At 41.0% G+C, this 114,465-nt stretch overlaps 2 protein-coding genes across 2 annotated transcripts; one reads left to right on the forward strand and one right to left on the reverse strand.

The window, feature by feature from the left end:
* The first annotated feature begins 352 nt into the window (after positions 1 to 352).
* PGM5 (phosphoglucomutase 5) lies at positions 353 to 89,001 on the forward strand. Its single transcript, XM_060237428.1, has 11 exons — positions 353 to 649; positions 23,035 to 23,197; positions 24,382 to 24,528; positions 27,214 to 27,339; positions 28,850 to 29,040; positions 31,415 to 31,569; positions 58,540 to 58,655; positions 62,617 to 62,752; positions 65,944 to 66,127; positions 66,949 to 67,083; positions 85,339 to 89,001. Exons 1-11 carry the CDS (start codon positions 389 to 391, stop codon positions 85,426 to 85,428), a joined length of 1,704 nt encoding a protein of 567 aa, XP_060093411.1. The 5' UTR covers positions 353 to 388; the 3' UTR covers positions 85,429 to 89,001.
* A 4,553-nt stretch (positions 89,002 to 93,554) lies between these two features.
* Positions 93,555 to 96,428, reverse strand: TMEM252 (transmembrane protein 252). The gene is made up of 2 exons (XM_060236406.1): positions 96,087 to 96,428; positions 93,555 to 93,893 (listed from the first exon to the last, which is right to left on the reverse strand). The coding sequence occupies exons 1-2, from the start codon at positions 96,383 to 96,385 to the stop codon at positions 93,623 to 93,625; spliced, it is 570 nt and encodes a 189-aa protein (XP_060092389.1). The 5' UTR covers positions 96,386 to 96,428; the 3' UTR covers positions 93,555 to 93,622.
* Between the last annotated feature and the right edge of the window lie 18,037 nt (positions 96,429 to 114,465).

The raw sequence follows: 114,465 nt of genomic DNA on the forward strand, positions 1-114,465 counted from the left end.
CGGGGGGAGGCTGCCGTTGGGCCACGGCCATGAAGACTTGGCAGCCCCCTTGTGTCCTTGTTCAAAAAGGGCAGGCGAGTTGCTCTGCAGAGCATTGTCGCGAGGCCAACAAGAGAGCAGCTGCCGAGGTTCCCCGGCAGAAAACCGCCCTTTCCTCGGGCGCCGCCGCGGCAGAATGGGCGTGATGCAGAGCCCTTAGAAGCCGCGGCTTCCCAGCTGGGCGGGAAAGAGACGCGCTGGGACTGGAGCTCCCGGACGACTCCCGCGCGCGCGGGGTGGGGCTGGGCTTCCGCCCCTGGCCTCCCATGTGAGGCATTCAGAGCAGCCAGGGGAAGTGCGGGCGAGTCGGAGGTCGAGGCGCAGGGAGAGAAGCCGCAGCCGCAGCGCCATGGAGGGGAGTCCTATCCCTGTGCTCACCGTGCAGACCGTCCCGTACGAGGACCAGAGACCGACTGGCGGCGGTGGGCTGAGGAGGCCCACGGCGGTCTTCGAGAGCCAGAGGAACTATCTGCCCAACTTCATCCAGAGCGTGCTCTCATCCATCGACCTGCGCGACCGCCAGGGCTGCACCATGGTGGTGGGCAGCGACGGCAGGTACTTCAGCAAGACGGCCATCGAGGTGGTGGTGCAGATGGCGGCGGCCAACGGGGTAAGGGCGGGCCAGGCGGCGCATCGAGCAGGGATGGATCGGACCGTATGTGGTGGGTGATGTGAGAGGAGGGTCTAGTAACCCAATTGATTCATTGTGTGCCTGTTAATCTGGAACAACAGTGCAATCCTAAACAGGCCGCTGAAGAAGTCATTGAGTATAAGAGTTAACTGTGTTTAGGATGGCACTGTGAGTCGAGCAAAAGTGCTATGGTTTTAAAACATGTTTAATGTTTTTTTTTTTAAATCATCTTGATCCTCCTCCAAGGAGTTTAGGGAACCACACACGTTCCTCGTCTTTTTCATTTTATCCTCACAACAATCCTGAGAAGCAGGTGGCTGAGAGATTGTGGTTGGTCCAGATCATCCAATGCACTTTTTCGTTGAGCTGGTATTTGAACCAGTGTTCAAATACTAGCTCATTTTATGTATATGCAACTTTTGTTTAGTCCCTAATATGTCCTATGTTAAACTCTTATCCCACCCACTCATTAAGTTCCATCTGTTGTGCACATTGTTGATTTAAGATTGTTACTGAGAATGTATCCCATTCTCAATAACAATTCTCAGTGTGGTTTCCAAACATTGTAACTGTTAAAATGGAGAAAATACAATAAAATAAAGCTTTAAAAGTCAGACTAAAGACTAATAGAAATAATATATTAAAATATTTGACAGCGGTAATTGGAATCAAATTAAACTACTTTATTTCCCCATACTTACTGCTCTCCACTTCATGGATCAAGCCTTTTGATAACCAGTCTACCACAGACCCATCACTCTGAATTCTCAAATAAACTTATTTTATGTTAATGTGATAGAACAGCTATGACAAAGGGCCAGGCCTCAGATTCAGTGGGAGCTCACAGGAGTGCAGCTCCTGAACTTTTCTGAGAGTTCCACCTCCTCCTTCTGAGAGTTCCACCTCCTTGTCTATTAAATAGTATGCGCAGCTGCATAACAATCCCTGGATGAGCTCCACCACCTATTTTATTACAAAATAGCCTCTGCAAACGGCTAAACAACAGACAGGCTGTTCCTTTGCTAAATATTTGTATGTATGTATTTAACGTGTTTGTGTGTCTCAACACAAAATTCCAAGGCAGATGTTTTAGAGGCACCAAGGTGGATCCTACTCCTGTACTCTCCTTCCACTTAGCAAAGTTTATTAATTTTTATTTTTTATTACATATTTACACCCTAAATTGCCTTCTGGCTCAAGACCGCCTTCAAACTTGCATTAAATTAGCATTCTATTTTGTGGTAGGAAGAGTCACTAGTATTGGATGAAGGCTACTTGGAGGATCCACCGCACTATATTCATAATGTGGATTTCCCCCCACTATCTAAAAACTATGTTAAAATAATATTTGGATATCAGTCTCGTGGTATATCTTATTGTTTCATATATAATTATTGTGCAACCTCTGCATAAGCAAGAACAGTTATTAAGAAAAAAGTATTCTCATTGTTTCTAATGACTTGTTTCACGTGATTTATTATTGTTTTTCTGATAATTTTACTTGCCATATCCACTGACACTGCAGCCCTAATGGGTTTAGACTGGAGGAACTCTGCATAGGATTATAAATCTGCTACATAGTTGTTCTCTTCTCTGACATGCTGAGACATGGTGTCTAATTAAATACTAGCATTGCTCCACCCCCAGGCTTCTGTTTGCCCCCCCCCCCAGTGATTGATCTCCCACCAGTTGCTCTGTGGGCGCATTTTGATGGGGGAAGGGCTCCTTCCTATTCACCATGCAGCATTGTAATATTTAAAAACAGCATCACAAAAACACATGGGGAAGTGGAGGGAGCCCCACATCAAAATGTGGCTGCAGAGCAACTGGTGGGAAATCGATTGCTTGTGCGAGGGGTGGGGGACAGAAGTCTGGAGGCTAAGCAACACTAGTGTAAAATTGGTGGGTATTCTGGTTCACATTTTTTCTTTAGCTGTTTACATTGACATACCTTGACTGGTTGAAATTGATTGATTACTTTGTTCATTGGGCTTAATTTGATTTGTCTTCTTCCACATTGACCCACATTTTCATTCTCTACACCCCTTATCCACAGTATTTCTGTGACCATACAGTGTAATTTATTAGCCTCAATCAGGGCTTTTTTTGTAGCAGGAACTCCTTTGCATATTAGGCCACACACCCCTGATGCAGTCAATCCTCCAAGAGCTTACAGTAGGCCCTGTAAGAAGAGCCCTGCGATCTCTTGGAGGATTAGCAACATCAGGGGTGTGTGACCTAATATGCAAAGGAGTTCCTGCTACAAAAAAAAAAAGCCCTGGCCTCAATCACTGAATGTTATTATTCTATCATAATGGTTGCAAAGTATGCCATCAGCTACATTTCTGGACTTATATCTCTGTGATTTCTTAGAAGCAATAAGTATTTGGGAGCTTTGTCTCCCTTGAAAGGTTATAGGTTCCTCACTTCTCCCTTTTTCTGATAGTCCCGTTCTTTCCCACCTATATCCAAAATGCAATTCAAGAGTACATGGTAGGCAAACACATTCATATGCTAAGTACATATTTAGTATGGTTTTTCATTTATATATATTTGGTTAGTATTCCTCCAGGAACAATCCAAGGCTAGATTCCATCTCATAATCTTTCTATAGACTGTATTTTGTGTGTGGAAATATCAAATTTGTCTGAACCTGTGCTTGGATTCCAAAACAAATTAATGTAATGGTCTGGAAACAAATGTGCACTGGAAAGGAAATATATATTGTTGGCTGAAAAGTGTGTTCCACTCAGATGGTGTCTGATATCTTTAGACTGCAGTACTTTGGCTGGTTATCTTGTTCTGGATGGAGAGATGACAACTTAGTAGTCATATGTACTTGCTAATAAAAACAACAAACCGGATCTGTTGATGTGAATATTGGGAATAAACAGTTTAGAGAATAAAATCTAAAGAGCTTCGTCCTCCTATTTTGATTAAAGTTATGTTGCATATTTGTTTCTCCGCCACAAACTGGTTTAAGACTTCTATCATACCTTGACACTCAGTTAAAATAAAGTGTGATGGTTGGGGTGCATCTGTGATACATTCCTGTAGGCAAATCAGACTACCACAGTAAAATATTAAAATATCATCCTTCCCCCCTTTGCACTGATTGAGATTCTAAGTGATTGGCTTCTACTGTCTCATACATCCCATTTTCCCAGAGTCTTGTTGATCCTCTGCCAAATCTTGTTCCCAGTGACCTCAGCTGTGCCAAATGGTTGCTTACAGCCAGAGTCCCAAGAATTCTTCTTCTCATGCCAGAAACCTCAGCCCACCTGGATTAAACATTGGCAACTGTATTTGGTTGATTAAGGTACATCTGGTTTCAGTTTTCAGGATGACAATCTGTTTAAATAGGAATAAACTGAAGTAAGTATGGGAGACAGAATGTTGCAAAGTTAAAGGTGCAAAGTTAAAGTAGAACAAACGAAACTTACTGGAAGAATGTCCATGTTGAACTGACTTTATCCTTGAAGTTTTACATAGGGCTTCCATGTTATGACAAGGCTGGGTTGGGAACCAGTGAGATCCTGATAGTGCTTTGGAGAAACAGAGAAGGATAGGGAATTTTTATTTTCCCTGGACTTTATGTTTGGAACACTACCTGAGAGCCTGGGATATGATGAGCTGTCACTGATGATCCATGTAGTGTTCTGGGATCAACACATCACTTCCCTGTCTCATTGTCTTACTTAACTCTTCATGTTAGCTCCGTGACCTCTTATTCACACCACACTGTTTCTTAGAACCAAATGCAAGTTGGTCAGGACAGTGCGAAGTAGAGAACCTCCATAGTAACTGGACCATTAAAACTGCTGCTTCTCTACAAGGAACAGCCTTGATTCGTCTAGTAAGAAAGTCACCCTGCCTATAAATACAATTACAATTCATGGTGATGCACGTTTCATTAGTACTGATACACTTCACAAATAGAGCCTATGCTGCTGTTAACAGGATTGAGCAATATTTTCTTGTTTGATGCTGTCATAATTTTAGAGTTGGCAGAAAGGAGACCCATGAGAACTCTCAGGGGAAGAGAAGTCATATTTCTACCCCAGCTCTCTTGGTCTTCATTGCTGCTTCTTTGCTCTTCCCTCTATGCCTGCCTGCTCTTCTCACCCACCCCTATTCTCTCCCATTCACCTCTCCAATCTTGCCCTACATATAACAGGGAGAAGGAAGTGGGTAGAGAAGGTAAACCAGCTAAGCTGGCCTTAGCTTTGCTTTTTTGCCGTGGCCATCATGGTTTTGTATAGTATCTTGGGTTGCTATGACAAATTGGGGTTTTTGTGTCTGTATATCTGTACCTGTGTAAAACGCCATGCCTATGTAGACATCATCCTTAATGTTTTCAAAGTTTTATTACCCCATTTTTAAAAACAAGCTGGATTTTTCTGCAAACCTAGGGTTTTCCTAAGCCCCAGGTGGCAATGTTGTGTGCAGGGCTTTTTTCTGTAGCAGAAACTCCTTTGCATATTAGGCCACATACCCCTGATGTAGCCAATCCTCCAGGAGCTCTTAGTACAGAGCCTTCTGTAAGCTCTTGAAGGATTGACTACATCAGGGGTGTGTGGTCTAATATGCAAAAGAGTTCCTGCTCCAAAAAATGCCTTGGTTGTATATATTATTTGATCTTCATGGAACCAATATTTAGTTATTAGATATAAGAACTTGTAATATTCAGAATTTTCCTTTCCATATCTAGCCTATTCTTGTTCTTGCTTGTATTTTGTTTCTGCTTTATTGCATTGTGCCACTTAGTTCTGATTGTGGCTGTGTTAAGAATGAGAAAGCAAAGATGGGGGCAGTGCTTGATATTGCCTGCTTATTTGCTTGATAGCAAAGCTTAACGGACTGAAACATACACAAGATTATGAAACTGAATTTTTCACATACTAAAACATTATGCAACTCAGTGGAAAAATGAAAATGCACAGAAACTTGGTGTAGTTATGCTTGAAATGCTATTCTGATAAAATACTTTTCAGGGCAAACTGCTTTTGAGGTATTGTAGCAGTTTGCTAGAAGTTGTTTGCCCTAAGACATGAAGTACAAAGTGATAAATGGAATATAATAATATGATATATGATATATTTTTCAGCCCTTTAGAGTAGTTGATATTGTTTTGTTAATTCTCTAACTGCCAACAGGGTCACTTATTTTTCTAGACAGCATAACTGAGACTTTATTTTTTAAAAAAGGTAATGTATTTTTGACAAAATGTGCAATGTCTAGACAATGAATTATTTGAATATGATTCCAGGTGTGACTTATAAAGCTCTAAGCACCTCAGAGCCAATTTTACTTAGAGACTGCCCCATCTCTTTGTAATCCCTACATGTTGAGTTGAATGAATTTACTAAGATAAATATCACAGCAGTAGAAAAGTTACGGATACTTAAAATAATATGGTCAGTTATGAAATTTTTGTATTGTCAGCTGAAACTGAAGCAGACAGCTACTGCAAACACACAGATGCAAGTTAGAAGTACCCCATAACATCCTTTTATGCATTTGCCTAAATCATAGACACACTTCTGTGTATTGTTGTAGAAAGGCTATATGGTCTGACAAACTGATAATTAAAACTGAAGATCTAAATCTGGGAGAATAGATAGTCTTTGCCATAGTGAGACTCAGCTAACATGTGGCTGTAGCAGCTGACTTGGTTCAAACTTGGGTATTCCACAGTCACAAATCAAATAGGGGATCAGACCTGATTGTTAAGAGGGTTGCATCGATGAAGTGAACTGAACTCTCACCATGTCCACTACTTCTCTTCCTGTATTTTTTTTTCTCGGCCAAACTCAGTTTATTTTTTATTTTATTTTATTGGGTATATATCCTGCCCTCCCTGCCGAAGCAGGCTCAGGGCACTTACAACAATAAAAACATTTACAAATATTGAGCATTAACTAATTAAAACCTTAAACAGTATAACAATTAAAACATATTAAAACAATTTGGTGCTAATGGTAAGTTCCAATTATATCAGTACCTGTTCTGGTATTATAGCTCAGTTGATGAGGAAAGCATCTGTAGAGATATCACAGCGGGCTCCTCTAGAAAAGCAGTGGGGGAAACTAGAGATGGGGGGACCCTACTTCCACAGCCTCCCTGGGACTTGACTGTTTTCACCGCTAAAACAATAACTTTCACACACTCACTGGGCAGCTGCCACTACCTGTCACTTTGAGATCTGAGGCAGAGTCTGACAGGCTTCTCTCTCTCTCTCTCTCACTCACTCAATTAAACATACAGCCTGATTCACTTATAAGCTGACCAGTGCTTTTACACATGAACATTCTGTGGATCGCAGGTTTTCTTAAACAGGCTCTAATTTTATTCGTGGAAAACAGAATAAAAAGGGGAAAGGATGCAATTATTTGCTGGGGAGAAATTAAAAGCAATGGAAGGATTTCATACACATGGAAGAATGAAAAAATAAATAAAAGAACACAAAAAGCTAGCACTACCCAAATAAACTGATTTCCTTGGTTACAGGCTTATAGATCTTGGCCCTATCAGCCTGACATGGGCCTAGCCAGCTCAAGAGATCTCCTCTCTCCTTGCATGCTCCTGGAGAAGGCAAATGCAACTCTCACTTCAAGTTTTTAATCACTATTTTCAGTGATCAGATCTCCTTTCTTTTCCCGCTCCAGATGTTACTAAGGAAATCAGCTGATCACTCTTAGAGGAGAAACCCTATTCCTCTTAGTCCAGCTTTGTTATTTATTGGATGACTGGGGAAGGCAATGGTAAACCACCCTGTGGTTTTTACGGGGTGGTTTGCTATTGTAATGTAATGTAATGTAATGTAAAATTTTATTTATATCCCGCCCTCCCCGCCGAAGCAGGCTCAGGGCGGCTAACAGCATTTCAGGTAAACAATAGTAATAAAAACATTAAATTCACATTAAAATTGCTTTCCCCAGTCATCTACACTTTCCCCCCCAGCAAGCTGAGTACTCATTTTACCGACCTCAGAAGGTTGGAAGGCTGAGTCAACCTTCAGCTGGCTACCTGAACCCAGCTTCTACTGGGATCAAACTCGTCATGAGCAGAGCTTAGGACTACAGTACTGCAGCTTTACCACTCTGCGCCATGGCACACAGAATTTGACCTGTTAGAGCAGGAATGTCGAACTCATTTATTATGAGGGCCGGATCTGACATAAATGAGACCTTGTTGGGCCGAGCCATGTGTGTACCTTTTTAAGATGAAGTGGTAGAAATATAAACTTTCTGAAGGACACAGGCAAACACAATTAAATATATTTTTTAAAAACTTAAAACATTAGCACTCATTGGTCTTAAAGGTGCTTTCTTTGTATTTCTCCCATGGGATCCAGGGAACTGGGCAAAGGAAGCTGCGGCTGTTTCCTTCCTTCCCCACTGGGAAGAGGGGAGGAGCCTCAGCTAATAGAAGGAAGAGAGGCTTGGCTCAGTAACTCTGCTGTGGGATTGAGAGAACGTGGAGAAACACCTGTTGAATTACTCTTCAAAGAGGAACAGCCGGGCTATCTGTGTCTCTCAACAGAAAGATAAGAAGACAGCAGATTCTCACACCTGACAACATTTAAAGTTTGAGTTTCTACTAAGGACTGTTTATTTGCTTTAAAGGACATTTAAGAATTACAGTGATAAAGTAAAAGAGTAAAAGAGTGCTTTTGCACTTATATTGCAACATTTGGTACGTGGTGTTTTCCTTGTTTTGCCTAAACTGCAAGTTTCCTTATTTATCCCACCTGGGGATTGGTAACCCTACTGGGGGCCTGATTTGGCCCTGGCTGCATGTTTGACACCCCTGTGTTAGAGAGACACAGAATTTGTCCTGTCAGGTGCTCTAGGAATGTCTTCCTGCTTTATTTTCACTCACTCACACACACATTCACACATACAGGCAGATAAATAGCTACTGTAATAGTTAAATCAGTTTCTATCATGGCATAACATTAATTGCATAGTTACGTTATGCCTAGAAGCTTGCTGGCAAGAACTTTCCAGTACATAAGATACAGTATAGTTAGTAGCAGAGTTGACTCATTCACAGCAAGCTCTGTAAACATGTTGGGTCTGTCCTGAAAACTTAAACTATAGCTAATAGAATAAAAATAGTTTTCTCTTTTTTAACTTTTGCAATTCTCTTCATTTTTCTTTTTTGCGTAATTTAGAAATCTGTCTTCCTAAGATCAGCAAGTTTATAAATCATTTTTCTTTCTACCAGTTGTAAATACAATCTTGCTATTTGTATTTGTTGTTAAAAGTTAATTCAGTTGCCCTTTTGCTGAAACACATGGAATGTTGTTTACATACTGTTGCATACATTGAGTCAAAATTTGTTGCTGGGGATGGCAGTCTTTCTAAATATTTTTCGATTATGGTTTTAACAGAAAGAGGTAAAACACTGTAAATATGTCATATGTTTCCATCACAAGAATTTGTTGTGCCTCAAGAAATATGCACCCTTAAACAACTAGTAACCACCTATGGCAATCAGTCAAGAAATTCTGGGTATTTTCTCCACTCTTTTAGTATAGTTTGGCAGCAAGCATTGAGTGAAGACAAGATTATAATAGTCTAGAGGCAAGTGGCATGATTTCAAAAAGCCACAGACAAAAAAGATACCATAAAAGGATAAAAATCACTGCAAACCAATTCAGAGCATAATTTTAATTATTTTATCAGATACGGTTTCTTGGAAGAGTGAAGACATAATAAATATATTATTAAAAATTCTTAAAACTGAAGATGATTATTTGTTCCAAGTTCTCTTAATTTTTAAGTCAGAAGGTGGTTGTATTTATCCTCTTAGCAGGCAACAAAATTGATTTATCAAATATCAGATTTCTGGACCTAGAAGTGGTGTTGCTCTGAACCATATTTTAAAGCTGCTTGTTTGGTTTTTCATCCTGATGTAACACAGCATAACACCATGATATCTTGCTTCAGCTTTGCATTTGTGTGTGCAATCAAAGGTAAAGCCAGTGAATGATCTTTTTGCATGCTTAGTCTTTTTTTGCCTGATAAACAGCTAAATTTATGCTGTTATATAGGGCTTCATAGGACTTTTATTTGAGTTCAGCAATTGGCAAGATTGATCAGTATCATTTGGGCTTGTGCTGGGAGACTACAAGTGGAACAAAACAAAGAGAGAGAGAAGGATGGACTGAAACCAGGTCTTCAGTAATCCACGCAGAGAGCTTCTTAGCCTTGTGACAAGGATGTCTTCTGTTCTGCTTGGCCAGCCACCTCTAACTCTGTCCATTGTATTCTCATGTTTCTTCTGTTCCCTATTTAAGCAACCTTTTATCAGCTTCACAGTGCCATCCCAAGCAGAATTTTGTTTTGAGTGTGTCACAGTCAACTTATGGCAAGAGACATTCAGAGGTGGTTTGTCATTGCATACGTAGCAACTCTGGTATTCCTTGGTGGTCTCCCTTCCAAATACCAGGGTAGACCCTGCTTAGCTTTCAAGATCTGATGAAATCAGACTAGCCTGGGCTATTCCCATCACAGAGTTGTACTGTTCTAAATCAGTGAAGTCAATGGACTGCGTAACTACTTAGGATGTTACTGCTAGTCTCTTACTTACCTCTCCTCTCTCAGCTAAAGTCTAGTAACTGTGATTAAATAGTTGAGAACAAGCTGTAGAATCACATTCTTTCTTCTCTTTCTCCCTTACGCCTGCCTTACGTTTCCACAATTAGGGTTTCATTAGCAACAACCTTAATCATTATTAATGCTAATTAGAGTTCCAATTTAGCCAACATTAAACTAAATTAAATTAAATCTTCTACAACATCAAATTAAATCTTCTACTCCTCAAATTCAATTGTCTTCTAAATCTCATGCATCTTTCTCTGTAACAGTTAAACTCTGTGCCTTTCAAAGAGGGTTGCCAATGGGAATCGGCAGGGGAAGTTTTTCGTGACACTGAGGTATGTAACATCACCTAGTAAATATTATCCCATTAAACCTCTATTAGAAGGACTTTTCTTCCAGGATGTTGGCAATCCAGCTTTCAAACTATGCCCTATTCATAGTCTAAGTTCTGGTTGTTTCTTTAGTTGACTGACTTATGCTCAAAGGCCTTCCACATTCCCTAAATCACTTCATCAGCTTTGTGTTCCTTTTCTTTTCTTGCTTTTAAAGAGACAATTGTAACTCAATTTATCTCCCTCCATTTCCAGTTTTGTCCCTTTCTGTAATGTTGGACCCTTACCACTCTTGTTTGCTTTTAAATGATGTGTTGTTGGCTTATCAGTACAAAAACTGAGACTATAACAAGCCTGCTTGTTCCTTCTGCAAAACTATTGTTGTGTTTCCAAGGCCTTCAGTGCATACCAGTCAACAATAAGAGGAATCCTGGGGGTATCTGCATCTTTTCCAGAAGAACGAGATAGTTGGAAATAACGTTTTTCTATGATCTCTTGGAATTTAAAGGAGGAAAATTGACTTTATAAAAACTCTTTAATGTTCTGTAGGAATATGTCTCATTCTTTTGTAATCTTCTCTTAAGAATTTTAGATGCCTCCCTTTATGAGGGTGTAAACATTTGAATTTATGAATTTTAGATGCCTCCCTTTATGAGGGTGTAAACATTTGAATTTATGACTTCATATAGTGAGTGAATAGTGCACTAAATACTTGAGGAGTAGTTGTGAAACTGTGAAAATATGGCCTTCGTTAATGATCAGTATTAAGTAACAGCATCCTGAAATTTTGCCATGTTATAAAAACAGAGTGGGACTTCCTATTTTGAACCCTTCTCGGCCTCCATTTACACTACTTTTGGCAAGTGCACCCTTGCAGGCCAAGTGTTCTGAAATGCACTGTACTCCTGGCTTTTATTTTTAACACAGAAATCTGACTCGAGACAACTACAGGTCGTAGCAATCAGTCATCTCTTTGATCCAGCTGAAAGGCCACAGTGAAAGGCAGTTGCTGTCTGTTTTCTGTCTCCTGCCAATTAAAGAGCTAAACTTAAAGCTGAATCCACATGTTTTAGATTCTTGCATCTTCATGGGGATTTGCTGATTTCTGCTGGGTACTACCTGTACTTGTACTTCAGATGCCTTTATAAATCTGAAAATTTGATGGACCTAATTGTAGCACCAACATAGCTGGTTGCATAAGATCAATTCTTCCTTAGTAGTTTTCTTACATATATCAATTGTACCAAGATTTAAAAAAATAACTTAAGAAGAGCTTCATCAACAATGAAATAGTTTATCTGAAATGTCTGTCTCTTAAAATAATTGCACAGATTATTCTGACCATGATTTTATTTTTGGTAGGGTATTATCCAGTATTTTGGTAGGGTTTCCCTTAATAAACAGTTTGAGATCTGTGGCCCTTTTGATAGTATATGAGATTTTAGCTCAAATGTTCCGATAAGGTCTAGCCTCCAACATCAACAGATGCATCCTGCAAGATTACTGGCTTCCAAATAAGCAGGTGACCTTGATGCAAATCCCAGTGCATATGTTTTCCAGTTTCTTCCTGGGCACAGTTCAAAGTGTAGGTGTTAACCTATCTAGCTTGGGACCAGCAAGGCTGATCTTACTAGGGTTGCCAGGTGCCTTCACCATTGCAGCAGAGGGGCGGGGGTTTCCGGGGGGAATCCTGGAATTGTCTTCATAGTGTCAGTGATATTGCATGCATCACTCTGGTTTTTGGGCAAAACTCTATGGTTTTTTTCCCATCATAACAATAGAGTTTGCTCAAAAACCAGAGTGTCACCATGCAGCCTCTCTGTTGGGGGGTGGGGTTTCCCCAGTGAAGCTTCGAAAAGCAGGGGAAACCCCTGCTGGGACCTGGAGCTGGCAAACTTATCCCTTACAAACCTTCCCAACTAGTACAGTCATCTTCTGAGGTCCTGCTTCAGATGTCCTTCTGAGATTAGAGGACTGGCAACATGGCAGAGGGCCTTCTCAGTTGTGGCACCAAGACTCCAGGACTCTTTCCCCAGGGACAGGAGACTAATCTGTTCCCTCAGTGATGCATCCTTCCTGCCCAATGTTTTAATTGTTTTTTTGGTGTGTATTTTAGCTTTAGTTTAAATCATTGTTCAGTTTTAATAGTGTTTAAGATTTGTTTTTATCATTTTTTAAAAAAATTCACATTTTTTATTTTTGACAAACCAATACAAAAAACCCAACCATTAGTATATAAACAGCATCACATCTATCATATTACACAAAAGTATAAATTATATATTACAAACCAGAGGCAGAATAAATATCAAAAAGAAATATACAACATAAATTTAAACTGTTACAAGGTATTGAATCAGATACTTAATACAGAATAAAATCAAGATACTTCGTTGGAACAGACAGACTGGTTGAGGTTTTTTTCATTAATATATGAGAGAAAATCAAACCATTTTTCAACAAAAATATCAGCTAACAGTGGATTTTCATATTTTAAAATACTTGAAGACAGTTTACCTTGGACCATCAAATCCCAGACTTTATCATACCATTGACAAATAGTGGGGCATCGATCAGATTTCCAACATAAAACTATAACAATTTGGGCTGCTAATAACAATAATGAAAGAAGTTCTGGTTTCAAATTAGAACAGGGTTTTTTATGCCAAATTTTAAGCAAAACAGATTCTGGTAAAAAAAGGAATGTCGAAATCTCCAGCTATATTAATCACTGATTTCCAAAATGTCTTAATTTTTGGGCAGTCCCACTAACGTTTCAGAATACCAGTTTCTCCACATTCTTTCCAACAGTATGGAGTTGGAGTCAATTTGCTGCGGAACAATTTGTATGGCGTGAAATACCATCGAGACCATACCTTAAAGTTTTGTATCTACTATATGTAGATCTAGATTTAAATAAAGAACTTTTCCATAAGCTTTTCTGTTGCTCCTCTGAAAATACTCTCTCACAGTCTTTATGCTATTGATGCTGTTGGGAGGTACATTGGTCCCAATCTTTCCCATTTAATACCTGACAGATACATGAAATTGCACCTCTAACAGAAGAAGATCCAGATTTTAAATGGGATTCAAAGGAATTTGGTGCTCTATTTACACATGTAAGTGGTATTACCTTGTGTAAAGCATCAAACAGTTGATAGTACTGCATCCATGGAATTGTTATTTTGTGTTTTGCTTCTATTTGTGGTTTAGTACTAAGTTCACCATTGATAGTAATATCAATCAGCTGAAAAAAGTTTTTGTCTTGCCAAATTTTATAGTCGTGTAGAGCTTTTCCTGGTTGAAACCAAGGTTATCCAAGAAAAGACATACAAGGTGACGTGGCCGGTGTTAAAACCTCCCTATATTTGTCCCAAATTTTGAGCGTGTATTCTAAAAATGGGTTGTCCAAAATTAATTTAGGTCTTTCAAGTTTCCCCAGCCAAATACTCTCATGTAATAAAACATCTTTTAAGGCAGCCTTTTCTATACTAAGCCAAGAGGTATTGCATTATGGTAGAGCATAAATAAGAATATATTTTAACTGGGATACTAAATAATATTTTTCGAGAAGAGAAATTTCCAAGCCTCCAAGCGGTAGCAGTTTTGAAATAAGGGATAATGAAATTCTACGATACTTGACTTCCGGGGGAGGAAAATGTCGAGCTGAGCTGTCTCTCATAACGGGAGCAGGCTGGAACTTCTGTTCGGGGTAGTGGAAGGCAAATTAATGCCTACTGCCTACTTTTCTCAGTTAGAGAATAGTCCAAGACATGCACGGAAAACTTTGAAGAGATTTACCTTGGCTTAAAGGGAGCCCTGAAGGGGGTCTTCTTTGAGGCTTTGAAGGGTCTCAGGGGAAGTTGCATAGTCATCGTCTGCAGAAGTGCCCAGAGTCATTTATTTGACATAAGCTCGTCAGGATCCTAACCTTCTTGGACATTGCTAAGCATCTAAAGCTTTGAAAGACCAGTGGAAACTTGGATAATTTGAAGAAAAGGTACAGAAGATTTTTTTTTCATTCTGGAGCTATTTATAGCTTAAAGGGACAAAAATAAAAGGTGGGAAAAGGAAATATAGAGAGCTTGGAAGAAGAGGAAGGAAGGGGTGAAATTTGGACTTTATAAATATAAAGGATAGTGTTAAAAACTGCTAAAAAGTGAGAAGGAATTTATTGTTTTGTCTACTTGCGGTTTGGAAGTAAAAGCAACATCGTCATACTGGAATAGACCTGCAGCACATCTGAGCAAGACAGGAAATACGTCAAGTATCGTGAGATCTCCTTGTGAGTTGGTGGAAACAATAACAGGAAGCAGTAGAAAGAAAACCTACTCTAGCAATATATACCATTGAGAAACATCGGCGGCCATTGCTGGGAGGCTAAATTAAAAATATTGTTTTTAAAAGAATTCGGGACATTAAAAATTGTTGGAATCAACTGAAAAGAGGGTAAGAAGATAAGTACTATTGGTCATATTTTCTGTGGGCTCCTAGGAAATTTTTAAAAGGAAAGAGAAATTTTAAGAAGTAGTAAAAAGTTGCGGCCGCCATTTTGGAAATTTTAAAATAAATATCTGGACTTCGGGGGCTCAGAGGACAGTGAAATTGGGCTTGCCATAAAGGGCAAGTCCTAATCTTTTGAACCTGATAGTCAGATTGAAAATTGGTGAGGTCAAAAATTTCGTCATTTTTTGAAGGTTTTAAAATTTTTTAAAAATCATATCTTGGCCTAGGAAGCTCAGAGGAAGATGAAATAAAGCTTATTATTAAAAGCAAGCCCAAATCTTTTGAACCTGACAGTTAAATTTGAAATTTGTGAGATTAAAATTTTTGGTATTTTTGATTTCTCTCTCTCTCTAAATGTCTGAAGCCAAGCAGACCCGACAAAGGGCTCTTTCATTAGAGAAAATGCAGGAACAATTGGATGCCATGGAAGCCAGAATAATGAAAGGAGTTAGACAGATGATAGATGAATCAAAAGAAGAAATTATTGCAGAGATGAGAAAAGACATGGAAGATCTCAAAAAGGAGACTGGGGAAACAGTTAAGAAAGTGCAGGAGGTAGAAGGAAAAATGAAAGTATATGATACCACCTTGTTGAAAATTCAAGAAAAAGTGACAATTCATGACTGCAAATTGATGGAAACTCAGATATGTCTGAGAGGAGTACCTGAAATGGAGGGCGGTGATTTGAAAGGATATATAATAAAAATAATTGCAGAATTTTTAGAAGAAGACCCTGATGAGACCAAAAATATGTATGACTTTATGTACAGAGTGAATTCACTCTTTGCCAAGAAAAACAACCTACCAAGAGATGTTGTTATAAGATATATGACAAAGGAAATGGTGGGAAGGATCATGAATAAAATTTTTGAAAAGACATTGATAGTGGGAGGCAGTAAAGTGAGAATCATGAAGGAGTTGCCAAGGCAAGTGATAAATGATAGGAGAACATATAAAAAGCTGACAGAAAAATTGAGAGACAATGGCACGAGGTTTAGATGAATAATACCTGAAGGCTTGAGCTTTGAACTCCAAGGGAAAAGAGTCACAATTACAAATGCGCAGGAGTTGCGTAGATTTTTTGAAGAAAATAAAGAGTTTGCACTATGATGGATTACAAATTATTATCTTGGAATAATGGACTAAATTCACCACAAAAAATAAGGGCAACATTTCATTGGATTAAGAAACAAAACTGTAATATAATTTGTTTGCAAGAAGTACACATTAAACAAAAGGATTATAAATTTTTATGGAATAAACAACTGGGTCTAGAATTTTATTCATTGGCTGAACAGAAGAAAAGGGGAGTGATTTTCTATATTAAACAAGAATTGGAGCCAAAATTAGTATTTAAAGACAAGGATGGAAGATTTGTAGCAGTGGAGATAATATTAAATGGGAAAAAAATGTTGTTATTGGGACTGTATGCGCCTAATGGTGCAAAGGATGCCTTTTAAAAAGACATTATACAACAATTTGATGAGTTGACTTATGATCAAGTATTGCTAATGGGAGACTTTAATGGAACAGTTAAGAATTCATTGGATAGATCTGGAGGGGAAAAAATGATGGGAAAGAAGGGAAATTGCCAAAATCTTTCTTTGAATTGGCTAAACAAGAAAATTTAGAAAATATATGGAGGAAATTTAATCCTGAAGTGCGGGACTATACTTTTTTTTCAGCAAGACATAAAACTTTCTCTAGAATTGACATGCTCTGGGGAACTAAAGACTTAAGTCTTATAACAAGGAAGATAGAGATTTTACCTAAAATTGGGGCCGACCATAACCCAATAATGTGGATTACAAAATTGTCCAAGAAATTGAGAAGATGGAGATTGAATGAAGATTTGCTACAGAATAAAGAAACAGTGACATCCCTAGAAAAGGAGACTAAAGCTTTTTTCCAAGTGAATGATAAAGAAGATATTGATTTTCAGACGGTCTGGGATGCTTATAAAGCAGTAATGAGATGAAATTCTATGATACTTTGAGTTCCATAAGAAATCTAAAAATGCATTTTGCCATCTTCTTAAGTCCTGCGTACTAACTGGAATAGGTAGATTTTGAAATAAATAAATAAATTTTGATAATAATATTTTTTAAAAAAAGATCAACTTTTTCAATTAATGAGAAATTACATTTTGACCATTCTGCTAATAACTTTTTAACCGAAAGAAAAATAGGGGAGTAATTAAATTGAAATAAATCCTTAAGGTTCACCAGGATGTTAATCCCCAAATATCTCCAAGACTTTTCTACCCGTTTTTAGGCAAAGTGGTTCAGTATATTCAGTTTCAAAGTAGGTGTCATCACCATAGGGTAGATCTTGGATTTAAAAAAAAATTAACTGTGAAACCAGAATATACACAAAATAAATCAATGACCTGCTTCAATTTTTCTAAGGAATTCAAAGGGTTACTTAGATAAAATAAAGTATCACCAGCAAATAAGCTGACCTTATGTGATTTGTTATTCAAAGAGATGCCCTCTATTTCTGGGTCTTCTCTAACTGCGTGAGCTAATGGCTCAAGAGACAGTGTAAATAAAATCGGGGACAGCGGGCATACCTGACAGGTGCCTCTACTTAAAGTTAAAGTATCAGAACGGAATTGATTAATTGCAATTTGAGCATTTGGTGAGTCATAAATAGCATCTATAGAGCGTTCAAAATTAGGACCGAATTGCATAGAATTTAAGACAGATGTTAAAAAAGGAATTTCCAATTTGTCAAACACTTTTTCAGCATCTAAGGAGAGTATCAACGAGGGGATGTTAGTCACTCTACAATAATGTATTACATTGAGTGTTGTACGAACATTGTCAATTATAGAACGACCTGGAATGATACCAGATTGATCATTATTAACATAGTGTGATATAATTTTGTTCAACCTTTCTGCAAGAATAGTAGAAACGTTTTTTAAATCATGGTTCAAAATAGATATCGGCGATATGATGAGGGGCTCAACTTATCCTTTATTGCTTTATGTAAAACAATAACCCTAGCCTCCTTCCAAGAATTAGGTAAATTACCAGAGGTCATTATATTGTTACAAGTATTTAGGAGGTGCTATGCAATTTGATCTTTGAAATGCTTATAAAAGTCTATTGGGAAGCCGTCTATCCCAACAATTTTATTGTTTTTTATTTTAGTCAAGGCTGATTTCAGTTCTGTCAAATTAATTGGCCTGTCCAGGAATGAAGAATGATCCTGCAGAGGTCATTATATTGTTACAAGTATTTAGGAGGTGCTATGCAATTTGATCTTTGAAATGCTTATAAAAGTCTATTGGGAAGCCGTCTATCCCAACAATTTTATTGTTTTTTATTTTAGTCAAGGCTGATTTCAGTTCTGTCAAATTAATTGGCCTGTCCAGGAATGAAGAATGATCCTGCGATAAGATTTTATTAAACTTAATGGATCTCAAATAATCAGATATTGAATTAGGATTAGGGTTAGATGTGGCATACAAATTCTTATAAAAATGAAAAAAGGAAGCAGCAATATCTTTCAAGTTGGTTACAATCTGATCAGAAGGTGCTTTAATAGCATGAATCAGAGCTAGCTTTCTGATGCGAGACTTTATTTTTCAGGAGTTTGAGAGATCTGGAAGATTTAGTGATGTATTTTTGTCGTAAATATATCTTTTTGGATAGCAGAAGTTTCCAAGAGCTCTAATTTTTTCCTTTCAAGATTTAATTTTCTAAGAGTCTTTGTGCTCCCAAATTTCATGTTCCTTTTCTCTAATAAAGAGATTTTCGACTGTAAATCAAGTATATTTTGCTGCCTTTCTTTTTTACACTTGGAGGCAATGGAGATCAATTTTCCCCTTAAAACTGCTTTAAAAGCATCCCAGACACAATCCTGGGATACACCACAGCATTATATGAAAAGTATTCTTTAATTTGCTGGTCTGTTTCCTCAGAAATTACTGAATTTGTAAGTAGAAGTTTGTTTAGGGTCCATCTAGGCCATTTATCATCTGATTCGTGTAAAAACAAATCACAAGAGTCCCAAGCATGGTCAGAAATGTTTCGCGACCCAATGGAAGCATTAGAAAAGTTATTCACATAAATTTTGAAGCAAGTATGAAATCAATCCTAGAATTTGTCTTATGTGCCGGAGAGAAAAAAGTATATTCTCTTGAGCCTGGGTTTAGTGTTCGCCAAACGTCTACCATGTTGTAACTACCCATAGTATTTTGCAAAACAGTTGGTTTTAAGAGAGAACAATTTGGGTTCCCTTGCTTATGTGTTTTATCGTAAAATGAGTCCAAAATTAAATTGAAGTCTCCTCCAATGATTACTTCTCCTTTTTTGAATGCGTTGAGATCTTCTAAAGTAGCTTTAATAACGTCAATCTGAGCTGAATTGGGGGCATATATTGATGCTGGTGTAATTGGGGGACCATTTAGCTCACCTTAATAAATAGATACCGTCCAGAGGAATCTGCTCTTGTTTGCTGGCAATGAAACGGGGTATTCTTCGAGATTAGTATCACAACACCTCTTGACTTAGACGTGCCTTTGACTTGGAATGTTTGAGTGAACCGTGAGCATATCAGAAATTGTGTTATTTTGGTTTTTTGGTGGGTTTCCTGTAAAAAGAAGAAGAAGAAGAAGAATTGCAGATTTATATCCCACCCTTCTCCCTGAATCAGAGACTCAGAGCGGCTTACAATCTCCTATGTCTTCTCCCCTCACAACAGACACCCTGTGAGGTGGATGGGGCTGGAGAGGGCTCTCACAGCAGCTGCCCTTTCAAGGACAACCTCTGCCAGAGCTATGGCTGACCCAAGGCCATTCCAGCAGGTGCAAGTGGAGGAGTGGGGAATCAAACCTGGTTCTCCCAGATAAGAGTCCGCACACTTAACCACTATACCAAACTGGCTCAAAATACAATGTTAGCCTGTTCTTTATAAAGCAAGTTATTGATATGTCTACGATTGATTTGGTTATTAAGACCTTTACAGTTCCAAGTAATAATTTTATAGTGCTGAGACATTTGTAAGAAATTCCTCAAACCAGAACTTTAGACAAGAGTAAACAAATAAAACCACAGCTAGACTAAAGCAAACTAAATAAAAACTTATACTTTTAAACCAATAAGTAAAAGAAAAATAGTAGAAGTTGAGAACAAACTTCTAACACTGAAGCACCAAAAGGAGCTGAGGTTCCAGCCACTTACCACCTTCCTACTTATAGGGAGTCACCAAAATACTCTCCCAAACCTGAAACCTTCCTACAAACAAGGGAGGCCTTTCACACCTTAAGAAAAACAAATCACTCAAAAACCTCTCTTTTTCCTTCCCTCTCTGGAATTCTAAACAGACTGCCATATACAGAGTTTTGTTTGGTAGATCTTTCAGTCATCTGACTACAGGAAAAATTTCAATATAGCAAGTCATGGGATCAATAAAGAGATTATTATTGATTATTAACCTTAAATTCATAGACCTTTTAACATTTTAGTTTCACATAAACAACAGTATTTTGGCTACTTAATGAGTATTTCTTTTTTTTTTCTTTTAAACTACCCCCCCCCCTCTTCACCTTCTATAAAAATAGAAAAAAAACTCTGAACTATAAAATAACCTTAATTACTTAGGAACAGTCATTGTCTGAATTCATCTATAATATATATCTAAAATACTAAGCTAATTTTAAAATAACGTTATAATCAAAAGTTCATTAACTGAATATGTAAACCTTATTATTAATAACAATCTTACAAGAACCAGATATAACCATATTAATTTAAAACTTTTGCACCCCTAAAGATTTTAGTAAAAAAAATTCCTCCTTCTGTTTTCCCCCAACCCTTCCCCCTTCTAAAAAGCAAACAAATTTCAATGCAAAAGTATTAACAATATAGGAGCATTCAACTATTATGTTTCAGATTTCATCAACCAGATATAACCAAAAACAATTCATTCAAAGCCTTTTATCCAAATTTCAATTAACATCTATCTAAAAGTAAATAAAAACTCTATCAAAAATTCATTATTTCATCAGAGTAAATATATTAGTTATATCAGACAAATTTCATAAAAACAGTGTTAATAGAATAACTATATACAACTTGAATTAATTATTCAAAAGTGCATTATAAGAATAAAAACTGTACCTAAAATTCATTAAGAATACATATTAATTACATCAGTAAAACCATACTTAGAATTTATAAAACGGTGTTAATGTTAAAATAATTATATTCAACTTGAGTTAATTAGTACTGCAAATTTCACAAACTAGTAAATATCAAATATCATGTTCCAATTAAGTACTTATTATGAGTGTTTAAACTATAAAGAGTGTTTAAACTATAAAGAACTATAAAGGATTGTAAACACATTATCAGCTTTACAGTTTCTTAGTAGTCACTTCTCTTTACATCCCATCAGTTGCTAGCCTATAAACACTTATAATCATTAGTTCAGGTTGCTTCAGCAGAGTGCGAGTCCATCACTGGGAGGAAGGCACGCAAGTCTTCTTCACGCTGTGACAGTTTTATATTGAGATTGTCCAGAAGCAGTTTCCCCGTTGCAATGTCTGATGCCTTGAACAGCGTGCCTCCTTTGTATACTAATATATCAGAGACAGGACTCCATCTGAACCTTATATTTGCATTGTAGAGCTTAGTGGCAAAAAAATTCAGTTTTTTTCTTTTCTCTAGCGCCTCAGCCAGCAAATCCAGTAGTACTGTTACTTTCTGTGCATCAAACATAAAAGAACCTTGCTGCCTAGCCTCCTGCAGGATCTTCTCTCTTGTCTTTGGATATATAAATTGGGCTAATATATCTCATGGCCTTCCATTTCGTGCCATTGCCAACAGCCCTAAATTCATTGCCTTAGCAATGGCAGGAGCCGCACCGCCTTTCTGTGCAAACACTCTGGCGAGCCATTTTGATAAAAATGTAGCTGTGTCCATATTCTCCTCCGCGCCTTCCTTAATTCCTCTACATTTCAAATTTAGAGCCCTCCAGTGATTTTCCAGGGATATTACTCTAGTATTAAGCAGAGATTCTTTGGCCTTCAGTTGTTTTAGCTCAGCTTGTAGGCATAATGAAATTTCGGCTGTATGTTCTGCCATTTTAGCTGTTATCTCCAAATCACTAGTGACTTCATCCACTTGCTTATTGACCAGTGCTAATAAAACCTCTACAGATACTTTAAAATAGACATGTATATCTTCCCTCAGTAAATTTAAATCTCTCCTGCAGATTGGGGCATCATCAGCATCAAGTTGCGAGTTATCTGTAGAGTTTTGCCTGGACGCCATTTTAGGGTCCATAGAAGGAGAACGACTGGGTTGTGCAGGGGAAGAACTCGAAGAAAAAAAAGTCTCTTATCGATGGTGAGGTCTCTATAGAGGCTTTTGCTTTAGTTTTAGCTCTGGTTTTTGCTTTGGCTTTTGTTTTAAAGGATTTTCCCATCCGGGTTCAGTTTCGGAGTTTGCGACGTGGCCGATGCACCCAGATTTAAGAGGAAAGGATCAGGAGCTTCACTGAAATGCATCCACCATTACTCAGTGACCACCCCCCACCCCCCATTTTTATCATGCTTTTAATCCATTCACTGTCTCGGTGGCCCTGATCAGGGCAGAAAGTTGGCGTATAATTTCTCTAAATAAAAATGTATTGGCCATGCATGCATACTGTCCCTTTCTACTGATAGGTCTCCTTTCTTTGTTTTGGATGAATGCATTTTAAGCTGTTGTTCTCTTTGAGCACATCTTCTTTATATTCTATGTTATAGCTTTGACAACTAGTTGGTCTTATGTTTTAAGCCATATAGTTATGTTGGGAATCAAGCTGTCTTTTCATAAAATTTCCCAGTTTAATTGTTTATTAAGGTCACTAAATCACAATAATCAAGTATAATCTTACTACCTTTGTCTGATTTGTGTAGATTGGAAGATTGGTTATTGGTCAGAATGGCATCTTGTCTACTCCTGCAGTGTCATGCATTATCCGAAAGATCAAAGCAGCTGGTGGGATTATTCTGACAGCTAGTCACAGTCCTGGAGGACCTGGAGGAGAATTTGGAGTTAAGTTTAACATTGCCAATGGAGGTAAGTGTTTTTATGACTTACTATATAATTGCAAACTTTGATTTTGCAACCCCTCCCCCCAAAATCATTGCAAACCCCCCCACACACAAGTTGGAGGGGGGGGAAGCAATTAGACTAAAATCGCCTACTTTCTATGACTTCAAAAAGACATCTTTGCATATTTTTAGGCATTTTAAGATAGACACCCCCCCCGCCCCCAAGCTTCCTTTTGTTGGGTTGTTTCCCAGAGAAATCAACAGGTGCTCTTTGTTCCAAAGACCTGGGATGTTGCCAGCTGCTTTTAAAAAAATGCTGCCAGATATAAAATGTTAATGTAGTGTCTCTTGTATATCCTGTGAAACTTACTATTACAAGCCCCATTTGCTTCCTACATAGAGGTCTTTTAGCAGTTTTGATACACAGAGTGTGATGGAAGTCTTGCAGGAAATGGGCAGGAAGTAGCTGTAGGCAGTAATATTGCATAAAAATTAGTAGTACCAAGTTTTGATGTACAGCTTCCTTCTCATCAAAATGCGCATCTAGCTAGTTCAGCAGAGCTTAGAAGTGCATATGCATCAGTAACAGTGCAATCCTAAGGAATGTTACAGTCTTCTAAACCCATTGAAATAAATGGGCTTAGAATGGTGAAACTCTTTTTAGCATTGCTCTGCTAGTCAACTGAGAGATGTGTATAGTTCCCTTGCTGTAGTGGGACATTTGTTAAGATCCACAGAACTGAGTTATGTCTGCTTCTACCTATATGACTGTTATATATTCTAAATATATATGGTGACTTTTAAATCCATCTCTCTTCTATCCCATTTTCAATGCATTGAAAGAATTCAGTTTCAGCTTCTCTCTTCTTCAAGCAGAGAATTCAGCCCCATACTCAAGGGAGAAAAACTATTGTTCTGTGTGATATCTCTCCCACCTCCAATGGGTTTAATTTGTCTTTTCAGATTGTTTGAAGCCAGAATTGCCACAGTGGAGTTTATAGCAATTTTACTGGGAGGCACAGTGGGGGACATAAAACGGGACTTCTGAGGTTGATTTTGAATGTGTTGCTGATTGTGTTTTATAGCACTTTTAAAGTCTGTTACTTCCTTTTATAGGGATTTTCCAGATGTTTGTTGCCAGCAGTTTTTCTGCATTTAGGATACTTTGATTACTAAGGATAGATTATTTACTGAATATTTATCTTTCAGGACCAGCTCCAGATGTTGTTTCTGATAAAATCTATCAGATCAGCAAAACCCTAGAAGAATATGCCATTTGTCCTGATTTGAGAATTGACTTATCTCGGCTAGGAAGACAAGAATTTGATCTGGAGAATAAATTCAAGCCTTTCCGAGGTACTGTAATCTTTTGCAGTGTTTGAGTCTCCTTTTGAGTTACTATAAAGTAATTAGCTTGCTTTTGTGTACTTTTCCAAATGGTGGTGGAAAGCGCCATCAAGTTGCAGCTGACTCATGATGCCCCCTAGGGTTTTCAAGGCAAAGACAATCAGAGGTGGTTTGCCATTGCGTTCATCTGCAGGGGCAGCCAAAGGGCGAATGGCGCCCTAGGCAAACTTCCGCCCCCCCCTTCACAGCGCCCCCATCTGTGTGGCTGCTGCACCCCACCTCCCCCCCCCCGGCTTCCCCTCCCCCGCAACTGTGCCTCCTCCTCTCTCCCTTCCGTCCCTGGTCAATTTCAGTGCCAGGGAACCGGCGCTCAACAGCCGCGCTCCCCGGCAGGCCATCTAAAGCTGCCCCTCCCCCACCAAACACCTGATAAAGACTCAAACACTCACTCAAAGCCAGCACTGCGGGGGTTGGCTGGCTGGCTGGCCGCAGCAGGAAGAAAAGAGTGCATGCTGCCACCGCCTCCCACTTCCTGGATGGGAAGGAAGTGGGAGGAGGGAGCGGCGGCGTGTGCTCTTTCCTTTCTGCTGCGGCCGGCCAGCTGGCCGGCCCCACAGTGCTGACTTTGAGTGAGTGTTTGAGTCTTTATCTGGTATTTGGTGTGTGTGGGGGGGAGGCAGCTTTAGATGGCCTGCTGGGGAGTGCTTGAGCGCTGGTTCCCCTGCATTGAAATTGACCAGGAAGGGAAGGGAGGGAGGAAGCAAACTAGGCATTTGCCAAGGGATGGGGGTTGCCCAATTTGGCACCCCCTACCTCCCGTCACCCTAGGCAACCGCCTAGTTTGCCAAGTGGCAGGGCTGACCCTGTGCATCTGTGTAGCAATCCTGGACTTCCTTGGTGGTCTCCCTTACAAGTACTAACCCTCCTTAGCTTCTGAGATCTGTCTCATCCAAGGCACTAACCTGGCCCATCCATGGCACTTTTACAAATAGGCAGTACTAACAGAATCATAGGGTTGAAAAGAATCCTCAGGGACATCTAATCCAACCCCCTGCTCAATGAAGAAATTCACAAATACTTCTGCCGACAGTCCCATTTACCCCTGCTCCATGCCCAGAAGATGGCAAAAAAAAAAAAATCCCTCTAGGATTCCTGGCCAAATTGGCCTGGCAATCCATGGCAATCAGCATTTCCCTGGGTTTATAAGAAAGGACCACAAGAACTAAGCACTGATACAACTCTTTCTGCCCTCTCTCTCATGATCTGCCTAAGTTAATCAGCATTGCTGTCAGACAACCATCTAGCCTCTGTTTGAAACCCTCCAAAGAAGGAGAGCCCACCACCTCCCGAGGAAGCCTGTTCCATTGAGGAACTGCTCTGTCAGGAAGTTCTAATGTTTAGCCAAAAACTATATTGATTTAATTTCAATCCTTTGGTTTTGGTCCAATCTTCTGAGGCAACAGAAAACAACTCTGCACCATCTTCTATTTGACAGCCCTTCAAGTACTTGAAAATGGTTATCATATCACCTCTCAGTTGTCTCCTCTTCAGGCTAAACATACCCAGCTCCTTCAGCCTTTCCTCATAGGACTATTTGGTCTCCAGACCCCTCACCATCTTCATTGCCCTCCTCTGGACATGTTCCATCTTGTCTATATCCTTCTTAAATTGTGGTGCCCAAAACTGAACACAATACTCTAAGTGAGGTCTAACCACAACATATTAAAGCAATACTTTGCTTGATCTGGACATTATTGATCAATTTATGTTTATACAGCTTAGAATCACATTTGCCTTTTTAGCTACAGCATCACACTGTTGACTCACATTCAGTGTATGATCCACTAAGACCCTAGATCTGTTTCAAACATACTACTGCCAAAACAAGTCCTATTATTATGCATTAGATTTTCCTTATCTAAATGCAGAACTTCACATTTATCCCCATTAAAATTAATTTGATTTGTTTTAGCCCAGTTTTCAAGCCTGTCAAGATCATCCTGTATCCTGACTCTATCTTCTACTGTATCTGCTACCCTCTCAATTTAGTATCATCTGCAAATTTAATAAGCATTCCCTCTATTCGTTAAGCGAAGTAACTTATAAAGATGTTGAACAAAATAGGTCCCAGGACAGATGTCTGAGGCACTCCACTTGTCACTCCTTTCTAAGAGGACAAAGAACCAATTAACAAACACTCTTTGGGTACAATTTGTCAACCAGTTAATAGCTTGATACATACTTATTTGGTGCTAGTAATGATATTCGTGTAATGTATATTTTGGCAGAAACACAAGTCTTTCAACCATGGGTGTATAGAGGGGGGGAATTTGGCAACTAGTGTAGCCTGATGTATCCAGTTTGTTGACTGGAGATAATGTCCAGCATTGTAGGGAATATAACTCCATACTCAGTTTGTCCCTCTGTTATTAAGTAAACTTCTCCGAAATTTTGCTTATCCTTAATTTCTGAAACATCATTTTTGCTTTCTGGGATTTCTGGGAACTTGGCAGTAGAGACAGCTTATGATAACTTATAAAAATGCACTTGATTGCTCATATTTGCCTCAGGCATGAGCCAGTATGACAGTATTGGGTCCCAAGTATGTAATGTTTTGTGCAATAGATTTTCAGCTATTCAGAGATAAAAGGCATTGATTAACCAGACATTATTTCTTTGACCTTATTTATTCAGTTGAGATAATAGATTCTGTGGAAGTGTACCTCAACCTGCTGCGGACAGTGTTTGACTTCAGTGCAATTAGAAGCTTGCTAACAGAGTCAGACCAACTTAAGATAAGGATTGATGCTATGAATGGAGGTAAGGAGACTGTGTTATGAAGGGGGATAAAAACACTAATATAATATAAAAGAAAATATAGGAACAATGGCTACATGGTCAGTACACTACATTATATTTAGCATCTCTTTGAAGCATTTCACACACATTGTTTAAATAGGTCTTACATAAGCCATCTAAGGTAGGTCAACAGTATTATCTGCATATTTCGCATAGGGTGAGGGGTTGAGTCAAAGCCCTCCTAATGCCAGAAAACTATTCAAGTTACTTTCTGAACCCGGTTTAAAGTGCTGGTCATACCTTTAAAGCCCTATATGGCCTGGGACCTGTCTACCACCAGGACTGCCCTTCCCCACACGAGCCCCAGAGAACACTACGATCAAGTTCATTAAATCTGTTAAAGATCCCCAGGCTAAAGGATGCCTATCCGACTACTACAAGGGCAAAAACCTTTTCCGTGGCTGCACCAGCCCTCTGGAATGCCTTCCCTGAAGAGACCAGGGCCCTGTGGGATTCACCACAATTCCGCAGGGCCTGCAAGACATATCTGTTCGGGCAGGCTTTCAACAACTAATTGGAGGTGCTCTTAACATCTACGGGGGTGCGTAGTATCCACCATCCCACAGTATTAACATAAATGATTCTGAACAAAGATAACGCTATCTGAAATTGTATTTGAAATTGTATTTAAAATTGTTTTAATAATGTTTTATTTTAATAATTTAAATTGTTATCAAATTGTTGACTGTTGTTAGCCACCCTGAGCCTGATAGGGGAGGGCGGGATATAAATAAATAAATAAATAAATATCTAATGAGGGATAACTTTTCTGGTTGGCAGTAGAAAGGTTGCATTGATCTGACAATGATGAAAAGCTGTCCTCAAAATGTGCAGAGTGGTTATTCTTTGAATATAACCTTCAAGAGCAGCGATGCCACAAGGGGCAGCAATAATATTTATAGGACTGAAATGTCCAAAAGTACAGGCAATTTTAAAATAAGAGGTGTGTCTTCAAAATAAGGCCAGTCTGGCAATCATTAGAAAATGTCTGTAGTCTGTTTTCAGTGAGGATACAAATGTTTGAATTCATTTTTGTTAAAAAGGCACTTCAGAGTGCAATACACACATTCTAGAAGTGCCTGCTGTCGGAATCTTTCCATGTACAGGCGCTTCTAAACATGCAGTGCTGCATATTAAGCAAAGATTATACCATTTGCCTCTCTGCACATGTGGTATGTTTTTTTCTTTATATTAGACTGGAACATATGGTTTTGGTGAAAGAACTGATGTTGAATAAGACTAAGACTCAATTTAGTGAAACAATGTAGGCATATTCATGGATTCCTCTTGTACTAGCGTTTTAAAATAGAGAAAAAGGCTCTTACCTCATTCAATAGATGTTTGTGTTCTGGACTTTCCCTGGCCATTAATGGTAGTCATAAAATGCTCATTATTACATAATAATTATACAGATATAAAGATATAAAGTATGTGCACTGTTTTGAAACTGGAAGGTAAATTTCTTTTGCAGTGATGGGTCCCTATGTCCGAAAAATCCTGTGTGAAGAATTAGGAGCTCCTGCTAATTCTGCAGTAGACTGTGTTCCTCTGGAGGATTTTGGAGGCCAGTATCCTGACCCAAACCTGACATATGCAACTTCTTTACTGGAGGCAATGAAAGGAGGAGAGTATAGATTTGGAGCTGCTTTTGATGCAGATGGAGTAAGTATTTGGGAATGGGTAGATCTGGTGGTTAAAGCTAACATCTGTTGCCCTGACCTGGATAGCCCAGGCAAACTCGATTTGGAAGCTGTGGGGTCAGCTCTGGCAAGTGCTTGGATGGAAGACCTCCTTGAAATACCGGAGGTGGGAGGTGGAGGCAGGCTTTATTCAGCCACTCTTCTGAATATCCTCCAGGCCCCAGTAGGGGTTAGTCACCAGAAGTTGCCATGACTTCCAGGTGTACACGTGTGCATACACACACACAAAATACAAAGATACCAAAAGGGGGGGGGGAAGTAACTTTGTTGGTTCAACTATGATATTCTGACAGAGGCTTTTAAAATAATGCCCAGCTTTCATTTATGTTCAGAAGAAAAGTATTGTCAAGCTATCATTTGTGACCTTGAAAAATCTATATTTTGTAGATTTGCTGGAAAAGCTCCATTTTTCAAATATTACTCAATATTGGATTTGCTGTTATTTATCTTATTTGCTGTTTCATTGGTTTAGAAGGCCAATTTCAAGCTTTTGAAACTTTAAGTAAAAACAACAAACCAGCTCAGTATTAGGTAAATGAGTCTTGTCTTATGTAGAATAATATTTTCCAGATATCACTTCACTGTGCAGTGACTGATTAAAGCAGTGTGTATGTAGAATCCCACATGTAATTTGCCATGTGTGATGGATACACATGCATCTGTTTTGTCATTATCAAACTGGAGTTTTGGAGAAGGGAGTAACAAGCTGTATAACAGGAGCAATGGTACAAACATTTTAGGAAAAAACAGTTCCCTGGAAGCTTCATCTTCTTTCATTCTTCATAGGCAAGTTTTGAAGAGTTTTTCAGCTATGAGTGCTAAATAATTTCTTTAATGGAATAAATAAATAAATAAATAAATATTAGGAGCTTACATAGATATAATTTCAAAGGGTAGCCATGATGGTATGCAGTAAAAGAGCTAGTACAAAATTTTTGTCCAGTAGCACAAGATTTTTGGAGTATAAGCTTTTGAGCTTTAGTTCCTGAAAGTTTATGTCCAAAACACTTGCTGGTCTCTAAGGTGCCACTGGACTCAGATCTAGCTTTTTTACACAAATATTTATTTATTTATATCCTGCCCTCCCCACAAATGGGCTCAGGATGGGTTTCAGTAGTTAAAATTGAACATAATAATAGAGACAGATCATATGAGGTTAAAAAAAATTAAAACCATCATCACAGAAACAAAGTCCACCTACAAGCACAGGGCATACATATGGTGACTAAAGCAAGGACCCAGTTAACAGACGCCATAGCAGTCTTTTTAAGGAGGGCAATTCATCCAGGCAGTATGGGCAGGGGAGACTGAGATCTTCAGGTGTCTGCTGCCTCAATCAAAGGCCAGATGGAACAGCTTCATTTTACAGGCCCTGCAGATTTGCATCAAAGCTCATAGGGGCCTGATCTCGAATAGGAGCATGTTCCATCAGGCCAAAGCTAAGCAGATATCTTTCAGGTTGAGGACTCCCAGCAGGTATGGCTCAGTCAAGCACAAAGCTCTGTGGTACACAGAGGGGCAGAGGCGGTCCTGCAGATGTGTTGGTCACAAAATATCACCAACACTTATAAAACATGTCTTTTTAATTCAGAAAACCAGGTGCTTGTATTGATGTCACTTTTGGGGGGGGGGGGCGGGGAGAGTACATTTTATTCTTTTTGTGGGGAATACATATCTTCTAGGTTGTGCTCCATTGCGGGGAACCCAGTACTGTCATCACAATTCAGTATTCCTAGTTAAAGGAAATTGTCCCCTCTTGAACTAGCTTCTGTACCTTCCGTTTGCAAAACAGTACAACGAGGGAATAATTTTACCTGTCACATCATGACGTATGATTATGCCACCTATCAGGAAGGTTTTCCTCTTTCTGTGCAGGACTCAAAACAGATAGAAAAGGAACATTGGACAGCCTCATGCATAGCTATTAAGTGGGGAAGTAAGGCATTAGGTCTCAGTCTTATTTTGTGAGCTCTGATTAAAGCATATTAATAACAGATCTTCTCTTACATACTTCATCAGTCTTTTTAGACTGGTCTAGAACAGCAGTGAAACTGAGCCCCAGTTAAAAATATCCCTGTCAAGAGAAGGAGAGACAGTTATAATTCCTCATGGCTCTGCGTCAGGTCTAATCAGTGAAAAGATTATTTTACAGGAAATACACATGCATGTATCTTAACGCCTCAAGACAGGCTGGAGCCAAGGAGAAATCATGGTCTGCCTTTGCTGGACTGATGGGAAAAGAATGAGCAACAAGGAAATTATATATTTTTACAGTGGTGTTGTGACTGAACTCCTTAATTCGGTCCCCTAACCCTGTTCTTTCTTTTCTGTACCAGGACCGCTATATGATCTTGGGTCAAAATGGATTTTTTGTGAACCCTTCCGATTCACTGGCCATCATTGCTGCCAATCTCCATTGCATTCCATATTTCTGTCAGATGCCTGTGCGTGGCTTTGGTAGGAGCATGCCTACCAGTACTGCACTGGACAGGTAAAAGGGGCAGAATAGTCATTGGTATAGACAATTGGTATAGACATTGGTATAGACAATAGATCTAGTGATAGATCTTAGGGATACTAGACTGTAGTGTTTAATTTTGTTGATTGACTGTTTTGGAAAAAAAGCCAACCCTAATATCGGTACTCATCAAAGTTACAGGCACATATTCGTGTGACAGAGCAGCAATGTTAGCCACCCTCTCATTCTCTTAATTGTAAGCAGAAGAGATAGTCTACTCCCCTCCAGTCTCTTATCTGAGGCAACTTTGCTGTGAATTCTAAAGATGTCACTCTAGTTAATTCATTGTGCAAACATTTCCTCTCATGGCAATGTTGCTGCCAGTACTCTAGTTCACCAGAAGGGCACTCTCTAAGCACTTCAGCATATTTCAACACATCCAGTGTATATTGTCTAGTCATACAAGCCCAATGTTTTTAATGTGCCAGTTTTAGCAACAGAACTGCAATCTTGGCTACGTTAAATTTTTGTTTTCTACTGCTTTTTAGAGTTCAACGAAAAGTGGTTGCTTAAGGAATCAAGTAAATTCTAATAATAGTTTGTGAAGGAATATGTTTTACTACTAAAGTTTGACCTAGGTGACTTGGAAAGCGGAAGTTACCTGAATTATCATTTGACTGAGAATTATTTCTTCTTTAAGCAAATATATAGGAAGGTCTAAATTGCTTTTAGATGTTAACTTTTCATTGGTGTATGTTTTCTGGGCGTGTAACTAGAGTAACTATTTGTGGTGTTGGAAGAAAGTTTTATGGATACCGTGGACTACCAAAAGGACAAATAAGCAGGTTCTAGACCAAATCAAGCTTGAACTCTTCCTAGAAACTAAAGTGGCTAAACTGAGGCTATTGTGAGAAGATGAGTCACTGGAAAAGACAATAATGTTAGGAACAGTTGAAGGCAGCAGGAAGAGAGGAAAACTCAACATGAGATGGATTGACTCAATATAAGAAGGCATGTCCCTCAGTTTGCAAGGCCTGGAAAAGGCTGCTAATGATTTTGGAAGACTCTAATTCATAGAGTCAGCATAAGTCTGAAGTGACTTGATGGCACCTAACACACACAACTAGAACGGTAGTGAGTGAGCTAGATAAGTGGTTCTAAGACTTTTTGGTATGGGAACAAGTCAAAATTTATTTGGTATGCTGATATTTTTTTAAAAAAAACAGCATTCACAAATCAATAAAATTGCAGAAACCTTCACAGGATTATTGACTCACTTTTGAATTGGGACCCACAGTTTTTGAAACTCTGAGTGGGACATGTCTTCACCCAAAGAATAATTAACATGTGCAATTCATTGCTACAAGAACTGATGGTGGCCTCAAGCATAGACAACTTCAAGAGGGGATTGGATAAACATATGGAGCAGAGGGCCATCAGTGGCTATTAGCCACAAGGTACAGATGGAACATTATGTCTGGGGCATTGATGCTCGGTATTCTTGGAGTTTGGAGGGGCAACCGTGAGAGGGCTTCTGGCGTTCTGGCCCCACTGTTGGACCTCCTGATGGCACCTGGGTTTTGGCCACTGTAAGTGTTGGGCTGGATGGGCCATTGGCCTGATCCAACATGATTTTCTTATGTTCTCTTATGAGTAAAGTGAGCCTGAATCCTTTCTACTGCCTTTGATGTTGTACTTGGGGTGATTAGGTTCCTCATCTAAAGTTTATTTAGATACCCAACTGGAAAAGTGAAGTATACTTCTGGTGGCCTGACTGTAGTCTTATTATCACAGCTTATAATGATGAATACATTACTTCACACCATCAGCTCAACAGTTCATATTTTTTATTTGTACAGAATTTTCTTTTCTTCTTGACGTTATTTTTCAGCCAAGTATATTAATAGCCATATTCTTTGAGCCAAAAACTTTACATAGATAGCAGCTGCAAATGAATAACATTTCAAAGATAAGGGGTAATATTTGGAGGTTGAAGGAGTCAGCACTATTTCATCTTAATGTTAGTTTTAATTCAGAGCAGCCAGAAATTATCTAGAGTACTGATAACTCTACGCTTTTTCAGAGGTAAGTTTTCTCAAACCATGGTAGGATGAATTTTCTGTAAAGACTTGGGTGCCAGGATACAGTTCTAGTGACTTCATGGGTCTTCTTCTCTGGCTGCATGGCCAGTAAAGGAGAAATAGCGTAAGTGCTATTGAACCAAGATGGGGTAACGGAGTAACATCAGGGGTGTGTGGCCTAATATGCAAAGGAGTTCCTGCTACAAAAAAAGCCTATGGCTGCCTGTGACCCTGTGGCTGCCTGTGCAAGGATCTCATACAGTGGTATTTACTATAGTAAATCAGAGACAGAATTGAAAAACTATTTAGGAAAACTTGGGAAAACACCAAGCAGTCTCCGTCACCAGCTGAAGTCTCTTTGTTTTGTTTTGTTTTTTGTGAAACAGATGGTTATGTGTGACTGAAAACTGAATAAGATCACCATATCAGAATTGTTAACCCTTGTGTCCTGATAGCAGAGCTCCCAGTTGAGTATGGACTACACCAGGGGTGGCCAAACTATGGTTCGGGAGCCACATGTGGCTCTTTCACACATATTATGCAGCTCCCAGAGGTCAAGGAGGAACTCTCAAGTAAGCGTGCTTAGCATTGGGACTTCAGTCAGCCTCTGAGCATATAAGTAGGTGGCTATTTCCACCGTGTGTGAAGTGAGGAAGGAGTGGAAAATAGGCAGGCTTGCAACCTCTTCTCCTTCTCCACAGAGGTTGCCTAGAGACCTAGACTGGAGAAGGAGAGCACAAAAGCTGAGGGAGCCTCTGAAAGGAGGAATGGAATTAAAGAGGTTCCCCCTTAGTTTCATAGCTCTTGTGACCTTAGTGTCAAGGCAAAGAGAGATGCATAAGGATGCAAATGGTGGTCAGTGATTTATATGATACATGTGTGTTTCCTTCTCCCACTGGTGCCAAAAAATTATTTCCTAACCTTTCCCTGTGCTGGTCTTATGGAGACTATTATTCCCATCTTTTGTTTTTTAAAAAGTCTCCTTCTAGCAGGGTCATGTTGTAAAATGCATACATATGTATTTTATCTTTCTGTGCAAAGGAATTATTAAGAGTTTTAATAAAGACGTGTGTGTAATATTTGTTCATGTCTTGCGGCTCTCAAACATCTGACATTTATTCTATGTGGCTCTTATGTTAAGTAAGTTTGGCTACCCTGGACTACGCAGATATTCACTAAACTAGACTTATAGGAGGAGGGAGGGGAGATGGTATTGTTATAATCTGATCCATAACCAAGAATAGAAAACTGGCTTCTGGACCTGACATGGACACTTAGAATGTTTGATCATGCCTTTCAGCCTAACCAGTACTTGGTCACCTTCCAACACTTCATTAGTGATGCCCTGTGAAACATCCAGGATGTTACGTGGGCTACATCCTGATATTTCCCAAGGAACAGGCATAACAACCATGTTTGAGAAGTCCTATGCTGCTTGTGACAATGTAGGTTATATGCCAGACTGGACAAGTGTTTATTTGGCCATCCCAGGATGGGATTCCTGGACCATCTTGTCAGCAAATGGTCTCTGGATGAACCTATATGAACAGGTAACACACAACTCCCTAACATCAAAGACCTCTATTGTTTCATAGATTTGCCAGCTTCTATGGGAGATTTATTTCCCATTTTTCTCAAATAGTGCCAATCTATGAAAACCAAAAATGTTCTTGTAGACATTTGAGATACAAGTCTTTGACCACTTGAAGGAAGCCCCATGTTTGGGTCTTGAGTCCCTGTGATGTCCAACAGTCTCCTTGGTCTAAATCTAACATTCACTACTAACCTATGTTGGTTCAATGGTTCTTACGCTTCTTTCTTCACTGGCTTTGAATCTCAGGAATTAAATTATTAGCATTAATAGGACTCTGCCTAACATGTAGTATTAAGATTACTATCTTTTCTTGTAGCCTTTGATGCACTGGTTAGAGAATATAATTTTTAACTCTAGTAATAATATAGCGTCAGTGATAGTTTAAAAACTGCTGGTTGTGTCCAAGGTGCTATTTCTTACAGATAGACCTAAACCTGCATTCAGTCTTGAAAAAACCATCTTAAATGCCATAACTACTCCTGAAATCTACAGTGGAGTTTATTTTAAAAATACTCCAGAAAGAAGTAAATACTAAGTATATACTACTAGAAGGAGTTCTAATAATTCTGTGAATTAAAATTGGGTGTAAGAAGAGGCTGTGCATATGATAAATAAGGAAATATTTTCCCACTTTGATCTTTCCCACTCCTGTTTCATGTACATTTTTTCAGTTACAATCTTGATTTGCACAATCTTTCCTTCTGAAAAATATTTCTTAAACAAAAAGGAAAACTCCTATTTGTTATTGTAGATTATTGTGCTTATATCTGTATCTTTAATATCCAGGAGATACTTAAGACAGTGACTCTTGCTGCTGTTTGAAGCAGGAACTATTTACAAGCAAAAGTCTTCTAGGGGAGACAATTTCACTATTCAGGAAAGGATCCTGAGGGGGTGGGGGGTGGGGAGAAAAGGATCCTAGAGAGGAAATTGTCTAAAAAGGAGGATTGTTGCAAGGACCAGTTCAGGCTTTCCTCTTTGAGCAGGATCACTGGCAGAATAGGGTTCAGATGCTTTGCTGGTTGAAATATCAGGATGAGAGATCTACTGATGTAAGCTTGTTAGTGGCAATGTTCCTTGTGTAACATTATATGGAAAGCTACATGCTGAGTGTCTTTTATAATTAGATACTTTGGTCTTCAGCAGCAAAACCTGTAATTAGAACATTCATCAGAACTGAATATTTTTGACACTGTGGATCTTGAACTTGATAGTTTCTACAAGTGTCTAACTCATTACAGCAAATAGTTTTCCTCTTCTGTGTTTGTTGCAGCTATTCATATTTATTGCCAGTGGAGCATCCATACTGAATGAGATGTGTATTTATTTGACTTGTGCATAGTAATGGAAGACATCTTGTGCTATATCTTGCCTTGCTTTTGGGCTCACTTTTTAAAAATACTCATTGAGCATTTCTTGCATGAGATGAAGAAGGACAAAACACCCACCAAATGTTTCTGGAACGTTATTGGGGCCAGTTGGGGCTTTTGCCCAGCAAGGCTATTATCAACCATTGGAGATTTGATTGTAGCACCATAGCATCGAGGTTCTTCACTGTATGACTGAAGATGAGCTGTGGTAGCCATTTTGTGGCTAGCTCCACCCTCTGTGGCAGCTGTTTTGTGACACCCATTTTATGGCTGTAACTACCACACTGTTTCAGAAGTTCAAAGGTGCCTAGAAGCACAAAAAGGCTCTAGCCAATAATTTTTTTGTCAAAATATATATGTAGATGAGGCAAAACTATTAATATATTTTTATCTATACTTAGGGATGAGCACAGACCAGGAAAGCCTGGTTTGGAGTTTGCAAACTGGACAGCCCCAAACTGAACCCCCAAGCAAAGCCTGTCTGAACTGAACTGGATTGGGGTCCCCCTGGTGATAAGTACACATCATTTCTGAGTGTCATCAGGCACTGTTCCCAGCATGGAGGTGATGCAAGTGTGGCAGCCCCCTGACTCATGTATGCCATTTCTGGGTGGTATCAGATGACACACCAGTGTTACCTGGAAGTGACACAAGCATGTCAGGTGACACGTTCCAATCACTTCTGGATGATGCTGAAGCAGAGAAATAACGAGGTCCACACAGACTTACTGGTATGAAGCGAGGTTTACTTTATGGTACCATAAGCAGAACTCAGTCGGGCCCGGGCCCCAAATTGACTGAGATCCATTTCCAAGTGTGCATACTCTTTTCAAGCAAGCAAGCAAGTAGGCTGGCGCAAGCTTATCAGATTTCAAAGATCTCGCCTCACGGAGCTCCTTCTAGTAAATTTCCATAACACGATGCCTCTACACTATCTATTTATAGCAAGTTTTCTGTAGGAGGCTGCTTTCTTATCTAATCTTACAGCTGGAGTTCACATCCGCTGGGCGGTAGTCAGTTTCTAACGGCAGTTTTACAGCAGACCCCTTAGTTGGAAGACAAAGCATATTTTTACTCAATATGACAAATATTATTATTATTGGGGGTATTAATTAATTATTCAGGAGCTGCCCCTTCATTTCCCTCCTTTCAGTCTTCTGAAAACTTATTTAGTCTGAAGGAGACTGACCATCCTCAAACAAATTAATTCTGTATGACCACTCAGGAAGAGCAGCTAGGTGACAATTTGGTTTCGACATTCCCAGGAAAGACTGAAATGACACTACAATGGGGTCACGAAATAGTATATTGACAGAGATGGGTTAAAGATGGATCACGGGAGGAGGAGAGACAGTGATGGGATTATCCATTCACACTGGCACATCCCAGTATTTTTCCATCTAGAGAAGATGTGTGTGTACTCAGAGGCATGCCTTGGCTATGCAGCCCAGCCTTCCAATATGGAGTTTTCGTGGTCACCATCATGGGGCCTTTCTGGGCACAAAGACTAGCTTGAGAGGGCCCCCATGTCTTTTAAGGCTACTCTCTTTATTCAGCAGCGCTCTGGTATCAATTCCCCCCTTTGGCACCACCCAATCATTGGAGGGTGCATGCCACATTTCATGATGCACTGCCAATCAGGCTTCAAATAACCAGGGTTGAGACAAAGTTGGGACAAAGGGGAGGGCTTAGGAATGCCAACTACCAAAAAATAGGCTATACATGCATTAAAAAAATTAAAAAAACAATCCAATCGGGAAAAAGGGGACTATGTGTCTTGGCACTGAAGACTAACTATCACTGAAATTCGGGACGATCTTGAGGAGGTGGTAGAGGAAAGAGGAGGCTAGAGATACATTTCATTTTTTAGATAATCAATCACTTGAACAGGGAAATCCATTCACGGCATTAATTACATATGTCTAATCTAAATTTGTGAACATAAATCTTGGAAGGATCCTAGGGAACTTATTTCTTTATCAATAAAAACATTACTAGCTATGATGCAAGAATACAAGAACTCATCTCAAGTTCTAAAACTCATAAGCAATAATAAGGGACATATGCAAGTGACATGCTATAAACTGGATCAACTCCTGCCTTTATGGCAAACACCTTGTTGTAGCCTGGGTGATTAAGATACACACATTCAGACATACTTGGAAACATTGCTAGTTGCAGGCAGTTCACATTTGGCCACATTATTTACAATAGAAAAACAATTTCCTGACTAATTCCTAGTTCTCCTCCCCCCTTAGTCTAACAAAAGGTCTTCTTTCTTGAGTTCATGGAGGGTTTGTATGCTTTACGCATGGCAGTCTTTTCACAGGGAAATCTGTTTTTATTGCAGCCAAAAGGAATTCTTTTTCTGGAAACACAACTTGGAAGTGGCAGTGGGGCTGCTGTTGTGATCAGCTGGGGCAACCAGCCTTTTGCTAGGCAAAGGAATTTCCCTGAAAATGGGTTTTCTCCACAACTCAGTTTGGATGGGGTTCTGGGGGAGGCCTTCCAACATCAATGAGGCATGGCCAGGCAAATTTCAGGACTTCTGGGTAGATGTGGAAGAGCCTGGGAAACATACTTGGAGAAACAAACAAACAAAACAACAATAGTAGGTGCTTTTCCCCTTTTAAGCTTTCCTTTGCTGTCCACAGATTGCCATAACTTAAGTCCAACCCTGTTGAGATAGGGTTGCACACATTAGCTAAATTACCACACTTGCTTTGGGCTGGAGACTTCCTCCTCCTCACATGGAGTTTCAGTTTGACAAAGTCTCTACCCTTCCAAAGTTAAAGGGCAGATTTCATACACCATACATTATGCAGAACACAAATCCACAATATATACCTATGCATCTCTTCTCATGATTCAGGCTAGTGTACACTCATATAGAAAGCGTGCACCTAGAGGTTCATGAGAGGCTTTTTACTTTGATGCAACAGATAAGAATTTTAAAAAAGAAAACATGAAATTGTGCACAAGATTGGAACTCCAAGAAGAGATTACCAGAGTTGGAATTACCTCTGGATTATGAAAATGGTCACAAAAAAGGGAAGAAAAACTTTTGCTATAGCTTTGGAATATATGAAATTGTCAAAATTAATTAAAACTTCAAAAATAAACAAACCAAAACTGAGGCCCCAATAGAACAATGCCAGCTTTAACATGCATGTATGCGAGGGATCAGACCCAAAATGATTAGAGAACTGGATTTGAGAATTTAAACCATTGGGAATCAGTGGGGTGATCAAGTGCCACTGAACCCCATTTTTCTCTGTGCCAGCTCATCCAAAATTTGTTCTGTGGGTCTCACATAGGTGTGAGAGTGGATTTCAACAAACTTTAACAACAAAATCCTAAAAGCAAATAATAATTAATCCTTAAACAAACATTTTTTAGCAGACATACCAGCAATTCTTAAAACTATATAATGATGAGCATGCTCTAAACTTGACTTGGCGGTCCGGGTTTCCTGCATTTATAATAAAACAATCCTGGAAAGCAAATTCTGGTTAATCCATCTTGACAAACACACAAAACAATTCTTAAATCTACTTATAATAAGCACGCAATATATATGAACAGGAGAAAACCTAGTAAGGAGCTTGCACATCCAAGGAGATGTGTGGGGCAGTGCAAAGATATAATTCAAAACTGATGCATAAAGCAGGGTGCTAAAACATGCACCTTGACGAAGAAGGTTGAAATAATGGAGAGCAAAAACTTAAAACAAGCAAAGGGAAATGTGTTATCCAGTAGCAAGCCTGGCCAGGACTGGAGACTGGATTGAAACACAAAATCAAGCAGAATTGGAGTCCTACCATAGTAAGAACATGAAACATAGAAATGATTTTCTAAACATAACACTCAAAAATGGTCAAGCTCTAACAAGATACTATAGATGGAGGCATAAAATAACATAGATAAGCATGTAGATACCTCTTTCCACAGGTAAGAGATTCACCAAACAGCTAAATGAGAAGATTGATATGCACAGTTCATAGATGGAACATAATTATAAATGACATTAAGACAGCAAATGAAGATATACATTTGAGGAATGCAGAACATTATTAAAGTCCAGATTTCTAATGAAGACCAAGAGTTTTCAGGATTAATGACTAGTGAATTACTAACAACTCTAGAAAAGGTATTTCTATGGGAAACACGACACTTAGAATAACTGGGTCACTGGTAAAACAAAGTATTAGTTTCTCAAGACTTAAGAGAGAAGATGCACCGTGAGAGAATAGTTTTACCCAAGGAAGGGTACAGATGTTCTTCTATAACACATGCTATAACTTAAATGAAAAGAGGTCTTGTAGGAACCAAAATTTGTGAGATAGAATTTTAAAACACTGTTTTTAGAAAATAAAAATTCAGTACCAACAACAAAAGGAATTTTCAGATTTAAATGAATGAAAAATTGGGAAGCAGTTCAAAGTAAGATAGAAAACTGTGTTAGATTTAACACTTGAAGACCACATGCTCCTGGTATGAGATGTACTTAACAAACATCACAAGAGAAATAAAATTTCCAAAAGGTTTCATACTGTATTGCTTTAGCAGAAAAAAGTGTTCCATGTAAACCCAAAACTGCAAATATAAAGTTTTAACCCATTGTCTCAGATTAAAAAAAAAAAAACTTAACAAAAGATCTTCTATTAGGTGCACCGTTTCTTTAAAACAAAGGAGATCACAAGCTGAATATCATAAAAGTATTCCCCTTAAAATGAAAGCTACAAAATCTAAGTACAGGGGAAACTGATAACAGCCACTAGAAAAATATTTTCAGACTCAAAAGGTAAAGCAAAAAAAAAAAAATTATCAGAGGAAAAGCTTCTAATCTAGGAGAACTCTTAGCCTCAGGGCAGTTTACAGGCAGGACCTTTTCTTTAGCAGAAAAGGATTAGCTGTAAGTGGAATTTAGGGATGTCAGCTGCAGGCTGGAGATTTCTGAATATTTAGATTAAATTTGAAGATTACAAGGCGTGCAGTTCATTTTCTTGGCCACTTTCTCTCCCAGAGGCACTGGCCTTAATGTTCTGGGCATTACATTATATTTTTGGGAAATATGGTAGACTCAGTTTCTAACAGCAGTATTACAACAGACCCCTTTGTTTGAAAACAAAGCATGTTTTTACTCAATATGACAAATATTATTATTATTGGGGGTATTAATTAATTATTCAGGGGCTGCCCCTTCAATGCACGTGTGCCAGGGGGGCGGTGTCCATTGCTACTTGGAAGTGGCATGTGTGTGTGTGGGAGGACACTTGAATTGAACTGAATAGAAGCTCGGTGAGTATTTGGGGAAGGCTCCTTCACTGAACCTTGGTCCAGGGTTTGCAAACTGGCCAACTGGTTCAGGTCTGTGCCTCTCCCTATCTGTGATATTAAGGACACTTTCCAAAGATTAAGCCACGCTGAATAACATGGGGTTTACTTCTGAGTAAAACCATTTTAGGATTTTCTCATTTGTGCTCTGTCTCAGTTGATACAGATGCATAACTTGTGACTAAAGAGCTGCTCTGCCTTTTTGTTTTTAAATATAACTGCTGCTGACAAAATGAGGAGTTGTTACAAGATATGGTTTTGAGAATGGCATTATGTGACTGCTGAACCTGAGTTGGTATGGCTGCTGAAAAAGAAGTCAGCATGTGGGAACAGTCTCTGCTGCAGAATGCAAGGGAAGGGGCCTGTCAACACAATCTATTGTTCTGGAACAGATCCATAGTACTTGATGAGTTTGCTGTACAATCTGTGAACATAAATTACATTGTAAATGATGGAATTTATGAGTCATGAGTCCCCACCCTGTTGTTGTCCCTTTCATTGATGGGTTAAAAATATTCTGAGCACATTCTGATTCTCAGCCAAGCACTAAAAAAAAAGTTCCAAATCCATTGGCCTGGATGGATCAAGATAACCTTTAAAAAAACAACTTACATGCTGCACAGCAATATACAGGATTCCTGATGAAAGTGTGGAAAATTCAGGCACCAGAATTATTGTTGATGTACACTGTATGTGCTTGCAGTTTCACACAATAGAATGTAAGAGCTAGAAGCCAAGTGCTTTTGTTATTAGAAAGCTGCTGCCCAATCACAAATCTCTTTCTTTGTCAGAAATGCTTGAATTTTCTAGTTGTCATTATTTTTTTGCCCATAGCAGCATACATTGTGTCTGGCTTTGATCTGAAGAAGTTATATGCATAATGAAGAAGTTAACTGCAGAATGTTTCATAAGCTGCTTACATTGGTTTCAGAGCATATCCAAGGGTTTTGGGAAGAAAATATGAGCATAAACTGGCTTTCTTTGTAGAAAGATACCCTTCCAAATGTTTGCTTTTATAGAATTTTGTGGGAAAATCCACATACTCATACCTTCTGTTACTGGAATTCAGACTGATTGATAAAAGGAGATAAACCTTATTTAGGCTTGCCAATCCCCAGGTCCCAGTGGGGGTTCTTCTGCTTTCCCAGACTCCTTCCCACCCCCAGTCAGCTGGCCGGCAGGGGGAAGCCCCGCCCCCAAAGGACCATGTGCCTTTGCACCTCCGGAGGCTTCAGTCTCCGATTGAAAGGCTTCCTCTTGGAATGGTGTGTCTGTGTTGCTGTGAAGAAGCTGGCAGCAACTCATGAGTAGAGAGGCCAGTCCCCTGCTTCAGAGTCGCCAGAAATGGGGAGGGGAGGGGGGGAAATGTCTGCTGAGCACTTCATTATTCCCTATGTGGAGATCGATTCTCATAGGGTATAATGGGGAATTGATCTGTAGGTTTCGGGGGCTCTGGGGGAGCTGTTTTTTGAGGTAGAGGCACCAAATTTTTAGTATACTATCTAGTGCCTCTCCCCAAAGTACCCCCCAAGTTTCAAAATGATTGGACCAGGGGGTCCAATTCTGTGTGCCCCAAAAGAAGGTGCCCCTATCCTTCATTATTTCCTATGGAAGGAAGACATTTAAAAAGGTGTGCTGTCCCTTTAAATGTTATGGCCAGAACTCTCTTGGAGTTCAATTATGCTTGTCACACCCTTGTTCCTGGCTCCACCCCCAATGTCTCCTGGCTCCACCCCCAAAATCTCCTGGCTACACCCCCAAAGTCCCCAGATATTTCTTGAATTGGATTTGGCAACCCTAACCTTATTTTTCTTCTCTGATCTGTTTGGAGGAAGAAGCAGAAATGTGATATGATTGTATGTATTAGCTAAGACCTGAACTTCAGAAGTACGTTATTGCAAAAGGTGTGGTTCCACAAGTGATTAATTTTTAGATGGACTGTTCCTTGCACATCATTTTAAATTGCTTTTGTAACAAACAATGTTCAAGAATTTTGTTATTTAGCAATTAGAGGAATGGCAGGAACCAAAGAAGAGCAAATGTCTGAAAATGCTTACTAGAACATGTTGTTCTGAACAATGTTCCCTCTAAGCTGAGTTAGCGTGAGTTAGCTCACAGATTTTTAGCCTCTAGGTCACACATTTTTGACTTAGCTCAGGAAGAATGACCCCAAAGCACAATAATTTGTGCAGTAGCTCATAACTTTAATACCAGTGACTCACAAGACACTGCGGCTTGGAGGGAACACTGGTTATGAAACTGGGCAGTTTAAAGGTGTAGAGCAGGGGTGTCGAACTCATTTGTTATGAGGGCTAGATCTGACATAAATGAGACCAGGAGGGGCCAGGCCATGTGTGTACCTATTTAAGATTAGGTAGCAGAAATATAAATTTTATAAAGAACACAAACACAAATATATATATTTTAAAAAAACTTAAAACATGCTTAAAACTTTAGCAGTCATTGGACTTAAAGGTGCTTTCTTTGTATTTCTCTCATGGGATCCAGGGAACTGGGCAAAGGAAGCTCTGGCTCTTTCCTTCCTTCCCCAGGGAACTGGGGGGAGGAGACTCAGCCAGTAGAAGGAAGAGAGGCTTGTCTTAGTAGCTCTACTGTGCAATTGGCAAAGCAAGCTCTCCCTTCCTCCCCAAAGGAGGAGCCTCAGCCAATGGAGAAAAGAGGTTTTGCTCTGCAGCTCCTGTGCAATTGAGCAAGCCTTGCAAAGCAAGCTGTTATGCAGAAGGGAGCAAGAACTGTAGCACCGAAATTCATAATTTATAATGGTTTAACTGTCTATTTAATTTTAACTTAATTTATGAATGTAATTTAACTATTTTAATGTAACTATTCTAATTGTTTTATAGTATTGATTGTATTTTATCGTAATCATGGTGCATACCATGTCCTGTTAGCCACCCTGAGCCTGCCTTTGGCGGGGGAGGGTGGGATATAAAAATAAATTTATTATTATTATTAGAGAGGGAGAAGGAAGCAGATGACAGTCAGTTGCTTGGGGGCCTGATAGGAGCCCTCTGGGGGCCTGATTCGGCCCCCAAACTGCATGTCTGACACCCCTGGTGTAGAGTAATGTTTTGCTGCTCTGACCTGCATGGCCCAGGCTAGCCTAATCTCATCAGGTCTTGGAAGTTAAGAAGGGTCAGCCCTGGTCAGTATTTGGCAAGCAATGGCAAACCACCTCTGGATGTCTGTTGCCCTGAAAACCCTACAGGGTTGCCATAGGTTGGCTGTGACTTGACAGCCCTTTCTACCACAATGCTCTACTTGCTGGCCAGATAACATTCAAGATCTATAAATTTTGGCAGATGGAAACTATTAGATTTGAGCACGAATTCATTGTACTGATGAAGTACAAAAACAGACCCAGCTTACAGCTGATCCCAAACTTGGTTGTGACTTCTTTTGACTCTGTCATGCTGTATTATGATTTTCTATCCAAGGTGAGCTCTGAAGAACCCACAGTTCTCAGAGGTCTCTGTTCTTCCTTTCATGTGGTACCAAGCTGTTTTCTCACTTGTTTTGCAACTACAAACAGGCACTATGTCCCTTTCCATAGAATTCAATTTCCTGTTTGTATAATTTTGTGGCAAATTGTGATGTTTGCTGTGCCAGACTTAAAGAATCATGTAGTTGTGGCTTCTGTCAAATTGGTAAATAAACTCTCAGTAAATTTAATTAATTGGCATTGTATTTCCTTGGTTTGGAGATCAGTTTCTGTGTATCAGTAAAGCCTTTTCCTTTCATTACAAAAGTGATCGGTTCTGCCTTGGTTAAGGCTTTTTGTTTTTGTCACTACAGGAGGGGAGAAAGGAGAATGAAATGCCAAAGATGTAATATGTTTATGTGCAAAGAGTGTCTGTGGAGCAGAATGGCATCCCCATAACTGGGTGGCAAACTATTCCCTTGTCTTGCAAAAGAGGGAGCTGGGGAGGAAGCAGAAAGTGGTCTTTGACTGGGAGACAGCATTTAAGGTAGAGGCTGAAAGGCTAGGGCTCCCTTGAAGCTCAATTTTGTGCCTGGAGAGAAAGGAAGAAAAAGGAAACGTAGGCACTGTTTGCCCGCATTTCCTCTGAGATAATGCTTATATCCTGCTTTTCTCTCTAATTGGAACCTCCAAGTGTAGGGTTGCCAGGTCTGACTCAAGAAATATCTGGGGACTTTGAGGATGGATTCAGGAGGCTTTTGGGATGGAACTGGGAGCAAGGGTGTAACAAGTACCATTGAACTCTGAAGGGAGTTCTGGCCATCACATTTAAAAGGGATCACACTACTTTTAAATGCCTTCCTTCCATTTGGAATAATGAAGGATAGGGACACCTTTTGGGGGGCTCATAGAATTGGACCCCCTGGTCCAATCTTTTTGAAACTTGGGTGGGGGGTTGAGGAGAGGCACCAGATGCTATGCTAAAAAAATTGGTCTTTCTACCTCTAAAAACAACCCCCCCCCCAAGAGCCCCAGATACCCATAGATCAATTCTTTATTATACCCCTATACATTTCCCTCCCTCCCATGTTTTCTGATGACCCTGAAATGGGGGAAGGGCCTCCAAGCTGGGAGATCCCCTGCCCCCAACTGAGGATTCATGTACTAGTCTGGGAAACAATACAAAAAACCAAAAGCTACAGTTACTGGCATAATAACACATATAAAGATCAATTTATTAATAAATAAATTCAATTCCTAAGATATGAGTCTCATACATTCCAAATGTGCAAAACTGCACTCTTACATAAATACTTGATCTGTCGTAGAGCTGCTGAAAGCGGAAGCTATAGTCCGTTCTGTAGTCCACTGTACTCTTGAAGATTTGAAATGGGGGAAAAAATCCCTTCTCTTTGCACCAGTGGAAAGGAAGGTAAGAACCCCGCCGATTCAGAATCTGATAACCGGGCCACAGGACATCCTGGGATGAATCAGCTTTATGACTCATCAGATTTAGAGAATAATTGTAAAATGCACAGCACTGAATAATACCCCTTTAAATGCCCGACGAAGCTCTACAATGAAATGGCCGGTTCTAGTCTGCAGTCTCATCATCAGATTCTGAATTGATGGGGTTCTTACCTTCCTTTCCACTGGTGCAAAGAGAAGAGATTTTTTCCCCATTTCGAATCTTCTGCTTTTAGCGACTCTCTGATGGGTCAAGTATTTATGTAAAAGTGTAGTTTTGCACGTTTGGAATGTACGGGACTCATATCTTAGGAACTGATTCATAAATTGATCTTTATATGTGTTATTATGCCAGTAATTGTAAACACAGCTACAATTCCTTTTTGTATTATTGTAAACACAGTATTTTTGTATTATTTCCCAACTGGGAATTGGCAACCCCTACCTGAGTGACTTACCAGATCATCCCCCACCTCCACCTTATCCTCTCAACAATAATCTTGAGGGGTGAGTCAGGCTGAGAGGCTGTGATAGACGCAGGGCTACCTGGCAAGCTTCCATGGCAGAGTGAGGGATTTGAGTCCAGTTGTCCCATAGTCTGGCAGTCTAAGCACTAAGCAAAACCAGCGCTCAGAGCTGAATGGAAGCTTTGCACACTACCCCTTCAGAATGTTTCAGTCTGCAGACCATTCTTTCTAGGCATTCTCTTGGAGAGATCAAGAAGGAAATGTTGCAGTTGGTGGTTGTACTAAGAATGGAATTCTGGAAGCTCTTTTTCCTTAATCAACTGAGGAAGAGTACAAAGAGACACTTCCCACATCCCCCAGTATTAAGTTCAAGATCAAAAAGTACTTTGGTACTTATTTATTTGAAGTAGTTATGCCCACAGTATGGCATTCAGTTCATTTCAATTCAGATGATCATTTGATATGAAGGTGAAAGAGCTTTTCAGAGCAGAAATTGTAAGCAGTAGCACTTGCGTGCTGAAATCTTAAGAAAAATTCAAATAGCAGTTTGGTGGTTTAGGAAGCATCTTCTGGAAAGGCAGCCATGGGAAAAAATAGGGTGGCTCTATAAAGCTTTGGAGCCTAGCCATAGTTTCTTTATATTAGGTGTAGTGTAATTGTTTTTCTGAACTAATATTTTCTTAACAGAGCAGTTAATACATATTTATGTGGTTTTGCTTAGTCCTTTGTGCCTGCTTTGATTTTTCTGCCTTTGAAACCTTTAATACAGAGGAATAGCCCAACTTGTAGTGGAGAGGGAGGAGACACTATTTGATTGCTCTTTTGGCACAGCAATAGTTTCCCATGACTTCAGGGGCTCTATTGAAAGAAAGTGAGCTTAAAATGTTCCAGAAACTAATTAACAAAAATGACATAGTTTTAAAGTGTATTATTAGCAAGCAATGATTATCAGGATATCCAATACAAATCTAGACATGATAATGATAGTACTGCGTGCTTTTAAACTTCTTGTGCCTCCTCTTCCCCAGAGGCTTACTCTTAGCCAGTGTTGCTTTTGGAATTAGAACCCCAGCTGGGGACAGGATTCCTGCAGAGAGGGAACACAAGGAGATTCACAACAGACAAAGGAAAGGCTCTGCCCTTCTCTCATTCATATATCTCCTTCACTTTTAAAATTGGCCATCCCTCTTCTCCTTCCATGTCATTGTGGCAGGTCTGTGTTTAAGGATGTCGAACTGACACCACTGGGTGTAGTTCAGCCCAAAATCTTCCCTGTGATCAGGGCTTTTTTTGAGCAGGAACACACAGGGATTAATTTCCAGCTGGCTTGGCAGAGGGAGTGTGGCCTAATTCGCAAATGAGTTCCTGCTGTGCTTTTCTACTGAAAAGCCCTGTGTGAAACAATGGTGATGTCAGGGTGTGTGGCCTAATATGCAAATTAGTTCCTTCTGGACTTTTTATACAAAAAAGCCCTGCCTGTGATCCAAACACTAACCAATTTCAGTTATTGGTTCTATCTGTCAGCCAGAAGCATGTTTCCCCATTGCTTGAGCAGAACCAAGATATATTAAGCTAGTGCTTGGTTGGTGGAGGTTGGGCAGGGAAAGGGAGCAAAAGGACTCCCATTTAGCTCTTATTAGAGCTTGTAGGAGAAAATTATGTATCTGCCTTTTTCACTCCAAGAGGAAAAGGGATTCCTTTTTGTTTGACTTGTGTTGAAAGCATATGCATCTTTTAAACTTGTGTATAATTTTGTGTGCATGAAATAAAACTCACAGTTGGAAATAACATTTATAATAGTAGGCAGAGAACTTGCAAATTAAGATATGTGAGGTGTCTGAAACAATTTGTTCTATAGAATCTGACTTAAAACCAAGGGGTTGGACCAGATGTTCTTTGTTGCTTCCAACTCCCTTATATTTTATCCTTCCTTGTTCTTCTAGAAACCTATTTGTCATTTTGTATCTTAATTCTCTGAAACATCCCTGGTTATCTGTTTAAGGAGGACCATTCCACTGCTATCCAGCTCATAAATTAAAGACAGCGGGGAATAGGATCTGTAACACTTTACCATATATGGGGGATTGGCAGTTGTTTGGTTTCACTCTCAGTATATACACTTGATGCCTTTTAAGGGAACACAGTGCATGCAGAGTGAAAATATCCAGGAGCCAAGCATCCGTTTCATAGGGCTGCCACTGTTACAGTGTTAGGGTTTAATAGGGTCAGATGAGAAGTACAGGCACCAGAGTGTAACACTTCAAACTAGGGGGGGCGGGGGTTCAGCAAGTTGTTTGCATAATTTGGAAATCTTCTAAAAAGAAGAGCTTGGGAAAAATATCTGAATACTGTCATATGTTGAGTCACTCTCATTTAGTTCATGTTTGCATTGTTCACAAATTCCTGACATTTCAGGTATTGCAGAAGAGGCTGTTATGTGTGTGATGACTAATTTTATAACAATCCTCTTTCTTGTGATAATAAACACAGTAGGCCTTATTAAATATACACAGGATGAACAAACAGCCCAATATCTTGTGGACATCCATTCTCAATGGCTGTTCTGTCTGGTGCTTTTATTTTACCATGTAAAGCGAACATGAAGTATGCAGTGATCTGAATCTTGGTAACCAAAGGTAAATTGCTAATTTGTGTAGTCAAAGTAATTTTCTACAATAGTGGAAAGCTGCTTTTACCCACTGCCTCATAGTGAAAAGAGCTCAAGAACAAGAAGACAATGGAAATCCTAAAATGAAAACATTTGACACTGTTCATGTTTTCTTTCTTTATCTTATTCTGCTTGGTAAATGTATGAAATAGATAAAAATAGGTGATACGGTACATTCTTGTGTAATACTTTATGCTTACAATTAGGTGCTGTTATAGTTATAAGCTAAACCCCCCCCCCATTTTTTTTTAAAAAAATCTTTAAATACGTTTGGGTTAGTAGGGTATGTAAGGATATTGAAATTCTGCTGAAGTATTAATAGGTAATCAGCCTATGATAACCCAGTAGAATTTTTGATTTTATATTTAAATACATGATTCCAGTACAAGAGCCAAAGCTGAATCTGAAATTCTGTTTGGTTTCTAAAACCAGTTTGCCCTGGGCCCTGTTGAGGTTTTTCCTCCCCTGTTCCCCAGGATGAAGCCTAAACCCTTTTAGATTTGTATACTGGGATTATACTATTTTGAATCCATTCCTTTATGCTTTAAGCAGATTTAAAATGTTTACATTTAAATACAAAGTATGTCTTTTTGGCTTTTCAGGTCTGGTCACTGCTACTAGACTTCTGCAATTTGGCAGTTTCAGAGGGTAACTGTGGTGGTCTGTATTATAACAATTAGATTCAAGTCCACTAGCACCTTAGAGACCAACAACATTTTCAGGGTATAAACTCTAGAGCAATGGTGGCGAACCTATGGCACGTGTGCCAGAGGGGTCACTCAGAGCCCTCTCTGTGGGCATGTGCACTCTCTTACCCCCCCCCCCGCGCATGAGCCCCCCCTCTGTGGCGCCACTCCCCCCCGCCTTCCTTTTTGGAGCTGCAATGCAGTGGCGCTCCATGGTCCCCCTCCTCAGAGGCCTGCTGAGCCGTGCTGCACTGAAGCTGGACCCTACCGGCTTCAATGCTGCCAGCGCACCTTCTAACTTTTTAAAGCTCATGTGGGAGAAATCTTCTCCCCCCTTCTGGAATCAGAAGTGAGGGGGAGCGGGCTTCAAAGAATTTGAAGGTGCGCTGACCGCATCGAAGTCGGTAGGGTCCAGCTTCGACACAGTGTGGCCTCTGAGGAGGAGGGGGCCATGGAGCGCAGTTGCATTGCAGCTCCAGGGAGGGAGGGAAGGTGGGGCGGGGGGGGCAGGGAGCACACATGCAGTTTGGGTTGCAGTTGGGCACTCGGTCTCTAAAAGTTTCTCCATCACTGCTCTAGAGAGTCAAAGCTCCCTTTTCCAGACATGAGTAGGAATGGAGATATAGCCCAGGCAGAAGGTGGGAGGAGTGTTGTAAAGGAGGCAAAGGTACAATGCGTATTGTAATCAGCTTAATTAGAACAGAGGGGAAATGCTTGGGGGCAGAAAATTAACATCTGCAGTGAGATAAGAATCCTATGTCACTATTCAACCCTGCAGGTGGGGTCCACTGTCCTGAACTATAAGGCCCTTAATGGCCAGGGATTTACGTACCTTCAGGACTGCCTTTCCTGGTATACCCCTAGGAGAGCCTTGTGCTCTGGTGATCAACATCTGCTGTGGGTCCCCAGCCCGAGAGATAGCCAGCTGACCTTGGCCAGGGCCTCTTCTGCCCTGGCCCCAACCTGGTAGAACTCTCTGCCAAATTCCATCTGGCCCTTGCAGGAGTTACTGTCTTTCCATAGGGCCTGTAAGGCATGTTCTGCTGTGTTCTGCCATGTTCTGCCGGGCATTTGGTTGAAGGTAGCAATGGTTCAGTTTGGCACCCTTACTTCCACCCCCCTGCAAGATAGTGACACTACTGGGATTTCGATAGTGCCATGAGACAGCATTATTATTATTAGAAGATGATATTGGATTTATATCCTGCCCTCCACTCCAAAGAGTCTCAGAGCGGCTCACAATCTCCTTTACCTTCCTCCCCCACAACAGACACCCTGTGAGGTGGGTGGGGCTGGAGAGGGCCCTCACAGCATCTGCCCTTTCAAGGATAACCTCTGCCAGAGCTATGGCTGACCCAAGGCCATGCCAGCAGGTGCAAGTGGAGGAGTGGGGAATCAAACCCGGTTCTCCCAGATAAGAGTCCGCACACTTAACCACTACACCAAACTGGCTCTATTAGAACTTTGACCCCATCTGCTTTTAAATGAATCTGATGTTTTACTGGTTTATGTTGGTTTTAATTTATTTTTGCATGTACCTGATGCAAGCTGCGCTGAGTCTGACCATCAGGAGGGGCGGTCAAAAATCTAATAAATAATAAACTTGTGAATGAACTCAGGTTCCACAGTCTCACATTGTAATTTCCCCTTGAAGCTTTTTTGTTTGAAGACTGCCACTCTTAAGTCTGCTATGGAATTACTTGGAAGGTTAAAATGTTTTTGAATGTTGTGTTTTTTAATGTCCTTTTTTTGCTTAGGAATTGACATGTTGTTTTATGTAGAGGGCATTACAGACATTTGATGGCATATATAATGTTGGAAGATGAACAAGTGAATGAACCTGAGATGGTATAGCTCATGTTGCCTTGTCCAGTTATTATGTTATCAGAGTGGATATGGGGATAATGTTGACATCTTGGTTTGTTGCAGGCCCTGGTCCCAGAGTCCATGTCCATGTTACGAAGGGTATCGCTGTAAGTGAGGAGTTATTTAAACTTAGGACTGTCTGTTTGCCTCCCAATGCCTGTGAGAGGGGAATATCATTTTCCAGCATAGGTTGTAAGTTTAATGATGCGTTGAACTAGTTTGAGCTGAGAGCTGTATTTGACCACCAGTTGTGTTCTGTTGTTTCATTTGGGCCTATTTTGTACAAGGTTTTCTCCTCATATCATTTGGGTTTTATTTCTTAACTTCATCAAGTGGGTATTGTAAATCCAAGAATGCCTGTTGTAAATCCTGTCGGTGAGAATCTCTGTCTGAGGGGTCAGAACAGATGTAGCTATTACATAGAGCTTGTCTGTAGGCAGTGGATCATATGGTGTGTTTAGGATAGTGACTGGAAGCATGTAGATATTTTTGGCAATAAGTTTCCAATATAAGGTGAAAAGAGTAAGAGTCCAGTACAGGGATGGCCAAACTGCAGCTTGGGAGTCACATGTGACTCTTTCACACATATTGTGTGGCTCTTGGAGCCCCCCTAACCCTGTCAACCAGATTGGAGAATGCATTTAAAGTTAAAGTTCCTTTCTTTCCACCTTTCCCTCCCCTCTCCCCCATCTTCCTTCCTTCCTCCTGCCTGCTCTCAAACATCTGACGTTCATGTCTTGCGGCTCTCAGACACCTTACGTTAAGCAAATTGGCCACCCCTGGTACAGTAACACCTTGAAGACTAACAAAATGTGTGGTAGGATATGAGCTTTCGTAAGTCACTGCTCAGGAAGGTAGAATGTATCTGAAGTTTCTACCTGTACCTGAGGAGGTGAGTAGTGATTCATGAAGGCTCATACCCTACCACAGACTTCATTAGTCTTCAAGGTGCTACTGGACTCTTACTCTTTTCTAGTGCTACAGACATACTAACATGACTACCCATTTTGATCAACTAGTATAAGGTAGCTTTTATGCTTGCATTCTATATTTGTACAGTGGTGTCTAGAAACTGTATTTCCTGAATGGATTGGTTCATGGTCAGGTTGATGGTGGGGTGGAAGTTGCTGAAGGCCTGGTGAAATTTCTCCAGTGCTTTCTTTCTCATGTGTTCAAATGATGAAAATGTCATCATTAAATGTCAGGGACAAGGGAAATGATAACATATAGAAGGTGAGGAAGCACTGCTGTGTGTTAGCCATAAAAATATTGGCATATTGGGAAGCCATGCAAGTGCCCATGGCTGTGCCATTGATTGGAAGGAATAAATCTTCACCAAATCTGAAGTAGTTGCAGTTGAGGGCAAACTGGCAGAGCTTGATAGCAATGTTGACTGTGGTGTTGTCAGATATGGTGTTCCTAATAGCTTGTAGCTTGGAGAGCCAGTTTGGTGTAGTGATTAAGTGTGCGGACTCTTATCTGGGAGAACAAGGTCTGATTCCCCACTCCTCCACTTGCACCTGCTAGCATGGCCTTGGGTCAGCCATAGCTCTGGCAGAGGTTGTCCTTGAAAGGGCAGCTGCTGTGAGAGCCCTCTCCAGCCCCACCCACCTCACAGGTTGTCTCTTGTGAGGGAGGAAGGTAAAGGAGATTGTGAGCTGCTCTGAGACTCTTCGGAGTGAAGGATATAAATCCAATATCTAACAATCTTGTAGCCCATCCTTGTTGGTAGGGTTGCCAAGGCCAATTCAAGAAATATCTGGGGACTTTGGGGGTGGAGCCAGGAGACTTTGGGGGTGGAGCCAGGAGACATTAGGGGTGGAGCCAGGAGCAAGGGTGTGACAAGCATAAATGAAGTTCTGGCCATCACATTTAAAGGGAAGGCACACCTTTTCAATTCCTTTCGGCCATATGAAATAATGAAGGATAGGGACACCAGGGGCGGCAGGGCCGGGTCGGGGCGGCAGTGGTGGGGCGGCGTGGCAGAGAGCAGGAGCCCCGCAGCCAGGCCCAGTGCCAGCGGCACCGCGGGCAGCCCCGAGGCCGCGGCCAGCAGCCGGAGGAGGTGGGCGGCGACGGCGACGTTGCGCAGGGCATGGAGCAGCAGGGACACCAGGGGCAGCAGGGACGGGTCGGAGCGGCGAGATGTGCCAGCAAGTGGCCTCGGGGCTGCCCGCGGTGCTGCTGGGCCTGGCTGCCGCTTGCTGGAACATCTCAGCCCAGAGGAGGAGGAGGCAGAAAGCCGTCTCTTTGCCCGCTTCTCCCCCGCTGCCTGCTTGCTGGGGTGGGGTGGGGGGACAGCGTGACTCACACCGCGGTGCTGCAGCTTCCTTGGGGTGCACACGGTCTTCCAGCAGGCTCAGAATTGCTCACTGTCTTCAGCTCTTCAACCCTTCAGTGAGGAAGCTGGGGCTGCTGCTGCCTCTTTGCAGCACATCTCGGAGGAGGGGAGACTGAGCAAGGACAGTTTGGGGAGAGAGAGAGAGCAGGCCACTCATGCCCTGCAAACAAGGCCCTCCCCCCACCTCCCCTGGGGACTGTAAGAAGGAAGCTGGCATGACCCCCTCCCAAGCAGGGCCTGCCCGGCCCATCCTGGCTCATCCTTTGGGGGGGAGGGGGAGCAGCCCCTTGCACTGCACCGCGGGCAGCCCCGAGGCCGCGGTCAGCAGCCGGGAGGAGGTGGGCGGCGGCGACGTTGCGCAGGGCAGGGGGCAGCAGGGACACCAGGGGCAGCAGGGCCGGGTCGGAGCGGCAGCGGTAGGGCGGCGTGGCGGAGGAGAGCAGGAGCCCCTCAGCCAGGCCCAGCGGTACCGCGGGCAGCCCCTTGGCCACAGCCAGCAGCCGGAGGAGGTGGGCGGTGGTGGCGTGCAGGGCCAAGGGCAGCAGGGCCGGGTCAGGGCAGCAGCGGTGGGGCGGCGTGGCGGAGGAGAGCAGGAGCCCCGCAGCCAGGCCCAGCGGCACCACGGGCAGCCCCGAGGCCGCGGCCAGCAGCAGCCCGCGCGGTTCGAAGGCCATGCGCCGCTCAGCCCCAAGGGGAGGGGAGGCTACCTGGGAGCGCTGTCGAGGGCTGGTTGGTGGCGGTGCAGACAGGCCACTAGCTGCTGCCTCCTCCTCTCCGCTCCCGGGTCTGTTGGCTGGTGGGAAGGCCCGGCCCAGGCGCCCAGCTCTCTCTCCCCCCCCGCCCCCAGATTTTTGGGGAGCGGGAGATGAGGCTGAAAATTCGGGGGTCCCCCGCCAGAGCGGGAGGGTTGGGAAGCCTACTTGTTGGGGATATAGTATTTGGCAGTATTTTTCATTACAAAGCAAGAAAACTATAGAAAATGGACTCATTTCATTTTCTTTATAATGTGGACATTAAAGAACAGTGTATTTAGATTACACTGTGAATTATGTTTGAATTGCACGCAACCCTTTGAACTCTACAAGTCTTCTAAGAATAAATAAAAAATTTGTTCCATTTCTGTATGTAGCAGCTAGAACTAATACCGTCCTTGGGGCAAACTCTTGTGTGTGAATCTTTTGTGTACATAAGCAGTATAAACTTTAGAAATTAATTTATGCTGAGAAAGAAGCAGGAAAGCCTAACTGTCATATCTTATACAAGTCTTGCATTGAAGCTAATTTTGTGATTCCACAGCTGAAATAAATTGTAGTGTTTAGCACTTAAATATTTTGTGGTCATGCATGAAAAGAGCCTGGTGCCTTGAAAACAATTGTTTAAATTTGGCTATAACAGAAAGAGACATGGGGACTAACTAGCTTGTAGAAAACCAGCTTTGAAAAAGAAAGTGTCTTCCATCTAAACTGTGCTTAAATATCCTGCTTGTTGCAAAATGGCAAAGTGTAATTCACAGTTGTTGCACCTAAGTGTAGCTCCTGCAGACTTTGCCGCATTATGTAGATTTTTAAAAGGGGGAATGCAGGAGTGGAATGGATTTCTGAACAGAATTTCAGTATGTTTCTGCATATATATATATTTCAGCACTGTTAATAAGAGCCACAAATACACAAATCCAGACACAATTGAAGATAATAGCCTTATAGCATGAAGTGTCCATGTAGATATTCATGATGATCTTTCCAGTGACTGACTTCTCTGGGCTGTAACACTAGTATAGTCCTGAAATTTACCACTTGTTTGGAATTTCTCTTTTCCCCACCCCCATATCCAGCCTCTCTGTTGTCCATTTGAGATTTTTCTCATTGTCTTCTACCTGTTGTTCCAGTTTGTGCTCACTGATTAGACATCCTCATTGTTGGACTCATGTCACTAAAGAGATAAAGTTAGGTTGACACATTTATCAGTTGGATAATGTAGTCTCCTTCCATCCCAATATATAGTTGGCTTGAAATATCATATGTCAGTAGCTTCAGGAGAATGCATCTGAAACAGCTGTAGTCAATATAAACTTCTTAACTTTATATTCAGGATCTTCTGTCTAGCCATAAAGGTTAGTACTAATAAAATAAATAAAAATAGTGATCTTCAAAATACTAAAACCATTCATGTGATACATAATTTCTCTTATTTAGATGACATTTTTTAAAAAATCCTGTTGTTGTTTTTCATTATGTTCTTGTATTGCTGGGTTTTGTGCTGAATTTTAGAGTAAACTTTATACTTTTGTTATATTGTATTGTTTTATCTTACTGTTTTTGTTAGTTATCTAAAACTCTGGGGTTGAGAGGAAAGGTATAAATCTTCTAAATAAATAGATTAGGCCATAATGTAAGTTTCCATACGTGTATTTTAGCATGTGTCTTAAAAAACTTATCCTTCCATGTGTTTTAGCTATTAATTGCCAGTGTCCTCAATTTTTCATCATTTTTTTTTAGTTGACTGTCACATTTACAATGGACCTAAATTCTGAAAGGATAGTGTGGATGCTTATTTACTTCATTCTAAGCCCAACTATTTTCTAAGCATCTTTTAAAATCCAGTCTGTATTTTCATGTCACTTAACTAATTGCATGTGACTTGTGTTTCCTAGGAATGAATTGTGTGTAAGTGAGGTGCTAGTGTACACACTGCAGACATTTCAGGCAGTTCTCCCATGCCACCATCAGCATTTTTAAAAGTGTGCAGCTGACACCTGGTATATGAGAAAGCCAGGGGAGATAGAGATATGCTATGAATACTTTCTCAGTTCTTTTAAAAAACCTCTCTCATTTTGTAGGTCAGAAAAAAAATCAGCACAAAATTTGTTTTGGTCCATTTTTTGCTCTAGTCATATTGAAAAAAAAATAATCTAATTTATTAGATTTAGCAAAAAATCTCAGGAGTCTCTTTCCATACGGCTATGGGGGGAAACTAGGAATTGAGACTTTTACAGTTCCTAGTATATTCTTGAGGACTTCCTTACTCATATGGCACACAGCTCTTAATGTAAAACAGTTTGGCCTTATGAGAATTACAGTGGCAGAGAAAGTACACAAATAGAGACGTGATCCTTCCTAAGTTGACTTAAATGGAAGATTTAAATATATGATTGCTTTTCAAGGAAAACGTGCTCAGCTTTGTCTCAATCCTTCTTAGTATATTTTCAACTTTTGTGAATAGTGTTTAACTTTTGGTTTTCTAACCATAAATCAACCACTCTTAAACTACTACTTCATACCCTAAATACACAATCATTAGCTAATGATAAGATCTGAATATTTTATTAAGACTGCTGCGTTATGTACCAATCAGGTATGATCAATGCCTGGATAGGTCTTTTGGGAACCTGTGTGTGTTGCTTGAGGAAATGGAGGAAAAGAGTGGAGGAAAGGCAGGATGCAAATTTAACAATCTGTCTTTTGGACACTCTGAAGGCTTCATTCTGCAGTTTCAAGACTTCCACATGTCTTCCTTAAGTGATTCCTTATATTTATCATTGGTTGTAGTGACTGGTTTTGCCGCTGCCTGTGTGGCAGTCTTATCTTTTAGTATTTAGTAAATAAACCTCTTGATAGAATAAATTTGCAATAAGTTTGTGAAACAGTTGAACCATCCTGATCTTGTGCTCTGTGATGTCTCTCTTAGGGTGGCAAAATCTATGAAAGTCCCTGTGTATGAAACACCATCAGGCTGGAGGTTCTTCTCAAATCTGATGGATTCTGGTCGATGCTCACTCTGTGGAGAAGAAAGCTTTGGCACGGGTGAGACGTCATGTACTTTGTGTGGCAGACATTATGTCAAACATAATGGCATCAGACCTATTTGAAAACTGGATGCTTATGGGAACTGGGTGTTTTAATGAAGACCTACTTATATTATGATTGTATAGCTCAGTAGCTATATATACTGGTCCATTAGTATCCCCACAAACCTCCTGGCTTTATTACCCATGTTGTGGGGGTGAGAGCTTGTATACTTGGTAGGTAGGTCACAATGTCTAGTCAATGCACTGCCTTCATCTTGGTGATCAAGATGAAGGCAACTTTTGTAGGCCTGTGTAAGTCCACAGCATGAAAGTCCCCAGATCCATTACATTCACATCTGGCTTGAAATCTGTCAAATGATGAAATCCATAAAGAATTACAAACTGCATTATATTGGTTCATGGCTGAGCCACCAGCTGACCAGGACTGAGCCAGAAGGCCCATTCATAAACTGGTTCATGGGGATCATGTCCCTGCAAACTCCATTGAAAGGGACCACAGTCTAGCCCTAACCTGGATAGCCCAGGCAAGCCCAATCTCTTCAGATCTTGGAAACTAAGCAGGGTCAACTCTGGCAAGTACTTGGATGGGAGACCTCTTTGGAATACCAAAGCCCACATTCAGGGGCAGGCTTTATTTAGCTACCTCTCTGATTATCTTCCATACCCCCAGTAGGAGTCACTCACCAGAAGTAGACATGAGAATGTTCATGACTGGGGGAGCCTCCATGAACTCCTGTTCCTGAATGAGAAATAGGACAAAATTTGTGACACATTTTGCTTCATGGTTTAATTTGTGGCTGTCTCTAGTTTCAATACAATGGCCTGATGAATATAACTCATGCATCTTTCTTCTGGATATATATATACACACACACATCCAAAACACACATGCATTAATTTAACCAAAGCACAAATGTGTTCTGTGGGCACAGTTTCATTCTTACATTAATATATGAACAAAATATGAACATAATTGAACTGATGTTATGCAGATAGCATCCCTTGGTCTTAGGCTGATCCATGTTGATCCTGCATTCCCTGCTGTTCCCTTGCAAAACATTTCCCATATTCAGGAGAATGGGGTTGCTTCCCACAAAGTTTTGCTACAGTTTGGTATCTAGACTACAACAGGGGTTGTTTTTGGAGCATTCACACAATGCCATCCCCGAATAGTCTTTTCTAATGCAGATCAATAGACCAGAAAATGGGGCTGTAGTAGACACTTTCCCACAGATCTGGGAGAATGGTCAGGTTTGTAGAAAAACTGGGGAGATGGTATGTTAAAATGCTGAGATCTTGTGATGCTACATTGTAAGAATTTTTTTTTTTAGGAGCATTAGAGGAGCCACCTAAGCTGAGCCAGTTGTGCTGAGGCATGGACATTACAAATTGATAGAATAAATTTGCAGCTGAGTGAGAGTTGCTGCTAGGTAAGCCAGTCAGGCTGAGGCAGGGACATTGCACATAGGTGGGCGAGGAGGAGGTGAAACTGCCCCCCCCCCCCAGAGGCCATCATGTAAGACAGACAGGCCGAGACAGCAGCATTGCAGGGAGGAAGGTCTCTCATCACTGTCCTCTCCACAGCTAGCATTGCAGAATGGTGGCAGCTGGTGAGATGCAGGAGCAGCCGCTCCTTCATCTGCCAAGCTGACAGAGGTGGCAGAGCTACTTGTGAGTGGGATGACCACTGAAAAACTGGCAGGGAGAGGATGGGATTCCCCTCCCCTAGTCATGAGCATCCCCACTTGTAATGTTACAGTGTTATAGTGATATAGCAATTGCTGATTTTTAAAAGTTGTAAAATTGATCTTCTAATAATGTACAGCAAAATACTGCCTGTAGGGGCAGAGGAATGAAAAATGTAGGGGAAACTGTTGAGTGGACACTCCATTGCCACTGCTAATGCATTTGTATTTGCAGCAGCAACAAGACCTACATAGAGATCCTTGCTGTGTGGAAGCAGCTGTTGTGTTTATAAGCACATGATTGTCTAGGACAGATGCATTAATTCAGTGGAAAAAAATTTCTTTTCTACTTTTTAAAGACTGTAAACATGTATTTGTATCATAAAGTAACAAATGTTTATGGTATATGAAAGATTCCTCAGCTGTTGAAAAGAACAGTGCTACACAAATCCATGATTGTTTTATTGATCAGTACTTGAATTAAAAATGTAACTTTTTAACTCTCCTTATTTTAGCATTGTTTCTCCCCCGTCACATATTTGGGAACTAAGCCAGCACCAAGAATAATTCTTTATCGACTTCAAAACAGAGTTTGATCTATGATTTGTTCTTGGAAACTTTATTCAAATTGGCCCCCAAATTACTGTCTTACGCTGTGACTTAAAAAAGAGAGAGGTACAGGGAGGGATGGTGGCTCAGTGGTAGAGCATCTGCTTGGTAAGCAGAAGGTCCGAGGTTCAATCCCCAGCATCTCCAACTAAAAAAAAGGGGTCCAGGCAAATAGGCATGAAAAGCCTCAGCTTGAGACCCCGAAGAGCCGCTGCCAGTCTGAGTAGACAATACTGACTTGGATGGACCAAGGGTCTGATTCAGTATAAGGCAGCTCAGTATAAGGTAGCGTCATATGTTCATATGTTCCACAAACCTGCACCTAAACAGTCATTTCAGCAGTGTCTTCTTAGTTACAGTGTCTTGACCATAATCTCTCAGTAATGTAAGCACTTGCATTTATAACAAAATGCTGTCTGGTAAAAAAAAGCATCCTTTATGCTATAAAAGGACAAAGGGGTTTTGGAAATGTTTCACTGGGCTTTGTGTTCTCAGAGTTCCCTGGAAGCTGATCCTGGAGTCCAACCAATGCTTTAGCAACTTCTTCCTTTTTTGCAGCAGCATAAAGAGGTTTGTCAGATGAAATTAGCATGATGTGGATATTATGAGTTATGTCTTGGCCTTTTAAAAAAGAAGGGGGCAGCAACAGCCATCACACTCCAGGCGTCGTCTGCAGACTTTCTTCACCATCGAGAAAGCTGCACACACGAGTTTTGCATTTGATTTAATCTTTGGCAGTAGGAGGAATACATTCTTAGGGGAAGGTTGCTTTTTGTTTTGTTTCAACTCCATCTCCAAGTTTATATGACCAGCTATTAGCTCTGTTCAGTAACTTGAATAAGAAGAAGTCAAAGATATGAAATGACAACCATGAGGGGAAAGACTTGCGGAAAGTTGCACAGCCCCCTGGAGAAGACCAGCCTGGACCCAGCAAAGAGCCAGAGGGAGCTTTCTTTCGCCTTACCTCACAGAACATTTTGTGTAACTCACACTTGCCTGTACACTGCAGATATGAAGGGAAGGCTATTCTGACCAGTGCTACTGACCAGAGGCCCAAGGGCTGTTGCAGTTTTTTCATTCTGCTATGTTGTTTTTAGTTATTTGCAAGCTGACTTGAGGGTCATTTGCTCAAAAAGTGATGTATAAGTCCTTAAGAGAGCAGTGCTTTTGTTAATTAGCAGCGCAGTGTAGACAATCAGACAACTCATAGTTGCTGAGGCATGTGAATGGGGGTGAGGGAAGGAATGGTAGGCCTGTTCAGATGCTCTTGATGATAGATTCTCATTCTTTCTGTACTTGAGAATATGTTACTCTAATCAAATTTGTTATGCACATGCACATACAATCTCAACAGCTAAATTAGGGTAGAATTATAAATATAAAGGTTTCTCACTTGCTTATCAACCGTCTTTGGATCATGTTTTTTAAAAATGTGCCATGTATATTAGTACAACTTTTAAACAACAAAGATCAACTGATGTGCTATTTGAATCGAGTTCTTAGGTATGTGTAATCTGTCAGTCCAGACAGGATTTTTATTTTCTTGGAAAAGTAGTCAGGATGACTGTGATTGTAGTTATGAGGCACTATGTTCTAGTGTCTTTGTTCTCCATCTTCAGAATCCGTTTGATGCGTAATAAATACATTAATTTTTTTCCCTAGGTTCTGACCACATCCGTGAGAAGGATGGACTTTGGGCTGTCCTAGTTTGGCTCTCTATCATGGCAGCCCGTAAGCAAAGTGTGGAAGAGATTGTCAGAGAACACTGGGCTAAATTTGGCCGTCATTACTTCTGCAGGTAAGAATAGCAATATCCAAATGTATGATTAGTACACCATAGGACAGTCTGCTGCTAACCTGGCAGCATTTCAGTTATGCATGTACAGTAAATAGTCTACCACAGAGCAATACAAACCCAGGACTGATTCTCTGCTTAGCGCTAATGCAAACATTTCTCTTTAAGAAAAATGAAATGAAATCCATTTCACTGCAGATTTCTATGTATAACTGATGCAGTTCAGAAGAGCCACTTCGTACAAGGAACTTTTTTTTTTCACAGCACCTAATAGGTTTTTTGGTACTTTAAAAATAATTATATTAGTAATATCTATATGCTTCTGGCTGTGTTCAAGTCACACTGCGGACCACTATTAAAACTTGGTGTGCATACTTAACAATGTTTGTTATTTAGCAAGGGGAAGGGGTGACCTCTATAAAGAACTCTTATATGAAGCCATTAACCTGGCAAGCATGTTTTTGCAAGTTACCTCCAAAGCATAGAGTCTGATTTTAAGCCAGCTGAACTGAGCTCTAAAAAAATGTCAAGCCAAACTAATGTAGGAGTACCTATGAAAACTAGCAAATCTGTTTGTTTCTTGAGGAGGATGCTTGGTTTAGGTTGTATTGGTTCAACTGCACTGGATCCTTTCAAATTGTTTTATTTTGTTTTTAATGTATCTTAGGTTTCTGGCAAAGACATGATTAAGAGAAAATAAAAGTAACACACTCCCATAAAGTGTGATAATGCTGAAATTTAAAAACAACAACATTGTGATAGTTGTGACAGAACTAGCAGTGAGTTATGCCATCACTGCTACTACAGTGACGTGATCTCTGTGGTTAAAGTGACAGAACCATATTGTGCAACTGTGGCTGGCACTGAGCCTTCCTTGCCTTTGATTATTATGTCTGCCTCTCCAGACATTCTCAAGGCGGCTCACAACAAAACCAAGCAAACCAGACAATATAACCAAGTCAATAAAATAAATCATGTCATTAAACCAAATCAATAAAACAAGATAAGCCAATAAATAAGATCAAACAATATAAAACAGCCAATAAAAGCAACCCAAGGAATAACCTAAAACCAATGAGCATCCTAAAATTATATTGATAAGGCTTGGAATTATAGATAATATTGGCTGTGGTGTGCACTCCATTAGTTATTGACCATTCAATTGCCACTCAAGAGAACTTTCATACCATTGGCTGGGCCTGCTCCTCTCTCCCACCTGCTGTCGCCTACCCACTCACTGTGGAATTCAGAAGAGAAAGTAGACAACAGCAGCAGGGAGATAGTGAAGAAACAGGGAATGAAGCTGATAATTCGACTAGAAGGCAAGGCCTGGCCCTGCCAGGAGTGTTTCTTCAGAGGCCGCGGCAGCCGCTTCTTTCCTGTCACTCCCTCCCTCCTTCCATCAGCCTTGCCCCAGAACAGATGAGGATTGGGCCACTGGGGAAGCTGCTAGCCAGAGGCTGTTGCTGGGTAACCAAGGTTGTTTTTGTCAGTAAAGGGGGAAGCCTCAGCTGAATATAATCCCACAGAGTCTGTTCTCAAAAGCAGTTATTTTCTCTAGGGGGAGAGAGATCTGTTGCCCGGAGTTCAGTTGTGATTCCAGGAGATCTTCAGGCTCCACCTAAAGGTTGACTACCCCACACCTGGCTGCTTACTGCGGCTGGGAAGGAGAAAGGGTTGCCAACTCCAGTTTGGGAAATTCCTAGAGAACTGAGAAGTGGAGCCTGGAGAGGGTGTGGCTTGAAGAGGAGTGGGACCTCAGACAGGTGCAATACAATAGACTCCATACTCCAAACCAATCATTTCCTCGTGGGGAATCATTGTTGCCAATCTCCATGTGAAGGCTGGAAATCACTCAAAATTACAACTACTCTCCAGATGGCAGAGATCAGCTCCCCTGGAGAAAATGGTGGAGTTTGTTGTTATGCCCTGCTGAAGTCACTCCTCTCCTGCTTTGGGCCACACTGTGGGGAAAGACTATACTTTTCCTAGGGAGAGGCTTTGGAGGGGAGTGAAAAACTGAAGTCAGATCAGTTCCCCTACAGAAAAAGACCAGCAGTGTATAGTCCTGGTTCTGTTGAGCCTCAACAGATGCCGTAGTATTTGGTGAAATGTGCTTCATTGTGCAAGACAATTTTCATACTTAGAATTTTAATAGACAAATTCGTAAGTTTTAAGTTGTATGCAAAATGCCAAATGTCCATAATCCAAAAGTACTTTTTAACAATTAGTACTATATTCATAATAAATATATTTACTTACTTCATTTATTCCCCCATTTCAACCCCAGTAGGCACCCAAAGCAGCTGTGCAAAAATATTTTTAAAAATAAAAGGAAATATTCATCTCCCTGCAGTCGTCTGAATACCAGTTGTGGTTTCCGATGATTCTGCAATTAGGTTTTATTGAAAAATACAAAGAAGAAATCAATTAGCTAGGTGACCTATGGTAAGAAACAAATGAAAGAATAAAAATAACAGACACATTTCCCCCTCCTTCCCACTTCACACACCCACACATACATGCTTAGAAATTGTAGTGGATTTTAAAGTATGTCATAGTGCTGGTTAAGTTGTCTTTTTACTTTTGTTTGATGTTAATTTGTTTTGCCTTCCTTTCCCATAATTGTCAATAATACCTCCCCACTTAAAAATTGGCTTGAAATGTCGCAGTGAAGGAGTGAGCAATGATAGTGAGCTAACTCTTCTTATCTCCTCTGCTCCCGACATTTTCTGGACTAACTGGGGCATTGCTGTGGTTCCTCAGCAAGTAGAGGTCAGATGTGTAAACACATCAGCTTTTTCCTTGGGGCAGGTAGCTCCAAAGAGGTTTGCAAAGGAAGAACAAGGGGAAGTTTTCTTGTGCTAGATGGGAGGGTAAAGAGCTTTGGACACTGTTGCCAAGGTATTGTGACATACTGCATACCTCACAATCCTTTTATGTAGCAATGTGTTGGAGCAGAAGGCAAACTTAGATGGACAATGTGGTGTCATTGGCTACTTCTGTACTGGTGTGACCTTAGGTGTTAGAATCCCAGTGCTGCTGATGTTACTTTTGGTTTCCAAAACCAAATTTTAAAGACACTTTTCCAAATATGTTAAAATTTGGCTTTCCTTTTTCAAGTTTGCATTAAACTGCCGAAGTTCATGCTTCCCGTATTTCTTCTGTTCTCTTTATTATTCCTACATTTCAAGGTTTGATTATGAAGCACTGGATCCTAGAACAGCATATTTTATAATGAGAGACCTTGAAGCTTTGATCATTGACAAGTCATTCAGTAATCAACAGTTTGCTGTTGGAAGCAATGTCTACAGTGTGCAAAAAGCAAATAGCTTTGAATATGTGGATCCCGTAGATGGCACTGTGACCAAAAGACAGGTATGAAAGGCAAAAATTCTACCTCAACAAAGCAAGACCGGTTTTGGGGAACAGTTTGACATGTAGACTTACATAAAGTTTCTGCTTTATATATATATATAGAATTGTTCCCTATCATATATATATAGAATTGTTCCCTATTAAGTGCATGTTAAATTGGAGTAACATTCAGACTCTTTCAGCTTACAGTCAAAGCAACTGCATAAATTGCAAACTGATTCAAACCTGTAAGGGCTTTTTTTGTAGCAGGAACTCCTTTGCATATTAGGCCGCACACCCCTGATGTACCCAATCCTCCAAAAAGCCCTGCAAGTTGTGTTGTTGAAGGCTTTCATGGCCGGTCTATTGGTTGTTGTAGATTTTCTGGACTGTGTGGCCCTGTAAGTTCTTGGATGATTTAGTATATCGGAGTGTGTGGCCTAATATGCAAAGGACTTCCTGCTACAAAAAAACCCTTCCTGAACTGATATAGAGTCATAGTTTCTAGTCTTTCCAAGTAACATTAAAGAAATTTGTAGATCTTTACTATTAGTATCTGTTGATTGAGAAGATATATAAAGACGAGATCAAAATGGCAATGCTTAGTGTGATATGGATTTGAGGACTGTTTACAATATCTCTGCAGCCCCGGCCCCCCCAAGGACTCTTCGATCCCCAAGTTGAGAATCACTTATAAAGAATAATGTTCAAATGAAGGGAAAGACATATTGGCATTCTTGCAAAACAGCTATTTAGTTAGTATAATAATGTTAAATGATATTAAGAAGTGATCAGTTTGAAAACAGTTGTTACCATCAGTACATTGAATTTTCTCTCTTCAGGGGCTGAGGATAATCTTTTCAGATGCATCCAGGCTCATCTTCAGATTAAGCTCTTCTAGTCATGTGCGAGCCACTCTCAGGATCTATGCAGAAAGCTATGAAAAGGACCCCAGCAAACATGACAAGGAGCCACAGGTAAGCACAAAGGCAAACGGCATTTGGTTTGGTAAAAGCAAACACTGAGTATTTAGAAGATGTCCTACAGAGAAGGATATATGAATTGGACATCTCTCTATGTAATCTGACACCCATGTACATCCCAGGGATTCCCAGTGTCTGCTGTGAGGGGGATCCCAAGCTACCCCTGCATTCAATGAGTGCATCCGAGACTGAGACTTGAGGGGAAATTCCTCAAAAGCCTGATTCATACATTCAGTTCTTTTATGTTAGGTTAGCAGCATTTCTGAATGAACTTGCCTGTTTTATACATTGTTGCAGTGATGAGTATCCTTTTATGTTGACTGCTTGCTAATAGGCATAACTGGTTGATGTTAATTGAATGGGGACTAATGGCTGGAAATTTTGCCTCCCCTCACATCTGGAAAGTGGTAACCCTACATCAAGGGGAAGGGTCAAAGTAGTGGTGCTGATGCAGTTTGAACTGGGAGATGGAGAGCACTAAGTGTAGCTGGACTGGAAGGAAATGGAGGGGCAGCATTGCAAGGGTTTAAGAACTGGGCTCAATTCAGAGATGACATGGAACCAAGATCCAGCTTGCAAATGGTCTTTGACAAAAGCTGCTTCTCTCTGCTACATGAGAAGAGATTGCCCAGAAACGAGCCAGGATGAAGCCAGGATATCTGCATTCACACATCACCGGAAACCATGGTTAAGTCTGACTGTGCTTAAATCATTTCCAGGTTTCAGAAAGTAGCTGTGTTGGTCTGCAGTTGAACCACTAGATTTGAGTCCAGTAGAACCTCAAAGAGCAATCAGATATTGGTATATGAGCTTTCAAGAATCAGAGTTCATGGCCCAAAAATCCTGCTGGTCTTCTGGATGCAAATCCAGCTCTTCATTTTCAGGTTGTGGCTTCAGATTGTAATTTGATAGACCTAAATAAGCGTAATACATGCAGTGGTCTGCATTCAGGCACTAACCATAGTTTGTTTAATTAAACCATGGTTTTTGCATGATGTCTGAACGGATGCACTCAACTTGCTCCAGTGCAGGATCAGCAGTGCAACTTGGGAATCCAGTGCAGGATCAGCAGTTTTTCAGACTTCTGTCATTGTACATGGCACATTACAAAACATGTGTCCTGGAGGGCTAACCAGTCTTTTTCCACCTTAATTATTTATTGTAAGATTTGTTGTGACACAAATTTTCATAAGACCACTAAATCAGGTGCCATAAAGTGAGCTGCAGTCCATGAAAGATGATGACACAGTAAATATGATAGGCTTTGAAAACACAATGGGCGTTTTCGCACTCACCTTCAGCCGGCGCGACCCCCCTCTTCACTGCGCAGGATCTGCGCGGATTTCGCACTAAATGCCGCGGAGCAGCCGGAAGAGCCGGAAACTCCCGGCGCAAAAGCCGCTCAAACGTAAACCGCCAAAAAGCAGTTTCCGTTTGCGCGGCTTTTGCGACGGGAGTTTCCGGCTCTTCCGGCTGCTCTGCGGCATTTAGTGCGAAATCCGCACAGATCCTGCGCGGTGAAGAGGGGGGGTCGCACCGGCTGAAGGTGAGTGCGAAAACGCCCAATGAGATTCTAGTCCTGTCTTACCCAAAGGAAGATAACCCTGCCTTTAGACCTCTCACTGCTTGAGGGATGTAAGAATTTGCATACACAGAGGGGCACTCATTACTGTTTCTGAGTCTGAGCCTTAGCAATAGGGAATGGCTCCAAGGCTGAGCCCTAGTGACCCAGGATTCAAATTAAGCCATAAGGCTAAACTATATGTTTTCTTAAAGGTAAAAAGTAACTGTGAACTGAATTGGGGCTGTGCTGGTGTGTGTGTGTGTGTGTGTGTGTGTGTGTGTGAGAGAGAGAGAGAGAGAGAGAGAGATTGAGAGAGAGAGAGAGAATGTTCTAATGTAAACCTCCCTGGAACTGCTGTTAACTATGTTGGGGGTAGGGAGTTATTCATATTGTACATGTATTTGTTTTCCTTTCTGTGGTTGATAGAAATCAGTTTGTCTTGGGGGAAACAGATTAAATTTTCACCCCAGCAGCTGCTTTTTAGCGTTTTGATTTTCTGGAAGCAAATAGTCTTTTCTGTAAGCAAATGAATAATATAAATTGTCTGGAAATCCAATGTAAGTGGATTTATCATAAATCATATTTATTTAAAGAATTTTCATCCCAACTCATTAGAGACCCGGCTCAAGGTAAAAACAGTATCATAAAATTATAAATAAGGCTACAAATCTAAATATGCTTATTTGGAAGTGAATACATTTATTTATTTTGAAAATCTATATGCTGCCTCTCCAAAGAGTCTGCTCAAGGCAGCTTTTCAAGTAAAATGTGACAAAATCATTAACAACATGGAAATAATTGAAATTAACAAACCTTTAAAAACCTAGACAGAGAATAAACATAGCATAAAATATTTAGTACTTACATTTTTCCAAGTAAACTTGGACCATTTGCCCTGGGTTCAGTGCTGTTGGTAAAGGTCCCCATTATCAAACAGGACTCCCTGGGTGTTTTCCTGGCCTTTCTGCAGTCTTTCTCAAACCTGCTCTGTTCTGAAGTGTGGAAAAGACCTCAATAAAGACTGGATGGCTGTTGTGTAGGTGGGGAAATTTGTTTTTTTCTGCTCACATGGCAGCCATTTTCCCTGACCCTGGGGATTTTTTTTAAAAAATCAACAGTAAAATATATTGATTGATATCATTGTAACAGGTTATCTGAATTATCAGCTTTCATATTTTTAGAAGGTCTCTAGCCTTTTCCCTTGTGGAGATATATGGGGAATAGCTTGTTTTTGCATGAGAAGAGGCTATAATTTTTTTAAAAATGAAAGCTTGGAATTCACAGAACCTGTTAATATATTGTTACAATTGTATAACAGTATAACAACATTGTAGTGATGATTTTTAAATAAATAAATAATTGCAAAAGCCACCAGTGGCCAAGAGGAGGAAGGGTGGCCACCTGCCATGTAGAAGCTCCATTGCCACTGTGCTTTATCTGCAGCTGCATCAGCAGTGCATCTCTCTGGGTATAAACTACTTTGGTTAGATCAGGGTCACTTCTTGGTTCCATTATACCATCCTCCTACATCAGGGTCACTGACATACAGGAGGATGCTAGAATGGAACCAAAAAGCTGCTGCTGCTATCTTTTTAAAGGATTTTGGCTCCATGATAAGATTTCAACCTTTTTGGGATGCTGATGGGTCTTTACGTTTTGACTGTACCACTTGTGTCATTAAAGTTCATCTTTTTTTGTTGAGGTACTTAATTTGGAGACAAAAATGGACATCTGCAAATATGGCGGGGAGAAAGAAAATTAGTCTATAAAGATTTATATACTAAAGTGAAACCTAAATGTGTTTCCTTCTCTTCTTGCTAGCACAGAATTTGATGTTAGAATTCAGCATTTTTTAAATAACTTGCTGTTAAGCCAGTTTGTCTAGCAAATCACTAATGTATCCCAGTGACTCGTCATAATAATATTACAGTTGGGAAACACAAATTCCAAAGTACAACAAAGTTCTAGATTCCTTGTAAGGAAGAAACTGAGAGCTGCTTGTGAAGTTCTCTTATATTTATAAACAAATCTTTTCTACAGAAGAGCTAAAGGCCAAGGGTGCAGAATGCAGCCAACATCTGCAGAATGCTTCTAGCTTTATAGTGTTGCCCCATTGGTGGGAAGCTTTACAAGAAAGTCCTTCCCAGGGGATGAGAGTGCATTAATGGCTTTTGGAATTTTGCAGAGTAATAAAAGTTACACTTCAAATTAGAAATTAGGTTAAGCCTCAACTCCAGAATGGCTACCATGACTGCACATTTATTCTGAGGTATCAAATAATTTTGCTTTGTTTTCAGATAAAATTAAATGTTATGATGTGTTAAATTAAATTAAAATTAAATGTTATGATGTGTTTGGTTCAAGCAACCCAAGTTTTGCCCACACACCCTTGAATAAAAAGACAACACACGTATTGGGTTAAACTATATTAAATAGCTGATCTGCAAAATTCAATTAATTTAAAGCATGGGTTACCAAGGCTTGCAACATGAGCTTTCTTCCAAGGGCAAAACCACCTTGATTTAGAGCCAGGTGCAGAATTCATCCAAATCTTCCTCACCCACACCTGCGTGAATAGAAGGAAAAGGAGAGGCATAGTCCATGCCAACGATTGAATAGCCTTAGGGCCTGTCATATGCACCCCATCCTCGAGGAGGCCCTCACTGAGCCTCCCAGACTATATAGCCAATAGGTGACCAGATTGAAAAAACCCCTATCCCAGATATCTTGGGATGCTTGCCAAATTGAACTTTCCCTTAACCGATGCTTTTCCTGTCACAAGATGAAAGTAGCCTTGGCACAACTCCCCTCCCTCCCACTTCACACCAATAGGTTGCACAGGCCCTTCTGCAGATAGCTAAAAATAGATCAGTCCCTGTGACTGACAGTTGAATTCCATGGCTGTTTGATTCGTTATAGTTTCTGCCACAGCTTGCAATCTAATAATTCGATTAAGCATATACACAGGCGTTCAGTATCCCCAGGATCCATCCTGCGCCCACGTGGCTGGGCCATAATATTCAATGATCCGTTGTGGGGGCCATTCATTTCCCCACTGCGTACCTCCAATGTCGCTTTGATCTAACATAATCATCAAACACTGGGGTTCCTAAAGCTGAACCAACATTTGAAGGCAAAAGGAAGAAGCTGGGACGTATTGTTCCGATAAGGCCAGTCCCAGTCTCCTGGGCAGGAGAGTATAAGCCATTTTACCACAGATCCAATATAACCCTTCAGGAGCCATCCATTGATCAGAGGACTCTGAGGCAACATTGGAATATTTATTTATGCTGCTAATATTTCCCCATGGCTGAAAATCTTCTATAACAGTGCCATCCTCTTCTACCCATTTTGGCTTCTCCTTATTGGAGCTAACTAGCAGGGTTCTGCGGCACAGAGAATGCCCAACATGCTTTCCATTCATCCACAACACAGCTCGAGAAATGCACAGTTCTCCATTCACAACTATTTTTTTCTCTCTTCTGGCCTTGGTTTATTCCATCAGACCAAGTCTGAAGGCAGAACCTCCGTACCAACCCAAGGCCATCTTTCACTCATCAGCGGACCTCCGCACACCCAGCAGTTTGAAATATTTAGGGAGGAGGCTATCTGTTCAGCCAGAGCTATAAAAAGAACAGGTGCCTTAAACTTAGGTTTAGGCTTTTTGATTTTGTAAGATTTTAAATTAACCAGCCAGCATGCCCACAGTGAAGTTGGGCAGCGGAAACTCCCTCTATGGGGTATTGTCCTCCTGAACCAAGATATTCAATTTTTGCCTGATAGTTTGAGACTCCATGTTCTACACAAACTATTTTTGTATTTCGTTCTAATCAAGCCCCATAATCTTCCCTAGATTGAACATGCAGCATGCATTGTGAACTCTCTCCTTCCCAACATTTAGAACATCTTACAACTTGAGAAGTACAAACATAAGTAAAAGCATAGCAATCACTTCAACACAAGGAATTATGAGGGAGGCGCAAGAGATTCAGAATAACTAATACAAAGAAATATCTAACTCTTTGTTGCTCCAGATAGCTTCCTCAAAGCTTCGGCCATGCGTAGACCAGCCAGCTTCTGGGGTGGCTGGTGCAAGGCTTGCCGATGAAGTTTGGGGGCGCTGGACCTGCTTTCAAACAAGTCCCACCAGTTTCAAGTTATTGACTTTTAACAGTCTTTACTAGATGGCTTAGGGCCGGATAGAGTCTTTAGTAAATTTCAGAGTCAATGGCTTCCCCAGGACTGGCTGTGCCTTCCAATGGTCTGCAGCTGGCTTTAAATGAGACCAGTGAATCCAAACTGCCATTCCTTGGACCTTAACAGCTGTAGGGGAACTTAAAAGAACAGTAAACGGGCCCTTCCATTTCGGCTGTAAAATCTTAGCCCTCCAGCTTTTAACCCACACACTGGCTTCAGGCTGGTAAGCATGTACAGGAGAATAAATTTGATATGGCAGAGTCTCAAACACATACCTGTTCACATCTTTTACAGCTTTGCCCAAGGCTTGCAATTCCTCATAAGTTATAAAGCTCCCTAACTGAGAGAGGTTGCCTCGAACTCCCTGAACCATAGAGGGTGGTCTTCCATAAACAATCTCAAATGATGACAGCTTAAGACGTTTGTGAGGCAGGCAGTGCAACCGAAACAATGCAGTTGGCAACATTGTAGTCCATGGCAAATGGGTTTCTTGACAGAGTTTAGACAGGGTGTTCTTCAAAGATCTGTTAGCCCTCTCGACTTTTGCTGAACTCTGTGGGCAGTAAGCAGCATGCAATTTCCAAGTAATGTCCTTCTGCTAACCGGAGTGCTCTGATAAGGGCAATTAACTCTGCCTTCTGTGCTGAGGTTGATATTGGCAGCGCTTCTGCCTCTATCACTGTCTCTAGAGTAACGACCGCATATCCTGCTCTGCGCTTCCCATCCTGGATAAAGCTACTCACAATACAAGAACTCGTGGGCATTCAATGAAATTGCTGAGCAGTCAGGTTAGAACAGATAAAAGGAAGTATTTCTTCATCCAAAGGGTGATTAACATGTGGAATTCACTGCCACAGGAGGTGGTGGCGGCTACAGGCGTAGCCAGCTTCAAGAGGGGGTTAGATAAAAATATGGAGCAGAGGTCCATCAGTGGCTATTAGCCACAGTGTGTGTGTATATATATGTGTGTGTGTGTGTGTGTGTGTGTGTATATATATATATATATATATACACATATAAAATTATTGGCCACTGTGTGATACAGAGTGTTGGACTGGATGGGCCGTTGGCCTGATCCAACATGGCTTCTCTTATGTTCATCAGTGAAATATTCAATATCTGGATCTGAAAATGGGGTATCTTTTAGATCAGACTGACTAGAATAGACTTTTTCCATATCTTCCAGGCAGCCATGTTCTAATTCTTCCCCAGGAGTTGGCAACAGGGAAGCTGGGTTCAGAGTTGACACAGTCACTATTTTCACACGGGGATTCTCACACATAAGAGCTTGGTATCTGACCATGCGGGCATTAGTGAACCAATAGTTCCCCTTGTGCTCAAGAAGCGCTTGCACATAATGAGGCACTCTCACTTCAAGCTGGCCACCGAAGGTAAATTTATCAGCTTCCTTCACAAGTTCTGCCACTGCAGATATGGCACGCATACACAAAGGCCAGCCTTTGGCCACATTGTCCAGTTGTTTAGACAGATATGCTACTGGTTGGGGCCAGGATCCCAGCAATTGAGTTAGTACGCCTGCAGCTATTCCTTCTCGTCCATGCACATACAGAGTAAAGAGCTTGTCAGTATCAGGTAGTCCCAGAGCTGGTGCCTGCATGAGCTGATGTTTTAAGGTTTTAAAGGCATTTTAATAATAATAATAATAATAAAGTTTTTATTTATATCCCGCCCTCCCCGCCGAAGCAGGCTCAGGGTGGCTTACAAGACATGATATAAAATATCATGATATAACAATAAAACACAATAATACAGTCAATAAACAGAACAATATAAATTATACAATATATAAGTTAACATTAAAATCATTGCTCTGTCCATTCAAAGGGTGCTTTTTCTCCCCCCTTAGTGGCTTCGTATAAGGGCTTTGCTTTATAGCAAAATTGGGGAGCCAAATTCTGCAGAACCCTGCTGCTCCTAAGAATTCTCTCAGCTGACGCCTGATAGTGGGCACAGGAATGGCACACAGTCTCTTTTTGCTCTCTGCCTAGCTGCCATCTTCCCTGGGATATATGGAAGCCTAAAAATTTCACTGTCTCTTGGGATAGCTGAGCTTTCTTTCAAGACACTTTATACCCAGCCTCAGTCAGAAGTGTTAGCAGAGCAGCAGTGGCACCTTGGCAAGTCTGTAAGTTTTTGGCCCCTATCAGAATATCATCAATGTACTGAAGGCACACAACTTCTCCTGGCACAGTTGGGAATCGGCTCAGATCTTTGCTGAGGGCATTGCCAAAGAGGGTGGGCGAGTTTTTGAACCTCTGGGGTAAACAGGCCCATGTATATTGTAGCTTTCTACCACTGGAAGGCAAACAGTGGCTGACTTTCAGGTTCCAGTCTTAAACAAAAGAATGCATCCTTGAGATCTACCACTGAGAAATAAGTGGCTGAAGCAGGTATAAGTCCCAGCAAGACATATGGGTTTGGAACAACAGGATGCAGAGTCTGTGTGCAAGAATTTACAGACCGGTACAGGATTTACGCTCTGTTATCATTGGTGCCCAGCTTCTGGACTGGCAACAGAGGACTGTTCCATGAGGACTGGCAATCAATCTCATAATGAAGGAGCCTGTCAAAGTGCTTCTGGATGCCAGCTACTGCCTTCTTGGGAATCGGGTACAGGCGTTTCCGGATTGGAACGGCTCCTGGGATTAACTCTACTCTGATAGGTGCATGGTTTACTGCTAACCCAGGTGGATTTTCCTCTGCCCATACATGTGGAAATTGTGGAAACCAGACTTCTGACATGGCCATTACAGGAGCTGAATGATAAAGCCGCCACTCTTCTTCCCAGGGGCATTCTAGAACATATACACCTTGATACTGTAGTTCGCCTTCTGAGTTAGTGTAAGGCAACTCAAAGTTCATTTGGCTCTCTGACTCAAAAGTCAATCGGGCCCGCAACACAGAAAGCAGGTCTCTTCCCATCAGCGACACCGGGCAGTCAGGTAAATGGACAAAATTGTGGCGGACCACATGGCCTCCTACTGTACAAGTTCGTTTGGCTAGAAGTGGTCTGGATTGCTTGTGCCCTGTAGCTCCAATTATATTAATGTATTTGTGAATTGAAGGAGCAATCTTAACAGGCACCACAGACCATGCAGTTCCAGTATCTACAAGGAATGGAATCTCCTGACCCCCAATATCAACTGTGACCATGGGCTTCACGGGGCCAGGACCATCGGTGCCCTGTCTGTCCTAATCTTCCCATCCTTCCAGTCCAGCCAGACCATACACAGGCTCTTTTTCATTCCTCCGATATCTGCCTCCCTGGACTTGGCCTCTTCCTCTGCCCCTTCCTCTGGCCCCTCTGCTCTTACGGCCTTTAAACTCCAATCCTGTCATCTGTCCAGGGCGCTTTGGATTTCTTGTGGGCGAAGGGGGGGTTGTTTAGGGCATGAATCTCTCCAGTGTCCAAATTCTTTACAATACCCACACTAGTTTGGGTTTAAATTTGTCATTGCAGATCTTTGATTCCCCCTATTCATTCCTTGCCCCCGAGCAGCCTCTTTGCCTCTCATAGATGACTGCCCAGCCAGTGCCGCTGCCAACAGATCAGCCTTCTTTTTCATTTTTCTTTCAGCCTCCCGTTTCTGGTCTACATCTCAATTGACATAAACTTTCTGGGCAATCTCTAGCAATTGGGATATATTCATGCCTGTAAAGCTGTCTTGCTTCTGGAGTTTCTTGCGGATGGGCAACGAAAGCTGTATTTACCATACATAAATTTTCTGTAGCCTCAGGATCCAATGGAGTATACGTTCGAAATGCTTGCATCAAGCGTTCTGCATAAGCTCCAGGGCTCTCATCTGCTTTCTGGAGAACTTCACTAACTTTTGACATATTAATAGGCTTCTTGCCTGCCTCTTTCATTCCTTCTAAGATTGCTTGTCTGTATTCTGGTAGATGCTCTTTGGACTCACGGCCATTGGGATCCCACTTCGGGTCTTTTGCAGGAAAGCAGGCTTTTATCCACTCCTCTCTATCTGCAGTCTTCGGGGGAACTTTTCCCTCTACATGCTTTTGGGCATGATGCAGAATGTGGCTTCTCTCCTCTGTAGTAAAGAGAGCCAGTAAAAGCTGTTGACCGTCTGCATAGGTGGGCTGATGTGTGGCTATAATACTGGTTAGCAGATTAGTCATTGGAGTAGGATTGTCAGAAAATGCTACAGTGTGAGCCTTCCAATTTACTAGGTCACTTGAAATGAAAGGCACGTACATGTATCAGGTTTCAATGCTAGGGCCGGGCTGTAGTGGGATGTGGACTTCTCGGAGGGGAGCTAGCAAAGAGCCCTCTGTGCTAGATATAAAGCCCAGAAAAGTCGAGGGGGAGACTGTGGAGGGGCTAGAAGTTTGCTCAGTACTGGGAGAGAGTTCAGTGTTGGAGGAGAATTCTAGGGGTGAACTAAGACCTGCTTCTAGTCCTTGATTGTTAGACATAGGCATGGAATAAAAGGGAACTGTTGCATGGAACAAGTGTTCAGAAAACAGCTGCTGGATTGGATTTAAAGTTCTCTGAGATCTTGCTCTCCCTTTCACAGCCCCAGCTTCCTCATTTGTCCCTACTTCCTGGTTCTCCTCATCAAAGGATTCTGGAGTGCTTTTAACTAGCTGCGCTTGGCTCTCGCCTTCTGCCTCGCCTTCTGCTGCCCCGGCACCTCCTTCAGCTGACGGTATCGGGAGGGGTGGATACACTGGAACATATGGCGGGGGACTGGCCAAGGGATCTTCTGGTTCCTCATCTAACACTGGGGGCTTTCTTTGAAGGGATTGTTGTTTTTGTTAACACTTCCTGTCGCAAAGCCATAACTTGACTTACAGCTTTTGCAACAGCCCTCTGAGCCCATTTCTTCTTCATCTTCTGCAACTTTTCTGGCCACCAGTAAGAGTTCTGTACTGCTGTTGCCCAGCTGTCAATGTAGGGAAACTGACTTTCGGAGTTCGGGGATTGTGCTATACTTTTATAAACACGGTGAACCAAGCCTTAATCAAAGCTACCCTCAGGTGACCATTCTACTGGAAGGCCACCCAATCTTTCTGACATAACGCTTTCAGAGTTTCAGGAGTTAATTTGACCCCATAATCATCACAGAAATGTTCCTTGAAGTTTTTACACATGTATTCTAGTGGGGTTTTTGACTGATTTCCACTCATGGCGCCAGACGTTTAGACAAGACACTTCTAGGGAAAACACAAAACAGCAGCTGCCAGTAAGGGGTCTGGCAGTCATGGAATCCTGGGGGTTTTCACTTCCTCTCTCTCGTGACTCAGTGAGGTTGCCCTACTGGGAACTGCACAATTGAGAGTCCGCTCTCACTTAGAGGCTACACTTCCTCTCATTCACACATGCACACACACCACAGAAATCCCAGATCCTAGCTTTTGTGCTTCAGCTCCAAAGTGGAGCCTAATAGACAGAGCGTAAAGGGTGATCAGACCCTTCGTCTCTCCTAAGGAGAGGTAATCAGGATTCCCAGACAGTTCATACTGACAATTCTGAAGATCTTCTGATTCCCTGGACACGTCGGTTCAACCAGGCACGGAATCTTGGTTGGTGAACCGGACACATTCTCCCATGGGGGTGGAGAGAGCTGGACTCGATCAAAAATGTGACCGTGGCACCTAGTCCGGTCTTCCCTCCATGGGGGTGGAAAGCAGACAGCTATGCAGCCACCCAAGGGGAAGGAAACATCCTATCCCATTATTTTCCCGACCAAGGCACCAAAATGAAGCAAAGAAATAACGAGGTCCGCGCAGACTTACTGGTATGAAGCGAGGTTTACTTTATGGTACCATAAGCAGAACCCAGTCAGGCATGGGCCCCAAAATGACTGAGATCCATTTCCCTGTGTGCATACAGTTTTCAAGCAAGCAAGCAAGCAAGTAGGCTAGCACAAGCTTATCAGATTTCAAAGATCCCGCCTTCACAAAGCCCTTTCTAGTAAATTTCCATGACATGGCCCCCTTTATCTATATACAGCAAGTCACCTGTAGGAGGCTGTTCCCTTATCTAATCTTACAGCTAGAGCTCACACCCGCTGGGCGATAGAGTCAGTTTCTAACAGCAGTTTTACAACAGACCCCTTAGTTTGAAGACAAAGCATATTTTTACTCAATATGACAAATATTATTATTATTGGAGGTATTAATTAATTATTCAGGGACTGCCTCTTCACCAGTAAGTGCTCTTGTACTTGCTTAAGCAGCAATTTTATAAAAGGATGATAAATTGTTCTGGTTATTTTATTTATTTATTTTCAATCTATAGCCTGCCCATTCCCAAATGGACTCTGGGCAGGTAGCAACAATCAATAATACAAGATTAAAATAAAATACATATAATAAAACAATATACAATCTAAAAGCAATATAACAATCTAAAAACAATTGTTGATTATTAATTGATTTTAATTATCAATTATCCATCCTAGCACATTATTAAGTTATTAATTACATAGTGCACATTAAGATAGATTCAGGTGGGTATCTGTGTTGGTTTGAAGTAGCTTCTATCTTGAACAAAACTTTGTTGGCCATTGGACTCAGACTTTGTTATAGTGTACATGAGTGCACCTCTATCAAAAGTTGGAAAATAATTGTACTCTGAGATTTTTTTTTAAGACTCTTAGTCAAAATACAAAGAGTAATTATCTGTGAAGGTAACTAATTTCTCTGAAATGAGGCCTGGAACACAGCTGAGATGGAAATTCAGCACAGGGCAGAAGCCTCAAGTGCCAATTTGCTCTAATTTAAATTAGTGCATGAGTGTGATTGCCCAATTTTCAAAAAATGCTTCTGGTTTTGAATTTTTTTTTTACCACAATCCATATTAAAAGATGGCTATGGTGAGTGTTTGACACACTTTTTGAAATGCTAGGTTTGGGGAGCTAACGCAGCCTATGAAAAGTAGTGGTTTTCTTTCTTAATATGGATGTAATGGGGAAAAGCTGAAGTTAACTGTCAACCATTATAGAAGATAGTTTGTGATCATGTGTTCTGTGCAAAGTTTTTTTTTTAAGTGTATATCCTTTCTTCTCAAAAAACCAACTCCAGCTGGCTTACAAAAGAACTATCAGTAAAATAAACAATATTAATACAATAGATGCGACAGCTGTGGGATGAGCAGAGAAATTCAAATTTTAAAAAGTGTTTTGGGTTCCTTCCCCCAGGACTTTCCTCCCTTATTTTTCTAGTGGAAAAAATGGAACTGTTTAAGGGAACTGGGGGGGGAAAGGATCATGTGAAATGGAGGGGCATTATTGCTAATTATAATTAGCACTAAAAAAAAAAGTGGAAAAGGGAGCTGTGTATGACAGGTGAGGTACATAGATTTAGGTGGGTAGCCATGTTGGTCTGAAGCAGCAGAAGAAAGGTGGAGTCTAGTGGCACCTTTAAAACCCATGCAGTTTTATTCTGGGTATAAGGTGTCATGTGCACACACAAAAGCTTTTGTGGGTACACAGAAAGCTTATACCCAGAATAAAACTTTGTGGTCTTAAAAGAACAACTGTACTCAGGCTAGGATCATGCGAGTTGTTTTTAAAACTTGCTTCCAGTCCTCTGCATTCAAGGCTCCTCTGAGCCAAGCCTATGTGTCTGGGAAACTTCTTTGTTGGTCCATAGTAAGGAGCTCAACATGAGCCCCTCCTTTTCATTGATAGCCACAATCTCTACATGCCTTTTATTAGCTAATTATAATAAACAAAACCTTGGACTTTAATGCAGTGGCTTAATTTCATTGTTGGTCTTTATCAAACCAAACCATGACTACACTAATAGCATCAGCATTATCAAATTTAATCTAGATGAAAAGGATAATAAAATGGGTGCCATGAATCTGATTTAATGTCTGAGCTATTCTAGGCTGCATTTTATTGTACAATTTCAACTCATTATTTGTTTGCAAGTTGTACAGTGCTTATCTTCCCTTTTACATGTTTAAATAGATCTAGAGACCAGTTAAATTGAAGTACCTGAATTTAAATTAACATGGAGAATGTAGATTGGATTGTGCTACCATTTTCTCTGAAAGCAAGGGAGGGGAGGGGTTAGTTAATCCCTCTCCTCACCATTTACCATCCTGTGTGGCTTGTTGCCCACATGAGTCCTTCAGACCATGAGATAGCACTCCTGCATTCAGAAAGGGGCCCCATCTCCCTCTTGCATCAGTAGAATAGCTAATAGGACCCACCCCTGGGTCTGCAAAAGCTAGGACTCTGTTTCATCCATCATTTGGTTAATCAGATTAATCTAAAAACCCTAGAATGTAAGATGACCCTAATCAATATATTATATATTAATATAATATTAAAATATATAACTATTTTGAATAGAAATGCTCACAAAAACTGAGTGGTGGAAAGTGTTAGAGGAAAAACCAACAAGAACAGCTAAAGAAGAAAGTGTTCATTGTCTTAGTGATGCTCTTCCAGAATGGTTTATAATATGGCAACTTATGGGTGCATAACCCAGGACTGGATTAACAATTAGGCAAAGTAGGCACTGGCGTATGGGCCCCCATGCCTTTAGTGGCCCCGGGCTGGCTCCCCCCCCATTTCCCCCCTGCTTGCAGCCCTTGGAGCCTGCACGTGCAGCCAGAAACTGAGCCGCTCTTTGCCTGACTTGCCTGGTGTGGCCGCTGGCATTGTCTCCAAGTTTGCCTCTCTCTAATTCTCCCCCATAGCTTTGTTAAAGGCGCTTTTGAGAAGGTGCCTGCAGGCTGCAGCAGGGACTGCAGGCGCTCCAACTTGCTAGCCCCCCCCCCCAAGATTTTGACTCCTTAGGGGCCTGCACAGGATTTAATCTGGCTCTGGCATAATCTAAAACCAAACACTGTATTCCCTTCAAAATATTTTGTTCGTATGCAAACATATACTGAATTATTATATTAATCGTAAGTCTTGCACTTAACAAAAATTTCTTTAATGTGACACCCTTATTAAAGATGTAATAAGTGATCAACTGTTCCTCATGATATTAGCACAAAAGTTGCAAGGAACATGGTTGTAACTTGATGGTGGGGTGCCAAGGTACTTGTTCACAACTGGATATAATGAGTAATCATTCTGTTGTCTACACAATGAAGAAGAAGAAGAAGAAGAAGAAGAAGAAGAAGAAGAAGAAGAAGAAGAAGAAGAAGAAGAAGAAGAAGAAGAAGAAGAAGAAGAAGAAGAAGAAGAAGATGATATTGGATTTATATCCCGCCCTCCACTCCGAAGAGTCTCAGAGCGGCTCACAATCTCCTTTACCTTCCTCCCCCACAACAGTCAACCTGTGAGGTGGGTGGGGCTGGAGAGGGCTCTCACAGCAGCTGCCCTTTCAAGGACAACCTCTGCCAGAGCTATGGCTGACCCAAGGCCATGCTAGCAGGTGCAAGTGGAGGAGTGGGGAATCAAACCTGGTTCTCCCAGATAAGAGTCCGCACACTTAACCACTACACCAAACCGGCTCTCCGGTTGTTGCACTCATTGAGTTTCATGACTAGAACAGCAAAGGTCATGTTTAACCCTATAAGGTAGAGGTGGTCAACGGTAGCTCTCCAGATGTTTTTTGCCTACAACTTCCATCAGCCCCAGTCATTTGGGACTATAAGGGATCCGGGGGGGGGGGGATCCAGGAGGTCCCCATGATTTGTCTCTGTGACACTGGGAAGAGGGTGCCCTTCATTGTCCTTTATTGTTTCATTCACTGAAAATGGTCCTCTGTTCTGATGCAATTCCAGTGTCAGCTGTTGTTCAGCTGCGCATTAGAAAAAGACTTTTATTACATTATTAAATGGGCGGAAACCTGAGACTGGGTAGCAGCCACTGTCACCCGTCAGCAAGAAGAAATGGACAAGAAAAACTGCTAAGATCACTGGAGCTGCTACATGGGTCCATACTGGGTGAGATGTTCCTTTAACTGCTGAGGCCAGGTTCCTGATCTTTCAAGACTAGAATGCTTCCTGGGTCTCTTATTCTAGAAGGAACCATCTATTTTGCTTTTTGCCAGTTTGGTGTAGTGGTTAAAAGTGTGGATTCTAATCTGGGAAAACTGGGTTTGACTCCCCACTCCTCTATATGCACCGTGTGGTGGGACTGTGGGTCAGTCACAAGTCCTCTCAAGAGCAATTCTCAAAAGAGCTCTTTCAGCCCCACCTACCTCACAGGGTGTCTGTTGTGTGGAGGGGAAGAGAAAGAAAATTGTAAGCCACTCTGAGACTGTGTAAAGGGACTTCCCAAGTATTTTACTGGAGTTCACAAATGTTTGTTAGAAGCAAGTGTTTAGTTATAATGTTGCAAGACAGAATGACCATGGATGTAGTTAAGAGCAAGTAAGAAGATGCATTACCTGCTCATTGTGTATTAAGAACAGGGCTTTTTTTGTAGCAGGAACTCCTTTGCATATTAGGCCACACACCCCTGATGTAGCCAGTCCTCCTGGAGCTTACAGTAGACCCTGTACTAAGAGCTTTTTAAGCTCTTGGAGGATTGGCTACATCAGGGGTGTGTGGCTTAATATGCAAAGGAGTTCCTGCTACGAAAAAAGCCCTGACAAGAATTTTTAAATGTTTCACAGATTGTTTCACTGAAAAGTAACAACTTCAGAGCAACAATGGCATATGTAGATTAAGCGCCAAGTGTCATTAAATTGAGAGTTGAATTGAATTTTTTATTTACAGTTATTTACTTAAAACAACACTAGCAGTAGATTCCCTACTCTGCAATATTTTCACTTTTGCTATCAGGTCTGACTACATTTGATCCCTGTGTCTTTGATAAGCTACTGCAGCCAGTTGAAGGGACAAGGCTTAGTGGCAGAGCATCTGCTTGGCAAGCAGAAAGTTTATTTATTTATTGAGACTTTTATCCTGCCCTACCCCACAAGCGGGCTCCAGATGGCTTACATCATGTCAAATCACAGTAACACTTCCATAAAAACATTAACTGCTAAAACATTCACTTCAATAAAAATTTAGATGCAGTTCTAGGTTCAATCCCTGGCAGGTAATGTGGAAGACCTCTGCCTGAGACCCCAGAGAGCCACTGCCAGTCTGAGTAGACAGCACTGACCTTGATAGACCAAGGATCTGATTCAGTGTAAGGCAGTTTCATATGTCTCTGGCCAAAATTATTCAGAGTGTTTCCCTCCCCCCGCCCTGCCCAAAGACCTGAAAGTTCTTGAAGGTTAATTATGGGCCTTGCTGATATTGAATTATATACAAAATTCAGCTGAAAGCAGTAGATTATAGCACTGGGTGGGTTAGATATTCAAATCATACTAATAATTGTAATGTTGAACTAACGGGTTGGTTGTGTTGATTTTTTGTGTGAAAGCAGATATAAGGTTTATTTATTTATGAAAGATGAGACCAACACTGATGTCTTACAGATGGCACTTTGAGTAAACAAAACTGAGTGCTTCTCATCTCAAGCAGGGTGTGGGTATGGTCGCCTGTTGCATGTGCATTGCATGTGTGGGCGTGATCACCATGTAATCCCAAAATGGTTAAGGGAACAGCCAGAAAATAATGAAAAAAATTAAGTCATCTCTGGAAACCATATACTTTGTGTGACAGGAAATGCAGAGAATTCCCAGTTTGTGCTCATTCTGTAAAAGTTTTCAAAATATGTTTTTTTCCCTGGAGAACAGAGGTCAGGAGTTTGTTCAGATAAAATTGATATACAGCTCATGTATTGCATGTCACCTCATATGGAAAATAAATGGCATAGTTTCATGTTGTGCATATGTTCACTTGCACAAAGCCATTGATGATTAAACCCAGAAGGTGTTGCTTGTGTGAGGTTCCACCAAATATCACAGGATCCCTTTTTGTTATAGTTAGCAATGAATACAGTCTGGCTGCCCTTTCAGCCTGTCCCGTTTCTATCCTCAGGTTACATCTCCAGTTGCTATGCATGTGATGTCAGCTAGAATTTTGAGATTGCATCCAAGGCTCCTGGCATATTGCATATGAGGGCTGTAGTTTTGGCAGTAAGGGCAGCAGGATAAAAGTGTACAGAATATTTTTGGGTCAGTGCAGTCTGAACAAGTAACACAGTTGGGTTTTTTCCAATTCAAGCTGTATGTGTGGTGCCATATGCATGATGCTACTGGCTGATCTCTTTCTTGATTTAAGAAGTGAATTTAGAAAGTGATAGTTTTTACCTGCAACTGCAATTTGAACACAATCCAGAGAAAGATGGAAGACCCCAAATTCTTGGACTGCCAGGCTTGCCAAGCACTGAATCACTCTAAAGTGTGATAACTTCTCCTTAGCACTTATTAAATGAAGGGATAGAATTTAATATTCTGTGCTATGCAAGTCTGCCCTCAAGGAGCTGCTAGAGAATTTCATACACCATTACATGTAAGTGTGTTCCCATGAGCTTCCTGTAGAACCACTGTTGATATAAAACTATGTTAGCAAAAAGGCTATATTTTAATCACAAGTCTTCTTCCAAATGCTGTTTTGCTGTTTTCTTTCCCTCTAGGCTGTGCTGAGTCCTCTCATAGCAATTGCGCTGAAAATATCTCAGATTCATGAGAGGACAGGTCGGAAGGGTCCTACTGTCATCACCTGAACCAAGGAAGGATTGCTAACCCAGGGCCAAAGATGAGAAGGCAAGGGAGGAAGAAGCTCTTGCCCAGACACGCCAGCTGTTTGTGCCTTTGTATTACTCTAAGAGTTTGAGGTCAATAGGGAAGGCAGGGGTGGGGAACAAAAATTCATTTCTGATCATATTGTTCTTCTATGACTGCAGTGTATTTAATTTTGTACTATCCAGTATCTTCAGTATGCTCTTATACAAAAAAAAAAATAACCAAAGAGAAAGCTCCCTCTCATCTAGATTCAGTTATTACAAAATGCTAGCATGACATACAAGATTGTTATGATCTCCATTTTGTTTTTTGTGCTTGCAAAGGTAGGAGTGGGCTACATATAACCCTTGCTGGACTTTGGTATAATGCATAGCCTCTTGTTGCTATTTTGTGAATCTTGGACTCACCTTGGGGGGGAGGGGAAGGAAAGAAAAGAAAAGAGTTTATGGAAGCTAAGGTAATTATGAAATTTAATAGAATACTTTTCAGAAAGACAAACTATGTTTTCTAAACCCATCCTAAGTTTTTAAAGGACTGCCTCCTGCTCTGGGCTTTTAGACACTCTAGTTGGTTGGTGGATTCAGCTGCTGTGAAGGGCTAGTCATACTACCTAAGATGCCAGGAATTGTTTCCTTATGAAACACCACAGAAAGCAAAGTTAAAGCAGTATAGCTCATGTTCAGAAACTGCAGTTGTGGGTTCTCAAGTTCCTACCAGTTATAGATCCTATGCATGCTTGCTGAGATGCAGGGGCCGTTTTGTAGAAAAATAGATGATGGAACTCATTAACATGACTCATTAGCATATGCCACCCCTCCCACCAGCCAAAAGCAACCCAATACAAGAAAGGAAAGCCCCAGGCAAGTGAGGCCTGCTTGGGCTGGCTAGAGATACAGCCAGTCCAAGCAAGTCTCACTCACCTGGGCTTTCCTTGGCCACCCACCCTCATAGTCAAAAGACAAGCAAGCCACCTGCCACCCAAAATCACATAAGAAGTGAAGAAAGGGTAGTGTGGGTTTCTCCAAGAGTTAATGAGGGCTGCTGGGGGTGTGGCAAAGCTCCTGGTGGCTGACTGACTGCCCACTCTCCTAATCCAGGGATTGTTATGCAGCTGCACCTATTATTCAATGGACAAGGCAGGTGGGGAGGAAGACGGGGAACCATCAGAAAGGTTCAGGAGCTGTGCTCCTGTGAGCTCCTGCTGAATTCAAGGCCTGCTGAGAAGTAAGTCTAAGTGAGTTCAGTGAGACTTTTTACTCTATTGTAAGTGTGCATAGGAGTGCAGCCTTAAACTCAGATTTGATTTAATTGATATGCTTTCCAAAACAAGCTGACAGCTGCCGATCTTGATGTCACAAGTGAAGTTGCACAAATAAATATTTAAAATTACTGTGCAGCCAGGTTCCATTCTCCCCACCCATCCCCCCTCTCGGCAATGTTCTTCACATCCCAGTTAGCACAAATGTTTTGAATGAAGGGGAGGGACGGTGGCTCAGTGGTAGAGCATCTGCTTGGTAAGCAGAAGGTCCCAGGTTCAATCCCTGGCATCTCCAACTAAAAGGGTCCAGGCAAATAGGTGTGAAAAACCTTAGCTTGAGACCCTGGAGAGCCGCTGCCAGTCTGAGTAGACAATACTGACTTTGATGGACCGAGGGTCTGATTCAGTATAAGGCAGCTTCATATGTTCATATGTACATTCTCATAATGAAAAATGCAGTAAAATGGTTATTATTTAGCCACTAGCCTTGATGGAGATCTGAGTCTTTGGTTAGACTTCACTGTTTTGTAATGGAAAATGGTGCAGTCCACACACACACCCTTTGAACATAATAAATGATATGTTGTGAACTGGTACTGAACAGTGCCATCCTAAGCAGTTATACCCTTCTAAGTCCATCACATTCAGCATAACTCTGCTCAGAATGGCACTGTCCTAATTTCTAAACCTTTCTTTTTGTCTCAAGAAGTGTTCCACCTCTTTAGGGATGAGTGGCCACTGGCACAGTAAAACGTACACTGGAAAGGAATGCATGACCCTTTTAAAAAGCCAGCCTGCATTGTTTGAATTTAAATACCAGACATGCTCCCAATGAGTACTCAGTTATCTCTGATTTAACTAGACTACAGTGGTGGACTGGCATTGTATTCTGGTTAAATAAGTACCACAGTAACTGGGGGAAAAACATTTCCAACATACTGTTTTGAACTCTAGACCTCATACATGTGGAAACTATTAGATAGAAGTTAGTCATTTAGCTTGGAATAGGACCTCCAAAAATTTTCATTCACAGATTCATCTGAGAAATGTTAAAGCCTTCACATAGATTCATCTGTGTTTGTTTTATGCTGGCTTTTTAAAGAAACAACATGATATTGAAAATTACCCATCTTCTGCATATAGCTCACCAACTTGTCAATGTTCCTGTGGCCTCCTTAAAGTATCATGAGTAGCCTTGAAGCATTGCCTCCTCAGTAGTCCTCAAAGAGCCATCATTGCCTTAGAGTAGCTCTCTGCACAGTGGAGTGCTCACTCAAATTAATGAAATGTTGTTTTGACTTTAAAAAAAAACATGATTAAAGACCTCTGTGGCAGCCATTTAAACTCCCATGTGGTCCTCTTGAACTTTCTCAACACAATTTACAATATATTAGGTTATTGTTCTAACACTTTATATGAAGGAGAGGTTGGAAAAGACAGACAAAACTACTTAATCTGAAGTGCATTGAACTAAATCTGTTGGATTATTTTGTTACCTATAAACACACTGCTGTCATTTTGCATAATTCTTGTCAGAGGAATGTCAGCTATGTTTTTCAAAAGGCTTCCTTTATCAAAAGAGTACAGTAGCCTGTTGTGATAGTTGTGAGTTTTTTGGAGCATGGGGTCTCAAGAAGGATTTTATCCTTAATGAAATATTAGCTGTGGTTGCCCTCAAACTACAATGAATTGAATGAAGTTTTCAAACGAATCTTCTAATTGATTTAGCTATCCCAAAACCTACCAGATGCTTTGTCAGAGAATTGTAGGAACAGATAGAGCAAAGGGAGGATGGCTTGGGGAATCCTTGGATATAACAAATGGTTCTTCTGCCTGTGAAAGCATAGCACTGCTCCATGTAAGGCACACAACATTTAACTGACAAGAACTTTTTGTGCATGCAACTCGTTTGAATGTTTTTCTTCTTTGGGAACAGAGATGCAGCTGTATGTCATTTGTGGAGATGGCTTTTGTGCAATTTGACACTTTTTAATAGCATAGTGCAATGCATTGTGATGGCCAAGAGGCTCCTTTAAAAGTGCCTTATGCTTTTGGGAATTAATTTGATTTCTTTTTTATATATTTGTCAAAACTTGCTATGACATTTAATAAAGTGGAATGCCTTTTTTCTGCTTTGCATGAAATCGCTGATGATAGGGCACCAGCCCAACCTGATAGAACAGATTGTTTTGTAGCTGCATCAGTATTATAGAGACTCTAATTGACTGTTTTCTCACTTTTAAAAACACATTGATTTATTGCAGTATTATTAAATATCTTTTTTAAGTCAAAAGAAGTTTCATGGTTCCTTTTGTGTCACTTGCATGTCGACAGTAGAGATGTAAGAGCTCCAAAATACATTTTCCCCCCAAGGCAATTTTGGGGAGTACTGAAAAAAACTTCTTATGAAATATTTTATCTTTTGGAACAAGTGAAGTTCTTTTAAAGACAAGGTGGGCATGTTGTACATATTTACAGCTCTTAAATCCATAATGTATTTCTGCACCTAGAAGCATACCTAATGTTCCAGAGGGGGAACATGAAGGGCTTTTGTTGCTTTTTAACAGTTGCATACTTTCTGTTGTCTTTTGGAGCTAACTTGTGGTTGACCTTTCACATCTTCCTCAAACTACTGTGACATACATACCAAAGATTGGGTAAAAAAAATAGCATATTGCCCTAATTTGCTGGAAGAAAAAAAAGACAAGAAGGAGATGGGGCAGAAACTGCACTAAAGCCTCAGAGGAAAACTCTGAACAATTCTTTGAGAACTTTGCCAACCAGCTAGCAAAAATGATGGTACATTTGTTAAGATAGCTGCCAAGACAGAGAGCATCTTAAGAGAATTTTCTTGCCTGTTCCAGCTGGAGCTACACTGTTCCCCAAGTTACTTCACTGTTCTACACCGTTCCTTGACTTACTACAGGTGTTGGGTACCTCCCACGCTGGCAGATGTTTGGCAGTCCACCCAGGCCTGCTAATTAAGTTTACTTAGTTCAACTGTGGATCTGGTATGGGAGGGGGGAACTTGTTCTTACTTGGAAAATTCCATGAACACTGTCCAGTGATTGGTTGAGGAGGTTAGGAGGGTATGGCATTCAGGGTTTTTTTTATAAAAGTAGTCAGAATAGATATTATATGTCTCTTTTGCTTTACCCTTTTCTCTCCATGCTGCCAAGAAGCCATCTGTATTATGCTCAAGTTCTCTTTTCTTCTATAACCAACTGTGCAGTATTAGAATTCCAGTAAAGGGTAGCTAGTTAGCTTTATTTTTTTGTTTTTCTGTGCATTTTACTGCCACTGAACTATATGTTTTGTTTTAACCCTTTTCTTTTTCCTGTATTTCTTCAATAAAGCTTCTGTTTTGCTTTTATAGTGTGCGTTACTCAGAGAATTTCTGAAACCAAACCCAGGTACACCTTGGTGATGTTACTGTACCAAGGCAGAGTCTGTCCTGACAGCATAGGGTGCAAAATTAGTATTGCAGTTTTCTGTCATGTATTGAGTGCATTTGCAGTTTTACTTGTCCAAAACTAAGGCATTTATCACTTTTTAATTCCATTAATATATCCAATATTGTAGTTTGATATGCTAAGTAAGTTATAATCATGCACTGTATGATGATAAAGCAGTAAAATTAGTTTAAGTTTGATAGGGCAGTATTTTATATATTTCATTTTTTTTACAAAATGTCTGTTATTTTCCATGTATGTATTATGGTATCCATCCTATTATTATGGTACCCATCCTAAACAAAGTTATACCTTCTTAGTCCATTCTGTTCCAGATGACACTGGTGTCTTCTCACTTTTCTTTTAAATAAGTGGTTTTTTCCATGGCTTTAACATTTCTGGAAATTTTACATCTCTGGTGCACAGGCTGTATATTTAATGTGGCAAAAAAAGAGCAGGGTTACAGTGATGTTACAGTTGTATTTCATAAGCAGAGATTTCTTAGGCCTACTTGTTACTGTTCATTTGACTATGGTGATGTCACAAATACACAAAGATGCCAGGAGCTAGATAGCAGTGTAGCAGGAAGTTTGAGAGACTTTAGAGTTGGAGTAGAATTCTTATTCAGCTTGAATCTGTATGAGAAAGGGGGAGGGCTATAAATGAAGTAAGTAAATAAATGACATAATGCATACATAGTTTACTCAAATGTAAGAGTATAGGTTTTTTCCAGGTATAAATGAAGTAATTTGAATTGAAGCAGGTTGGCACTGCTGATATTATTCAACCTTACAGCAGCGTTCGACATAGTCAATCATGATTTACTGACCCACTGATAATAATTTTTTTTATTTATACCCCGCCCTTATAAACCTTATAAACATTGTAATTGCAGACTGAAATACAAAAGAAGCAAACTTATCACTGTTGCAAGAAAAAAAATAGCCTTCAAAACCATAGAGCTTCAAAATACCACCCCCAATGAAGATGATGTGATGATGTCCCTTCCAGGTGATGTCATTATGTCAGGGATGTCATCTGGCAACATCTCTGTTGAGGGGTGGGACCTTCCCTCCAGCCAGCTGGCTGGTGGCAGATCAAAGCCCTGAAAAGCAGGGGAACCCCACCTGGGGACTGGGAACCTTAATGCCAATGCATTTGCTTATAGATTTCTTTCTAATTTTAATAGCAGACATTGCTGCTACACCAATTGCTGTAGAATTTCTTTTCCATTTCAAAAATGGCCTGCAGGATAAGGATGGTTCCACTGTGAAACCCAAATCCAGAACATGGGAACTACTTCCATGTTTCCTTCTCTTTAGGTAAGGGTCAAACTGAGGGTCCACTCCTCCACTTGCACCTGCTAGAATGGCCTTGGGTTAGCCATAGCTCTGGCAGAGGTTGTCCTTGAAAGGACAGCTGCTGTGAGAGCCCTCTCAGCCCCACCCACCTCACAGGGTGTCTGTTGTGTGGGGAGAAGATATAGGGGATTGTAAGCCGCTTTGAGTCTCTGATTCAGAGAGAAGGGCAGGGTATAAATCTGTTGTAATTCTTCTTCATGATATAGCTGCAGGTTGTAAGTTCATCAAAAATTAAAAGATTGTAAAACTAATATTGCAAAGTGTTAACTTTTAAATTTGTATAGCGTTTTGCAGGGGTAAGCAACAGAAATCTAGAGGAATATTCTCCAGCCTAGAAATATCTTCCATAGAACCGTGTGACAAAGCAGGAAAATATGGGCTAGCCATATGAACCGCAGATGTTTTGTATTGATTTCTGTGGTTTTAGAAAGGGGTGTAGATCTCTGCCATAGGGATGAGTTGATGTGATGTTATAGTAACAGATGCCGATGTAAGGCCATATCAAGGAAGGTGTATTACTGAACTGAAAGACTGAAGGGGCTCTCTTTCTTTGAAGCAACTGATTGGAACTTTTTGAAGCTCTGCTGACGAATATATTGCAATGTGTTTCAATTTATGTTTGTGCTTTCATGCTGGTCATCAGATATTTACCCCATTCTTCAAGTAAATGCTACTTTCAACAAGTTTTTTTTTAATACAAAACTTTATTGTAAAAAAGGTAGTGCAAAGCAATGTTAATCAATATGTAAACAAGATGGCTTCAGCCGCATTACATATGCATTGGTCTTACAAAATAACAAATAAATGTCATCTGTTGTGATTTTCTAACCCCAAATTGGCCAACATTGAAAAAAGACAAAGGAAGTTGATGCCAAAACTCCACAGGAGATACAAGTTAATAAATATGGGACCTTAAAGACACTTTCCTGGGAGTAAGTCCCCTTGAATAAAATGAGGCTTCCTTCTGACTAGGTCTGCCTAGGATTTCTCCCTAAAGCTATTTAGCTTGTAGTACAGGTCCTCGTGGATACCTGCTGGCCATTATCAAAGTGTTGGTCAGTCATTTGCACAGGGAGTCTGAGGGGCAAGCTGGAAGGAAGCTGAAACTGCTACATTATTACTGCTTTTGAAATGCTATTTTTCAAAAAAAGAGGTTGAACAAATAATGTTTTACCAATGGAATTGCATCTTCTGTAATCAAATGCTTAATGTATTGGCCTTTGTAGCTGGAGCAAGTCCTATGTAAACTAGTTCCTTTAGTCCTATGTAAACTAGTTCCTATGTAAACTAGTTCCTTAGGCACCAAATGCCTTGTACAAGAATGCCAGAGTGCTCAAAAAGGCTTTATGATCAATCTGAAATGGAAAATTTGGGTGTAATGTATTTAACTTGCATAGACTTCAGTGGAACTATTTCAGGATAAATCACAAGCCTTTCTTTTTGCAGGGTGGTCCGGTCTAATCATGTCTTAAGCTTATTAAATAATCCATCTCAATTTGGATCTAACTTTAAGGCCTGTTGAATTCATCCATTTATGGCTGCTGGAATGCCTGCAAAGGCAGTATAAGAAATGTCAGCTTTAGTTGAGGGAAGCTTCTTATGCCAGCGCTAGAATACATTTGCTCCTTAGGAACAGGTGCTCAGTATACATATATAGGCCTCCCCAGTTTCTTTATTTTGTGGTGGATGTCATTTTTCCCTTGTGTTTTCTTTCTAAAGCAGTCCTACCTCTGAAACCTCATATGGCTTTTGTTGCTGCTCTTTAAGATAACATTGGTTGTTACAGACATTTCTTTCATGAGTAGAATAAAAGTATAATATGTAAACAGACCAGCCATTAATTCTAAGTCTCACTCAGCAACATTGTTCATATCCGTAGCAGCCCCAGGAATCTTAAGATTCCCAATGATTCTAGGATTCCACACAGCCAGCCATGAAAGGCTACTGTCTATCACAAGGTTATCTTTGCACTCTACTGGGTTACGCTCAGATGGAACGGCACAGTCCTTGATGTTCTTTTACACCAAATGCCTTAACAGTTGCCTTCATCCCAGAACAGTAGACTCGGCTTATCTCTTCTGCAAGTTTTTTGACATCTGTTTGATCAGGGTTGTGACGAAGGTACACTAGAAATCTCTTGAAGTGCTGAGTCATGTTGTTCGGTAGCTTGCTGTTGCTGCACGGAGACTTCATATGATGGTGGCTGCTGTTCCTGAGAGTTGGCCTCCTCAATGAATTCCAGACTGCTCTCTGTGTATAGAGGTGGAGGTATGTTGTAGGAATTCCTTTCTCCTTCCAGTATGCCATCTGGCAGTGGGAATGTCAGCTTTTCAGGATCAGTGCTATCTTCATAAGATGGAGGGTAGAAGTCAGGCCTGCATGAAACAACCAAGACAAATGCATGCTGGGTTAGTTCTGTGTAGAACTGAGACATGCTGTAGGTCTCGTCTCATGAGAGCATTAGCATCAGCCCCCAAAATGCACATCCTGCTCATCAAAAGGCTGTATCTGCTCATTACAATGCCCTCTCATTTGAAGACCAGACAGAGGTAGGCACAACCATTTCCATGACTACAAGAGCCAAAAGTGCTACGTTAAGTAAAGTTATCAAAAGTGAGGGAAAGGAGTGTGGCCGACAGTTTTGCATGTCAGGTCTCCTGGTAACATTACTAATGTATTTTCTAGTGCAGTTGTAATAAGATTTCGCCAATCCTTTTCTTCTATTAGACCCCTTCTACTTGAAAAGGAAATATTTATTCTGTCTAAGCTGATAGTACAGGGTGATTTATTTTGCAGTATAGGCCACAAGCTCATTCAGACTGCTAAATCTTTCCCTGCTTATCTAACCAGAGTATGTGCTCGGTCATATTTATAGAGCAGCTGCTTTGCCTATTGTGAATGTTTATGGTCTTGTTACCACAACAGAACAGGAAGTGACATTTGTATCCATGGTCCATTAACAAACTCTGCCAGGCGTTAGCCCAACTTGACTTAAGGAAGTGTTAATTGTCAAAGCATCAGTTTTTGCTTAGGTATGACAAAAGATGTTTACAGGAACCTCCGGAACAGATTGTACTGTGAAAAGCCTTCAACATTGTGAGAATTCCTGAAGCAATAAACTCAACTATAACAAAGTGTGCCCAGGCTAGCCCAATCTTGTCAGATTTTGGAAGCTAAGTAGGGTCAGCCCTGGTTAGTACTTGGACAGGAGACCACCAAGGAAGTCCAGGGTTACTGTACAGAGGCAGGCAATGTACCTCTCTTGCCTTGAAAGCCTCTATGGGGTCATTGTAAGTCACATACAACTTGATGGCATTTTGCACATACAAAAAGTGTAACATCTGAGTGACCTATCTGGGAGGATGGAAATATTTCAGGGTCAAATGTGCCTATGGGTTTGAGCCACCAACAAAGACCCAGATTTCAGGATGTATAATTTTACATTAATCTTCTAATGCATACAGTACTTCTATATTAATTGCAGTTTAGCTCCTTGAAATGCATGTTTGCTTCTACTGCAAGCTTACATCCCAGCTGTCAGTATTTGGTTCAGATATACTTAATCTGAACCATCTCTTCCATCATGAAACTCTGTACCAGCAATATTTGGAAATAAAGTATACGGCAATTTAGAAAACTCTGGTAATTTGGTTGTGTACTTGTTACATGTTGCATGGGTGGGACTTTGGCAGTGGTGCAGAATGCTTCCCATGCAGAATGTCCCAGATTCAATCTCCAGCATCTCGGTACATGCCTCAGGTAGTGAAAGACTTTAGCCTGAGACCCTAAGGATTATTAGCCAGTAAGCATAGACAGCACTGAACAAGGTACTGATCAAGTATAAGTACTGACAGTACTGATCAAGTATAAGGCAGCTTTGTGTGTTTGTGTCCATGCTACTGTCCCTTTAAGGTAGAGAGGTATTTCATTCTCACAACAGCTCTGTGAGACAGGCTAGCCTGAGAGGTAATAACATATCCAAGACTGCTCAGTCAACCCAGAAGCTAAATACTGGTTTCCTTATCTTCTATCACTACATAGTCTGTTTCTGTGACAGAGTATGGTTGACAGAAAATGTTCCTAGCACAATACCCACTGGGACGATTTCACATTTTCATAAATATTTGTCTTAGTCAAATAAGGTTTGGACTAAAATTAGTTAGAATCAGTTTGATTTTGAGCAACCAACAGGATCAAGGACATTATTGCAATCTCAGTTTTAGTAGAAGGCAAAAAATTGGGACCTTTTGAAACATTCATTAACCAAGAAAGTCCTTCAGAAGTCAGCACCAGAATAAATTATTCCTGATTCCCTACATGGAAAGGAAAATTAACAAACAAATACTGCATAGTTGGAAAGATAGTGGATGCAATGGATGAAGAGGCATATTGTAGGTATTCCTAAAGTGAAAGTGGAAGGAAAGACAGCAAGAGAAAAGCAAATGAAAGGCGGGGGAGATGGGGTGGGATAGGGGTGTCTATGGATCTAAAAAGTCTTGCACAGGACAAGAACAAAGGGGGAATAGTATCAGAAGACAAAGTTACGCACTGAACCACATCAAACATACCTGTCTATGGTATTGATATGACTATCTCGAAATCTAGGATTTTGCTGGATAATTCTGTGGAATAAACTCTTGTGTTTGCTGGCCTCATGATACGTGCTCCAGAAAATCCCAGAGATGAGAAGGAAGAACCCCAAAGGCAATAGGAAATATGCAATAGGCACATTATTGCATTTGCAAGCAGAGGAGCCTGTCGAGATGCAAAAGGCTCCCGAGCAGATAACGGCAAAGCCGAGCAGGAGGACGCACAAGCGAAGAAACGATAAAAGGTTTTTTGGCATCTCTGCAGTTAGCCCCAGCATTTGCTTTCACCTGGGTAGATCTACTTCAGCTCTGCTTCCTGCCTAAGTCCTTGACGGTTTTATAAGTTCAGAGATCAATTGGCCTTTGGACAGGGAAGAGAAGCAGGTACTGTTAAGATACTCATTAACCAGTTGAAGCAGCTGTGATATCCTGAGAGATTAATTTATAATCAAAACATGGCTCAAGAAGGCACAACAAACACTTCCTTGTATTGTTCTGCTGCCAACATAAACTCAGCAAACTTTTCCTGCCAAGGATGCAAATGGCTGGCAGTGCAAATGGATTGGAACAGCAGAGGCAGTTTTTCCACAGTCTTTGAATAATCAGTTCCACCACTGTAAGGTTTTTTAATTTTAAAAAATAAATGTTAATTGTTCTTAATTCTCCATAAATTGAAGGACAAAGTTTTATTGTAAGTTGGGCTGTTCTTCTTCTCTTCTTGGCTACTGAAATCTCATTATCTTGATGATCTCTGTGAAGTCTATCTGAATGTTGACATAAAAATGACATGAGGTCTGCTTACAAGTCTCTGGTGCCATTCAGACATCACAGTAAACCATATTTTACAAATAGTGGTTTTGATCAAACCCCAATGAATTGCCAAATGCAGGCTGTCCAAAAAACTGAACAGCCCTGCTTCTGTCTCCATTTTAGCCAACTCCAGTTCCATTGCAGACAACCTGAATCATTTATGTTCCTGATCTGGCATATTCTGCTCTTCAGGCGGCAGGATAAAGGCCTGGAAATAGGAAGGAGGGTGTTCTCTGCCATAGTGGTGGTGTTTTTAAAAGCTGATAGAAATGAACAGTGGCTGAAAGAGTAATGGAAGGGAGGGGAAAGGAATGTTTCCTAGAAACCAGGAAAACAACATTTTTCTTCCTGGCATTTGGGTTACAGTTCATCTCCACTAAACCTTAGGGTTTCTAGAAAAGCTGGCTTCCAAGTTCTTCAGCATTAACAGAGAGTTCAGTTATTGTTGCAAACAAGTAGTTTTGCAAGGTGATCATAATTATGCACACTGCCTGGGAAGTGCACACTTCCATGTTGTGTGTAAGAAAATGTGCAAAGGAATCAAGGTCACTGGGTAGAAGGTACCACCCAGTCACACCATATAACCAGTTATAAATCAACCCAGTTGCTAGTTCAGCCTCTGGTAACTTCATTGTTGCCATTCCTCTCTGTATCTGCTTATATGACACAGAGTCTCTCCATGTAAACTTGCCAAGGACATTGGAATGTGCTAGATGCTTAACAACAGTAACAAAGTCAATTGTACACAAGGAAGTATTGCCTTCAGTGATGTCAGTGGAGAAAAGCCTTCTAGTGTCCACACAGCCAGGATTAAATACAAAATATGACACAGCAAAAAAAAAAAAAAGTCTGCTAGCTACACATGACAAACAGAGGCTGCATTCAGACACTGTGATAAACTGGTCTGTTAAAAGCATACCGGGTACAACAAATTCTGATAATTTACCATACACAAGTAACAAATCTCAGTTTGCATGTAACCCCCTATTTCTCCCAGACATACTCTTCCTAAATCCTCTCTGTTGTTATGAGGCATGGCTCTGTTCAAGAACGAGAGGTTTAATATCTCAGAGGTCACAGTTAGTATAAAGGGTTGCCAGGTCAGACTCAGGAAATATTTGGGGATTTTGGGGGTGGAGCCAAGAGACTTTGGGGGTAGAGACAGAAGCAAGGTTGTTGTGACAAGCATGATTTAACTCTGAAGAGAGTTCTGGCTATTTTATTGAAACTTTGGGGGGGGGGGGTTGAGAAGCAGCGCCAGATGCTATGCTTAAAATTTGGTGCCTCTACCTCAAAAACAGCCCCCCACAGAGCCCCAGGTACCCACAAATTGATTCTCCATTATACCCTATAGGAATTAGTCTCTACAGAGTATAATGGAGTGCCCAGCAAATATTCAACATCCCCTCCCCACTTTCTGCTAACCCTGAAACAGGGAAAGGGTCTCCAAACCAGAGTATCTCCTGCCCCCAACTGGGGGTTGGAAACCCTATAAACTGTGAGTAGCAAATCAGCCACCAATCCTAATTGAAATCCCAGCTGTATTGAACCATCTGCATTCAAACACCACAACTAAATAGGGTTTGCTCAAGCCAGTTTATTATAACATCTGAAAGCAGCCCAATAAAAAATACTACACTGTAAGGTTTAGACATAGGGCTGGATCCAGTGATGTGTGAGTAGAAAGGAAGATTTACTTAGTGCAGTTCCACTTGCAAAAGCAATAGCTCAACATCTACTCCAATACATAGTGGTTCATTGGCTATTGTGCTTTGATAATGAACACAATAAAAATTCTCATTCAACTTGCAATGATATGTTAATCAGGCCTAAAGCTATAGGGGAGCTTGAGGGGGCCCTGCCCCCAGACTTCATGTTGGTTGCCCCAACTCAGGTGCCTCTGATCTTTCCTCCCCTCCCCCTGCCACCACCATGGGGGTGAAAAATGAGAGGCTGGGGGCCATCCTTCCCTCTCCAACTATTTAAATTGCATGGGAAGGGTACCCAATAACAGCTGCTGCCCCTCCCATGGCATTTAAAGGGCCTGCCAATCAGTCAGGTACCCTGAGTCACAGTGGCAGGGGAGGGGAGCTGCTAAGTGCCCCCCAACTTTTTTACTTCCCCCCCTTTTAAAATCCTGGCTAGAGGCCTGATGCTAATCCAAATTCACTATGCATCACATATTGTGCACAAGGGTATTTTCATAATACAGAAAATAATTTTAAAACTTACAATCTGAGCCCTCTCTCAGGTGACCTCTCTGGGGGCCATGTTGAAAAAGGAAATTGTATTTGTGGCTTCCTGAAAGATGCCCTCACAACAGAAAGAAATATACAGTATTGACCCTACAGAATGACATTTTGCACTATATCCTATGCATGAAGATACAATGCCTTACACTTAGCACAGATAGACTGCAGATTTATTTTTAGCTCTTTACTTTTGCAATGAGTATGTGCACATGCAGAAATGTTGCATGGGATCCAAACCACTTATTTCTTTAAAATAATTATTTGATTTTAATCCTTTCAAAAAGTAAAATTACATTGCCTCATAATGTTATTGTTCAGGGGCAGGGAGACAATTGCTGGAGAAAAAGCAGCAAAGAGGTGCTTAACCCTTTCCTACTTGCCAGTTCTTCTATGTGGTGCTTTCCTCCTGGGGCATTTTTTTTCCACAGCTGCAGCCATTTCTGAGAAGTAAAAACTACCAGCTGTGTGTGTGGGGGGGGGAGCATATTGAGAGCTTGCAGAGAAAACTGGCAACTAGAGGAAGTGTTATTCATACCTGTACAAATATCTCCCTCCTTTGTCTACACTGCTTCTAAAAAAAACAACCATGTACCTGATGAATTTTTAAAAGTTTGTGTGTGTGTGTGTGTGTGTAAGTGGCAGGGGAAATCTAACCTTAGTATTTAATTTTTTTAATGTCAGCATTACTTTTATGCTCATTTGTTGTATCAAGGTTACACTTGGCCTGCAATAGATGTGGGCAGCTGGAATGAAGAGATGGAGATTATGTCCTTGTTAAATGCATCTTTGCTGTTCAGGTCCACCTGACCTAGTTTATGATCTGATATTTCAATAGAAAATAATGCAAAATTATTTTTAGGAAGATTAATCCAAAGCACAATTTGTTTTAGTATCTGAAACCAGCCTTGGAGTCCTAGATGGAGAAAAAAATAAGTGCTGAAGGGGAACCAAAATATTTGCCCCTCATTATCCATTGTTTTGGCAGGAAAATAGTAATGGATAGTGAGGTCTGCACCCTGGCCCCATACACATCAAGCATTTATTGCAGTGAACTTACTAGAAGCTTGGTCCATTTCTTTTCCATCAGTATTCTAGAAACAGGCAAGGGTGAGACAGCGGACACTGGACTGGTATCAAAACAAGGGCCCATGGCTAGCCCTTGAATTGTTGCAGCCCTTGGTCCCTGACCTGCTTTCTCTATAGTCGCAACAGGATTGGGTGCCACTGGATCCACCCCATCCAGGGCTCTGCTCTGTGCCACACAACTGCTTATGGGGCAGAACGAGTAACACTTCCTCCGCTCCCCTCATTCACATCAAGAAGCAAGAGGGCAAGAGGCAACCTTAGTCTGCAGCTACTGCTTACCTCTGCTTTCCTAGTAAGACAATATGTGAGACTCTCCTACTCTCCAGCTCTTGCAGTCAGCCCCCTGCCTTCCTGGTGAACAGTAGATAGAAAAATCAATGGCGACACAGTACGGAAAACAAACCACTTATAACAAAAATTACAAAATTTCTATAATAAAGGTGCAAATGCGTCCTCAAATTCATTCATAAGTAATAACATAGATCAAGAACAAAGTCCCGTGTAGAAGAGGAGTATTCCATAGGGTGACTTCAAGAAAATTTCAGAGTCTTTACAGAGTAGTCCTACTTCAAAGCAAATCACACACGAAGTCCTTCTTTGTCAGCTTCAGAAGGGAAATTCTTGCCTTCACGCAATCACCAGCTTAAATCGCGTTCCGCTGCATGGCAGCTTCTTCAAAAGCCAACTTACAAAGTCCTCAGACTGTCTTCTCTTACACGCCCATCTTACATGCCCATTATTTAAGTTATTCAAGATGGGCGTGTAAGAGAAGACATCAAAGATTTCAGGTTTTCACGGCTGGTAACATCATTAGGGATTGTAGAATCTTTCGGGCTCAAGTGCCGTGTTCTACTGGAGAAAGTTTTTCTTCCAGACGTTTCGTTCTCGGCTGCGGAGAACATCCTCAGTGGTGTTGCAGCTGGAGCAGGCACTCTGACCTTCTTGGCTGCTGTGCATTGAGTGAGGCCAGGGCTGCTGGAGAGTTGCTATTTCTAGGCTGGAGGGGATGTGGTGAAAGGGCAATAGGTTTGTGGATGTGCCCATTGTTTGGTGGGGTGTAGAAAGGACTTCAGTTCTTTCAAAGTGGATGACGTTGTCTCCTTCTTGAAGTGCATGTTCAGCTACAGCTGATTTTTCTGGCTGAAACAAGCGACCGTGTCTCTTGTGTTCGGTGAGGCGGGTGTTGATACTGCGTTGGGTAGTGCCAATGTAGACTGCAGCACAGGAGCAGGGTATTTTGTAGACTCCAGGGGTTGAAAGTGGATCTCTCATATCTTTGGCTGAGCGCAGCAAGTGGCGGATCTGTTGTGTGGGTTTGAAGACTGTGTCAACGTTGTGGCGTTTGAGAATTTTGCCAATGCGGTCGGTGACAGATTTTATGTAGGGCAGGAAGGCTGTACCTACATTTGTGTGTGGCTCGGGATTTGGTGTGGATGGTCTCTTGGGATGGAGGGCTCTTCTAATTTCTTGTAGGGAGTATCCATTGGCCTGCAGTGACTAGTTGAGGTGGTGTAGTTCCTGCTGGAGATGGCTTGGTTCACAGATGTGTGATGCTCGGTGGATGAGGGTTTTTACAACTGTACGTTTTTGGCAAGGATGATGATTGGAATTCTTATTTAGATAGCGGTTGGTGTGCGTGGGTTTCCTGAATACAGTGTGGCCGATTTTTCCATCATCTTTCCTGGTAATGAGGACGTCAAGAAAGGCAAGTTGACCATTCTTTTCTTTCTCCACTGTAAGCTGGATACGAGGATGGACTGAATTCAGATGAAGGAGAAAGTTATTCAAAGCAGCCTCTCCATGACTCCAGATGGCAAAAACATCATTCACATATCTGAGCCAGCAACGTGGTTTTAGGAGGGCAGATTTTAGTGCTGTATCTTCGAAGGTTTCCATGTAAAAGTTAGCGATGACAGGGCTAAGGGGGCTTCCCATGGCAACTCCATCGATCTGTTCATAAAAGTTATTGTTCCATTGGAAGTAGGTAGTGGTGAGCACGTGGTGGAATAGGGCAGTGATGTCATCAGGAAAGATGTGTTGTAGTTGAACAAGGGTTTCTTTGACGGGAACCATAGTGAACAACGAGACGACATCGAAGCTTACTAAAAGATCGCTGGGTTGGAGTTTTAGGGGTTTGATTTTTTCCAAAAAATGTGATGAGTCCCTGATGTAAGAGGTAGTGTTGCCCACAAGGGGTTGAAGAAGGCCGGTCAAGTGTTTGGCTATGGCGTAGGTAGGTGAGCCGATGGCATTGACTATCAGTCGAAGAGGAACATTGGGTTTGTGAATCTTAGGGAGGCCATACAGTCTGGGGGGGCAGAGCTTCAGACTTTCTGAGCAGGCGTTGATCCTCAATCGGTATTGAAGAGCCTTTGATCAGCAGATTTGTTTTCCGAAGTATTCTTGTGGTGGGGTCGCAGCGAGTCTCCTGTATGTATCTGGCTTGAGAAGGTCCTGAATTTTGTTATGGTAGTCTTCTGTATTGAGAATAACTGTGGCGCTCCCCTTATCCACTGCAAGAACCAGTATGTCCTTGTCAGTGTTGAGGGTTTTGAGAAGGACATAAGTTGACTTTTGAAGAAGCTGCAACGCAGTGGAATGCAATTTAAGCTGGTGATTGCGTGAAGGCAAGAATTTTCCTTCTGAAGCCGACAAGGAAGGATTCTGTGTGTGATTAGCTTTGGCGTAGGACTACTCTGTAAAGACTTTGAAATTTTCTTGGAGTCATCCTATGGAATACTACTCTTCTACATGGGACTTTGTTCTTGATCTATGTTATTACTTATGAATGAATTTGAGGACGCATTTGCACCTTTATTATAGAAATTGTGTAATTTTTGTTATAAGTAGTTTGGTTTCTGTGATGCAGTTGTTTTTTGGCTACATTCCTGGTAACACAGTTTTGGCTAGCTTGGCATCACCGTGTGTGGCCTAATATGCAAATGAGTTCCTGCTGGGCTTTTTCTACTGTTGGAAATCAAAGTATATTTATAGTCTGCTTGTCTCACTGAATCTTAAATGATACACCTTCTTATTTGTAGTCAGTTTATCTCACTGAACTAATTTATTATATTCTGGTCCAGTAAAAAGCCCAGGTATGGTGAAAAAAAATCAGGACAAGTTCTGTTGAATTTATTTGTAATGACTAGCATTGGCAATGTCTTACATATATATGTTGAAATGGTTGGTTGTGCTCTCTAATTGATTAATAAAGAAAATATATAACGTGTAAATTGGAATGCCAGAATTTTTGTTGAAAACATCTTGCAATTCTGCTTACAGTTGTCATTTTAAATAGCCCCACTCTACATCCCTATTTACCAATCCCCACTAGGGTTGCCACGTCACCCCTAAGTACCTGGGTTGGGAAACTCCTGGAGATTTGGGGATAGAGCCTGGAGAAGACAGGAAGCTCAGGGGGAACAATGCCATAGTGTTCACCTTCAAAATGGGGCAAGAAGCAATTAGCACACTTACCCACTTGCCTCAAGCAAGTCCTGATTGCTGCTAGGAGTAGTGGCCCTTGGTTTCCCTCTTCTCTAAGTGGTGATCCTAACAGCCGTCACTGCTAATCTGAAGGGCTGCTGCAAGAAGCAGCTAGTGCTGATACAGCCTATGGCTCAAAGAGCCCACCTTGTGCCACCCTGACCTACACAGCTGAGCAGACATTCTTCATTTTTCACTTCACTGCAAGCTTCTTCTTGCTATAGTAGAACCAGAATATCTGAAGGGCTGCGGAGGGTGTCACTAAAGTTGGATAAGTTTGAATATTAGTTCTATGTAAGTATCATTCAATAATTATATTCTCTCATAATTCCTGTGCAAAGATATGGTCCACCTTTTTTGGCATTGAGTTTAATTACATTACATGATATTTTTTACATTACCTTGAGATTTGTACTGGAAATTTGGTTTATTGGAAACGCAAGATATTTTTCTAGGCTGCTGATAAGAATGAACTCAATGAGCTTCTGACTCACTCTTATGCGTATCTTGTAAATGGTCATAAAATAATTTTGCAAGTTACTTGAGAAAGTCACAATAGAATCCATGTACAATGGAATACATTGCAGCAAAGAGTGTTTTATAAGAGTTATCTTTTATTTTCCATCTAAATATGTGTATGTCTATCAAGTTTAAGTTATGATATCTTGTAGTCATGATCTAGAAACTGAAATCCACACTGTAACCAATCATGTTTTGTAAATTGTTTCCTGGGGCTCAGAGAGCCCTAGGAAGGTCTGTCTATAAGGATTTGTCTCTGATGCTGCAATGGAAAGACAGACATGCCATAGAAAGTTATGACTGCTATCTTCTGCAAGACTATCAAGAGTCTTGGGGGTGGGTCAGACTACTTTCCATTGTAAACAGAGATATGTTGACAGAGTATTGATTTTTTCCTTCCTTGTAGTCCAAGGGACTTGCAAACAAATATAGCAAAACAAACAAACAAACAGAACAGCTGTACAACAATCTATAAACAGCTCTCTAGGCTCCATCTGGAAATTAGCAACCTTATATATTGTTGTTCCTTGCTGGAACTTACTTTGCTCTGAATTGGGATGAAGGAAGGACACAGGCGGCCGCTGCCCAGCCAACTCCCTCTGAAGTGGGGGAGAGGGCTGGACAAGGGCTGCAGCCTTCTTCCTTCGTTCTGAATCGAAGCAAAGGAAGAAGGATGCAGATGGCCACTGCCCAGCCAGCTCCCTCTGAAGCGGGGGAGAGGGCTGGACAAGGGGCAGGCAGAGCAAGAACACTCAACCCACCCCTTGCCCAGCCCTCTCTCTCTTCTGAGGGAGCTGGCTGGGCAGCGGCTGCATCCTTCTTTCTTTGCTCTGAATCAGGGTGAAGGAAGAAAGACACGGGTGGCCGCTGCCCAACCAGCTCCCTCTGAAGCAGCATGAGCAGGGAGGGAAGCAGCACAAGTGGGGACAGGGAAGGGCTGCTGCGAGCAGGGAGGGGGCATGTTAAGGTGGCACCCTTGGCAACCGCCTACCTCACCTACTCCCATGCACCGGCCCTGAGCAGACATCTGACTGGGCTGTGCTACATGGTGGCAATTTTGAGAGAGCAGGCAGCCTGCTAGGAAGGTGCAGATCTCTCAAGTGATGCAAAGGGCTATGGACCTAACTTGCAACTTTCTAAGGCAGGGGTGTCAAACATGTGGCCCAGGGGCCAAATCAGGCTCCCAAGCAACTGGCTGTCAACTGCTTCCTTCTCCCTTTCTCTTGCTTCCTTCTGCATAACAGCTTGCTTTGCAAGGCTTGCTCAATCGCACAGGAGCTACAGAGCAAAGCCTCTATTTTCTCCATTGGCTGAGGCTCCTCCCTGGGGGAGGAAGCAGGGAGGTAGAACTTGCTTTGCCAGGCTCTCTCAATTGCACAGCAGAGCTACAGAGCCAAGCCTCTCTTCCTTCTATTGGCTGAGGCTGCTCCCCCTCCTGGTCCCCTGAGGAAGGAAGGAAAGAGCTTTCTTTGCCCAGTCCCTGGATCCCATGGGAGAAATACAAAGAAAGCATCTTTAAGACCGAGTGTGAATGTTTCAAGGTTTTTTAAAAAAATCTTTAATTGTGTTTGCCTGTGTCCTTTATAAAGTTTATATCTCTGCTACCTAATCTTAAATAGGTACACACATGGCCCAGCCCGACAAGGTCTCATTTATAGCAGATCCAGCCCTCGCAACAAATGAGTTCGACACCCATGTTCTAAGACTTATTTATTTATCAGATTTATGCTTACTCTGCTCGCAGCATCTAGATGGAACATGTGTTAGAGGAGGGAAAGGAGTAATGCATTTATTCCAAATTTCTTCTGTTTCTATTTTGCTGATCTGGTGCACATGTAGACTTTTTATTTTCAATAAATGTTATTACCTTTTGATTCTGGCAGTGTTCTCTGGACCACATAGTTCTCCAATTGCTTGGACACACTATTCATTTGCCAGAAGGGTCCCCAGACTGGGAGGGAAGTGGTCAAGGCACCTGTTGTCAACCCTCCAGAAGGAGCCCTAAAGTTTGCTCTCTTTTCAAAAAAATCTCTCTGTCTCTCATCCCCCACCCTTGCTGCCTTCCCTCCCACCCCCCTCCAACTACCACCCCCAAACCCCCGTGAATGGCAGTTTTTGGTGTATGCCTTTAAGAAATTAACAGGTGAGTAATTTGTGGTTTTAAAAGTTTGCCTTGTGGAGGTTTCTGTGCCTTGAGCCATTTCAGAGCTGGTGCCTGTTTGAAACTAGTTGAGACTATACGTCCTGGGATAAAATGTTGTGAGATTACTTGTAAGTTTTGTAATATTTGAAAAGTATAGTGTTGTGCAATATGGTTTGGGAATGGATTTTAACATTGTTGCATTTTTTGTAGAGTGTTATATGGAAGAGGTTATTGATACTGATTAACTGAAACTATGAATTGTGACTCATAGATTACGTGACTAGTTAATTTCTGGAATATGTACAACGTTTTGGAATTATTGGAATATTGTTAAGGACTATTGGAAATTCTATTTCACAGTTGATTTGAAGAAAAATGGAGTAGAGCGTTCCAGTGCTTGAAGATTTGTCGAAGCAGGAGCAACACGTCGACGCCCTACAGTCTTCCATGATTGCACTCTTTGAGAGTTGTATTTGTGTCTGTTGTGTAATTGTGTACTCTCACCTATACTTATACTGTTCATATAATCTTAGTAATTGTTGGTCACTATAACCGTTTGTGGTTGTGCTTTTTTATTTACTCACCTGGAGATGGGCAACAATGGTTCTTCAGGAGGAAATGGCTGGTTTGGAGAGTGGAGTCTATGGCACTGCACCTGTCTGAGGTCCCACCCCTTCTCAAACCCACCCTCTCCAGGCTCCACCCCTCAAATCTTCAGGAATTTCCACACCTGGAGTTGGCAACCCTATCTCCTTTCTTTATCTGCCCCTCTGTCTTCAGCTTTCTGTCTCCTCTCCAGGAAAGATAGAATACTAGGAGAGGTGGTCCTAAAGATATTTGGGTCCCAGTCTGTTAAGGACCTTAGAGGTAAGCACCAAAACCTTGAACGTGATCTGGTGCTCAACTAGTAACCAGTGCAGCTCACACAGCACAAATTGAATATTTGCCATTCACAGGGTCCTTGTAAGGACCCTGTGCCACTGCATTTTGGACCACCTGAAGTTTCTGGGTCAGTCTCAAAGGTAGGTCCACATAGAGCAAGTTACAAGTAGTCCAATCTGGAGGTGTCCATTGCATGAATTATTGTGGCTAGGTCAGGGTGGGACAGGTAAGGAACCAGTTGCCTGATGTAATGCAGCTGACAACATTTGTGATCTAGGCCTCCATTCATAAGGAGGCATCCAAAATCATGCCCAAGCACTTGACAGTTGGTGCTGGTGTTAAGGGCATGCCATCAAGAGCTGGGAGTCAGCACCCCAAACCTGAGTCCTCCCTGCCCAGCCACAGAACCTGCATCTTAGCAAGATTCAGTCTCAGCAGGCGCTGCTTGAACCATCCCACCACAACCTCCAGCCCCTAAGCCAAAACTGCTGGAGCGATATCCAGCCGTCCACCCATCAACAGATATAGCTGGGTGTCATCAGCACCCCAGCCTGAAACTCTCTCAATTACCTTTCCCAGAAATGAAAGATTCAGATTGAGCTGTAATTGGGTGGGTCAATAGAGTCCAAATTTGGCTTCTTTAAGAGTGGTACAACCACAGCCTCTTTTAATTTCTTTGGCTAGACCCCTGAATGCAGGGACAGATTGATAAAGTCTACCAGAGGGCTCCATATTCCCTCCCCATCGGCCCTCACTAGCCACGAGGGATATGGGTTTATTTATTTATTTATTTTATTGGATTTATATCCTGCCCTCCCCGGCGAAGCAGACTCAGGGCAGTTTAAGAGGCATGTGGCTGATCAGAATCATGTCAACCTCAGCTCGAGGAATCAACTGAAGCTGTCAAACACAGAATCCAAAGACAGCCAAGGGGCCTCCAGTTCACATACTGTATCAATATTGGCTGGGAGGTTGTGATAGAGCAACAAGACTTTATCCACAAAAAAAACTTGCAAAAGCCTCACAGCTTAGTGGCTGAATTCTTAACATTTTGAGTTCTCTCAGTGAGAGAAGTTAGAGATCCAATTACACTAAACAACTGTGTTGGGTGTGAGCTAGCAGATATGATGGAGACTGTATAAAATTCCTTTTTAACAGCCTTTACCACCACCTCATAGAATTTCATAAATGTCCTATAAGATTTTGGCAGCTTAATCACGAGTACCGGGGCTTTTTTTTTTTTTTTAAGAAAAAGCCCAGCAGGGATTCATTTGCATATTAGGCCACACCCATGACATCACCATTGTTTCACACTGAGTGTTTTTTTTAAAAGTCCACCAGGAAATCATTTGCATACACACCCTGATGCCAAGCCAGCCGGAACTGCATTCTTGCTCAAAAAAAGCCTTGACAAGTACACTACCAAACTCGCTCTACTCGTCTAAGTTTTTGTTTCCTCCCCTGAGTTCCATAGTATACCAGGGGGATAATTTAGATTGTGAAGACAGAGGACATCAGGGAGTGATTTTATCTATGGCTTCAGAGAGATGGGAATTCTAGTACTATATCAGCGCATCTAATGAATTGCTGGATGGTATCAGATCCTGCAGAGCATTCTGGAACTCAATTGGGTCCATTAAACTTCACAGGCTGTTCTAAATAAAGATGCCCTGAATAAAATGACGTTACATGCCTTAAGGATACCCAGGCAGATCAACTCCTAATGGGAAGCTACTCTATTCAAACTATTAATGAAAAGGACTGTGAAGAGGCTGTCCGTGAGAAAGTGTTGTGAGGTGCATAACTGACACATGGGTTGATATTAGGACAAACAATCCAACAAGCTTCAGCTCATAAAAGGCTTCAAAAATAAAAACTAGCACCTTGAGTGGTGCCAGGAAACAAAAATGGAGATGTCTCAAACAGCTATTTACTGCAATTTACATTACCAAGCATGGTTTGTAAAAGAATGCACAAAGTGGAGCATCAGCATGCCTATTTTAGAAGAAAACATATTCAGTTCTAAAGTCTTGTATAGCTTCTATAAGTTGCATCTACCTGGCCAGTCCTTGGGCTCTGCCTTTTAAAAACAGCAACAAGAGGAACACAGCCCACTTTTGATTAAACTCTTTCAAGTAAACCTGTGGCTCATCTCAGTCATATATTAACGCTGTTTTGGCAGGAAGACTGTGAAGTAACTTTATGACTTCCCTTTGCAATTAATTGTGGTCCTGGCTCAACAGAATTCAGGGCAATGTCCATTTGTGTTAACTAGGCATCAAGCTGCCTTCCTCATCTCTGAAGGATTGGATTCCTGGCATCCAAAGACATTCTGTGCTTCTCCATTACCATAACAGAGGCAGTGTTTCAGTAGTGGCTTATGACTGGTGGCATAGGTATAGGTGTGGTGTTTTGACACCTCTGTTCCTTTAATCCAGGCCAGTGTTTTAGACTGCCTTAGTCCACTCCAGGACTTGGTATAGGCAGGGACATGAAGTTGTTCTTACTGCAGCTCCAGACAGAAAGTACCAGATTTATTAAACTGCTCCTGTTTGAAATAGGGTTCCCAGGTCTGGGTTGGAAAATACCTGAGACTTTGAAAGTGGATCCAGGAGACGTTGGGATTTGGGGAGGGGGGTGTAACGTACTCAGTCTGGAGACGCGAGTAGGGCAACATTCTTTATTAGGAGCACGTTGCAAGAGAGCGAACACACGGGCCGGGTCCCGCTTATGTACAATCCCGGGTACAGCCTACTGGACAGGTCAGGCCAATCCTGACCTGTTAAACTTCCCGCCGCAGCTGGTGATTGGCGGGGGATTACGCGCCCTGCGCTGGAGGCGCCTGGGACAGCCCAGTCGCCTCTGCGCATGGCGCGTATGGCTGCCAATACACTACAGGGGGAGTGGCCTCAACATGGTACATAAAGTCCACCCTTCAAAGCTGCCATTTTCTCAAGGGGAGCTGATCTCTTTCACCTGGAGATCAGTTGTAAAAATGGGTGAGCTCCAGGCCCCACCTGGAGGCAACTATTACATTTGAAATATAGATAGAGACAAATTGCCTCAAATTGATGTCCCATGCAAAGATTCATCCCTACACCGACCCTATGGGAAGGCAAAGCTTGCAATGAAACAATATGCTTACCAAGGCACATGAGCCAGAGTAGTACCTTTAAAAGTGGGAGACATGGTTCTTATGTATGTATTTTTACTTCAGTCTTATATCCCGCCCTCTCTGCTAGTGGACTCGGGGCAGCTGACAGCCAATTAAAAAAAACATTTACAATTGTAATTTAAAATGATAAAAAACCAATTTAAAATACATTTTAAGGTGCTGTTCAACCTCAGTATAGGCAGGATCTTCTCTCTTATGGCAGTGATCCTATAATGATCATAGTTCCTCAGCAGTGTAGGGTGGCAGTCCTCTCCTGGTTAGGTGTCAAAGGCCTGCCGAAATAATTCAGTTTTGCAGGCCCTGCAAAATTGAGAAAGATCCTGCAGAGCCCTTATGGCCTCTGGGAGGGCATTTCACATTTCTGGTGCTGTAACACAGTCTGGCCTTCCTTGGTCCGGGGATAGATAGTAAGTTTTATGTCCCTGAACCCAGTGCTCTCTGGGGAACATATGGAAAAAGGCGGTCCCATAGATAGGCAGGCCTTTGACCATATAGGGCTTTAAAGGTCAATACCAACACCTTGAAGCGGACTCGGAACACAATAGGTAGACAGTGCAACTCTTTCAGTACTGGTTGAATGTGCTCCCATCAGTTCTTAGAAAGAACATTCAGCCTCAAACCAAACTCTCAAGTCCCTTCTGTCCTGAGTAATATCAAGTCATAAGATACATGACAAAAGAAATGGTGGGAAAAATCATGAATAAAAACTTTGAAAAGACATTGATAGTGGGAGGCAGCAGAGTAAGAATTATGGCGTTGCCAAGGCAAGTGATAGATGATAGAAGAACATATAAAAAACTGACAGAAAAAATACGGGACAATAAAATGAGGTTTAGGTGGATAATACCTGAAGCTTTCAGCTTTGAACTTCAGGGGAAAAGAATCACAATTACAAATGCGCAGGAACTGTGTAGATTTTATGAAGAACATAAAGAATTCGCACCATGATGGATTACAAATTATTGTCTTGGAATGTAAATGGACTAAATTCACCACAAAAAAGAGGGTGACGTTTCATTGGATTAAAAAACAAAATTGTAATATAGTTTGTTATTAAACAAAAGGATTACAAATTTTTATGGAATAAACAATTGGGGTTAGAATTTTTTTCATTGGCTGAACAGAAGAAAAGGGGAGTGATTTTTTATACTAAATAAGAATTGGAGCAAATTAGTGTTTAAAGATAATGATGGAAGATTTGTAGCAGTAGAAATAATATTAAATGCAAAAAAACCCGTTGTTATTGGGACTGTATGCACCTAATGGTGCAAAAGATGCTTTTTAAAAAGACATTATACAACAATTTGATGAACTGACTTATGACCAAGTTTTGATAATGGGAGACTTTAAGAATTAAGAACTCTCTGGATAGGTCTGGGGGGGATAATAAGAAAGAAAGAAAATTGCCAAAGTCTTTTTTTTAATTGGTCAAACAAAAAAAATTGGAGGACATATGGAGGAAATGTAACCCTGAAGTGCAGGACTATACTTTTTTTTAGCAAGACATAAAACTTTTTCTAGAATTGACATGTTGTGGGGCACTAAAGATTTAGGTCTTATAACAAGGAAAACAGAGATTTTACCTAAAATTGGGGCTGATCATAACCCAATAATGTGGATTACAAAATTGTCTAAGAAGTTGAGAAGATGGAGATTGAATGAAGATTTACTACAGAATAATGAAATAGTGACATACCTAGAAAATGAAACTAAAACTTTATTTCAAATGAATGACAAAGAGTATATAGAGTTTCAGACGGTCTGGGATGCCTATAAAGCAGTAATGAGAGGAATATTGATTACCTTGAATAATAAAGATAAGAGAGCAAAAGAAAAACAGTTGTTGGACATTCAAAATGAAATAAAGAAAAAAGAAGGGGAGTTGAGAAAAAAGCCAGGGAAAAAGAAAATTATAAGGGAAATTACAATATTACAAACACAAATGAGACATTTGTTAAATAAAGAATTGGAATGGAATTTGAAAAGACTGCGGCAGAAATCTTTTGAGGGAGCAAATAAACCTGGAAAGTATTTGGCTTGGCAACTGAAGAAAAAGAGAGAAAATAAAATTATTAATAAAATTGTGGTAGATGGAAGAGAGATGGTTAGCCAAGAGTGAATAAAAAGAGAATTTTTTAAGTATTATGCCAAGTTGTTTAAAGGTGTCAAAATAAAGAAAGAAAAGATGGATGAGTATCTACAAAAGATAAAAATAGAACCGTTAGCAGAAAATATGAAAAAAGTTTTGAATGATCCAATTCAAAAAATAGAAATTGAAGCTGCAATTAATGCAATGAAAAATGGAAAGGCACCTTGGCCAGGTGGATATACAGCTAAATATTTTAAAACTTTTAAGACGAGTTAAAACCGAAATTGCAGAAGTTGATGAACATGATAAGAATAAACGAGAAAATACCAAACACATGGAAGGAAGCTGTTATTTCGTTGATACCAAAGGAAGATAGAGATGTCACGAATGTAAAAAATTATAGACCAATTTCGCTATTAAATAATGACTATAAAATATATACAAGAATCTTAGCAGAACGGCTTAAACAACATTTGATAAATTTTATAAAGGATGATCAAATGGGGTTTCTTCCCAAAAGGCAAATAAGAGACAATATCAGAACTGTTGTAAATATTGTAGAATATTATGAAAGACATCCAGAAAAGGAAGTAGCATTATTCTTTGCGGATGCAGAGAAAGCATTTGACAATTTCAACTGGGACTTTATGTTTGCAGTAATGGAGAAAATGGAGTTGGGAGAAAGCTTTATAAAAATGATAAAAGCAATATACACTGAACAACGTGCAAGGCTATGTATAAACACAGACCTTACAGAAGATATTATAATTAGCAAATGTACAAGACAAGGTTGTCTGCTTTCCCCACTGTTGTTTATAATGACTCTTGAAATATTACTGATGCAGATCCAAGAAGCTAAAGAAATAGAAGGATTAAAAATGAAAGGATTTACTTACAAATATAAAGCATTTGCAAATGATATAATGTTTATAAATGAAAACCCCATACAAGTCACACCTTTGTTGTTAGCCAAAGTATAAGAATATGGGGAGTTGGCGAGACTTGTATTAATAAAGAAAAATCAAAATTTCTATGTAAAAATATGCAACTAAATAAGCAACAAGAATTACGGAGATTAATGGGCTGTGAAGTCACCTCCAAGGTAAAATATTTGGGTGTGGAGATAACAATGAAGAATATTGATCTATTTAAAAATAATTATGAGAAGCTATGGCATAAAATGGATGAAGATATGTTAAAATGGAACAAACTTAATTTGTCAAAAGAGCATATTGCAAAAACATAAAGACCAACAATAAAAATTCTTCAAATATATTAGAAGTAGGAAACCAGCCAGGGAGGCAGTGGGGCCCTTGGATGACCATGGAGTAAAAGGATTACTGAAGGAGGATAGGGAAATGGCTGAGAAGCTGAATGAATTTTTTGCCTCCGTCTTCACTGTGGAAGATGAGAACTTTTTGCCAGCCCCAGAACCACTCATTTTGGAAGGGGTGTTGAAAGACCTGAGTCAGATTGAGGTGACAAAAGAGGAGGTCCTACAACTGATGGACGAATTAAAAACTAATAAGTCACCGGGTCCGGATGGCATACATCCGAGAGTTCTGAAAAAAGTTTAACTTGTGGATCTTCTAACAAAAATCTGTAATCTTTCATTGAAGTCTGCCTCCGTTCCTGAGGACTGGAAGGTAGCAAATGTCACTCCCCTGTTTAAAAAGGGTTCCAGAGGAGATCTGGGAAATTACAGGCCAGTCAGTCTGACTTCAATATCGGGAAAGTTGGTAGAAAGCATTATCAAGGACAGAATAAGTAGGCACATTGATGAACACGGGTTATTGAGGAAGACTCAGCATGGGTTCTGTAAGGGAAGATCTTGCCTCACTAACCTGTTACATTTCTTTGAGGGGGTGAACAAACATGTGGACAAAGGAGACCCGATAGATGTTGTTTACCTTGAC

Source organism: Heteronotia binoei, chromosome 4 (assembly GCF_032191835.1).
Source record: "Heteronotia binoei isolate CCM8104 ecotype False Entrance Well chromosome 4, APGP_CSIRO_Hbin_v1, whole genome shotgun sequence".
NCBI lineage: Eukaryota > Metazoa > Chordata > Lepidosauria > Squamata > Gekkonidae > Heteronotia > Heteronotia binoei.

What these genes read in the sequence shown, in the direction of transcription:
- TMEM252 (XM_060236406.1), bottom strand. Translation starts at nt 96,385, where the DNA reads ATGCTGGGGCTAACTGCAGAGATGCCAAAAAACCTTTTATCGTTTCTT. An exon ending in CATATCAATACCATAGACAG is followed by an intron (nt 93,894 to 96,086) that starts GTATGTTTGATG and finishes TGTTTCATGCAG; the next exon opens with GCCTGACTTCTACCCTCCAT.
- PGM5 (XM_060237428.1), top strand. Translation starts at nt 389, where the DNA reads ATGGAGGGGAGTCCTATCCCTGTGCTCACCGTGCAGACCGTCCCGTAC. An exon ending in GTTTAACATTGCCAATGGAG is followed by an intron (nt 23,198 to 24,381) that starts GTAAGTGTTTTT and finishes TTTATCTTTCAG; the next exon opens with GACCAGCTCCAGATGTTGTT. An exon ending in AACATGACAAGGAGCCACAG is followed by an intron (nt 67,084 to 85,338) that starts GTAAGCACAAAG and finishes CTTTCCCTCTAG; the next exon opens with GCTGTGCTGAGTCCTCTCAT.